Source organism: Lasiodiplodia theobromae, assembly GCF_012971845.1.
Source record: "Lasiodiplodia theobromae strain AM2As chromosome Unknown scaffold_51, whole genome shotgun sequence".
NCBI classification, from domain to species: Eukaryota; Fungi; Ascomycota; class Dothideomycetes; order Botryosphaeriales; family Botryosphaeriaceae; genus Lasiodiplodia; species Lasiodiplodia theobromae.
This window is the reverse complement of record NW_023336532.1, coordinates 1-129,905: the sequence shown is the minus strand read 5'-3', so window position 1 is coordinate 129,905 and position 129,905 is coordinate 1. Positions and strand designations below refer to the sequence as shown.

General features: G+C 56.2%; 45 protein-coding genes across 45 annotated transcripts in view; 26 read left to right on the top strand and 19 right to left on the bottom strand.

The window, feature by feature from the left end:
* The window catches only part of LTHEOB_11638 (VRR-NUC domain-containing protein), a gene marked incomplete at both ends in the record, with an annotated part of 3,904 nt that extends 243 nt beyond the window's left edge, over positions 1–3,661 (bottom strand). The window contains 4 exons of the mRNA XM_035508416.1: positions 1–21; positions 207–800; positions 1,143–3,066; positions 3,117–3,661. The exon at positions 1–21 is cut by the window's left edge and continues 243 nt beyond it. Coding sequence (XP_035365790.1) covers positions 1–21; positions 207–800; positions 1,143–3,066; positions 3,117–3,661 — 3,084 coding nt within the window. The remainder of the gene's footprint in view (positions 22–206; positions 801–1,142; positions 3,067–3,116) is intronic.
* A 1,469-nt stretch (positions 3,662–5,130) lies between these two features.
* LTHEOB_11637 (Endo-beta-glucanase) lies at positions 5,131–6,555 on the bottom strand (the record flags this gene model as incomplete). Its single annotated transcript, XM_035508415.1, has 2 exons — positions 5,131–6,118; positions 6,173–6,555. The coding sequence occupies 2 exons, from the start codon at positions 6,553–6,555 to the stop codon at positions 5,131–5,133; spliced, it is 1,371 nt and encodes a 456-aa protein (XP_035365789.1).
* Positions 6,556–10,906: 4,351 nt separating this feature from the next.
* LTHEOB_11636 (U5 small nuclear ribonucleoprotein component) lies at positions 10,907–13,990 on the bottom strand (the record flags this gene model as incomplete). Its single annotated transcript, XM_035508414.1, has 3 exons — positions 10,907–11,152; positions 11,224–13,915; positions 13,971–13,990. The coding sequence occupies 3 exons, from the start codon at positions 13,988–13,990 to the stop codon at positions 10,907–10,909; spliced, it is 2,958 nt and encodes a 985-aa protein (XP_035365788.1).
* Positions 13,991–14,348: 358 nt separating this feature from the next.
* LTHEOB_11635 (Acetyl- acetyltransferase) lies at positions 14,349–15,700 on the top strand (the record flags this gene model as incomplete). Its single annotated transcript, XM_035508413.1, has 4 exons — positions 14,349–14,413; positions 14,467–14,516; positions 14,572–14,644; positions 14,695–15,700. The coding sequence occupies 4 exons, from the start codon at positions 14,349–14,351 to the stop codon at positions 15,698–15,700; spliced, it is 1,194 nt and encodes a 397-aa protein (XP_035365787.1).
* A 1,047-nt stretch (positions 15,701–16,747) lies between these two features.
* Positions 16,748–17,239, bottom strand: LTHEOB_11634 (Opa3 domain-containing protein; the record flags this gene model as incomplete). Its single annotated transcript, XM_035508412.1, has 1 exon — positions 16,748–17,239. The coding sequence occupies one exon, from the start codon at positions 17,237–17,239 to the stop codon at positions 16,748–16,750; it is 492 nt and encodes a 163-aa protein (XP_035365786.1).
* Positions 17,240–18,014: 775 nt separating this feature from the next.
* LTHEOB_11633 (Opa3 domain-containing protein) lies at positions 18,015–18,801 on the bottom strand (the record flags this gene model as incomplete). The annotated part of the gene is made up of 2 exons (XM_035508411.1): positions 18,015–18,692; positions 18,742–18,801. The coding sequence occupies 2 exons, from the start codon at positions 18,799–18,801 to the stop codon at positions 18,015–18,017; spliced, it is 738 nt and encodes a 245-aa protein (XP_035365785.1).
* A 382-nt stretch (positions 18,802–19,183) lies between these two features.
* On the top strand, positions 19,184–21,848 carry LTHEOB_11632 (Plk protein kinase; the record flags this gene model as incomplete). Its single annotated transcript, XM_035508410.1, has 4 exons — positions 19,184–19,384; positions 19,435–21,028; positions 21,083–21,384; positions 21,441–21,848. The coding sequence occupies 4 exons, from the start codon at positions 19,184–19,186 to the stop codon at positions 21,846–21,848; spliced, it is 2,505 nt and encodes an 834-aa protein (XP_035365784.1).
* A 594-nt stretch (positions 21,849–22,442) lies between these two features.
* LTHEOB_11631 (Myosin i) lies at positions 22,443–26,310 on the top strand (the record flags this gene model as incomplete). The annotated part of the gene is made up of 4 exons (XM_035508409.1): positions 22,443–22,445; positions 22,514–22,831; positions 22,889–25,856; positions 25,931–26,310. The coding sequence occupies 4 exons, from the start codon at positions 22,443–22,445 to the stop codon at positions 26,308–26,310; spliced, it is 3,669 nt and encodes a 1,222-aa protein (XP_035365783.1).
* A 1,263-nt stretch (positions 26,311–27,573) lies between these two features.
* On the bottom strand, positions 27,574–28,695 carry LTHEOB_11630 (Di-trans-poly-cis-decaprenylcistransferase; the record flags this gene model as incomplete). Its single annotated transcript, XM_035508408.1, has 3 exons — positions 27,574–27,664; positions 27,715–28,144; positions 28,197–28,695. The coding sequence occupies 3 exons, from the start codon at positions 28,693–28,695 to the stop codon at positions 27,574–27,576; spliced, it is 1,020 nt and encodes a 339-aa protein (XP_035365782.1).
* A 293-nt stretch (positions 28,696–28,988) lies between these two features.
* LTHEOB_11629 (Exocyst complex component) lies at positions 28,989–32,347 on the top strand (the record flags this gene model as incomplete). Its single annotated transcript, XM_035508406.1, has 6 exons — positions 28,989–29,477; positions 29,528–30,340; positions 30,393–30,520; positions 30,575–30,749; positions 30,800–31,464; positions 31,519–32,347. 6 exons carry the CDS (start codon positions 28,989–28,991, stop codon positions 32,345–32,347), a joined length of 3,099 nt encoding a protein of 1,032 aa, XP_035365781.1.
* An 871-nt stretch (positions 32,348–33,218) lies between these two features.
* LTHEOB_11628 (Transporter sec9) lies at positions 33,219–34,730 on the bottom strand (the record flags this gene model as incomplete). Its single annotated transcript, XM_035508405.1, has 5 exons — positions 33,219–33,278; positions 33,343–33,718; positions 33,795–33,897; positions 33,980–34,084; positions 34,190–34,730. 5 exons carry the CDS (start codon positions 34,728–34,730, stop codon positions 33,219–33,221), a joined length of 1,185 nt encoding a protein of 394 aa, XP_035365780.1.
* A 614-nt stretch (positions 34,731–35,344) lies between these two features.
* LTHEOB_11627 (DTDp-glucosedehydratase) lies at positions 35,345–36,879 on the bottom strand (the record flags this gene model as incomplete). Its single annotated transcript, XM_035508404.1, has 4 exons — positions 35,345–35,922; positions 36,006–36,538; positions 36,602–36,746; positions 36,822–36,879. 4 exons carry the CDS (start codon positions 36,877–36,879, stop codon positions 35,345–35,347), a joined length of 1,314 nt encoding a protein of 437 aa, XP_035365779.1.
* A 551-nt stretch (positions 36,880–37,430) lies between these two features.
* Positions 37,431–39,370, bottom strand: LTHEOB_11626 (Splicing factor u2af large subunit protein; the record flags this gene model as incomplete). The annotated part of the gene is made up of 6 exons (XM_035508403.1): positions 37,431–37,457; positions 37,514–37,722; positions 37,775–38,036; positions 38,092–39,210; positions 39,271–39,296; positions 39,355–39,370. The coding sequence occupies 6 exons, from the start codon at positions 39,368–39,370 to the stop codon at positions 37,431–37,433; spliced, it is 1,659 nt and encodes a 552-aa protein (XP_035365778.1).
* A 1,173-nt stretch (positions 39,371–40,543) lies between these two features.
* LTHEOB_11625 (N-glycosylase DNA lyase) lies at positions 40,544–41,363 on the top strand (the record flags this gene model as incomplete). Its single annotated transcript, XM_035508402.1, has 2 exons — positions 40,544–40,940; positions 40,987–41,363. The coding sequence occupies 2 exons, from the start codon at positions 40,544–40,546 to the stop codon at positions 41,361–41,363; spliced, it is 774 nt and encodes a 257-aa protein (XP_035365777.1).
* Positions 41,364–41,987: 624 nt separating this feature from the next.
* On the top strand, positions 41,988–43,124 carry LTHEOB_11624 (Lanthionine synthetase c-like protein 1; the record flags this gene model as incomplete). Its single annotated transcript, XM_035508401.1, has 1 exon — positions 41,988–43,124. The coding sequence occupies one exon, from the start codon at positions 41,988–41,990 to the stop codon at positions 43,122–43,124; it is 1,137 nt and encodes a 378-aa protein (XP_035365776.1).
* A 1,422-nt stretch (positions 43,125–44,546) lies between these two features.
* Positions 44,547–48,310, top strand: LTHEOB_11623 (Cellular morphogenesis protein; the record flags this gene model as incomplete). Its single annotated transcript, XM_035508400.1, has 3 exons — positions 44,547–45,905; positions 45,963–48,027; positions 48,081–48,310. The coding sequence occupies 3 exons, from the start codon at positions 44,547–44,549 to the stop codon at positions 48,308–48,310; spliced, it is 3,654 nt and encodes a 1,217-aa protein (XP_035365775.1).
* Positions 48,311–49,579: 1,269 nt separating this feature from the next.
* Positions 49,580–50,364, top strand: LTHEOB_11622 (uncharacterized protein; the record flags this gene model as incomplete). The annotated part of the gene is made up of 2 exons (XM_035508399.1): positions 49,580–49,888; positions 50,221–50,364. The coding sequence occupies 2 exons, from the start codon at positions 49,580–49,582 to the stop codon at positions 50,362–50,364; spliced, it is 453 nt and encodes a 150-aa protein (XP_035365774.1).
* Positions 50,365–50,782: 418 nt separating this feature from the next.
* LTHEOB_11621 (uncharacterized protein) lies at positions 50,783–51,076 on the bottom strand (the record flags this gene model as incomplete). The annotated part of the gene is made up of 1 exon (XM_035508398.1): positions 50,783–51,076. The coding sequence occupies one exon, from the start codon at positions 51,074–51,076 to the stop codon at positions 50,783–50,785; it is 294 nt and encodes a 97-aa protein (XP_035365773.1).
* Positions 51,077–53,174: 2,098 nt separating this feature from the next.
* On the top strand, positions 53,175–53,969 carry LTHEOB_11620 (Fas1 domain-containing protein; the record flags this gene model as incomplete). The annotated part of the gene is made up of 4 exons (XM_035508397.1): positions 53,175–53,247; positions 53,310–53,329; positions 53,392–53,841; positions 53,892–53,969. The coding sequence occupies 4 exons, from the start codon at positions 53,175–53,177 to the stop codon at positions 53,967–53,969; spliced, it is 621 nt and encodes a 206-aa protein (XP_035365772.1).
* A 969-nt stretch (positions 53,970–54,938) lies between these two features.
* Positions 54,939–56,182, top strand: LTHEOB_11619 (Glycerophosphoryl diester phosphodiesterase; the record flags this gene model as incomplete). The annotated part of the gene is made up of 5 exons (XM_035508395.1): positions 54,939–55,091; positions 55,152–55,169; positions 55,217–55,288; positions 55,337–55,460; positions 55,512–56,182. The coding sequence occupies 5 exons, from the start codon at positions 54,939–54,941 to the stop codon at positions 56,180–56,182; spliced, it is 1,038 nt and encodes a 345-aa protein (XP_035365771.1).
* Positions 56,183–59,043: 2,861 nt separating this feature from the next.
* On the bottom strand, positions 59,044–61,822 carry LTHEOB_11618 (Dipeptidyl aminopeptidase; the record flags this gene model as incomplete). Its single annotated transcript, XM_035508394.1, has 2 exons — positions 59,044–59,156; positions 59,206–61,822. 2 exons carry the CDS (start codon positions 61,820–61,822, stop codon positions 59,044–59,046), a joined length of 2,730 nt encoding a protein of 909 aa, XP_035365770.1.
* A 588-nt stretch (positions 61,823–62,410) lies between these two features.
* Positions 62,411–63,088, bottom strand: LTHEOB_11617 (RNA polymerase ii subunit 7 protein; the record flags this gene model as incomplete). Its single annotated transcript, XM_035508393.1, has 4 exons — positions 62,411–62,426; positions 62,484–62,653; positions 62,706–62,786; positions 62,840–63,088. The coding sequence occupies 4 exons, from the start codon at positions 63,086–63,088 to the stop codon at positions 62,411–62,413; spliced, it is 516 nt and encodes a 171-aa protein (XP_035365769.1).
* Positions 63,089–63,622: 534 nt separating this feature from the next.
* Positions 63,623–64,368, top strand: LTHEOB_11616 (uncharacterized protein; the record flags this gene model as incomplete). The annotated part of the gene is made up of 4 exons (XM_035508392.1): positions 63,623–63,655; positions 63,703–63,726; positions 63,780–63,839; positions 63,892–64,368. 4 exons carry the CDS (start codon positions 63,623–63,625, stop codon positions 64,366–64,368), a joined length of 594 nt encoding a protein of 197 aa, XP_035365768.1.
* A 1,719-nt stretch (positions 64,369–66,087) lies between these two features.
* Positions 66,088–68,160, top strand: LTHEOB_11615 (ATP synthase; the record flags this gene model as incomplete). The annotated part of the gene is made up of 6 exons (XM_035508391.1): positions 66,088–66,153; positions 66,342–66,508; positions 66,577–66,633; positions 66,687–66,807; positions 66,862–67,469; positions 67,521–68,160. 6 exons carry the CDS (start codon positions 66,088–66,090, stop codon positions 68,158–68,160), a joined length of 1,659 nt encoding a protein of 552 aa, XP_035365767.1.
* Positions 68,161–69,323: 1,163 nt separating this feature from the next.
* LTHEOB_11614 (uncharacterized protein) lies at positions 69,324–70,415 on the top strand (the record flags this gene model as incomplete). Its single annotated transcript, XM_035508390.1, has 1 exon — positions 69,324–70,415. One exon carries the CDS (start codon positions 69,324–69,326, stop codon positions 70,413–70,415), a length of 1,092 nt encoding a protein of 363 aa, XP_035365766.1.
* A 600-nt stretch (positions 70,416–71,015) lies between these two features.
* On the top strand, positions 71,016–71,683 carry LTHEOB_11613 (uncharacterized protein; the record flags this gene model as incomplete). Its single annotated transcript, XM_035508389.1, has 2 exons — positions 71,016–71,422; positions 71,542–71,683. 2 exons carry the CDS (start codon positions 71,016–71,018, stop codon positions 71,681–71,683), a joined length of 549 nt encoding a protein of 182 aa, XP_035365765.1.
* A 580-nt stretch (positions 71,684–72,263) lies between these two features.
* On the bottom strand, positions 72,264–73,100 carry LTHEOB_11612 (Bromodomain associated domain protein; the record flags this gene model as incomplete). Its single annotated transcript, XM_035508388.1, has 2 exons — positions 72,264–72,526; positions 72,596–73,100. The coding sequence occupies 2 exons, from the start codon at positions 73,098–73,100 to the stop codon at positions 72,264–72,266; spliced, it is 768 nt and encodes a 255-aa protein (XP_035365764.1).
* A 233-nt stretch (positions 73,101–73,333) lies between these two features.
* On the top strand, positions 73,334–75,043 carry LTHEOB_11611 (Transcription initiation factor TFIID; the record flags this gene model as incomplete). Its single annotated transcript, XM_035508387.1, has 1 exon — positions 73,334–75,043. The coding sequence occupies one exon, from the start codon at positions 73,334–73,336 to the stop codon at positions 75,041–75,043; it is 1,710 nt and encodes a 569-aa protein (XP_035365763.1).
* A 438-nt stretch (positions 75,044–75,481) lies between these two features.
* LTHEOB_11610 (uncharacterized protein) lies at positions 75,482–76,369 on the bottom strand (the record flags this gene model as incomplete). Its single annotated transcript, XM_035508386.1, has 2 exons — positions 75,482–76,288; positions 76,340–76,369. 2 exons carry the CDS (start codon positions 76,367–76,369, stop codon positions 75,482–75,484), a joined length of 837 nt encoding a protein of 278 aa, XP_035365762.1.
* A 2,716-nt stretch (positions 76,370–79,085) lies between these two features.
* LTHEOB_11609 (Sugar transporter) lies at positions 79,086–81,140 on the top strand (the record flags this gene model as incomplete). Its single annotated transcript, XM_035508384.1, has 10 exons — positions 79,086–79,189; positions 79,242–79,278; positions 79,329–79,362; positions 79,415–79,518; positions 79,573–79,652; positions 79,702–79,778; positions 79,827–80,000; positions 80,053–80,119; positions 80,176–80,338; positions 80,406–81,140. The coding sequence occupies 10 exons, from the start codon at positions 79,086–79,088 to the stop codon at positions 81,138–81,140; spliced, it is 1,575 nt and encodes a 524-aa protein (XP_035365761.1).
* Positions 81,141–82,451: 1,311 nt separating this feature from the next.
* Positions 82,452–83,788, bottom strand: LTHEOB_11608 (Sec20 domain containing protein; the record flags this gene model as incomplete). The annotated part of the gene is made up of 2 exons (XM_035508383.1): positions 82,452–83,391; positions 83,454–83,788. 2 exons carry the CDS (start codon positions 83,786–83,788, stop codon positions 82,452–82,454), a joined length of 1,275 nt encoding a protein of 424 aa, XP_035365760.1.
* Positions 83,789–84,130: 342 nt separating this feature from the next.
* LTHEOB_11607 (Mitochondrial 54s ribosomal protein) lies at positions 84,131–84,559 on the top strand (the record flags this gene model as incomplete). The annotated part of the gene is made up of 2 exons (XM_035508382.1): positions 84,131–84,311; positions 84,447–84,559. The coding sequence occupies 2 exons, from the start codon at positions 84,131–84,133 to the stop codon at positions 84,557–84,559; spliced, it is 294 nt and encodes a 97-aa protein (XP_035365759.1).
* Positions 84,560–84,788: 229 nt separating this feature from the next.
* LTHEOB_11606 (Inorganic pyrophosphatase) lies at positions 84,789–85,870 on the bottom strand (the record flags this gene model as incomplete). Its single annotated transcript, XM_035508381.1, has 4 exons — positions 84,789–84,930; positions 84,986–85,413; positions 85,478–85,597; positions 85,667–85,870. 4 exons carry the CDS (start codon positions 85,868–85,870, stop codon positions 84,789–84,791), a joined length of 894 nt encoding a protein of 297 aa, XP_035365758.1.
* A 4,529-nt stretch (positions 85,871–90,399) lies between these two features.
* Positions 90,400–91,307, top strand: LTHEOB_11605 (RNA recognition domain-containing protein; the record flags this gene model as incomplete). The annotated part of the gene is made up of 6 exons (XM_035508380.1): positions 90,400–90,419; positions 90,475–90,547; positions 90,605–90,711; positions 90,816–90,937; positions 91,102–91,128; positions 91,183–91,307. 6 exons carry the CDS (start codon positions 90,400–90,402, stop codon positions 91,305–91,307), a joined length of 474 nt encoding a protein of 157 aa, XP_035365757.1.
* An 880-nt stretch (positions 91,308–92,187) lies between these two features.
* On the top strand, positions 92,188–94,409 carry LTHEOB_11604 (Alpha beta hydrolase fold protein; the record flags this gene model as incomplete). The annotated part of the gene is made up of 4 exons (XM_035508379.1): positions 92,188–92,403; positions 92,475–93,955; positions 94,014–94,074; positions 94,128–94,409. The coding sequence occupies 4 exons, from the start codon at positions 92,188–92,190 to the stop codon at positions 94,407–94,409; spliced, it is 2,040 nt and encodes a 679-aa protein (XP_035365756.1).
* A 731-nt stretch (positions 94,410–95,140) lies between these two features.
* On the top strand, positions 95,141–96,412 carry LTHEOB_11603 (Short-chain dehydrogenase; the record flags this gene model as incomplete). Its single annotated transcript, XM_035508378.1, has 5 exons — positions 95,141–95,233; positions 95,296–95,607; positions 95,661–95,963; positions 96,051–96,119; positions 96,182–96,412. 5 exons carry the CDS (start codon positions 95,141–95,143, stop codon positions 96,410–96,412), a joined length of 1,008 nt encoding a protein of 335 aa, XP_035365755.1.
* A 3,088-nt stretch (positions 96,413–99,500) lies between these two features.
* Positions 99,501–101,330, bottom strand: LTHEOB_11602 (WD repeat containing protein; the record flags this gene model as incomplete). The annotated part of the gene is made up of 1 exon (XM_035508377.1): positions 99,501–101,330. The coding sequence occupies one exon, from the start codon at positions 101,328–101,330 to the stop codon at positions 99,501–99,503; it is 1,830 nt and encodes a 609-aa protein (XP_035365754.1).
* A 1,055-nt stretch (positions 101,331–102,385) lies between these two features.
* Positions 102,386–106,271, bottom strand: LTHEOB_11601 (Cytochrome b5; the record flags this gene model as incomplete). The annotated part of the gene is made up of 4 exons (XM_035508376.1): positions 102,386–102,495; positions 102,548–102,874; positions 102,927–103,417; positions 103,474–106,271. 4 exons carry the CDS (start codon positions 106,269–106,271, stop codon positions 102,386–102,388), a joined length of 3,726 nt encoding a protein of 1,241 aa, XP_035365753.1.
* A 1,994-nt stretch (positions 106,272–108,265) lies between these two features.
* Positions 108,266–110,273, top strand: LTHEOB_11600 (Sel1-like protein; the record flags this gene model as incomplete). Its single annotated transcript, XM_035508375.1, has 2 exons — positions 108,266–109,988; positions 110,044–110,273. The coding sequence occupies 2 exons, from the start codon at positions 108,266–108,268 to the stop codon at positions 110,271–110,273; spliced, it is 1,953 nt and encodes a 650-aa protein (XP_035365752.1).
* Positions 110,274–111,967: 1,694 nt separating this feature from the next.
* On the top strand, positions 111,968–113,524 carry LTHEOB_11599 (uncharacterized protein; the record flags this gene model as incomplete). The annotated part of the gene is made up of 1 exon (XM_035508372.1): positions 111,968–113,524. The coding sequence occupies one exon, from the start codon at positions 111,968–111,970 to the stop codon at positions 113,522–113,524; it is 1,557 nt and encodes a 518-aa protein (XP_035365751.1).
* Positions 113,525–115,635: 2,111 nt separating this feature from the next.
* LTHEOB_11598 (Cdp-alcohol phosphatidyltransferase) lies at positions 115,636–116,346 on the bottom strand (the record flags this gene model as incomplete). Its single annotated transcript, XM_035508371.1, has 3 exons — positions 115,636–116,049; positions 116,103–116,194; positions 116,247–116,346. 3 exons carry the CDS (start codon positions 116,344–116,346, stop codon positions 115,636–115,638), a joined length of 606 nt encoding a protein of 201 aa, XP_035365750.1.
* Positions 116,347–117,318: 972 nt separating this feature from the next.
* Positions 117,319–118,213, top strand: LTHEOB_11597 (Px domain-containing protein; the record flags this gene model as incomplete). Its single annotated transcript, XM_035508370.1, has 5 exons — positions 117,319–117,648; positions 117,699–117,724; positions 117,780–117,874; positions 117,924–117,981; positions 118,150–118,213. 5 exons carry the CDS (start codon positions 117,319–117,321, stop codon positions 118,211–118,213), a joined length of 573 nt encoding a protein of 190 aa, XP_035365749.1.
* A 663-nt stretch (positions 118,214–118,876) lies between these two features.
* On the top strand, positions 118,877–120,507 carry LTHEOB_11596 (Methylated-DNA-protein-cysteine methyltransferase; the record flags this gene model as incomplete). Its single annotated transcript, XM_035508369.1, has 2 exons — positions 118,877–119,471; positions 119,522–120,507. The coding sequence occupies 2 exons, from the start codon at positions 118,877–118,879 to the stop codon at positions 120,505–120,507; spliced, it is 1,581 nt and encodes a 526-aa protein (XP_035365748.1).
* An 810-nt stretch (positions 120,508–121,317) lies between these two features.
* On the top strand, positions 121,318–125,856 carry LTHEOB_11595 (Transcription initiation factor tfiid; the record flags this gene model as incomplete). The annotated part of the gene is made up of 3 exons (XM_035508368.1): positions 121,318–122,199; positions 122,250–122,480; positions 122,530–125,856. The coding sequence occupies 3 exons, from the start codon at positions 121,318–121,320 to the stop codon at positions 125,854–125,856; spliced, it is 4,440 nt and encodes a 1,479-aa protein (XP_035365747.1).
* Positions 125,857–126,622: 766 nt separating this feature from the next.
* Positions 126,623–128,811, top strand: LTHEOB_11594 (HSP70 chaperone protein; the record flags this gene model as incomplete). Its single annotated transcript, XM_035508367.1, has 6 exons — positions 126,623–126,665; positions 126,727–126,777; positions 126,839–126,965; positions 127,022–127,187; positions 127,244–127,621; positions 127,732–128,811. 6 exons carry the CDS (start codon positions 126,623–126,625, stop codon positions 128,809–128,811), a joined length of 1,845 nt encoding a protein of 614 aa, XP_035365746.1.
* Positions 128,812–129,905: the final 1,094 nt, after the last annotated feature.

Genomic DNA, 129,905 nt, shown 5'->3' with positions numbered 1-129,905 from the left:
GAGCTCCGACTCGATCTTCTTCTGCAGCACGGTAAACGATAGAAACATGCATTAGTCGTTTGTTCATCATAAAGCGTAGGAGGGGAAAAGAAAAGGAGGAAATATATTGGGGGTGAGTCAAGCCGGCTGTGACAGTGAAAGTCTGCAGGAAGGGGAAAAAAAGAAAGCTGGGTGTCAAAAGACGAAAGAGGAAAGAATCAACGTACCAGAACCTCCGCATCCTTCCGCAGAATGACCTTCATCATCAGCCACACGATGCGCCTGTCCTTCGTCTTCATCATACGGGCGCTGCCGTTGCTGGTTTGCGCCGCCGCCGACGACGCCTTGACCCGGTGCTCGATCCGCGCCGCGGCCGCCTCGATGGAGCCGACGGCGTCGCGCACCGCTTCTACCGTCGCCTTGTGCTGCGCCAGCATGCTCGTAAAGTCCATCGTCTCGAGGCAAAGGTCGAGGCGGCTCTTGGGCGGACGGTTGGGCGTAGTAGCAGCAGCAGCAGCAGCAGCAGCAGCAGCAGCAGCAGCGGGACTCTTGGCCTCGACGCCGAGGATCGGTTGCGTCTGGTCGTTGGTGCTGGTGAGCTGAGGGTGACTACTACGGTGGCCGTCGTTGCTGTTGGTAGGTGCAGAAGCCGAGGTGGTAGGCGGATGCATGGTGCTGCCGTTGTTGTTGGGGTTGTGTGAGGGTGAAGCAATGCCGACAGAAGGACTGGATAGGACTTCATCGACGGTAGAGGTGGCAGCTTCCGCGATAAGGGCGTTGGAGTTGGAGTCCGAGGCGTCCGCCATGATTGCGAGAGTAAACTGTAGGCAGACAAAATTGTTGGAGGTGGGTTTGAGGAAACCAAGGGAATTATATAGGCTTGTTTGTCAGTGATTGTTCATGCCTTGCTGACATCATGTGCCTAGGATGGCCTTTGCTTTTCCTGCTACATTCACTATAGTCTTTGGAGAGCAGCAGAGTGTCCAATGAAATGCCAACCTGGCAATGGAACTATCTTGGCCCGATTCCTAACAATTCCCGCACTAACCTGTCCTGACTTCCTTAGCAACCGCATTACATAGCTGTACACTCACTCCCGCGCCCGTCAGCACATGTATCCACAGCCTTTGTGTATCGCTTAACCTATCATTCTCGCTCTTTACCTCCGCGAACATGACCTTACCCATGTCCGGACGCCACAAGAACAGATCAGGCACCCCTCCGCCTCTTTGCCCGTACTCTTGCGCCATAACCCTGCACACCGTCGCCAATGCCTCGCCCTCAAAACACCCTGCAATCTCCATCAAATCCTCAATCTCGAACGTCCAATCGAGACCAATAATGCACGTTTTCCGCTCTGCATGCGCATCCCACACCTCGCGCATCAGGCGCGCCGCCTCGCCGTTTGCAATCTGCACGAGACGATGGTTGATCTCCGACAAGCGGGTTGGGTAGAAGGCGTCGGTATGGAGGTCGAGCGGGCACGTTTGAAAGGGCGTCTGGAAGACGTTGGGCACGTACGTAAAGAGGATGTCGTAGAAGAGGTACGCGAAGAGCGTCCGCACAATGCCGCCTTCACTATGATAGCCTTTCCATCCTTGCGAACGGTAATGCGATAGACACATGGCTTCGACAGTGCACTCGCCGTCGCCTTCGCGCTCGTCCAGCCAAATGGTACGTTGAATACCGCGGCGAGTAGTGGGAAACGGTGAGCTGTTGCCACGATTGTTGGTACTTGGTGTCGGTTCCCGCTCGAGCTTAATACCCTCGATAGTCACTTCGACGGGAGCAGCCAGTCGGACATGGCCGAAAGAATGCTGAAAGCGTTTGGCAATCTTGAGTGCTTTCTCGAGCTTTGTGACGCGCTTCTGGAGGTCGTAGTGGTATATTTGATGCACAAGGTGATCCTGCAGCCCCTCCTCGCACGTATGAAGTGCAATTTGTCTCCAATGCTTCTTTTGTGATTCTTCACTGCGCCCTTCTGATGGCATCAGAGATGCCATGTAATGCTCTTCCAACAAGGCCTTCCGTTGATACCAAGCACCACGGCGTGACGCGTGGAACAAGCGTTGAGCAAGCAATTCCGTCAATAGTTCGTGTTCGCGCTTGTGTTGTTTAAATTTCCCAAGCACATATGTAGCTTTGTGCACAATTCGGGTGTAAACCCAAGCAGGAGATAGCCGTCTTAGATATGCACCTTCACCACTGATGTATATACTATCCTCTTTGGTTTGTTCTTCCTGGAGCAGCACAAGCCAGCGGGGATACACCTGTTCAAATAAATCGAGAATCGTTCGCAAGTCTGCGGGACTCGGCGTGCCGTTGAATTCCAGAATGCTGTCAACCCGGAACTGTGTCCGGAGAGATGCTTCGAATTCGAGCAGCAGGGCTCGGGATGCAAAAATATTCGCTGACCTGGACACGATGTAGTCTGGAAAATTGCGCCGGGCTATCCTGGCCAGGATGATTGTCGTCAGGGATTTTTCAGTCCATTCGGTGGATCGGTAGAAGACCAAATGAACTCTCTCAAATAATTTTAGCGCCGGCAAGGAAAGCCGTATGCAGGGGCCTGTCTCGGACATGATCTTCCGTACCCAATGGGCGTCCCTGTTCGCATCCTCGGGCAAAGGCGTGTTTTCACGTGTTGAGGGGCTATTAGGATCGCCATCAGTGGATTTTGTGGATGCTTCGGTGTCGGAGCGCTTCAGGCCCACCCATCCGAGCCCTGTCTGTTTTTGGCTTGCTCTCCTAAAAGATCTGAGGAGCTCCTGCTTATTTTTGCCTTGGACTTTGGCATCTTTTGCCAATGCTTTTAGCTCGTCCAGCTTTAGCAATGATGATGCTTCTTCAAGCGTGTCGATGTGGTTTTCTGACCTGTCCGCAAAGGTGAACGAGGGTCCAAGGGTTGTGCCTTCTGGAGGTTCAAGCTCGCCTGGATTGCTTTGCACTGGAGCTTCCGAATCAGGCAATAATCTCTCTTGCTGGAGAGTTTCAATTGCCGCATCGATATCTGCAATGTCACTGTGGTACCCCAGATTATTGATGCGGTGCCAGGCTGACGTTTTCCGGAGGAAGAGACGGACGTATCTGTCGAGACCATGAGCCTTTCTCCTACGCATGGATGAAAATTGACATACAAGTACTGCGCCTCGTAGTCTAGAGCTCGCCACTGTGAGAAGACCTCTATCTCTGCTTCGTCAAAGAGGTGGCGCTCTTCCTCCAGGACAGTGTCCAACGCAAGGTTGAAAGCATCGACGTAGATGGAGCTTCTCCCTTTCACCCACTTGCCTTCTTTTAGCCGGTCACCCTGGCCCAGCCTCTTGGCTTCTTCGGCAGCTCGTTGTATCTCGTACGCCTCAATGGCTTCTTTGTCCGTCTCAACCGGCGGCAAAGCGCTCTCGAGATCGGTCCGAGCCGCGGGGTCCGGCGCGTCAGCATCCTCGTCATTGCTCTCAGCATCGGAGTCGGGAACCACTCTTCGGGCTCTAGCAGCAGACTTGGGCGAGCCCGGTGAGCGCGCATATTCGGAATTATCATCGTCTTCCTTGCGCTTGATGCGTTTCAGTGGGCGGGCGGGAGCGTCATCATCGTAGTTGGTGGACTTTGGGTGTGGGATCAGCGTGGTCTGCTTTTTGCCCAGCATCTGATTGTGCTTTGAGGGACTTCGCTGCTGGAGCACCATTCTGTCTTCGTGATGCGCGGAATGCGCAACGCGACGGGGACGGATGATGAGGTCACACTGGTGCCTGCCGTCTCCGTCGCGCTAACGCTAGTCGCCACAACGCGCGAGCACGTGATACGATCAACGGTTGTACTTCCTTTTCAAAGCTTTGTAGCCTTCCAGGAGAAAATCATATTTACTTGAGCCCTTTTCCTTTTTTTGTCTTTATCAAAGTGCCTCAAGCTGGCACGAGCCGTGCAAGCGACAGATCAAATTCCACGCCTGTGACGAGCTCTCTTAACCTCCCACACCACATTGTGTCAGCAAGAGACCGACGTTTCAGTGCGGGTCGATCTTCCGTCGAGCTTTGACTTTCAGATTTCAGTGAAACAGTGATCAGCCACGCGCACGCGACTTTGCCCCGCTTATTGGTCCTTCCGAGCCGTGCTACCGTTCCCGTGGCGGTTGATAGAGGGATTTGCGTTGGAACTTTACCTTTCCATGAACGGACGCTCTCAAATATACCAATACTAACTCGGAGGCTTTGTTGGCCTCTCAAATTAACGCCCCGTTTTTGTTCCTTTTTTTTTTTTGGCTTCATCTCTCCCATGGATAGACCCGGCCTGTGCGCGGGAAAGGGTGTTGGGCGTTGCACCATAGGAGCAGAGGGGAGGCTGGGAGACTGGGCCTTGCCGTTGGCGACGCGCGTTACAACACGCTGTTTGAATCTCAGGGTCCACACTGCGCCTTTTAGTTGTTGGTGGGTGATACATTTACATGTCGATCAAGGAGTCAAGGATAATAAAGGAATGTACTCGCGGCTGATGAATGTCGATCACCCGCGCCGAAAGCTTGTGTCGCGAGGAACAAAGAAGGCTTAGTCAATGAGAGGTAGAATGGCACAGAATTCCATCGACTGTATGTACATACAGAGGGGTATCGCAGCCGAAGGCCAGCGTGAAGGTATAGCTTACGTGAGACTGACACACATATCTTTACAAGAAGCGTCGTGAAGAGAATCACTGAGCAGACGAAGTAGGTGTAAATGGTCATAAAGTCGTTGCATGCATTGTGTTGCTCATGCTAAATGAAAGAATGAAAGTCTAAATCCCATGAACCCTCTGCCGAAATTCCTTTTTCCATGTTCCCAGGGTATCCCATCAAAGTTTCAAAGAGTCCGTCAACAGCGTTCCAGGACCAGCCCGTGTCTTGCGCAGTTTTTCCGTGTCGTTTCCGGTGTGCTTTGTAGCGTCGTGGTCCAAATTGTGCGTGTCGTTGACGAAGAGAACCTCCCTATTCCCAAATGAAACCCCCGGGTATATGATGCCGTACCAAGTCGTGAACCTCTGAAGAAAGAAGATGAGACCAGCTAAAAAAACAAGATGTGAACCATGCACAAGAATCAAAGTATGTAAAAGAATGACGAAGAAATGAAGATCACCAAGCCACATAACACCCCAAATGGCAAGTCTATGAACGAAGAAAGACGCTTATTTCTTCCACGCGCCGTGAGCGCGCTTCTTGTGCTCCATCATGTGGGCAACCTTGTTAGGAGCCCCAGTCTCCACCGTCGTGCCTCGGCCGTTCTGGAAGAAAGAGTACGGGATGGGCTCGCCAGGCTGCCAATCAGCAGCGTTGGCGGCAGCAGCGGTCGGCGTAGAAGCGGGAGTCGGGGCTTCCTCAGGTGTGACGGTGACGTAAACAGTCGTCTTGGAGCGCACCGAATTGCCAATGGAGCCAGTGGGGTAGTAGTTGGACTGGTTGCCGGCGGGGTACGGAGCAGCGGGCGTCAAAGGCTGGTTGCCAGCGGGCGTGTATCCGTAGGGAGTCGAAGCCACGGGTTCAACTGAAGTAGTGCGGCCAACGATGGGCGTCGTCGAGCCATATCCACCGGCGGAAGAGCTGCTGCCGGTGCTTCCGTCGTTCGAGTAGACCTTGAGCGAGTTGATGGACCAGTAGGCGTCCTTGAAAGCTTCAGGGTTGTTCTGGACGTAGTCTTCGCAGGTGCTGGCCTTGGCGCTGCAGGTCTCGTCCGAGCTCCAGGCGTTGCCAGCCCAGTCACCGCAGAAAGTCGTGTCGAGGATGATGTTCATGTTCTTGAAGTGCGACGAGACCTCGCAGCCACCTTGGAAGAGGGCGCGCGGGTTGCCCCACGAAGTCGGGTCGGGGCTGCCATTGGTGATGTCGGAAGGAATGGAGCTGCGGTCGAAATACCACACCTGGATCTTGTTGTTCGTAGGGTCAAGCTCGGTAGCAAAGACACCGCCGTTGTTTTGGTTGAAGGTCGAGTAAGTGTTGGCCTCGCTGTCCTTGACGGCGCAGCCCTCGTTGTCATCGGTAGCATACGCATAGCAGTTAGTGCTGCTGACACTACCCGCCATAGCCCCAGTGCTAGCAATGGAGCATCCTTGAGCCGTGTGCAACGTCATCTGGTTGGCGACCTGGCTGTTGGTTCCCTCGATAATGTCGATTTCGCCGCTAATCACGTGTCAGATCTATTTTGAGGAGTGAGGTGAGATGAGATGAGCTTACCCAGCGGGCCAGTCTCCATCGCCAAGCATCCAGAAGGCGGGCCAGGTACCGCAAATGCCGCCGGGGAAATGCTCGAGGTCGAGGATAACGAGGCCTTCGTTGTAGGCGGCAGTGCTGGAAATGCGGACGCTGGAACGGCCGCTTGAGGAGGTGCTGGAGTAATCGACGCCCATGTAAACCTTGCCATTGGAGGTGTCAATCAAGCTGGAGCTGTTGGCAGTATCAGAATCGACATAGTCGACGAAACCGTTGGTGGGGTCGGCGCCAGTGAAGAAGTTGAACATGGAAAAGAAGTTGTCGGCGGAGTAGTCGTCCTTGATGGCATAGCCAGCTATGCTCGAGCCCACGAAGGCGGACGAGGCGATGAAAGAAGAGAAACGCATATTGATTGTTTGTAGAAGGAGGGTTAGAAGCGAAAACCAGTCCGCAAAGAAAGGAATGGGGTGAGATCTGGTCAAAGATCTGGAAAGAAAGGCTGACGCGGATCAACAAAGCGCGGTCAACGGCTGGTCATTGAAGGGTGTGGAGTGCAGCGTGGCCTGGCGGCTATATACCCCGTGTGAGCAGCGAGCCACGCGAGCCTAACGATTGGAGATCCCAGCACGGCGGAGGTTCGCCGTCCAGGGGCCGCCGTGAATGCCATTGGGCGTGCGGGCGGAAAACGCCAGTGAACACGCAGGGTGGGTCTCCGCTAGCCCATGTCGCAACCATGGAAACACACGGCGGGCATCTGGAGAGTCGGAGGCGTGAAACGCGGCGCTGCACGAGGAGGCAGGATTAAGGGCGGCGGAGCTGGCCAGTGGCGAGGGCGGGAGCTGCAGGAACAGCTCAATGGCCTGCCACATGTGGCTTCGATCGACCAGGTGTCGTGAAACGCCGACGCAGCGACGACGGTGGCCTGGCGGCCGCGACGGGGACGCGCTGGGGAAGCGCGCTGCTGGCCACGCGATTCGTCCGCGTCGCCCGCCAAGCTGCGTTTCAGCCGCGCCGCCCGCCACCCACGACCAATCAATACCAACTCGCCTTCGATTTTCTCTGCGTGTTGGGCTTTGTCTGCACACCGCAGCGCGCCTGCTCCACGCACGCTCGACGCGAAACTGCGCAGAGCTGATCTCCGACGCCTGCAAGGCAAGGCAGCGGTGATGCGCCCGAGAAGCCAGCATGTGAGACTCGGGCCCTCGCGCCTTTAGCGTGCTCTGCGCTGCTACTTGATCTATCATGCGTCGCTTCAAACTCCTTGGCCCTCGCCATGTTTCCCGGAGCTAACATACCAACCTACCACACAACAAATGCCCGGCCGGAGCCGGTGGTTGACAGCAACGGCTCTGACCCTTGCCTTGCGCCACCCGTCAGGCCGTGCGCCGAACGTTCGCTACCCTTCCACTATTTCTAGCATCATTTAGCGTCTACATGCACATCATCACGGCTTGCTCGACGACTCAGGAAATGCGGCACTGCTACTAAGCGACCAACAGGTAGTGCACCGGCAATCCGACCAACTTCTTCACATGTCCTGAGGCTGAGCGGTGGCACTGCATGTCTCCGAGGGTGACGCGCAGACTTGAATCAGCACACCAGCCGTAGTGGAGCTATGCCACGCCAGGCACGCCAAAAAAGCTCTTACGAAGGCTTACGCAGCCAACGCCACGAAAAGTACATGGCCAAAATATCTCCCCACCTCGCCGCTCTGTCTGCTAAATTTACTCCTCTCTACTCGTGTTCGGCGGGGCAGTGAGGCCAACTTTCAGGTGCAATGCCTCGTGGCGATGTGCATATCTGGTCGCCTGAACAAGGGATGCAAGAGAGGGGTTGTTTATGCGGCCATGACTTTCGCCCCTTCGGCTGGTCGAGGCGAAGGGCCAGAGCGAACCTACCCAATAGGCAGTCTTTCCTGCTCGTAACGCAAAGACCATTATCGTCGGAGGTTCCGCTTAACTCTCTAGGATGCCTACAAAGAAAAGATCCCCCAATGCCTTGCCGCAAGTGGCTATAGCCTGAACCAGTATCTTCTCAAAAGCCTGGGTTCGGTGCTCCTCCTGCGGCATAATTGAACGTCTAAGCCGCTTTGAAGTCTTGCTTGGAGAATGATTGGGACTGCTGCGCAAGGGTTGCACTCCCCAATCCAGAGCTTTCGGCCGACTCTGGCATTCCAGGGTTGTCCAAGACATATAAGTGGCACAACTAACCTGCAAGACGTTTTGTTTCAAGTACATCGGCTAGGTGATCCGCATGAAGACTTTACAATCTGGGTTTACAACGAATGGCGTTCCAGAAGCTGTCCAAAACGCTAGCGGACGTCCGGGGAATGGGTACCTGGCAGCCTTATGCAAACTACCCCACCATTAATGAAAGACTGCACCCAATCAACGCCCGTCTGCGTCCTATCACGTCTCACTAAGGACTCCATTCGTCTCCAACAGACAAATCTAGATCTTATGCGCAGATTTCGTGGAGATGAGAATGAAAGTTGAGCCTGCCAGTGCGAAGGTCGTGGTGCTGAAGGATCTCCCGGTAAACTTCGCCAACGTCGATCAGCGTGCTACCTACAACTACTCACCCCCATGTTTATTACGTGCCATTGCTTAATCTGGTTCGCGTCCCGTTTCTTTGCTGTTTAATTTTTTTTCTTTTCTTGTACAGCCACCACAAAGTCTGGTAGACACGCTTTTCTATCCGGCATCTACGCCTGCAATCGCCGCGTTCTGGAATGGACATGGGTCTGCCAAGATCACGGCGCTTAATAGCTCTAGGAATCTTTCGCTTTGTACGGCTAGCTTCCAAGTTAGAGTCAAAGCGTAGCTTAGAGGGGAACACGGTAGCAGCCAGCGGGACAGGGATCGGGGAAGAGAAGGAGGAGGCGACGGACCAGTCATCGCACCGCTGCCGGTTACCTACCACCGGCCCGATTCGGTGACGCGGGTAGGTGTATGTGGGCGGCTGCTGGGCAGGCTCGTCCTCTGACTACTGGCTGTGAGGAGGACGGCCCATTCCGTGCGCGGTTAGGACATGTGACCATTTATGCAGAAGCAATCAGTCTCTCAGTCCAGCTCCCACGACGTATTTTGATCAATTTGTGGTCGGCTAGATGCAGCCTGCAGGGCATGCGGTGAAAAGCTCGTCAGCCGGCCAGCCGCTGCACGCTGCACGCGACTGCAAGCCACTACAAAACTTTCCTGCAGGAACTAACACATCATGACGAGTGCAACCAGCTGTGTAATCGACCGGCCGGTCGGTCGGATCTCCGACAACGATCGCTCGGCGATAAGTCCTCCCATATCTTTACTACCCGGTGCTCACGGCTCTTTCTGCCCGTTCACTGCCGTTGTCGGAGGTTCCTTCGTAGTCAAGATTTTTTGGGGCTTTGTTTGTGCTTTTGGGGGGAGTCAGAGGTTGCGAGCGTATGCATGTGGACTCTGAGGTAGGAAGGATTCCCGATGCAGGGTAGTGTACAGTGCTTTCCCTCAAAGCATTACCCTAGTTTTATCGAGTCACATGAGTACTCAAACTGCACTTCTTGTGCGACTATACAATCGCAGGAATGCTAAAACTACTATAACTCATCTTGATGTCGGACAGGGCAGACGAAAGTTATCCTAGCCTACCCTTCGCAGTAAAAGCCGAGATGGTTGCGGCCTCTGTTTCCTTGTCTTTACTGCATGATGTTTGCATTATCGCAATTTAATAATACTTGAAGTAAAGACAATACCTAACAGATGATGTTGGCGGCTGCCTGTGGCGGCCATTCTTTTCCGTGTTGAGCGATAGCGGCAGTGGTGGTACCGGCTTGCTGCCATTCACTTGCAACTTCACGCACATCCATCTTCGAGCTTTGGTCTTGGAGAGATATTGTGCCAGGATTTTCTTCCGTTTCCGGGCCAAATCGCTGCAGTATGCATGTGAATGGACTAATAGATGCGAGCTAATGCCTAATCTGCCACCCACATGTGCTTGCGCGAATCCGTCCCTCGCAACGTGCGGGGAGGGGGGAAAGAAGAGAAAAAAATGTGGAAATCTCTCTTACTGCAAAATTCTGGTGTACATACACGAACAAGGACAATCTCGTGCGTTGCATCATAGCGGAGCTGTATGCTTACTCTACTAAGTCAATTTGATCGTGTTGCATAGAGTGCGATGTTGTGCAACAGACGCGGCTGATAGCGCCTTGATACTACGAGCTCGTCATCTTAGAGCCTTCCTTTCAAACCAAAGAACCATCGAGAGGGATCTCACGGCAGGAAATGACCAATTCAATTTTCGCGCATCTGTATGGTTTCTGCTGTGCATACTACGCTGCTGCGCTGGCCCTGCAGCTGACCGGTCCGTTGTTAACCACATGCTCAATATTTCGGCCCGTCCAACTCTTCCTGCCAAAGGAGGTTTCCGGCGCCGAGCGAAGGAAAAAAAAAGCATCCGGTGTCTACGCGCCCACGTTTGCATGCGCCAAGAACGCCGTTTGTTGCAGACCCGCACTCTTTTTGTTTTCTGGACATGTCGAGTGATTACCAAGGCGCCAATCAAATCTCATCCCTTGGGTCTCCAATGATATAGTGCCGCGTCCTCCCTACTTGCCCAGAACTTCCCCGCTTCACGTTTGTCTCAGCGGTAGCCGATGCGCAGTAGCTATGCGGCTACCCGCGGCCAACATTTTTTCCCTGTTCCTTCACTCTGCCCCACCACGTCTTCACCGCGTTTCAAGACAAGGAGCATGACTCTGAGCCCTCAATATGGTCGCGCTCAGCCGTCCAAGATACCGCTTTCTTTCAAGTTGCGGAACAGCTCCGGCTCGAGGAACTTCGAGATGGTGACGTCTTCCGATAGACCCTTGCGGCGGCGAGTCTTGAGCACGAAGTCGCGTGCCGTTGCTTGCGCAGATGCCGGTTCGAGCGGGCGCAGCTTGATGTCCTTATCAAGCGGGTCACCCGGCACAATGGACCAGCGGTCAAAGACAAGCGACACGGTTGCTTGACCTTGGGTGTGGATCTATAGGCGAAAACGTTAGTTGACTTGAAACCCCATCTAGCAGCGACCTGTGATTGGTCGGCGAAACTCACTCTAAGATCGGTCTCGAAACCGAAGGAATCGATGACGGGAATCAGACCCTTCACCGAGTAAAGCGGCGTGCCGGCAATAGGACCATCCTGGAGGACGTGACCTCTTCTCCGTGCGAGTACAGTGTACAAGCTGCTAACAGCGTCGGCGGGTCCAATCATTGAGCAAGAGTATACAGGCTCCATCAACCTTGGGCTCGCCATCAGGAAGCTGGAGTAGCACGCCCGCCTTGCCGTCGGAATGATTTGACCACCACCACGGAAGATTGGTTGAGAATCTAGACTGACATCCGTAAGGCGGAATTTGGTGTTGCGGATGGGCTCTTCACAAAGCGGACCTTCACGGCTCGCCCAGCTGAATCCTTGGCGAATGGTATCGCGCACACTCCTTAGCATCTTCTGGTCTACCTCTGAGGGGAGAGTGTCATTTTGAAGGATGTTGGGTCCTTGGTCTTCCGGACCAAATGCCCAAATGTTGCGAGAGGCAAGCAAATCGTAACCGTAGTTCTCTTCAAAGAACTTGCCGACAACGCGCACTGGGTCCTTGATGTTGACTTTTCCTGCCTCAATGTCTTCTGCGATGCCTTGGTCCAGAGGCTCTGCAACCATGGTAAGCTTGTTCTTCTTGTTAGGCGTGAGGGCATAGCATTTGATGGCCGAAGTCTCCACGACGGTCTCGCAGAAACGAGTCACAGGGTCAGAGACCTTGATCTCCATTTCCGCGTACAAACGCCGAAGGTCGTGGAGAACACAGTCCATGTAGAGCTCTCCGGTTCCGAGAATCACATGCTCCCCTGATTCCTCCACCTTGGTTGTGATCAACGGGTAGCTCTTGTTGATCTTCCGCAAGCCTTCGAGCATCTTCGGGAGTTCTGAGGGATTGATTGGTTCCACGGCCACCTTCAGAACAGACTCGAAAAAGTGCTTGACCGGACGGAAGATGTATGCGTCCTCGTCTTCTGGGAGTTTGGGTGGAACAATGGTTGCCGTTTTCACGATCGAGTTGTCCACACCACCGAGCAATACCCAGTTTCCTGCGGGCACCCCGCTGACGGGGGCATTGTATCTCGACTCAGCAATCCAGGTGTCACTGATAGTCGCCGTCACCATGTCTTCCTCGTCTTCGATAGTGTACCCTTCTCCAAGAACGCGGACCTGGTCGCCCGGCTTCGCAATACCGCTGAGAACGCGTCCAAATGAATGAAAACTTCTTGCGTCAGTGGTGTTGAAAAGTTTGGTGACGTGGACGATGAGAGGGCCATCTTGATCGCACTTCTTCATGGCGTCCGCTGTTTGTGTGTCCGTAGGGCCGGTATAGTACCGCTCCAGATACCTGTTGGCTCCTTCGATGGGCGACGGAACGTGCTGAACAATCATATCCACGAAACCGGTGGCTGGACCAAAGAACTGCTCACAGGCGAGCTTGAGGAGCTGTTTAGCATCAGTTTTGTACTGAGAAGGCTTCAACTGGATCCCAAGCGAAGCCAGCGTTTCCTTCAGATCCTCGGGGCTCTCGCTAATTGTGTGGGAGTAAAGTTTGTAGATAGGCTCCAGGACCCAGTGAACGAACGACCTCCTCGCGCCCTCTTCCACGGCCTTCCTGGTGAACTTGCGACTTCTTGGGTTGAAGAAAATGTCACCCCACAGACGCTTGGCGAAATCATCTGCGTTAATTCCAGAGCCGGGGTAGCTGTCGGCGTACATCTTCGTAAAGGATCCAAGGGTAAAACACCATCCCATGGTGCTGCATGCGAAGGCTACGTTGCCCCTTTCAGGACTCAATCGGTACTTTGCGCCTTGTCCGGGAATGGTGTTTTCGATGACGGTGTTGACCTCCTCGACGACGTGCTTGAGCTTGAAGTAAGCATCTGCCGGGGGCAGCTTCAGCTCCAGAATCAAGCGGTCCATCTTGTTGATGACCAGCGTAATGGCCATTCCTTCCAGAACAGCATGTTTGATTATTTGCTCGGTGTTCACCTGCACACCCTCAACCACGTCCACAACCAGCACCACACCGTCTGCCAGCCTCAGCGATGCGGCAACCTCATCCACAAAGTTGACATGGCCAGGAGTATCCAAAACATTGACCAGATGCGACTTTCCCTTGGAGCTCTGCAGCACCAAGCTCATGGGGCCTGCCTTGATCGAGACTCCACGTTCCCGCTCCAGCAGGTGCGTATCCGTGTAGCGCAGTTGCTCGTCGCGTCTGCGGCCTACCCGCTTTTCCAGCCTTTCCTGGATATCATGCGTCTCCAGCACCAACATATCCATGAACGCAGTCTTTCCGTGGTGCAGATGTCCCGCCAAAGCTACATTCCGTACTTGGTCCGGGTAGTTCATCAGATCGGTCATGAAGTCGCGGGCAAAGCGCACGGGCGGGAGATCGGCTTCCTCGACATTGAACTTCTTCTGCACCACGGGCTCGATGATAGGCTGGGTCAAGGGCTGCGCATCCTCTTCTTGTACCAGTGTTTCGACATCGGGGCCGTAGACTTGTTGGGCGGTCGGATAGTACTGCTTATCTTCGTGCAGAATCACGGCGTTGGACGGGCCCTCATCGTCGACCTCCATGAGCTGCTGGTCATTGACGGGCTCATCGTCTTCGGGCTCGTCATCGTAGACGTAGGCGTCCGCCGCCGCCACGCCATGGTCGGATTCCTCCTCGGACTCGGCCTCTCCGATAAAGTTGCCAAACCTGCAGCGTCGTCAGCAATGGGCCAGAAAATTTGCCCGGAAACGCGATCGCATACTCGTCGTATAGGTCATCCATGGTGGGCGACAGGGAGCTCAAGGTGCGGGGTGGAGGTGGCGGGGATGCAGTGAGCGCTCAGCAGCTGTGAGCTTTTGCCGTGACGGAAGAGTTTCGCGAGCTGGGCGACTTGCGCGCGCAATCTTGGCGCGACGGAGTGGCCGTGCGTGGCTTGTGGGTGGCGCTAGATGCGGATGGGGGCGAGGGGTCCGCTCCGATGCTTGTGCTTGCGATTGTTGGTGCTCAGGCCCAAGCTCCGGCGCCGGAGACACCCCTCGTGCCATTATTTTCTCTGACCGCCAGCCCTCTTGCTTCTTCTTCCTCACTCCTCGCGCATCCTCCAAGCTCTCATTCCTCTCGAACAAGTCCAGCCTTCACAATGTCTAGCCTCCCGACTGTCTACATCGTGTCCAGCGCCCGCACCCCGCTGGGCATGTTCCAAGGGTATGTTGGCGTCCCCGCTAATTACTACCCTCCCGTCGCTGACTCTCCACCAGCTCTCTGGGCAGCCTGAGCGCCGTTCAGCTTGGTTCCCACGCCATCAAGGGTACGTGTCTGCATTTCCCACGCCAATTGCGTCCTTAATCTTACGCCTTCAACAGCCTCCATTGAGCGCGCCGGCGTCAAGCCCGAGGACGTCCAGGAGGTCTTCTTTGGCAATGTCCTCTCCGCCGGGTAAGTCGTTGAACAACGCCTGCCCTCCGCTTTGCGCTGACAGTCGGCAGCCTGGGCCAGAACCCTGCCCGCCAGTGTGCCCTCGGCGCCGGCCTTCCTGAGGCTACCGTTGCTACTACCGTCAACAAGGTGTGCGCCTCTGCTTTGAAGGCTATCATCCTCGGTGCCCAGACCATCATGACCAACAACGCCGAGATTGTTGTGGCTGGTGGCACTGAGTCCATGTCCAACGTCCCCCACTACCTCCCCAACCTGCGCACCGGCGCCAAGTTCGGCGACCAGAAGCTTGTCGACGGTGTCCTGAAGGACGGTCTTACCGATGTTTACAAGACGGAGCACATGGGTGTCCAGGCTGAGCAGTGTGCCGCCAAGTACGGCTTCTCCCGCGAGGACCAGGACGACTACTGCATCCGCTCCTACAAGAAGGCTCAGGCTGCCCAGGCGAATGGCTGGTTCACCGAGGAGATTGCTCCCATTGAGGTCAGCGGCGGCAGAGGCAAGCCTAACGTTCTCGTCGACAAGGACGATGAGCCCAAGAACTTCAACGAGGCCAAGACCAAGTCTCTGAAGCCCGTCTTCATCCCCGGCACTGGTACTGTTACTGCTGCCAACGCTTCCCCGCTGTCTGACGGCGCTGCTGCCGTCGTCCTCGCCTCTGAGGAGGCTGTCAAGAAGCACGGCCTGAAGCCGATTGCTAAGATCAGGGGCTGGGGCGACGCTGCTCACAATCCTTCTGAGTTCACCACTGCTCCTTCCCTCGCCATGCCTAAGGCTCTCAAGCACGCCGGTCTCGAGATTAGCGCTGTTGATGCTTTCGAGATCAACGAGGCCTTCTCCGTTGTCTCTCTGGCCAACATGAAGCTGTGTGGCATCTCCGAGGACAAGGTCAACCTCCACGGTGGTGCTGTCGCCCTCGGCCACCCGCTTGGCTGCTCCGGTGCCCGTATCGTCGCCACTCTGATCGGCGTCCTCCGCCAGAAGGGCGGTAAGATCGGCGCTGCTGGCATCTGCAACGGCGGTGGCGGCGCCTCTGCCATCGTCATCGAGACGTTGTAAAAGCCAAATTTTCACGCAATATTTCCGCGGCTGCAATCTAGCGCCCGCATTCTTATCTCTTTGTTTAATTCCCCCTTTGCTAGAGAAGCACGACTTTATGGATGAGATATACCAGCTTCTGGTAGACGAATGGATGTATGCCTTAGATAGGCATCCCTGTCTTTGGCCGCAGGTGGAATAGAGTACATACTCCACCAGTGCAATGCAACGCAACAACGCATCAGAAGGCGTTTGAGCCTCCTGCGGACAATCGATTTCCTTGACAGTGACCGCTCGAATGTAATCTTCTACTGTCGATATTGCTTGCAAGCCCGCTCGATAACTCAGCCACCGCCGAACGCGTTGCCCCGTAATTGCGACCCACTAACAAAGCAGGTTCTCGTCTTTGATGTCAAGAGAAATGGCGCCATTTTCCTCAGCCTTTTCCCTTGTCGTTACGATCAGTAATCGCGTTCAGGCAGCAACATTTCGCAGGTGGTGAGTGGCTGAGCCTATTTCAAGAGGCTCGAGCTGCAGCCGTTGTCTTTTACCCTTTTCGACCATCCGAACAGGCGGCACAACGTGATTACTATTCCGAAGCAACGAGGGATCAAATTGATAGTACCCTCGGCGCCGCTGATGGACTGCACTCAAGGCTGCGATCGCACGATGCGTGCCAGAAGCCGGAAATGTGTTGGTGCGGTCGTGATCAAAAGCGCTAAAGTGCCCAAAGAGAGAAATCTCGTTTCCCTTCCGCTTTGACATGCATATTCCTTGGGCTCTAAGCAAGAGTACACCAAGGCAATACAGGCTCGCATACATTCAAGATTGCGGCTTATGATATTTCTGACAGTGTCCAGTTTGTTCTAAGACACCCTCGCAGTCCTGCTCGAATAGCTCTTGCTTAACAAGTCTTCTAGTACCGGCACATATCTCCCTGCAAAGTTACTCCCTTAACATAAATAAAGCGTACTTGAACCCTAGAAGCGAACGGGTAGTGAACAGCTTGTAGCGAGGTCTTCACCTATGCACCTTCAATCCCCCATAATGTCCACAACGTTTCCTCACTTAATCAGCCACCCACTCATCAACCCAGAATTCCAGCACATCGCTTGTCGTCTGCTCTCCCAACAACCCCATCATCCTCTTTACCTTTTCGCTCACCCTCTCGTCACCCTGCTCGTGCCTGACAGCCACATCCGACAACTCATGCAACGACCCGAACAGATCGGTCAGCCGGAACAGTGCGTCCCTGCTCAGCGGTGCCACAGCCGCTCCTGCCGCCGTGCACTGTGGCAATAGATCGAATGCCGTGTTGAATGCGTCGTCGGGTTGTCGTCGCTCCTGCACCTGCCGCGCGGCGCGCCCCGCGGAATTGGTTCGGATGTACGTTTTGAGCAGCGGCGAGAGGGCAGAGGTGGATGTGAGCGGGAGGAGCGGGATACTTGAGAGGGAGGGGTCTGTGAGTAGGGTGGCACTGAGATGCGTGTAGGCGTGTAGGCCGCTAGTGGATTGTTGTTGTTGTTGTTGCTGGTGACTGTCGGGTTGGCTTGTATTCATGTGCGTGGTGGGGGTGTCTGAGTTGAGTAGGAAGATGATTATGGAGTCAATGCCACCATTAAGCACTACAAAATACTGGATGCGCGCAAGAGTGGTGGGGAGCGCGCATGGTGCGGTGCAGGTCGGCGAGAGGAGGAGGATGCGCAGCGTGCGTGTGGTGTCTGCGCTGCCTTGGCGGGGGAGAGGGATGGCGAGGTCATGGGTATCAAGACGGTCCTCTGATGAAAAGGATTCTTAGTGAGGTTTTCGATTTTAGGGTCAATGAATCGCTCACCTCGTAGATTCAGACCTGGATTTGCGGTAAGGGCTGGGATGGCTGTTGAGAAGGACTTGCGGCGGCGAAGAGTTGTACAAAACATCACGAAGCATTAGCCGCCTATCTCGATGGGCCCGATAGGGTCCTTGTTCATTTGTTGGGATCTTGGGTATAAGTGAGCTGTAAAGTTTAGAGGGAAGGCGCTACCCGATGATCGATCTTGCCCGTTTCAGCAGGAACATCAAAAGCAAGTCGCAAGCGCGCAGTAGCAGTAACCGAGAATTGTGTAGTTAGCTGATAATGAACACGAAATGATCACTCTTTGCACAGAATAAAAATCTAGATTTCCTTGATTGTAAACGCCTTGGTCCCTCTATTTTTTTTTTCCCCTGGCAGCTCGACTGAAGATTCTATACTATAGGAGATTCGGGTATCTACAAGTGGTCATGAGTAGAGAATGTGAACATACGACGGAACTATACAATATGTTCGTACCGAAGTGATTCCTAAAAGCGGAATCTAGGCTTCTCGGGCTTGTGAGGTTGCAGCTTTCAAGGCGCTGGGAGTTTCCGCATCTGGCGGTGTCACTTCTTTTGCTGATGGTTCCGACGGGGCAGCACGAGCCGCTGATGCGCCCAAGGCACGGTGTTCCGTATCTTTCTTTGCTTCTTCCCGGGCGACCTCTTCCGGGGCAACGCGGGCCTTGAGCAATCGGATCTCCTCCATAAGCTGCGAATTCTTCTCCGCAAGCTCGTCCAGCCTATCATCCACGACGTCCCGACGGTCACTGGCCTTCTTTCTCGACCTCCACTGCTCCCATACGATAATGCTGCCGGCAACGAGAAACATGAATGCCTCTGAAATAAAATTGGCGCCCATGTCAATGGCCTTGTTCTCGGCCAGGGGCCTGACTCTGGGCGACTTGTGCTTGTGCTTCTCCGTAATTTCCTCCTTCTCTTTCTGCAGCGCCTGGTCGTCGGCTTTTGTCTGTGCCTCGGTCTTGACTGTAGGAACTTGCGATGCGCGTCGCTTCGCCTCCGCTTCTTTCAGCTCCCTTTGAATTTGGCGTTCTATGACTGCTGGGTCTTGTAGCAGTCCCACGCGCCATCGGACGTCGAGACGGTGTAGCGATTGTGCGAATGCGACGCAGGTTCGTCGGAAGCCCTCATGGTTGCGGGCGCCGCGTTTTATGCCATTCTGGGCGCAATCAGCTTATGTCCCGGAAGCTCTAACTGGGTAGACTCACGGCAATCGGCTTGGCGAGCGTACGGATGAAGAGAGACCCGATCTTCAGAGTAAGGGACATGGTTGCTGCTGCCTATAACGGATGTGCGGAGCTAGCAGGAAGCGTGTAGAGAGAGCGCGCGGGGATTTCAAGCCATCTAAATTGAGTGCGGGTGGAAATCTGTGGATGTCGATTCCCAATGCGATGGGCTCTCCTTTAGTCTTCGGGATGGACACGGTTTGCGGGCAATGCAGGAGCTGAGAGGTGCGTCATGTCGGCGCTCGGCGGGAAGCTTGGTAGCGCCTGGCTGTTCGGGCCTAGTGGGGACGCATTTCGCTGGTGGCTGGCAGTCGAAGCAGGGGCCCCGCTGGTTGCTAGGGCACGCGGGACTGTAAACACAAACCCCGATTTCTCAGACCGCTTCTGCCCAATCTCCAAGAAGCACTCCAACCACCACTGCGAAATGTCTGTCCACGCCGACCCGCCTCCATCGCTGGTGCGGGAACCACGCAGGTTTGAATATGAGACGGGAGAACAACTCGGGAAGGGTGGCTTCGCCATCTGCCATCGCGCCGCCCTTCTCGACAACGGCAAGGCGACCGGACGGATGGTCGCCTTGAAGATCGTCAGGTCGAAAATGGAACCCCCAAAGCTTGCGCAGAAGGTTAGCGGACTTTGGCGTACCTGCGCGCGTTGTGCTGACGTTCAGCATAGTTTGTCACGGAGCTGCAAATACACTCCAAGCTCCACCATCCAAACATTGTCGATTTCTACCGTGCTTTCTCCTTCGAAAGCAGCACATACGTTGTTCTTGAAATCTGCGACAACGGTTCCCTAGCAGATATCCTCAAGAAGCGGAGGCATTTTACCATGCCTGAGATTCGCCGTTTCCTAATCCAGACCTGCGGCGCTGTCAAATACCTCCACCACAGAAATATTATCCACAGAGATCTGAAGACCGGCAATCTTTTCCTTGATAAGGACATGAATGTCAAAGTGGGAGATTTCGGTCTCGCCGCTGTGTTGATCTCACAAAACGACCTTGGAGCGCGAAGAACTACCATGTGCGGAACGCCGAATTACCTCGCGCCGGAGATTCTCGAGAAGGGTGGTAAGGGCCACAACGAGAAGGTCGATCTCTGGGCCATCGGAATCATCGCATATACTCTGGCTGTTGGCAAGGCGCCGTTCCATGCGCCAAAGAGGGAAGACATCTACAAGAAGCTCCAGACGCGCGACTACAGCTGGCCGGATGCTGGAAAGACGACCAACGACATTTGCCTCGAGCTAAAGGATCTCGTGGGATCGCTTCTGGTACACGAGGATGACAGGCCAAGTCCGGACCAGATTGTCAGCCACGACTTCTTCAAGCTTGGATATATTCCTGCAAGGCTGGATGTTAAATACAAGGCAGGTGCTCCCAAATGGCCCACAAGATCGCTTCCTCCGTCGGCACGTGCCCGCGGCTACTCTGACGAGTGGTTCAAGCTGTGTAAGGAGTCGGGCGTCGGTGAGGTTGCGGAGGGGAAAGTCTTCTCCATCATTGGAGGCAGGAAGATAAGGTCTGTCGTGAAGGACTGCGAAAAGGAACTCGCCCTTGGGCGCCAGCCGGTCGTTCCTATCCCGTCCGACAGTGTCTATGTGCCATACCCAGATCGCAATGACTGGCCGGACGTCAACCCCTGCGGTCTGAGTGAAATTGTGGAGGAAAAAGAATCGTCTCAGGAAGGGGGTTATTTGGCTGAGATTACCGGAAACGACCGTGCCCAATCTGCACTTATGAAACCACCCACGAGAGGAGGCAGGTCGCTTTCTCACAAGGAGAATGTCGCGCCACAGCCCCTTCAGACAGGCGAGAAGCTTGAGAGACCGAAGCGCACTAGAAGCGTACAGGCAACAATTCGCACAGTTAGTGCGCAGAGACCACCAAGGCCATCAAGAGAGATTCACACTGCGCCAGCGGCTAAATCCACCAGAGAAATGCCGGCGGACTCTTCCTTAGAGGAACTAGGCGAGGTTGAGCCTATCCCTAAGGTTCCGGCGCCGGTCAAGAGAAGACAACCTGAGAGGGTAGACTCACTGGAACCGGCTTCGCGCCCGTCCACGCCCTCCGATCCCTCTGTGGTCCCTCACTCTGATCCCGAGTCGGTACTTGCGCGAGTCTCGACTTTCCGCGACAACATTGCCCGAGCTTTGGCCAACCGGCCCTACGCAACGCGGAAGCCAGCCAGTTCGTATTCGCTCCCATTCGTATCGAAATGGGTGGACTACTCCAGGAAGCATGGCGTCGGATACGTTCTTGAAAACGGTAATATTGGATGCATCCTAGGAGCCACGGCGCGCGATCCAGTGACGCATGTAGTGGTCCGAGATGGCTACAGGCACCTGCAGTCGCTTGGAAAAGAACCAAGCTCAGTCGATAAAGTGCCACTTGAGTACTACACCGACTGCGGCGAGAAGGGATTGCGTAACACGGAGCTTGCAAAGGAGAGGAGACGTACCACTGGCATTCTATGGGCCAAGTTCGGCAAGTACATGTGCCAGCAAGGCCCCGCCCAAGGCGACTCGGTGCAGGAAGAAGACGACGAGGTTGCTGTGTTTGTCCGGTTCTATCAACGATTCGGGAGCGTGGGAATCTGGGGATTCGGCGATGGCTCGTTCCAGGTAAGCGAAGTTAAGCAGATCATTGCGGTGAGAATAATCACTCACGGAAGTTGCAGTTCAATTTCCCCGACCACACGAAGCTTGTGCTCTCGTCAGACGGCTGCTTCTGTAACTTTACGTGTCTGTCGTTGGAGGCAGCACAGTACTTGGAGCAGTACGGCGAGGTGCCTTACAGGTACATCAAAACGCGCAACACTCTGACGACCTCTCTGCGCACCCTACTCAATGCTACAGGAGAAAAGGGTGCGCCGATCAAGACGCTCGCAGAGGCGAACTACCTCAAGGAGAAACTGCAATTCATCATGACGGTCATTGACGGCTGGGTCGCGGGCGGCGGGCTGGGCTGTTCAACGCGGGAAACGGCGCGGCTCCGATGGGAGGGACCGCTGGTGGAGGATGAGAAGAAGCAGGAATGGGTGACGGTGGGACGCTATGGAGGGGATGCTCCTCGGGGCTCAGCGTAGGCAGCACTTATTTCGGGTTGGGTGTTCGGGCGGAGTTCTTTAGGATTACCTGATGACGCTTGGGCAGCATTGGCGGCATGGCTGGGCGTTGGACGAGCAGCGCACGCTTTTTCTTTCTCGTACTTGTTCTGTTGGGATACCTTAGGCAGCGTTGGATTTCGTACAGTACTGGCAAATAATGAACAGGCAGGCAGCAATCAACTCGGTCTAGAGCAACGGCGCAGCGGGATGTGCGGGAGCGGCCAGCTGGCAGCGGGCGGATTGCGCGTCGGGGCGCAGGCACCGCCACTGGGCGCCACACGGCCAAGAGCTCGAGGCCCCCTCTTACGCAGCGAAGCCCGGGGCGTGACGCTGCCCAGTAAGTGACGCCAGGCCTCTCATTTCGCCCTCCCGTAACATACCGCGCTCCATTGCGATCACCATTGCGCGCAAACCCTCTCTCCCTTCGCGACCCTCTCTCGCAGCTTGCGCCTGTCGACTCGACCCAGGCTGCTTCTCTGAACACGCGACAGCCGCCCCGAATCGTCATACCCGCCCCCGACTCGTGGGGTGCAGCTGTTCCTGACTGCCTTCAGGGCGCACACCGGACCCACCATGGTGAGCTGCCGACAACCCCACGCCCCAGGAGCTCAAGCAACTTGACTAACCAGACTGTCCACCCCCAGGCCGTTACCAAGCGCGCAGGGCGCAAGAAGGACCAGGGCGGCTCCAAGCAGGCCGCTGCTGGCGGCGGCGGCGGAAAGGGATTCTCCAAGAAGGCCGTCTTCGAGACGACCAAGAAGAAGGAAGTCGGCGTGTCCGACCTGACGCTGATCAGCAAGATCTCCAACGAGGCCATCAACGACAACCTGAAGAAGCGCTTTGAGAATGGCGAGATTTACACCTACATCGGCCACGTGCTGGTCTCGGTCAACCCATTCCGCGACCTGGGCATATACACGGATCAGGTGCTGGACGGCTACAAGGGAAAGAACAGGCTAGAGGTGAGAGTACCAGGGAATGTGCCTGCGCTGCTGAGGTACTGATGCTACGCTGTACAGATGCCGCCGCACGTCTTCGCCATCGCCGAGTCCGCATACTACAACATGAACGCCTACAAGGAGAACCAGTGTGTCATCATTTCCGGCGAATCAGGAGCCGGCAAGACCGAGGCAGCGAAGCGGCTTATGCAGTACATTGCCAACGTGTCGGGCGGCAGCAACAGTTCCATTCAGGAGATCAAGGACATGGTGCTAGCAACGAACCCGCTGCTCGAGTCCTTCGGAAACGCAAAGACGTTGCGCAACAACAACTCGTCGAGATTCGGAAAGTATCTCGAAATCCAGTTCAATTCGCAAGGAGAGCCCGTCGGAGCAAACATCAACAACTACCTTCTCGAGAAGTCGCGAGTTGTCGGCCAGATCAAGAACGAGAGAAACTTCCACATCTTCTACCAATTCGCCAAGGGCGCTTCGCAGAGCTACAGGGAGTCGTTTGGCATACAGCAGCCGCAGTCCTACGTCTACACAAGCAAATCGCAATGTTATGATGTGGACGGCATAGACGATCTCGCCGAATTCAACGACACCCTCAACGCCATGAAGATTATCGGCATGTCACAAGAGGAGCAGGACAACGTTTTCCGCATGCTCTCGACCATTCTGTGGCTGGGCAACGTAACATTCGTAGAAAACGATGAGGGGAATGCAGCCATATCAGACCAGTCCGTCGTTGATTTCGTTGCCTATCTATTGGAGGTGGATTCGGCGCACGTCAACAAGGCTCTCACCCAGAGAGTCATGGAGACCAGCCGCGGCGGCCGGAGAGGCTCTGTTTACGATGTTCCATTGAACCGTGCACAAGCAGCGTCTGTCCGAGACGCTCTGGCGAAGGCCATCTACTTTAACATGTTCGATTGGATCGTCATGAGAATCAACATGTCCCTGAAGGCTCGTGGAGAACAGGCCCACTCGATAGGTATCTTGGATATCTACGGCTTCGAGATCTTCGAGCGCAACAGCTTTGAGCAACTGTGCATTAACTATGTCAATGAGAAGCTGCAACAGATCTTCATCCAGCTGACCTTGAAGACTGAGCAAGAAGAATATGAAAGAGAACAGATCAAATGGACCCCCATCAAGTATTTCGATAACAAGGTCGTCTGCGAACTGATCGAAGAGAAGAGGCCCGCCGGTGTCTTCGCTACCCTCAACGACGCCTGCGCGACCGCCCACGCCGACCCCTCCGCCGCCGACAACACCTTCGTCCAGCGTCTCAACGGTCTCTCTTCGCATCCCAACTTCGCGGCACGCCAAGGGAACTTCATCATCAAGCACTACGCCGGTGACGTCGAGTACGCGGTCCAGGGAATGACGGACAAGAATAAGGACCAGCTCCTCAAGGACTTGCTTGTCTTGGTCGGCCAGAGCTCGAACCAGTTCGTCCACACGCTGTTCCCTCACCAGGTTGATACGGACAACAAGCGCCGTCCGCCGACCGCTGGTGATAAGATCAAGGTTTCCGCGAACGACCTAGTCGCAACCCTCATGAAGGCCTCTCCGTCGTACATCCGCACCATCAAGCCGAACGAGAACAAGTCGCCTAGCGAGTTCAACGAGGCCAACGTCCTGCATCAGATCAAGTATCTCGGTCTTCAGGAGAACGTCAGAATCCGCCGTGCTGGTTTTGCTTCTCGTCAAACATTCGAAAAGTTCGTCGAGCGCTTCTTCCTTCTGTCACCGAAGACTTCGTACGCAGGAGAATACACCTGGACTGGTGACTACAAGACGGGAGCCAAGCAGATCCTTAAGGACACTAGCATTCCTGCGGAAGAGTGGCAAATGGGTGTTTCAAAGGTGTTCATCAAGACTCCTGAGACGCTTTTCGCTCTGGAGACTATGAGAGACAGGTATTGGCACAACATGGCCATTAGGATCCAACGTGCTTGGCGCAACTACTTGCGATACCGCACCGAGTGTGCGATCCGTATCCAGCGGTTCTGGAGGAAGCTTAACGGCGGCAAGGAGTTCATTCAGTGGCGTGACCAAGGCCACCAAGTCTTGGCCGGCAGGAAGGAGAGAAGACGTTACAGTTTGACTGGTTCCCGTCGGTTCATGGGAGACTACCTGGGTATTGCTAATCACGGAGGCCCCGGCGAGGTCATGGCGGATTCCATCAACATCAAGGGAGAACCGGTGCTCTTCTCATGCAGGGCGGAAGTACTTGTCTCGAAGCTTGGTCGTTCGAGTAAGGCTGAGCCCCGTACGCTGATTCTGACGAACAAGAACGTCTACATCGTCAAGCAGGCCATGGTCAACAAGCAAATCACCATTCTTGCAGAACGGACAATCACCCTGGGGGCTATCAAGTTCATAAGCTGCTCGAACCTCAAGGATGATTGGTTCTCGATAGGAGCCGCTTCACCACAGGAGCCGGACCCCCTTGTCCACTGCATTTTCAAGACCGAATTCTTCACCCACCTTACGAATGCCACCCGCGGCACCTTTGAGCTCAAGATCGGACCAACCGTCGAATACAATAAGAAGCCTGGCAAGATAGCTGTTGTCAAGACTCAAAAGGACCCGCAGGTCCCGGCACAACAGGACCTGTACAAGAGCTCAACGATTCATACCAGCGCAGGAGAGCCGCCCAACTCTGTTTCCAAGCCTACACCAAAGGGTAAGCAGATCGCAGCGAAGCCAATCTCGAAGGGCAAGCTTCTGCGACCTGGCGGCCCTGGCGGCGGCCCTTCGAAACTGGCCAACCGTCCGAAGCCCACACCTGCTCCTGCTGCGGCAGAGCAGCCCAGAGCCGTACCACAGCCAGTTGCCGCGTTGTCAAATGGCCATTCGCGCACCCCGTCATCGTCGTCAGGGCGGGCTCCTCCGCCTCCGCCTCCTCCGCCTGGACCGCCCGCAGCGCCAAGGGAACCTACCTTCAAGGCGCTCTACGATTTCAGTGGCCAAACAAGTGGCGAGCTTAGCGTCAAGAAAGACGAGGTTATCCTCATCCTCCAGAAGGAGAACAACGGTATGCGCTTCTATCCCACCCCAAAAAACTTTACTTCAAGAGAATAAGACAAGGACTAACATCGTTTTTAACAGGCTGGTGGCTTGCCAAGCGTCTCGATGGTTCGGCCCAGGGCTGGGCACCCTCTGCGTACCTCGAAGAGGTCGTCCAGGCCGCCAAACCTACTCCCCCTCCTCCGCCGCCACCAACTGCCCGCCCCGTCCCCACGCCTCCCAACGGTGTCGCAGCCGCAGCTGCCAAGAAGCCGGCTCCTCCGGCTCCCCCGGCCAAACGCCCGGCCGGCCGGAAACCTGCGCCGCCGCCGGCCCCGAGGGACAGCGGTTACTCAACGGCTGAGAGCGGAGCAAGCAATGGAGGCGGTGGTGCGCCGAGCATGGCTGGTGGATTGGCGGAGGCTTTGAGGGCGAGACAAGCCGCAATGAACAAGAAGGACGATGATGAAGACGACTGGTAGAGGTGTGCACGAACCGCCGATACGGTGATAGACAGGTAAGGGTGTTTATTGTGGAATTGGACTTTGATGGATGTTATGCGCTTGACGGGCGGGAGGGAATGCATGAACGTGGTCAGGGCTAGCAGGGACTTCTGCCATTGTCTAGTTGGGGATCCTCTACCTATATCGCCGACATGAGACTCTTTTGATTTTATTTGCGGCTGGTTTCTTGTAGTTGTTTCTCTCTTGCCTTTACTTCGGTAACTCTTCGCTGGGCGTTGATGAGGCGAGAGGGTGGGAAAGGACATGCAGATATCTCTCTCACAAGGTTGAAGGAATACGATGGTGATGGGGGAGAGATAGATTACGTCAGACTTTTCAGTTTTGAGAGAAGAGACGTGAGTTTAGTATAGAATCTATTATTTTGTTTAGTACTATCATTTGTTCGCTGTCGTTCGCTCTTGCAGCTTCAATTCTCCTTCCGGCAAGCTTGCCTTGCCTGCTTGAGAAAAGTAGATCGTAAAAAGGGACTATTGATCTTCTTAACGAGCCGCTTGCTTCCGCGCTGCTTCAATACTTCCCTTCTCCCAGTTCGTCGTGCTTCTCGCTCAAGGATGGCCGCAATGTTCGCTTAGTGGTGAGTCAGGGCTACGAGTGGGCATATCCTGTGGGTCGTTATCCCATAATCGAAATTTGCTTGCAATTAAACAGTCGAAGCGAGTAACTTAGGGGTTGGTCTTTTCGGACTAGTAATGTTGTACGCAGTCAACGCAGCTTTGGTCCAGACACGATTGTCATCTTCCCAAAATGAGATTCAGCAGCCAGCAGTGGACATGGTTGGTTTTCTTTGTTTTTTTTTTGTAAAAAAAAAAGAGAATGGTGATTTGGGTGATGAGTTATGGGAGCTGACGGAATTGTGATGGGGATGCTATTGGGCATTGGGGATTCAAAGTCGCATCATACACCCCTGTAAATGTATATGTTGATCGCTGTACACAAGAATTATGCTACGCTGAGCGGCAATGCCGAAGCTTTCTCACAGCTAAGATGGTTGAAAAGAGAAATGTATCTCGCTCTATTTGAATCCTCCTTTAGAGGACTTCAGGGTATCTATTAGAAGATACAATGCTTGAAAAGAAAACCTGCTGTAGGACATATGTTTGAGCAGAAATGACCCAGCGTCAACGCCAGGGAACGCTTCTATCGAAATAAGAATGCAGCATTGCCTGCTTTCGCTTGAAAGGACCAAATATTGACAGCCATTCAGCGGCTCTCCTCGTGAATCTACCTACCAAACCGCATCTGAGCCTTTGCAAACTTGTGCAAGCCGCGTAGGAAGGTCTGGTAGCTGACGCTCGAGGTATCCGGAGTATGGCTGAATGCTGTTAGCTGGCGCGATACAGGCAAGTCTTGGGTTAAACTTACTAGATCTCTGTCAATCGGACTTGCCACGGCGGATATCCCTTGAGCTCGACTCTCGGGCCAAACAGGATCAGTAGATCAGGCTCCCCCATAACACTCTCGGTAATCTCGGCATCAATCAGCTCCATGGAAATATCAGACGGCGCAAGCTTGTTACGCTGCGACATTTCTGTCAGCGTCTTCGTCAGATCGACAAGTGTACTGCGTCCGTCATCGGCGCTGAGCAGGAGGATCGTCAGGTGGGAGAGAGGAGCACGGCCGTTGGCATCATGAGACGACGCGGCGGCGGGCTCGGGAGGCGTGCCAGGGGGGCTGAAGGACGGAAGGTTCGGAGCACGGAGGGAGAGAGTGGGCTTCTTCTCAGCGCCAAAGTAGGACTCCAATCTTTGAGAAATTGCACGGTGGGTGGCAGGAAGATAGTTCTTAAGGATGCCTGTCACAGAGTGTTTAGAAAAGGCGCCAACTATGCGCGGCAGCGGACATACCGGTCTTCTCGTAGACGCTCAGCGCGGGAATGCCGGCACTGGCGCACCATGCAGCAACTTCGCTGATATCATTCACCAAGCCCTCAAGGCCTGCTCCGCGCTGCTCGTCGTCGTTGAAGTCCAGGACGATGCTCAGGTGCTGGGGCAGCTTGCTGAGGTGCTTGGTGTCCTTCTGTATAAGCTCGGGTGCGCGGTGGTGGTAGTACATGAGGGCCCATAGGCGGTCGCCGACGGCATGGTAGGCGGTTCGTAGGCGGACGTAGAGCGAAAAGATGGCTTGGATGGTGAGGTAGGTGATGAGGTAGAGCTGCTGGCGGAGGAATTGGCGCATAGGCTTCTTGCGCTGGCCTTTCTGCGACGGACGGCGGGCGGGCGAGGGCTGGTTCGCGCTGGACGGTAGGTACGGCTTGAGGAGAGCCTCGCGCTCGCGGGGATCTAGCGGGCGGCCATCGGGATGGGCGCCGCTGCGGAGAGCAGCTGATTCGCGGAGGCCGACCATAGCTGCGGGCGTGGAGGACAGGGACGGAGAGGTCGCGGAGGCAGCACTGGGAAAGCGGAGGCGGGCGCGGGAGGATCAGTGTCTGTGCATCAATGCGCGCGGGTCACGCCATGTATATAGCAGGGTGGCATGAAAGTGTTGAGGCGTCGTCAGAGAAGCAGGCGCAGAAGGCTCGGCGCAGCCCTACGCGACGCACGGCTATGATGTGGCCTGTGGCTCAACACGCGAGCTTAACTTGGCCGACATGGATGGCCGTCCAGACCTTCGCCGCTCCAGCTCCCTCCTTCTCTCGCATGCCCCCTCCGCGCAGCAAGAAACGACCGGTGCAGCGTCTGCGTCAGAAGCTACGCGACCTGCACCCGCGCCACGAGCTCGTGCGCTTTGTGCACAAGCTCAAGGGCCTGCTGCACGCCGTCTTCGTCCACGCCCACGCCACCCACGACTCGAGCACTGACCAGAAGTCTGCCTCCGCCACACCTGCCGACGCCGAACCCGACGCCCGCCTCGCCCTCCACCACCACCGCGACTCGCCGCTCCCGCCGCCCCGCCAGACCCCGCCCGGCTACCAGAGCATCCGTTGCGTCACCCCCTCCGAGCACGAGGAGGGCCTGCACGACGATCCGCCCCCCGGCGTGCCCTACCAGCAGTACTTCCCCTTCCGCTCCTACGAAGACCTGCGCGCCGCCGAGGAGCACCGCTACCACCTCCGCGAGCAGCAGGCCATTGAGGAACTCCGAGAAGCCCGCCGTCGCGCCTCGTCCGGCCTGTCCTATCAGCGTCTCGTCGGCGACCACTGGTGATCGCCATGGTCGGCCCCGCCTCCGACGCGAAGTCGGTCACGTCCAACCGCACTTCGCGCGCCACCTCCTACCGCGGCCCCGAGTTCTCCCTCGAAACCTTCAAAAACCAGGACTTCATTGTCAAGGACTTCATCGAGACTCTCTCTGACGCCGCCGTCCCCGCCAGCCGTCGTTCAGGAAACCCTGCCCGCCAGGTGGCCTTTGACCCGAAGCCCTTGATCCGTACATTCGAACATGCCTTGGCTCGCTTGGGCACCCTATCCGAGGACCTCGAGCTCCAGGAGAACGAACTCTCCGGCTCGGTGCGCCGCGCCGAGGCACAGCACGGCCAGAAGACGGAATCGCTGGGCAGGAAGCTCGAGGATGCCATAGAGCAGTTCAATAGGCTGGATAACTCGCTCAACGGAGGTGTCAGCGATGACGTAGACAGCGAGAGTGGCGGCAATGTCGCTGTGCGGATCGGAGAACGGCTGGAGGAACTGGACCGCCAGCGACAACGTGCGCAGGACGCTAAGTTCCTCATCCAGTGCTGGATGGAGGTCAGCGAGCGAGGAGATCTGTCATCGTTAGAAGACGTCAGACGGCTTGGAGGTGGAGATGGAAAGGTCCGGTGTGCGCACATTGCCAGGCAATTGCTCCGACTCAGCCACAGGTTAGACCCAGAATATGGCCAAGTGAACGTTCCCAGGACAAACGGAGTCGACGGTGCCAACGGGCAAAACGGTGCACCGGCTAAGAAACACAACACGAGGGAGATAATTGAGAAGTTCCTGGAGATGCTGGAAAAGGATCTGTTGAAGCAGTTTGATGACTTCTACCGGAGGCAGAACTTTGACGGCATGAGGGTGAGACCATTCTGTATGTCTTTACGACGACTCCCACTGATCCATGCGAAAGGAATGCGCTGCTGCGTTACGCGATTTCAACGACGGTGCAAGTGTCATGGGACTGTTCGTCAACCAACATCAGTTCTTCATCGACAGGAGCCAATTGGTCACCGAGGAGCTGGCAGGCGACGGTGAAACGTACTACCCCACCATTTAAAGCTATTATAGCTCGACTTGCTGACCTTCTTGTAGTTGGGACCGTCTTGCCGACCCGGATGCGGAACCGCCAGGCGTTGAGCCAAGTCTCCAGTCCCTAGTCGACGAGGTCAGGCTCGTCGTCCAAGAAGAATCGTTCATAATCAAGAAGGCATTCCCCTACGCCGACGAGGTCTTGATCAGATTCTTGCAGCGCGTGTTCCAGCAATCCGTACGTTCTCCGCTACTAAACTTAGATGATGAAGTTGACTTTCCATATAGATTCAAGCCCGGTTGGAAATGGTTCTTGACAAAGCAAACTCCATTTCCTCACTAGCATTCCTCCGCTCTTTGCAAGCTGCAAGAAGTTACATCGGCTCTCTTGTCGACGACCTCAAATCACACGGCTTGACTGAACATCCGGAACCAGTGACTTCACAAGTTGCAGCAATGCTGGACCAGCAGCTTGAGGACCTCTTCATCCCGTACCTCCTTGGGTCTTCTTATATCGAAAGAGAAAAGAAGAACCTAGAAGAACTATACTCGTCGCTACTTTTCAAGTTCACTGTTTACCAGTCGAAGAGACGTAAGATCGCAACATCTTACCTGGGCTCATTGAGTCAAAGAGGTCGTGAACTCTTCGCGTCAGCAAAAGACGCCTACATGGAGAGGTTAGGATCTTCCGATATCTCAACCTCACAGAGAAGTATGATGCTTCAGCTTGCTGGCATCAAGGAAGCAGACAGCGACAAGGAGATCGAGGTCTCCGAGGAGGACGGTCAGCTCAGTCTGCCCAATGCCAAACGCATGCTCAAGTGGTTGGCCGAAGGGGTTGGCCGAAGCCTCGAATTAAGTGGTGGCAACGAAACACCGAAGGATGTTCAAGCGATGCTTGGGCTGCTCCTTTCTCACGTCGGTGAGATCTATCTGGAGACAGCATTGGACGCGTAAGTTGATGATATACTGTATTCCTTTTCATAAGTACGCTAATGAAGTGTTAGTGCTGCCGAATTGGCTGCCTCTCAGGAGAACGTCAAGAACAACCCCCCGGACATTTCATACCTCTATTCTCTTCGTACTGCGATCGGAATTCTACATCTCCTGCAGATGTCTATCAATACTGTCCTTCTTCCTCTCGCTGCCCCATCTCTGATAACCCGCCGCGAGATTGAGAAGACCACCAATACCACCATCACAAATCTCGAAAACAAGATCAGCAATATCCTCCAAAAGACCATCGATGTATGTCTTTCCTGGGCGGCCAAGCTACTTCAAGGCCAGAAAAAGCAGGATTTCCGACCTCGTGACGAGGACCTGGTGTCGCTGGGCGCCGAGACGCCGACGTGTCTGGCAGTGACGCGCTTTCTTGACAAGGTTGCCAACCAAGCCACTGCCACATTATCACAGCCCGCTCTCGGTCTCTTCCTGAGCGAACTTGCCCTTGGGTTGCGCAGCCAGTTGCTTGACCACTTCCGCCGTTTCACCGTCTCACTTACCGGTGGCCTGGTCGTATCTAAGGATGCGACCAAGTACGCAGAGCTGGTGCGTGGATGGCCAACGTCGGGTAGCTCTTCATCGGATGCATCCGGCGGTAAGCGCGGGTCCACAGACAACAACAAGCAGACCGCGAGCTCAAACAGCGGCGGCTTCGAAAAGAACGGCATGGATATTCTGGTCGATGTTGCCAACTTGTTCGTCATCGGGCCCGAGGCTCTGCGCGAGAGGCTACGCGGTGTCAACGGTGGTGAGAGGGAAGCTCTCAAGAGCTTCGTCCGCAACAGGGAGGATGCGAGCAGTATCGGCGTGCAGACGGTGTTGGCTGGTCTGTAGAAAGAAAAGGCATGGGAATAGGCGTTCCTTATATATCCACTTTTCTTATCGGCAGCATCCTTCCTTTTGTTGCGGTTGTACGCAGCATCATCTTATAACCTTCACAAGCATGAGGGAGGAGAATTGGCGATTGGGGGACCACACAGAGGCGTTTTAATTTTTTTTCTGGGGTTCCTAAACCAAGCTTGGTCGCCGCATTTGCATGCTACACTTTTTTCACATCGATGCGTTGATATCAGATATCTCATGTGTTGTTACGTTGGTCTTGTATTCTTTCTGTTCTGCATATTGCAAGCGCTGCATAAAATGTCATATTAGTACAGAGCACAGGTATTGTCTTGCCTCTTTCGACACTTTTGTCTCGGTGTGTCTTTGAGCACAAACAAGCCTGACTTCGCCGGCGGATGAAACGAATCACTTTAAATCAGGTGTACCTCTTCAGCAGACGTTCTAGTTCACTTGCGAGTCTGAGAAGTAGAACAGCAATTTAATTGATAATATCAAAGAGCTTCAACACTGTCCAGCTCATTTCTTCTAATCTATCACTGTCATGAGTCAAAAAATGAGACATAAGGCAAAATGATCCCCATGACGATATTGCATTATGCACGTGTGTAACGCATCGAGCAAAGTGAATTTCGTGCCGTTAAGCATCCAGAAAAAAAAATAGGATTGATCCCAAAACGCCATGCCCCATGAACTCTGCCAGAAGAAGAGAGCAGAGTCTCTATCCTCTCAGTTCTTAGCAACCCTATCCGTATTCGTTGCCCCATCTTTTTGTGTTTCTTCTGTGACTCTCGTTCCAAGTCAAAACGCATGTATGTACAAAGGCAACGGATCCAGTGTGCGAGGTGTCTCATGCTGACCACGCTTATTTGATGCGGTCCAGACGCGAGCGGTTCATCACGATCTGCTCGTCGACACGATCGGTCTAGAAAGTGGGAGTTAGTAAGGAATCCAAGACGTTGCAAAAGGAGAGAATGGCTGTGACTAACCTTGTCCGTGATGCGGGCGATGTGCTTGTTCTGCTGGTCGACCTCGTTGCCCATGGCCGCGGCCAGGCCCTTGAGACGGCCGGCGGCGCCGTGCAGGGCGTCCAAGTTGCTGTCAATCTCGTTCTCCATCTCGTCGTCCTCGGAGTCAGCCTCGAACTGGTACTTGGAGCGCTCAGCCAGGCTAGCCTGCTTGCTGCCGCCGAAGTTGCCTGGGCGGTTGACGTCCTTCTGCATCTGCTGCTGGCGCTGCGCAGAATCGTACGCCGCCGCGCGCGTGTCCTCGCGTTGCTGCTTCTCCTTGCGGTGCGTGTCGATGATAGCTTGGTCGCGGGCCTCGCGGCGCTTAGATGCGGTGAAGGGATTGGAGACGTGCATGCTACGCGACGTCGCATTACAAGTTAGCCGCGTTGAACTACACTTGTGGTGTGGTAGTAATAGCTGTAAGCACTTACGCAAACATGGACTTGTTCAGCGTCTTGAGCTCGCGCGCCTTCTCCTCCGCAAGCCTGTTCTGGTTCTCCGCGAGATCGAGGTTCTTCTCCGTGTTGTGGATTCCTGTTCCCAGCTGTATGAGCCCCTATGCGTTCCAATTGCCATAAAGTAGCACATGGGGTGCCATGAGGGGGCAAAGACTCACTCTCTCCCTGCGCGCCCAATCGCGCCAAAGTATCCCGACCCGTCTCTTCAGCCTGAGCGGCCAAACGGAGCGCGTTCCTCGTTGACGAAACATCCTGCTGCTTCACTATTCAAACAGTCAGCACCGGCAAAGTCTCCTCGAGCCCAGCTATCCACCCCGAACACCGGCGCCTCCTTTCAAACCATCGGGGAAAGGGTGGTGGCAACTCACTGAACCTGATCTGCTGCTTCGCCGCGGCCACGTCCTCCTCTTCCTCTTCCTCCTGCGTCAGCTGCCTGTCCGCATACGAGCCGTACGCGGCATTGTTCGCGCCTCCCACCGTGCTGCTGTACGGACCGCCAGGCCCCGCAGGTTGCTGCTGCGCCCTCTGCGCGGCGTTGCCAAACAGCTCCTGCCTGCCCGCGTCCGAGTCGCCCATGCCTCCGTATCCGCCCGCGCCGTACCTGCTCGTGGTGCCGCCGCCGGCACCGGCTCCACCGCCGTACCTGTCCTGGCCGTACGCACCGCTGCCGCCGTACGCGGCTCCACCGGCGCCGTAGCCGCCCGGCGGGACGGGGCTCTTCTCGGCGCGGGCGCGGTCGCTGAGGCCGCCGCCGGAGTAGGGGGGAGGAGCGGCGCCGCCGGGGGGCTGCGCGTACGGGTTGGCGGACGAGGGGGCGGGCGAGCCCTTCTTGCTGCCGAAGAGGGCGTTGCGGTCGGCGTCGCTGGCGGCGTCCGAGGCGGACTTGTCTTTCTTGCTGAAGAGGCCCATGATTTCTTTTTGCGGAGGGAAATATAGAATTTCTTTCGAAGATTGGTGTTTCCTTTATTTTTGGTCCCGGTCGCGTTGGAGGGGTTCGAGGTTAAATATGACCTTAAAAGGGGAGATAGCCTAAGGGTCCTGCGTAGCTTAGGTCCCCGAATGGAGGGGGAGCGAGGGTTTCCGCGGGAAAGCCTCGTGCGATTGTATTTAGTCGCTGCAATTCCTGGTTCAGGCAGCAGCAGCTGGGTATTTTGGATTGCAAGAAAGGTGAGAGGAAGGAGAGGGCTGTGAAAGAGAGGGAGGGCTGACTGCGGCGCTTCGTACGTTGTCTGAGGCAGTGCATGAAACGCCCCCCGGCCCCGTATCTCGCGGCCCAAGGTCGCCGCCGCTGCAGGTGCTGCGCTTTGCCCGCCCGACCGCCGCTCCGCACCCGCTCCCCGCCACCGAAACGCGGCCTTGGCGCCTGACGGGTCGGGCCCTGGGCTCAATCATTATTCACGTGAAGATGCACGACATGATGAGGAACCGAAAAGCAAATGTATTCTCTGGTATCTAATCAATCTAACGAACTGTCTTCCGCAATTAATATTACACCCTCGCGTGCCGTCTTCTAAAATGCTCAGTCACACAGTGCCTCCTGATGCCTGCAGATGATATAGCGCCCTGTCGTTCCACACGTACTCCTCCTCTTCCGACGTCTGCGTGCCCTCGTCTAGAGCGTCATGCTCCTCCTGTGTGAAAATCTCGTTTCCCTCGACCACGGGAAAAGGCGTCAGGATGCGGCTGATGTCCCCCCACCAGACCTCGCCGAAGCGCCGATACCAGTCGACCGTGATGCGGAGCCCTTCGTCGAAGCTCGTCTGCTGCCTCCATCCAAGCTTCGCGAGCTTCGAACCGTCGGTGGCGTACCGGTGATCATTGAACGGGCGGTCTTCGGTGTGCACCACCCACCGCCTGAACTCCTCGGGCGTGTTGGCCGGGAGCCCATAGAGCCTCAAGAGCCTGCGGCAGAGCTCCATGTTCGACACCTCGTCCTTGGACGCGATGTTGTAGATCTGACCCACGGCGCCCTTGTGGAAGATGGTGTCGAGCGCATCGGTGATGTCGCCTGCGTATAGGTATCGCCGCGTGGGCGTGCCGTCGCCGTGCAGCAGCAACTTGCGGCCGCGGTGCAGCAGCATCGCAAACTTGGGAATGATCTCTGTGGTGTGATCAGCATCGCTTGCCTGACTTGATCTGTGCGTTGTGGAGTTGAGTAGATATAAAAAGATGCCCTGTCCTTACTTTCTGGGAACTGGTGCGGCCCGTACACGTTGTTCGCGCGGACGATGATGACGGGCAGCTTGAAGCTCTTCCAGTATGCGTTCACCATCATCTCCGCTGCCGCCTTGCTGGCCGAGTATGGGTTTGTCGGGGCCAGCAGGCTGGTTTCGCCCAGATCGTCGCCATTTTCCTCGACCTCTCCGTACACTTCGTCGGTGGAGATGTGGATGAACTTCTTGACTCCGTGCGCCTTTGCGCTCTCGAGCAGAACGTGCGTGCCGTATACGTTGGTGTTGGTGAACTGGTAGGAGTTCCCGAAGCTCAGGTCGACGTGCGACTGCGCGGCGAAATGGACTATGGTGTCGATGTCGTGGGTGCGGAGACAGCGCCGCACGTCGGCCGGCGAGGTGATGTCGCCCTGGACGAAGGTAAAGTTCGGGGCCGCGTCGAGGATGCGCGTGTTGTTGAGCGACGCGCAGTAGTCCAGCTTGTCAAACGAGTAGATGCGGTATTCGGGATACGTCAACGTCAGGTGTCGGACGAACCAGCACGCGCTGTAGGCTCTGGGTCAGCAAAGCTCTCCCAGAAAGGCCCCGGCAGGCCGTGCTGCGGCGTACATGAAGCCCGCGCCCCCGGTGACCATGATGTTGCGCGCATCGGGCAGCGGCTTGAACTTGGTCGTGCCTATGAGGACGGGCGCCTCCTTCCATATTGAGTTGTCGACATAGAATCGTGGATTCAGGACCGTCGAGCTGCGGCGACCTGCGTCATGTCAGTGTGGTCTGCCGGCGCGCTCGCCAAACGTCGCTCTCGCGCGTGTTTCGCCCATCTACTTACGAGATCGCCTGCTGATCGGACTCAGCTCGTCGAGCGGGCTGCTGGCCAACGACGACATGATACAGGCGGTGCGGGCTGGCGGAGCAAGTGGACCTGCCGAGGGCCTTTCGGTGATATCATGCTGGGGAGCACGCGACAATCCCGCATAATAAGAAGGGAAACCGGTTGCCTCAAAACAGCCGCGGACGGGTTTGGGGTTAGCAACGCCGTTGAGGCGTCGTGTAAGCGAGATGGTCGAATGACGACTCTTCGTCAATCAAATCGCCCGCCTCGTCCGCGGCTGCTGTCCCCATAATATTTGCGGCGCGCGGGGTATACCGATCTACATGAGCGTGCTCAACATGACACGGTTTCAAATTGCCGGTCTGTGTTGCAAGCGCGGCGCCGCTTGTATATTTTCAGATTCCGGCCCTCCACCTAATCCGGCCCAAAGGCCTCGTGCTTTTTTAGTCACCAGCTACCCAAGCTCCGCTAGAATTACATTCGAATCGCTCCCACGAGGCTACCTATATCCCAACCCCCTGAATGCCGTGAACTCAATCTGCCAGAAGTCAAAGACGCAATGAACAACGACCGGGCTAGCGTCGCCAGGAGACATGTGCTGCCGCCTCACCAAGCATCGACGTCGAAGTACTCCTATTTCCCATTAGTATCCGCGCTCATGGAATTGCACTGCCAGGGGACGAGCTTACCTCGCCAAAAAAGGTGACGACGACGGTACGGTCCGCAAACTTGCGGCCGGCCAGAGCACGCAAAGCCTTCTGCGCCGAGTCGGGCGTGTCGTACTTGACGAAGATTTTCCCGACGCCCTTGTTCTCCTTGGGCGGCTGCGGCCTGGGAATCTTGAGCTCCAAGACCTGGCCATACTTGCTGCACTCCTCATGAACATCTTCTTGGATCTCTGCGTAATCTGTCAGCGCCGCCCCGAAACAAATGTGTTGAAACACACGCACCTTCATATTCTTGGGGATCCATCAACTCCTCTGGCGTAACCATGTTAAGAAGCATCAAGACCCGGCCTTGCTCAGCATCATTCGAAGACGTCCCGGCAAGCATGGACATGGCATTGACGCCCATTTCCAGCCCGGATGCCTGCTGAATGCCAACGCATGCCTTCTTGACCTTCAAGCTCTCGTCAGCAATCTCCATGCCGTTTAACCCATCCACCGCAATGTTGGTCGCAGTCGTATCAACATATTCACAGAACGCAATTCCCTGTTTGTGTCAGCACAGAGCAAATCCGAGACGCGTCAGATGGCTTTGTTGTTACCTTCGACTGGTCAGTGCCAGTATCTTTGACCAGCACGAAAGACTTCAGCTCGCCGAAGGATGTCAGCAGCTCCGTTACTTGCTCCTCCGAGAGGTAGATCGGAATTTGCGAGATGCAAATCTTGTGCGGGCCATCCTTGACGTTGTTTGATATGACACCCTCCTGGTAATCAGCGTCGTCACTCTGCGCGGGAACAATGTAATCCTTCGGGCGAGAGATCTGGAGGCCTGCGTGAGCTCCGTTGCTGGCCCCATTGGACGCATCCTCCGGCTCCATAGATTGACCGTCCAAAGCCAGCGCCATGGTAGTGTCTTCCGGCGTCTTCAGCTCGCAGAGAGCAAACGTGCGGTCTTTGGAGATTTGCACTGAAATGCAAGGGTCAGAGCTGGAAATGACGTTGAGATGATTGAGCTGAAGGTTGAAAAAGTCCTGGATGGAATCCTCGGTGGCGGAGCTGGGGAAGTTGTAGACGAAAAGGCGCTTTGCTTGCCGCGAGTTTGACGGCTTGAGAGCGGAAGCGCTTGCTGAACCAGAGGGCTGGTTCATGAAGGCTTGCAGGCGGCTGGGATCCATGGGCTGCTGGCGAGGTGCACCAGGCAGGGGGAACATGCCCGAAAGCTTGGCCTGCTCCGCGGTCACGTTCTCGTAACCCGGCGGCTTAATATCCCACTGCGTCATACGCCTCTTCCGCTCCATGATGGGGATTACATCGGTGAGATCCGGTGTGGGTTCCCTCTTCTTGGGCGGCGGCGAGGCACTCCTCCTCCTACCGCCGCCGCCGCCGCCGCCACCTGCACCGCCACCACGTCCGCCGAGCTCATCCCTGTCCCTCCTCCCACGTCCTCCGCGGTCATCAAACAGGTCGCGGTCCCGGCGCGATGGCCTTTCATCATCTTCTCGTCTCTCCCTGCGCGAGCCACGGTCTCTGTCCCAGCGATCGTCGCGGTGCCTGTCCCTACCCGCATAACGGTCCTCACGCTCCCGCTCTCTGTAGTCACGGCTGGAAGAGTACGTGTCTACCTCGTAATCACGTCGGGAGCCTCGGTGGCCGGGAGATCTGGAACGGCGGCGTCGGTCGCGGTCACGGTCGCGGCGGTCATCGCGATCTCCGCGCGAAGACTTGGACAGCGGGTTTGTTAGTACACTTTCGCCGGCGTCGAGGACTTATTGCTAGCTTACATAATGGTCGCGCGACCGGCCGCCATCTGTTTAAGTAGAGTTAGCATCTTGAGCAGATGAAGAATGAAGCTGAATCGGACGCACCTCTGTCGCCGTTCATGATCGGCGGAAGTGCGCAAAGGCGTAGGCAGCGATAAGTTGCGCGATTGGTGGGCCGCCGAGCTGTAAAAGCGCGTGCGACGGTCGGGAGGAGGGGATGTGGTTGAGGTTGATCGCAAGGTTGTGGAGCTGGACAGCAGTGAAGATGCTGGCCGGCGAGGCTCAAGAAACCTAACCGACGCTAACCTCTTGCTCGCTCGGGCAGCCAACTATACCGCCTCCACTTTACTGCCCGTACCCGTGACTGCTACACACGCGCCCGTCTCGGCGACAGCACTTTTCGCGATGGCCCGAACCTGTTTCGAAACGCCATAGATATACTCACTCCGATCTCTACGTGGTTCAAATAAAAATGCCGGTGCGAAGCAGGCCCAATGCCCTTCGCTGAGAGCCACTAGCATAGTCTGAACGCGTGCGCGTAATTCCGCGGGCACCGAAACGCGTCAAGTGGCGTCTTCGGTCGCGTCTTCTCTAGATCGCTTTCTCCGCATACCTCCCACAACTAGACTGCTGCCGATATCCCACTCAACCTTTCTATACTTGAGGTGGCTTCCGGATTGCCGCGGAATTTTGTCTTTATTGGGAGCAATCCGACGCTCTCGTCTACCTCTTTCACTCGCGTGCGACCTGCATCGCTACAACATGGGCAATTTGCGCATCACCGAATGGCAGCGGCTGCCAATAAGTCTCACTGAACTATGTATCAATACAACTTTACGCTGCGGCCAATCCTTTAGGTTAGGCACATGTACACCTGCATCTCGTATCGCGCTGACAACGTGCGTTCGATAGATGGCGCAAGTCCGCCGAGGACGAATGGTCGTGCGCCCTCCATGGCCGAATCCTCTCGTTGCGGCAAGACCCTGAGCACCTACACTATCGCGCTATATTTCCTGAGCATTCCAAAGTCCCATTGACCCCTCCGCCTTCGACTTCGCCCTCCACAGCCGAATCTCCGGCTCCAAACGCCGATGACACCCTCGAACTTATTCAACATTACTTCAATCTGAAGCCGAATCTGGGCCAATTGTACGAAGAATGGGCAGCAGCGGATGCCAATTTCAAAAAGAAGGCACCGAAATTTACAGGAGTTCGTATCTTGAAGCAGGATGCCTGGGAAGCACTGGTCGGATTCATTTGCAGCAGCAATAACAATATTGCTAGGATATCGCAGATGGTGGAGAAGCTGTGCACAAATTATGGCCCACTCATAGGCCACGTAGGCTCGCAAGCCTTTCACGACTTCCCTCCAGCATCGGCGTTGACTGACCCGAAAGTCGAACAACAATTAAGACAGCTAGGATTTGGATACCGAGCCAAGTACCTGTACCAGACAGCGGTCATGATAACGGAAAAGGAAGACGGCTGGCTGGACAGTCTCAGAAATCCCGAGAGTCCGGTGCTGGGTGCAGAAGCCAAAGCGGCCGGAGAATTCGTCGAGAGTGGCCGCGAGGGCTACAGGTCGGCACATGAGCAGCTGCTTGCTCTTCAGGGTGTGGGGCCAAAGGTGGCCGATTGCGTCTGTCTTATGGGTCTCGGGTGGGGAGAGGCTGTGCCGGTTGATACTCATGGTAAGTGATTACCCTAGACCATTGTGCATGACTGACATGAGTTTAGTGTGGCAGATCGCGCAGCGTGACTACCGTTTTGGGAAAGGCAAGCACAGCAGTCTGACCAAGGCGACCTATGACGCAGTTGCAAATAAATTCCGCAGCCTTTGGGGTAAAGAAGCGGGTTGGGCCCACTCGGTGTTGTTCACGGCTGATCTGAAAGCTTTCTCGGAACGCCTTGTGGCAAAGGTTGAGACGAAGGATGAGAAGGTGGCGATCAAATCCGAGCCAGAAGGACCGGCTGTCGAGCAGACGACGGTGGAGAAGAAAGCGGTCAGCAAAAGGGTGAAGAGGGAGCCCGAAGAGGAGCACTCTGTTCTCGAAGTGAAGGAGAAAGAAACTAAGAGAGTCAGAAGAACGACAAGGAGCTCACGGGAGTATTGATTCGTGTAACAATACGTGTCTGACAGTGCGGAGGGATGTAAGCATCCGTTGGAATGTCGCTGAAGTATGCAAACCTGGAGATAACTCTCATACAAATTTGGCACGCGGAGTTCTTGTGAGCTGGCCCGCCGCACGATGCAAATGTAGCTCGAGCAGCGGTGCAATGGTCGGCAGCGCGGACTTGGTGAAATGATGTTCCGCGAGCAAGGGTGCTACCTAATTACAAAGGATGTCCGTGAAAGTGGCTGGGTGGTTTAGGCTTCTGCCTCGAAACAAGTCGCGGGGCGGGATCCCGTCACAGGGCCGCAGCCCAACGACAACCTCCAGCCCTCTCGGAAGTCAACCGAGTCCACTTTAATCCCCCTCTACCCCTCATCATCAGTCCTGATCTTCACTTTGCGAGCATTTCCATCCCTCACTCCCGCCGGCCCAAGCATTTTGCTGCAGCAGCAAGGGAGCGCTTGTCGCAGTCGCTAGACAGCCGTCCCATTACGTCACCACCGCAGCTCTGGCCCGGCTGAGCACCTACCTCCCAATATTCCGATCGGCATCCCTTGTAGCTTCACAACGGCAATCAAACCCTTGATTTGGGGGCGTACGTCAATCGCAGACTCCACAGCCACCATGACCACAGCTGCGCAGCCAAAGGCGCTTCCGCGCTACTTCCGCAATGACCAGCCCCTCTCCCGGCGAGACCCCTACAAGCAGCTCACTGCGTCGCTAGTCCGCCTGGTCAACGATTACCCGCCCGACAGGATCCCGCCCGGCGGCGGCCTCTACTATGGCCCAATCAGCGTCTCATTCCTCTTCTTCCGCTTGCAACAGCTCTATCCGGAAATGACCATCGGCGACTACCCGCTCGGTTCCTGGTTCGCCGCCTATTTGGAACTGGCGCAACAGCACATGAAGAGCTACCCCGGACCTACCGTCAAGAAGTGCGGTGTCGCCGACGACATCATGGCTCTCCTTGCCCTGGGCGCCGCGTCTGCCAAGGACGCCGACATGGCCAAGGAGCTCTGCAACTATGCTGCTGTGACTGCCGACGAAGACGCTGGCAATGAATGGCTTTACGGTCGTGCGGGGTATCTCTACCTCTTGCGGCTAGTGAGGGCGTCGTTCGAGGACGACCATGATACCAAAGAGCTCATCGACGACACCACGGATGAAGTAATCGATGCCATCATGGACTCTCCCCGCCCGTGGAAGTGGCACGGGAAGGCCTACCTCGGTGCGGTCCATGGCACCATTGGCATCATCACGCAGATCGTGCTCACCGACCCCGCCATGGCACCAAAATTGGAAGCTGACCTAGGCGCTGTTCTCAGCTATCAGTACGATAGCGGTAACTGGCCCTCGTCCATCCCGCCTGGCAAAGACCGGCTCGTCCAGTTCTGCCACGGCGCCCCTGGTGTGATTGCATCGCTTCAGTCAATCAGGCAGTATTTCCCCAAGATGCAGGACCGTATCGATAGGGCTGTTAGGCGGGGCCAGGAATGCATTCTCGAGCGTGGCCTCTTGACAAAGGAACCGTGCCTGTGTCACGGTATCTCAGGCAACGCCCTCACGCTCGAGGACCCTGAGTTCGAGCACTTTCTCACTTTTACCACGGGCCACGAGATCAAGCAGATGGACAAGGACGGCATGATGGAAAAGTCTGACGATCCCTCGGCGCTCTGGTGCGGAGAGGCAGGGCGCGCATGGACGTGGGCGGTTGCCGACAAGCATCTCGAGAAGAGGTTCTTGGGCTACAACGACATCTAGACCAGCGGCGAGCATGCTGCTACGATGCAACGACGGTAATGACTTCACGAGAATGACTGGAGAGGTTGGCGTGGCGCTCCTTGCTCGATTGTGCAGCACATGTGCATCTGAGACTGTGGTACCCTGCACGCGGATGCTGTGTTTATCGACATGCTGCTAGAAATGAGGATATCCAGCGAACTGGTGGCGAAGGCGGGACGATTGGCTGCCACCGGGATTATTAGATAGTACGAATTGAGTCTCTTCTGGTACCGCTTTGCGTCGGACGTACAGGAAGGCTGGCGGCTCTGCGATGACAATAGTCCAAGACGGGCTGGAGTCGCACACGTCGCACAGCGCGTCTCTGTTCCCGCGGCGTCGTGGCCTTGGCAGTTCACCGCTCGAGGATGTTGTGGGCCAAGAGGACGCAGGAACCAGGCGGTTTGGTAGCATGGCGGAGCGAAGCTTCCAGATCGGCCGAGCTGCAGATCGCCAATCACAAGGCAGCCTGAGGCAAAGTTTCTTTGATGACGGCTTCTGTGCGTGCGAATTGCATGCAGCAGCGGCAGATGGGTTCGCGGGACGCCAGAGGGAGAAGCCGGGGTCGGTGATTGGCCAGGCCAGGGATGGCCAGGCCCTGCCGGCGCAATGAACGCTTCCGGAATGTCCGCGCACACGAGCTGAGGAGCGGCGCGCGCTTGGTACGAACAGGGTGGGTTGGGATAGAGTGAGCTGTAGGTGTAGCGTGGAGTGGAGGAGTACAGCGGCCCCTTGCGGCGCGATCCAACGGCCGCGCGGGCGTTGGCGCTGGTGCTGGCGCTGGCCGTGTCACTCGCGCGATGATGCAGACAGGCTGCAGAAGCAGACAGCGTATCACCGGCTGGCGGCCCTGTCAGGGCACAGCGCCCCGTGCGGGCGCGAAGTGGGTCGTTAAGCCGCGTCGGCCGTGGCTCAGGCCGCTCAGGAGCTCATCTAACGTGGGCTTGGTGCGAGCGTCTCAGGCTGTTTTGCGAAGGCCCCCAGCGCGCCGCTGACTCTGCACGCTGCAGAGGAGATCTCGAACTCCATCTTCATCCTTCACGTCTCCACGACCGACTCGCACGTCCGTCGCCGGCTGTCGCTCTCTTTGGTTTTTCCTGCGTCCGAACTTTCTCACCCACAGTCACTCGTTACCAGCGCCACGTCGCACGCCAGCCCTTCCCCTGCGCCTCCGTCCCGGGCCCGCCTTGTTTCCGACCCTGTGCGCCGCTTCCCATTCGCCGCCGCCCCGTCTGCTTCATCACCTCCCGTTTGCGATCCGGGTACCTTACTACGAGCTTTTCCGCCCCGGCATGTCGTGCTCTTGTCAACACTGAACTCCCTGCGACTTTCTCCACAACCACGACACCACCGCCCTCCGCACTGCTCTCCGCCCGCTCCACCCGGTTGCCGCCGGCTCAGGCCATGAGGTCTTCATCCTCATCGCCGGTCATGTCGGCCGGTAGGCTTGCAGCCGCTTTTCTCTCAGCCGCCCTGATCGGCGCCCCCACAACACGCGCCGTCTCCTTCGACCCCGTCGATTCGCCGAACATCGACATTTCCGAGCTTGGCCGCGTCGCGCTTGCCGGCAATTTCGACGCCCTCTCCATCTACGAGTGGGTAGGCCAAGAGCAAAACACCTATCTCACGAATGGCAGCCAGGCAGTCCTGTCGCGCTTCCCCAACGGCGCCTTCGCCAACCTCGCCGTTGGTGATGCCAATATCGAGGCCATGTGCTCTTTCGTCAAGGATGGTTCACTAACCGGCATCGTCGTCGGAGGAAACTTTACGAGCTTGGGCGGCGTCGAGACGCAGGGTGTGGCGCTTTTCAACCCAAACACGTCCAAAATCACCCCGTTGGAGGGACTAACCGGCAGCGTCAAGAGCCTGTACTGCGACTCGGATTCTGGAATCGTGTACGTCGGCGGCTCTTTTTCTGCCGCGAACTCCACCAACGCTCTCGCATGGACGGATGAGTGGACGAACCTACCCTTTGCCGGCTTCAATGGACCCGTTTCTTCTATTGTCAAGAACTCTGATGGCCATATCATTTTCGGAGGATCTTTTGATGGGCTCGGTAACACTACAACGCCGAAACAGAAGGACCAGCAGGTTATCCCCTTGGGAGCTGGAAACATTACCACCCAGGCTTCTTCGACGAGAAGCGGATTCAGCGACCCCGAGAACATCATCTGCAAGGCAGGGCAGGGTGGATCAGGCAATGTTTGGCTATTGGAGGACGCCTCACCGGGATTCTGGAAAGCCGAATTTCAGTTTGGGTTCCAGCCGACCAAGCTACGCCTGTACAACACCAACCAGGATGGCCGTGGAACAAGGACTTGGCGCTTCACCGCTCTTCCCGATGGCGGTATCATGAACCTCACCCACATTGATTCCAATGGCAACAACATCACGTGTGATGCTCGCTGCCCTCTTCCGCAAGGCAACACCACGCACCAGGACTTCCACTTCGTCAACCAAGTTGGCATGAATGCCTTCCGCATCGATATCTCCGAGTGGTACGGCGACGGTGCTGGTTTGTCTGGCATCGAATTGTACCAAGATGACATTTATGCTTTTGCCATCAACGACTTTAACCAGCCTACCTGTGAGAGCAATAGTACCTCGGCTGCCGCTACCAGCACCGGCCCCTGGGCAGTTGAGGCATCGCACTCAAGCAGCTCGCAGTGGCTTAGAGCGAACTTCTCGAGCGGAGAGGAGGTCAACAGCAGCTCAGCTGCTGTGGTTTTTCAGCCTAACATTCAGCAGTCCGGCAATTATACCGTACGCCTGTACACTCCTGGGTGTAAACAAGATGATTCTTGCGACACTCGCGGACAGGTTAACATCACAGGCAGCATGACCAACGGCACGACGACTGCAGGCGCCCCAATCTCCACGACTTTGTTCCAGACAAACTACTACGACAAGTACGACACAATCTATTATGGCTACGTGGATGCCATTTCCGATTCGTTCCGCCCATCCGTCACTCTCACACCCGCCGATGGCCAACAAGGACCTCTGAACATTGTCGCCCAACGTGTGCGCTTCGAACTCATGAGTTCTTCCTCCGGTGGGCTCAATGGCCTTTTTGAATACGACCCCAATATGGATACCGTCAGCGACGATTTTTCGGCCTCTGTCGTGGACACTGCAGGCTCCCAACTCAGTAGCTCTGCGGGAATCAACGCCATGGTCACTGACAACAATGCGATCTACATTGGTGGCAATTTCACCAGCAACAACGTCAGTCACATTTTCGCCATCAAAGATAACGCAACTGTCAGCCTTACGGACCGTGGCCTCAACTCTGAAGTCCGCGCTCTCTACCTCAATGGCACGGACCTTTTTGTTGGCGGCAACTTCACCAACACGGCTGAAAACTCGGTGGATGGTCTGAATGGTATCGCATTGTACTCGACGTCTGACAACGAATGGAAGCCCCTAGGTGCCGGTATCAACGGCAGTGTTGCTCACATCGTTCCCCTGAGTCTTAACTTGACAGCGGATACACCGGAGTACGTCATCGCAGTGAGCGGTGACATTACCGGTGTTCAGGCTTTCGGCGAGAACGCGACTTTCCCCGTTGAGGGTATCGCTCTCTGGTCCCCTTCCAGAGGGAACTGGCTTCGTAACCTGGATGTGCAGGCGATCGCGGTTTCGGGTCAGCTCAATGCTTGGACGGAAGTCCCGGATTCCGACCCCCTGTTCGCGGGGGCTGTCTCGTCTCAGGCTCTGGAAGCGAGCGGCGCTGTTGGCCTAATCAACGCGGAACAGCTTGGCCTGCAACGCTATCCCATCCAGATCCAGCCCCAGGCAGAGTCGGCTTCTTCGGGTCTTGCCAAGCGTTCGACAAGTTCTCAGAATGTTACGGGCGTGGTCACTGGTCTGGTATACGAGCAGAACAGCCTTAACATTACCATTATTGGCGGTCATTTCTCGGCTACTGGCACGAACGGTTCCGAGTTCAACAACCTCCTTTTTGTTAACACTTCCGACTCTAACCAGGTGAACGGCCTCACGGATCAATTAGACGCTACCGCTACGATTGTCGCCCTTGCTACCCAGGATTCGGATTCGACTCTGTGGGTTGGCGGCAGATTCACTGGCAATGCTAGCGGCACGGACCTCAATGGTCTTTTCTCGTACAGCCTTGTCAATGCTGATTTCTCCAGCAATCAACCTCAGGCCCTCGACCGTTCTGGTGGCCAAGTCTCGGTCAACGCCATTGCTCCTCGGCCGGATTCGGATGATGTCTTTGTTGGTGGAGAGTTTGACTCGGCTGGTGCCTTTACTTGCCCTGCTCTGTGCGTCTACGCCACGGACCGTGGGCAGTGGGTCAGCCCCGGAAACGGCCTGTCGGGCTCAGTTTCGACCATGCTTTGGGTCACGCAGAACGAGCTCCTCCTCGGCGGCAACCTCACGGCTGAAGACAACACCACGGCGCTGGTGACTTACACTGTCAAGGATTCATCGTTCAAGACTCTTCCTGGATCCGAGCAGGTTCCTGGGCCGGTCGATGCCATCACGGCAGCCGACAGCGACGGAACTCGGTTCTGGGTTGCAGGCACAGCGTCGAACGGCACGGCGTTCGTCATGCTCACGGGCACTGGTGCCGACGATTGGGTGTCGGTTGGAGATGGGCTCGGCGAAGGGTCTATTGTCCGCGGCCTTCAAGTCTTTTCGATCAAGGAGAACCACGACTCAAACGACAACCTGGACAAGGACAAGATTCTCATGGTGCTGGGTGAGCTCAACGTGCCTGGATTTGGCAACGCGTCTGCAGTCGTCTACAACGGCACCGATTTCCAGCCCTTCATTCTCTCTACCACGGCCAGCAACGGCCAAGGTAGCCTCTCGCAAGTCTTCGTTGAGAAGCCCCAAAACGTTTTCCGGACAAGTGGTAAGTTGACGGCATGGGCGACGGGTGGGATGATTTGACTGACGTGTTTCCAGGTGGTAATCTCGCGCTCGGTCTGGTGGTGCTCATCGCGCTCGCCATCTCGCTCGCGCTGATCATGCTCCTGGTGGTGGCGGGCATCGCAGCCGAACGCATCCGCAGGGCGCGTGAAGGCTACGTGCCAGCACCAACACAGATGGGAGACAAGAATGCCAACATGGCGCGCATCCCGCCGGAGCACATTCTTAGCAACCTCGACAACCCGGGGGCGCCAGAAAGGCTCTGAGCGGTTTCTGGGACTTCTAATGAGCGAATGTACAAAAGCGAGCAGGCTTCTCGGCAAGGCGCATCGGGCGTATTTGGGACTTTCTTTTTCGTTTCCTATTTTCATCTGTTCTTGTCGATCATTCTGCCGGCATACGATCCACCGTCGCTGATGCGTTGCATCTATGCAGGCACCGCCTGTTCTCATGTTTTTCTCTTGCATTTCTGCTTCCTGCTTTGGCCCTCTCCAACTCCGTCAGCGAGTGCACTCACAATCTCCTTTTGGTCGTTTTCGCCTAGCGTTGATGGGGCGCGGGACCGGGGTCTGTTGGCGGACCTCTTCCCTAGGCTTTTTCATGATACCACCAAACCGCCAACATTTAATGTGTACTTTAGTTTGCTGGGATTTTTTTTTTCTTTCACAGCCGGTGCTGCACTGGCAATGATTTGGTTGCTACTAGTCTTTTTGCTTTTTCACTGCAACATTCTTCTTCATCGGGGCAAATTGGTGGTGGAGATGGTTAGAGAGGTGGGGTTTGGTCAGCAGTGCGACCAGGCGGAGATGGTCGCGGAGATGCAACGGGCGGCTCAGCCTCAATCGTCACGCTGGAGCGGTAGTCAGGTTGATAGAGAAAAAAAACACCGTTGTAATCGAGCGCTTACGCGGCTGCTATTTTCGCATGAGAGTGGAGCGTGGGCCACGGCTGGAGCTGCCAGCTTTGTTGGCCAGATGATGGTTTGCTCAGCCACGCTTGTCGTAGAGGCCCGGCCAGGCCAGTTGAATCTGTCTCTTCTACCGGCCGAGATAACCGGCTGCGTGCTGGAAGCGGCGCGCAAGGCAGGCAGGCAGCAGTAACACAGGCCTGGCCCTGACCGGTCGGTCATCGCCGCCGTGTGTCGCCTTGTTTTCTCGTGTTCTCGTCGCCCAGCTGAGCGGACGGGCTGCGCCGGAGGGTGTGGATACTATATGTGTGTATATAAATAACGATAGCGCGTTCGCCACTGCTGTCGATCCCCGCCCTCGCCTGCAATTATATATATACGAACGGGCGGCGATCTGAGGTTCACACCTTCTTCCTTGCTCTCCCGACTCCCCTGCGGTTAGTAATACAAGTGTAAGCTTCGACCATTGGTGTGCTTCTCTAGGGCCCGTTACCAACCATCCGTCACCTTCCGTCATTGCCCTTTGCACCCGCATCCCCACCCGAACTAGCCTTGCTCTTGCTGTTGGAGCACCCCACACCACCATTTCTAACCTCCCCACCCCTTTAGATATCAACAACACATCGGCATGACCTCCAATACCGCCAACCCCCCGGTCGCCGACCATCATACGACGCCGCGCTTCGTTCGCGGCTCCGTCGTCCCGCACCTCGATACCTCGACGCCTGCCATCAACGCCGGCGCGCCTGTCGAGATCGACGGTACGCCCACGTCGCCTGAGAACAGGCAGCAGCAGCGGATGACGACAGCTTCTCTTGCAAGGAACCGAGCAGGTGATGATGATCGGCCAGTGAGGAGCGGCAGCAGTCCAGATCATTTGGCGAGGGAAACGGAAGTATTGGAGGAATTTGGCTTGAGTGGGAGAGAGGGCGAAGAGGTGAGTCCCCTTTTTTTTTCTCTCTTCTTGTTATTTCCCTTCAAGTAAATCCAGTGTCCTTTTTTTCCCCTAATTTTCCTGTGCAATCCGTGCTTCTCTCATTTCTCTCTGTCTCCTTGCATACGGGCTTGTGTGATGCCTCTTTGATATGGCCGCGCACGTGGATTGCTGCAGGTGACCACTCCTACGCGGAATGCGTATGCCTCGTGACTCGTGCCCCTCTTTATTTTTTGATCCTATTTTCCGTTCTCTATTTTTACATTGCTCGCTTTTACTTGCTACGATTCAGAACCTACAGGCTGTGCTTTTCCCTTACATTTTGCTCATAACAGAATCGCGCCGCTCTGCTGCAGTCGCGCAAAAGTGACCCAGCAGTCCTAGTCGACATACCGCAAGGCCCTTCTGTTGAGGATTTTGCCGCCGCTGGTCTCTTGAGCCCAGATACCGATGAAAGGAAGGTCGATGCGGCCACATGACACGAAAAAAAGGGATAAGGAAGGTTAAACGATCATCACCCATGACATTTAGGAGCGAGGAGTCGAGGCCGGAGTTTTAAGGTCCTACAGCATAGTGGAGCTCGGATTGAGGGATATACAGGTTGAAAAGGAGGTGGAATAAAGGGGCTTATGCATTATTCCAAGATTATGGGAGTTTGATGATTGAGAATTTCTGTTTTGGACACTTGACTACATGCGTTTGTTATACGGACTGAAAAAGGTAACTCCGCTTGACTGATTTGCTATGCGTTCAATACCTGATTATGTTTCTTCGTTTAGCGTTTTCCCTGTATCTATAACTCTTTCTATTTCCTCCGTGAATCCGAGACAACAAAAAAAGATTTCTTAGGAATTGGGACGATAAATGGTAAAGTACCCGTGACTCCACAACTCTTCCTTACTCCTGCTCCTCCTCCCACCAAGCCTTTGTCCTGCCCCAGTGATACGCGTGGCCGAAGCCACCAGGCATGGCTAGCGATCGCACCACGAAGGGCCAAAACATAACGGCTGAGGCCACGGGCACGTATAGCGTTGACGCCAGGCCGATGCGATACCAGGCACGGCTCCAGTCGGCTTTGTATGGGGTGGTACTGACGGGCACGCGGCCGATCGGGTGGGGCTCCTTGATGGCGTTCTTGACCGCGTAGATGAGTTGGTTGAGCAGGGTGCGGGGAAGAGCGGCGGTTGCCATTTTCCGAGGAGGTTGTCTTATTTCTGATGGTGGTTCTTATGGTTCCCGGTTCGACTGATGGAGGTGAAAGATGAAATGTCGTTATCCGCGAGGAGGCTCTGCTTCGGTTGGTTGTTTCGGGGAATTCGGTGTAGGGTCTTGTTTTATATCGAATTTGCGCGATTCGTATGGACGTTTAAGTGATAGATCAAGTTCCTTTCTCCGGATTTGATTGTTTTGTCTCTGAGGAAATGGGTCGTGGATGTACTGATGGGGACTTGTAGGAGTTGCATCAGTGAGTATATAAATACATGAGTCCTATGTCTTTTTTCTGTCGCCGCATGATGATATCAAAGCTTCCGCAGCCGCCCGATATCTCACGACAGTGTTTCCCGCCTGATTGATAATTCTCAAGGCGCGTTTCGCTGAAGCTATTGGAGCGCGGCGGTCAGAGCGCGAAGTGATTCTGGGAATGCCGACGATGCCGCAAGCATGCCGAAAGATGCCGATGCCACTGCACCCAACGGCATTGCCGCTATTACGATCTGGAAGGGCGCCTCAGGTGATATTTCCTGCCGGGTGGTTTCAAATACTGTAGTCATTCCTAAAAAATATCGTTAGACAGCTGCCACGGTCGCTAGAAGTTTGTGAATAAGGGCTAAGCTTGCAACGAGAGAATCCTTATGTTAACTCGTAACGAAATTCATCTAATCTTTCCTTCTACCCGATGTCAGTCTTTTTTCTATAAATATCCAAGATGTAGAGACCTCTCCCAATAGTGATTTTACAGAGGGGTACTGCAGCCAATGGCTAGCGCGAAGAATAGCAGGGCCCTGGAGTGTAATACAGAGGGGTTCCACGTCCGACCGCTAGAGCGAAGAATGACAGGGCTTGGTAACAGGGGATGGCTGCGCTCGAGTGTGGATGGTGTGATTGGTTTAATCCACTGAAATTTGCCGCTTTTAGCAATCAACAGGCATCCGATAGACAGAAAAACAAATATACGCCAGCGGTCGGACGTAGAACCCCTCTATAACTATGCCTTAGTTCCTTTTTCCTTTAAATGATAAAGAACATTCCGTAGGTATAATTCTACATTCTCGTCCAGACGGTGGCTTCAACTACCCATAACAAGAGCAAAAAATAAATTCACGCTAGCCATGGGCTGCAATACCCCCCTGTACACCAGGTGCTTGCTTAATCAATAGAGTGACAATTCTATTCGAAGCATGATGCAGGACAATGTTTCTTTTCTCCGACCATGTCCGAGATTTTCCCGTTCGGGAAATCAGTCGACAAAAATTTCTCCTGTTCCACCCACACACCCCGGATCCTCTTGGAAATGCTCTGGGGTCTTTTGGAGTGCTGTCTGAGTGTTTTGGTGTTGCTTGAGCATGTTTACAGTATATATTGAGTGTAAGATTTGGAAATGTCATCAACAACCACAAGAACCACTCCGGTTCTTGATCCAGCCGCCCGGCTAGCTCAATCGGTAGAGCGTGAGACTCTTAATCTCAAGGCTGCGGGTTCGACCCCCGCGTTGGGCTCAATTCCCACATCTTTTTGTTTTGTTGACGTCTGGGGTGGTGGTGGCTGCGGAGGAGGCTGACGGCTTTTTTCGCCCTACGCGAGGTTTTGTGTGGTCCGAGCGCTGCTCCAGCATAAACAGCGGCATCTGGGGACATCAAAACAAAGCCAGAAGTTGCTCCAGTTACCTGTCGGCTTGGTTATAGCGAAGTCCGTGGACGCCGCGGTCTGCTAACGCTGGGGTGCTGCAGCTCCCCCGGGGGCTTAATTTTACAAAACAATAAGCTCTTACGATGGCGTACCCTACGACCGAAGATGGGCTTGTTGCTATTCACTCTAATTGTTTGCGCGCTAAGCCGAGGAATGTGTTGACAGTCACCCCATATTCAGTCTTCACTGATACGACTTTGTCAGTTGAGGAAGGCGTGAATGTGGTCCCAGGGTTCCGGCCCCGCTGTCGTCATGGCGGGGTATCGATCGTGCAATAGCTTCCAGTGCCTATCTCTCAATCAACCCCAACTTCAACGGCTTCAACCGCCTTCACTCTCAGCTTCTATCATCAAAGCTACTACCCACAAATCAATCCAGCAAAATGTCATTGGCACCCAAGTTCGCCGGCCAGAAGCTCGCCTCTGGCGTGAAGACGGTGCACACGCTTGAGCTCTGTATATGCCCCGCGCCCACCTTTGGAGAACAGTAGCTAATGGGGCCAATCTTCTGTCTACAGACCTCGACTATGTTTGCCCGGTCAGTATCGTTGAAATGTCTTTGGGGAGCCATCCCGCTGACATCCGCCGCTTGCGCCACAGTTCTCCAAGAAGATGTTCACGACCATCTACGACCACGTCCTCCCCACCATCAAGTCCAAGTACGACTCCAAGCTTCAGATAATATTCCGCCAACAAATCCAGCCGTGGCACCCATCGTCGACGCTCGTGCACGAAGCCGGCGCCGCGGTGCTCCGGCTGGCGCCGGCCAAGTTCTACGATTTCAGCAAGGCGCTGTTCGACCAGCAAACCGACTTCTTCGACGTCAAGGTGGTGAACGAGACGCGCAACAATACGTACAAGAGGCTGGCCAAGATCGCGGCGGGTGTCGGGCTTGACGAGAAGGAGGTATACGAGCTGTTGGAGATCTCGGACAAGCCCGGGCCTGATGGGTCGTTGAACAGCGGGAACAAGGTGACGGATGATGTCAAGGTCATGGTCAAGACGAACCGTCTTGTGGGCATCCACGTCACGCCGACCGTCGTCTTCAATGTGAGTTTTTGATCTGATGCCGGATTCCAATTGGCTAACAGGAGGGCTAGGGTGTTGTCGAGAACAGCATCTCCAGCAGCTTCACCAAGGAGCAGTGGGAGGAGTGGCTTGAGAAGAACGTGGTCTGATCCGCCTAGATTTGGATTAACCAAGGTCACCGCTGATGGGTATTTGCTGGGACACGAAGATAGAGCTGCCCCTCCATCCACGCCTCTGAATCTTCGACAGTACGAAGGGCTGATGACCAGTGCGAATTGGGAGGCGGCTTGGTTCTAGTAACTTCACACTCAGTGCTAAGTTTCAATGCAACGGTCGCTTATAATCCAGACTTAGTCACTTGAGGCCTGCCTCGTCGCTCCGTGCCACTATGAGAGATCATCTGGGCAAGCCAACGCATTATCTGCAGAACTACTGCTGACAATGTTGCAGTATCCGTATGCAACACTCGTGGCACCATGCAACCTAAAAGAGCCATAACACGCCAACAAAGAAGATTCAATTCACCGCTTAGGCCCTTTGTGAAGTCTTCACTCCATTTTTGGGTATTGAATTCTCAAATCGTCTGAACGTTCCTCCGTCTTACTCGACGCGCCTGCGGTAATCCTGGGAGTGAGATTGATTACCTAAAAATTGCATCGGCAATTTGGCAGTAAGTCGGATGTAAGCGTTTATATATGCACTCTGGCCAGATTCTCTCTAACCATGGCAATGTTTTTTCCTGGATAAAAGAGGCGAAGGAGCGAAGACGAGAGATAGGGCCAGGTACGAGTCAGCACAATCGGCAAACATGCGGCTCAGCAAGGCGAGCACGAGATCAAGGCGGGCCATCTTACTCGCTCGTCCAAGATATCTAGGCCGCCAAGACGCTTGGCATGACCAGGTAGGCAACCCGATTAAGCGGATTTCGTTACCTTGGAGAGGGGGTACGTGGGAGTGCGCACAAGCTGCGGGCTGAATGATGCGTCAGGCGGCGGATGATGCGGGTTAAAGCGAAGGCAAAAGAGCAAGGTAAAAGATAAGCCGATGGAGGTATAAATGGAGAGAGGGCGTCATTGACTTTCCGTACCGTGCACCCCTTCTCCTGTTTGGATTGAACCATGGCCGCTTCTTCCTTCGCCCTCGCCGTCGGCATTGCTGCCCTCGTCGGCAACGCCGCAGCATTCCCCATATCGGTGGGCGATTTGACTGGGCGCATTGAGGTGCAGGCGCACCGCGGCGGCTTGGGTCTGAGGAACGAGGAGTCTCTGTGGGTAAGCAAATGGCGCAGCGAAGAAAGATAGCGGAAGATGGACGCTAACTCGTTTCGGCAGGCATTCGCCTACGCGTTGGTACGGCCGACGTTTCTGTGTTGTAGAGAGGTGCTAAAAGAAAGTAGGAGATCGGTGTCGACACGTTGGAGATGGACACTGTCTTCACCAAGGATGGCATCCCTGTGATTTGGCATGATGTGAGTATTCCATCACTTAATTGTGCTGGCTGCTGACAGAAGAGAAAGCATTACATCTACCCGACAAAATGCACCGGTGACTATGTTGGCCAGTTCATCAATGAATTGACACTGGAACAAGTCAAGAGTCTGGACTGTGATCTACAACTAGAAGATCATTTACAGCAAGAGCGTACGAGAATCGGAACCCAAACATCAGAGAATGCAAGCTCACAACCCCCAGTCCACCCCGGCACCAAGATCGCCACTCTGGAAGAAGTATTGGAGCTGGTCAACTGTTACGGCGACAAGGGCGTGACTATCAATCTCGAGACCAAGATCGATCCCACGACCCCTGAGCAAACCTGGCCCGTTGAGAAGTACCTCGACATAATCCCCATCCTGCAGAAACACGGCCTTCTCGAGCGCACCTACATCCAAAGTTTCGACTGGCGCACCCTCATCCTTATCCACGAACAGCACCCCGCCATTCCCATCGTTGCACTCCTCGACGACACGACCGTCGTCCCGGACGCCAACGGCACCTACCCCTGGCTCGGTGGTCTCAACCTGGACGACTACGACGGAAACTGGATCGCCGCCGCCGCCGCCATCGGATCCGACGTGCTCAGCCCCGTGCATGGCTTCCCTTCGAATCTGACCGTCAATTCCCCCGGCTACACGCCTTTCACGACCAAAGACGTCGTTGATGAGGCCCATGAGCTTGGCATGAAGGTCATCCCTTGGACCGTCGATTACGAAGTCACCATCAGCAAACTCATTGACGACGGCGTCGACTCCATCATCAGCAACTACCCAGAGCGCGTCATAGCCGTTGCTAGGCAGAGAGGTCTGTCGGTGGGACGCGCCAGAAATCCTAGTAAGCCCGAGTGCCTTGCAAACGCCAGCGGCTGAAACGAGTTACGAGAGACGACGCCTGGAATTGGAATCTAAATGTACACTGAAGAATATTGTACATACATTATTAGAGTTCTGTCTAATAGATAGTGTAATTGCCTATGCGGAGAGTCGACTATGTTTCACGGATCACCTGGCGTCGGGGAAAAGGAAAGATTAGATGAAAGTCGTTACGAGTTAACACAAGGATTCTCTCGTTGCAAGCTTAGCCCTTATTCAAGCTGTCTAACGAAAATTTTAGGAATGGGCTACATTCAAGCTCCTCAGTGGTCAAGGAAAGTTTTTACGCGATATGCTATGTATTTTATGCATTGGTGCGGGGCACGGAAAGCATTGCGAATGCAACAGGGCTTCGGCACTGGATAGTAAGCAGGACCCGTTCTCACGCCAGGCAATTTCTGTGCATGATCGATGGTGAAACGTAATACTGCGTAGCACTAGCATTATCCTGCAACTCCCACTGGCTCGCCGTGAGCGCAGCTGAACGCGGGACGGGCTGGAGGGAAGGCTGATGATCCCAAGAGGTTGGCGTGCGGGGAAATCCCTTACTTACTACAAGAGCTCGCCACAATCACCCTACTGGCATTCCGAGAGACTTGATTGGTGAATCGCGCGGGAAGAGCGCCATCGTACTCTATCGAGACTTCGCTTCTACGAGCCGTAAGAAACCACTTGTTCGCGCCGACAAACACCAGCAGTCACAGCGGCTTGAGCGGGGCATCTTCTCGCTTTGGTGAAGCAATAAGTGTCTGGAGTATAGCTTGTGGCGCGTAGTGAGCGATTTTCTATAGGTGAAACTCGCAGCTGGGACTACCTGACCATGACGGAGCAATTCGGTCACAATCCTCCCTTCGATTAAAGAATTGCTTCTTCCCGCTGAGTCAGATAATTCGGCTTTCGATGCTCTCACTGAGATATATTTAGGAGGCAGTCGAAGGCCTCAGGTGCCAAAGAAACGCCAGCGTGGATTCATAGAGCAAAGCAAGACGGTCACGCGAAGCAAAAGGGTGGCGAAAGCAGGCTGCGAACACAGCAGAAGTCTGGCCGGCTCTAGAGGTCTCTTGACTGTACCTGCGTTCTGATCATGCTACGTCATGCGGAGGTGGCGCCACGATACGTAGAGTCCTATGACCAGTCACACCCCCAGACGCACGGGCCGCCGGCCTTGTGTATATATTCGACCCCTCATCGCCCTCTTCTTGATCCCCATCTCTCTTTCCTTTCAGTTTCGCTAATACTTGGGTTCGGGTCTTGACCATGGAGCATACCCCTACTGTAATGCCTTGAACGCCTCGCGACGTACATACCGTCGTCGGCTCTCCACCCTCCCTACCTCCTCCCTCACGTCATCGCGTCAGGATACCACGCCTTTGCTCAACTGCCCTTGATTCACCTTAACGGCCTTGTACAACCACGCATCGTTTCGCCACGCCTTACGGCCGCTCTCAAGCGCACCGCTATCCGTTGAAAAACGCGTTTAATGCCTAGAGATCATTGACTTGCTGCTGCTGACACGAAGCCCCCCTTTCGTTGCTCACATGCGCAGGTCCGATCACTCCTGGAGGACCTTCAATTCCGAGCCGCGACGCCTCTACAACCCCTCTTCACTGGCCACAGCGCCCTTGTTCTGACCCTCATCTTGTACCCTCCGTAATCGCCACGCATCATCACACCGGCGCCCACTTGCCATTCCTGGAGTCCTTGAGCTCCCCCATCCCTCCTTGACCTTTCTGACTCGACATACGAATACACGGGATCTTGGACGTATACATTCCTCACTCGCACACGCCCTTTCGGCTTACGCACAGCTTCGGGAACTTACATAGGCACTTTCCTCCTTCTTTCCTGGACTTCTTATGGATTCGTTAGTCTCAGAGTAGCTTCTTTGCTTTGTACTTCGTTTTCAACCAAAAACAACAAAAAAGCCTTGCATTTGGGCGAGTTCCGGGACGATAAGAGTTGCCTGTCATAGCTGGTCTTTCTGGATATTACTTAAGCTTCTGGCGTCCTTTTACCTTTCGAGGTGTCCGGTTGTCTTTCTGGTTTCTGGATTTCGCATCGTACGTATCGGTTCTCCGGCGTTCATGATTTCGAGTATTCAAAGCGAGAAAGCGATTGGCAAAACAACAAAGACGCGCACGCTCGTGACGTGCGGCAAGAGGCGGACCAACGAACCACGACAAGCGCACGCTCGTGACGTGCCGCGGAAGACGACAAGAAAGCACGCTCGTGACGTGCAAGAAGAAAAACAGAAACAGCACGCTCGTGACGTGCAGAGAGCAACGCAGAAAGAGCACGCTCGTGTCGTGCTGGAGATGACGCAACAAGAAGCGCACGCTCGTGTCGTGCTGCCAACAAAGGGAAATAATAGCGTACGCTCGTGACGTACGGCAAGAGGAGGGACACCAGCGATCGCCGAGCTCGCACTTCTGCGCAGTGCTGGTGACTAGTAACCGTTGCGACCGCACATGATCGGGAGACGGTGAAGCCAAGACGAGCTCTTATGTAGATTCTAAATTTGAGTCTTTGAATACTTGGGAAGTGTCTTGCTTTGGTGACCAACATCTTGCTGTGAATATTGAGAACATGAGGCTGGCTACACATTCAAAACTGCTACATCCTGAACCTTGATGCGTTCGCCTTTTCCCGTACTGCGCCGAATTGCTGAAGTCTTTTTCTGTAACTTGGTTACTATTCTTCAAGTTTCTTGTGATCAAGTTTCTTTCACTCCCATTTAAGCGCAGTAGATTCCACCGTACATGTCCGACAATGGATCTTACATATGAACATCAATTACAACAAACCAGCGCCAATACCCATAAAATAGAATAATACATTCGTAGCGGAACGGTCCAAAACTAATCACTCAACTCATCCTCTCTCTCAGTCACCGTACCCACCTGTACCGGGGCGGGATCCTCGGTGCGCAGCCACTCGCCATTGAACGCGTTGATGAGCCAGGTGCTCAGCTCTGCAGAGATTCAGCGTGGGGTCAACTATGGAAATAGGGGCAAACTTACTGTCGTAAACAATTCTGTTCGCATTGTGGAAATATATGCTGTGATCGGAATCAGGGAAGACGTGGACATCGTAGTTCTCGACACCGGCCAAGTCCAGGCGATCCAAGAGCCAGAGGCTGTTCTGCATGTGCACGTTATCATCCGCGACGCCGTGCATGAGCAAGAACCGGACGTTCTGCGAGAGGGCCGTCGCGTTGGTGATGGTGCTCTCAGCGTAGCCGTCCGGATTGTGCTGTGGCGTGTGCATGTAGCGCTCAGTGTAGATGGAGTCGTAGTAGCGCCAGTCGGTGACAGGTGCCACCGCCATGCCGTACCTGAACGTCTCGCCTGCATCCTGCTCGAGCACCTTGAGCGTCATGAAGCCGCCGTAGCTCCAGCCCCAGATGGCCATCTTCTTGCTGTCGACATACGGCTTCGAGGCCCAGAGCTTGGCCGCATTGATCTGATCCGTGGCCTCGTAATGGCCGAGGTTGCCGCGGACGACGGTACGAGCGGCGCGGCCGATGAAACCGGTACCGCGGCCATCAAGCGTGACAACAATATAGCCAAGCGAAGAAGCAACGTAGGACGAGAAATCGACGCCAAACTTCTTGGCAACCTGTTGGCTTCCCGGCCCATTGTACATGTGAAACAAGACGGGGTATTTCTTCTTCTTGTCAAAGTGCGGAGGACGGTATTCGACAATGTTCAACTCCATGTTGTCGACAGTCATGGTAGAGTAGGACATGATGGGCAGCTCGTGCTCCCGTGCCTTCTTTGAGAGCAGTTTGTTGTCCTCGATCAGACTCTCATAAGGCTCTGCAGCGCTGGGAGTGCTGACGACTTTTTGCCATGGGATGTCAGGCCCCTGATATGAAAGCAACATGTAGCTTCCACCAGTGGAGAACTTTGCGTCATAGTAACCTTCCTTGCTGGTGTCGGTGAGGGCCTCTGTGCCACTGCCATCGAGCTTGACACGGTAAACATGGCGCTGGATGGAGCTTTCCTTGGTTGAGACGTAGTAGACATAGTTCTTCTTGAGGTCTACGGCCGATGGAGCATCAACAACTTCCCAATTTCCCTCGGTGAGGAGGATCGGGTCTTTGGAGTCCAAAGGCGTAAAGTATCCAAGATGGTCGTATCCATTGTGAACGACGGTGTCAATGTACCCATCAGACTGGCGACCGTTTTGGGGGTCGGCAGGGATGAAGGTCGTGGTGTGAGAGACCTCCATCCATCCTCCATCGAGCTCGTTCACGTTGTCCGTCCGGACCTTTGCGCCCGTTCTCGTTGCAACATCAATCAAGTTCATGGAGAGTATGTCGCTCTCGCGGTTAGTCTCACGGACAAGGACCTGCTCGCCACCAGCCCAGGTGACTTCGGTAATGAGGCGGTCATCATCCGCAAAGTCGTCGGTGATGTCGACACTGAAGACTTCACTCTGAGCAAGGTCGTAGAACTGCAGGTTGACAATAGGATTCGGTGCTCCTGCCTTGGGGTATTTGATCTCGCGCACTTCGGGGTAATTTTCCTCGCCAGGCGCCGGCTCCTTACCACTTGGGCGGGAAATAAAGTACTGAACAGGGTATGTGGGGACCATTGACTCGTTCGTCCGGAGAAATGCAATGTATTTACCATCCTTGGACCACCACGTGGCACTATTGCCTCCGAAGACTTCTTCTTCGTATACCCAGTCAGGTACACCATAAAAGAGGTTTTCGCCTCCGTCACTGGTGATGAGGGCAACGGTATCAGTATCGAGCCTGCGCAGGTACATGTTGTTCTCCCGGGTGAAGACGATGGCATTGGACTTGGGCGACCACGAGGCCAACTGAATTCTGCCCTCGGGATCCTTGGGGTCCAATGCCTGGCCAGTCTGCGTCTCGACATCGAAGATCCAGTAGCGGCCATAGAAAGAATGCCTCCAGTTGTGCTCCCTCTCGGACATGACCAGCACCTTCTTGAAATCCGGGCTCGGCCAGACATCGTACGGCTGGACCCAGCGTTCGCCGACGTAGAATCCTCCATGCTTCATCAAGACGGTCGCGTTCTCGGCAGGCTTCTTTGTATCGCGATCACGGACATCCTCGACGACAAGGTAGCCATTGGTCGACGCGCCCTTCTCCAGCAGCAAGCCGTCCTCGCCATTCGGGCCGGCGATCCAGGACAGGTCGTGGCGCTGCGGGCTCCATTCTCCCCTCAGCACCTGGTCCAGTGTAACCTTCTTTCCCGAGCCTCTGGAAGACGTGGCAAGAGGGTCGTGCGGCTTGGTCGATGCGTGCTTGTAGGCGCCCTTGGAGAGGAAGGCGAACAGGGCCAGCACCCAGCCGGCGATGCAGATGACGCCGAGAATCCACACCCACTTCCGGAGCTTCTTGTCCGTAGGCCTCACGCCATAGTATGGTCCATCCTCGACGTCGAACTCGTCTTCCTGGCGGCGCGATGTGGTGTTGAAGTCGGAGTAGGGCTCGGGCAGCTGGTCCTTTGCGTAGGTGCCGTTGATGCCTTCGAAGATCAGAGAGGTGGTGGAGTCGGAATCGGCGGAAGCGCGGGCCTCGTCCTGTGACTGTCGCGAGGAGGCGGCCTCTTTGGTCAAAGGCTGCGTCTCCTCGTCGTTTATGGCGCGCTCCTTGGACATGGCGGCGCGGAGGGTGTGGAGTAGGTCGAGGTGCTCAGATGGGGTCGGCGGCGACGTGCGGCATCCCGGGACGCCCCTTTGCGCGCCTAGCGATCCTACGATAGGCAACGGCGGCGGATTTAAGCGTTTTTCGGGTTCGTACACAAGACACGATGCAGGTACGTTTAGGAGGAACGACCCTGTCACATTGGAAGCATGCTGGACGTCCGGTCCCACAGCGAGCGGCGCCAAGACATTGCTTTATTGGCTCACGCTACCACGCCGTTATTGAGCACCTTATCCGGCGAACCAACCCTTCTTATTTAGGATCAAAGACATCGCTCTGCCTTTTGGCTTTGCCTGCCTCCTAGTCATGCTCAACTCATATCCTACAGACTGCCACGTTAATCAAAAGCCGTGGCTGCTAGTGCGAATCTGGAGAAGACAAGTGCTCCGCAGGGCTGTGTTGTACACCATTGTGCGGAATCATCTGCGAAGGAGCTGGCGCTCTCAATCTTGCACCACTGCGCAAAATCCCGTGCCCTCCTTGCTGGGTATAGACTGCATCAAACGCTCGGCCTTCCAATTCCCATTGCTTGCTCCACGGCCTCAGCCGCCAAGAGGTCTACACTTCATTAGAATCAGGGGAATCGCGCTGGGGGGAAGGATGCTGTGGACATACCCGAGATAATCCTCCTTGATCGTTGCGATCGCGTACATATTGCCCAGCTCAGTACGGATACCCTTGATCTTCACGCGAATGTGCGTACCCTTCTCGATGACTTGGTCTGCATTGTCCGTCCACTGCGGCGGCGTGGCGTTGCCGTCGTACTTGATCGAGCTTGGGATCATCTGAACCCTGTTAGTCTCCGTCCTGGCCTTTGAAAGGATTTGGAGCACATACACTCGATGCAACGAAGACGTTCAGAGGGCCCACCTCGACGAAGAAACCCGAGTCGACAACCGCAGACACTACACCGTCCAGCTGAGGTTCGGGGTCAATTGCTGCACGGCACCCTGGGCGGACGTGCAACTTACAATCTCTCCCTTGAACGGGCGCCACACAATGGCCTTGAAGTGGACGTTGTACTCAATGTAGCCAGTGCCAGGGAGCACGCGACCCTCGGACTTGTCTTGCGAGTCCATCACGCAGATGATGTAATAGTTCTCAATCTGGATTCCTTCGACATCCTGCTTCAGGCGGTCCTCGATGTACTCATGCACGTTCGGGCCCAGGAACGACGGATGCAGCGTGATTGTGCGCTCGAGCTCGTGGAGGAAGAACATGGTGGGCGGCGGCGTTGATGGGTTAGAAGAGGTCGGGCGCGGTGTGTACGCAGGCGGCTCGGGTGGCGCTCGATTCGGTGGCAGGCCAAGGTGGTAGTGAGCGGCGTAGAGCTGTTCTGAGGTCGCCGTGTCGAGCCTGGAGCTGTTCGCGCAAGCGTGCTACGCCGGTGCGCGCGCAAACGGCTTCCGGGCACGTCTCGAAAGCCACCAAAATGAACGACAGGGATCGATGGCGACGCGCCGCGCGTGGGTGGTGATGCGGCAGAAAGTCCAGGCAGTGCTGGTTTGGGTTACGATAGCGCGAATCGACGGGATGCGGGCGGGCCGGGCGACGGAACGACATGGGTGGACCGGATGCTTTGCTCGCTTGCTCTCTTCCACGGCCTCGCTCTCGCGACATCTCCGCCCTCGTCGCTCGGAAACCGTCCTGCCTCGGCTCTGCGTCTACTTAATGTAGCCATCTAGCAACCCTTTGAGGTCTGTCTCTTTGTGCACCTCCTCTCCCCGCATTCGGCCCAACTCCACAGCTTCACCATGGCTCTGAACCTCGAAAAGCAGCTTACCTTCGTGCGTACCTGTCACACCACGCGACAGACCTATGCTGACTATCGCAGTATGGGAGCTACCACCACAACCCCGTAAGACCCCTTCGGCCCAAGTCCCCCGTGTCGGTGCTGACGGCGCATCCTAGGTGAACATCGGCGTTCACATTACCTGTGTGCCTTTGATTATGATGACGGCCTTTTTGTTTGTAAGGACCCCAAGTCTATCGTGGCTTTGGAAGCGCCTGACCTCGCGCGCAGCTCTCAAACACTCCTGCTGTCGCTCTTCCTGATGCGCTCTCCATCCCGAACCTCCCGCTGAACGCCGGCACCGCCTTCGCCGCGCTCTATTCCCTCCTCTACATTCTTATGGAGCCAGTAGCCGGCGGTCTTCTCGCGCCTCTTATTTTTGCCGGTACTGCCGCTGTCCAGCACCTCCTAGCGACCTACGGCCCAACCGCCAACTACTACGCCATCGGAGTCCACGTCGTCGCATGGATCGCGCAGTTCGTCGGCCACGGAAAGTTCGAGGGTCGCGCCCCTGCGTTGCTCGACAACATTGTCCAGGCTCTTTTCCTGGCGCCTTTCTTCGTCTGGCTCGAGGTCCTCTTCCACTTCGGCTACCGTCCGGAGCTGAAGAGCCGCATCGACCAGGCCGTTGAGCAGAACATCAAGAAGTTCAAGGACGAGAGATCGAAGAAGGCAGCAAATGGAAATGCGAACGGGAAAGCGCACTAGGGGCACTTTGCCCGCAGTGTTCAATACCCCTCGGATGATGGCGGACTGTGCGTTTCCCGAGCGATGCGCATGCCCAGAAATCCGAGAAAGGAGACACCCCACATTGGCCATCGTACAAATACCAACCGCAGGCAGGATAAGTGCGCCGAACAGTATCCATTGGCATGGCTTTCAGTTCCTTCCAAGGCTGTGAGAAGTGAGGTAACCCCGGAATCAAATACATGGACAGTGATAGGCATTCATATAGTTGTGTACCAATGAAGCAGATTGAGGCTACTCTTCAGCAGAGTACGGTATTAGTCTACGATGTGCCGTGACGATGATGTAAGGACGGATACACAATTGAGCACGGACCAAGGCGAGATAGCTTAAAACCCACGAGATGGGTCTCAAAGCCGAAAGCTAGTGCAAAGAATAGCAGGGTCTTAGAACGTAGGATAACTACGCCCTTATCACTGTAGGTTTCAAGAGTAATACTTGATAATTTCGTCCCCAAAGTAAATATTCGACTTGCGTTGGCAGTAGAAGCCATGAATGATGATTCTACAATTATGTTCAGACAGCTGCTTAAGCACTTAAAAAACGGGCTTCGGCAGGCGTCTAATACACCTCTGTACACGCTAGACGATCTATATGTTAGGTGCATGCACCCTCCATTTTGCTGTACGACCTCTCCATCGGTCGTGCCCCGTCACCACTGCTCATAAGAAAGTAATACTTCTTGTTCCTCCGCCTAACTCTGTATCACTTTTATATCTACGGCACCCGCTATTTCGATGTCTTCCTGCCTCCCGTCTCCCGAGCTGTCCTCATTTTTCAACTTCCAATCTCCTTCATACTAACGAAGCTAGAAATTACAAGAAGCGATCAACTCATGTAGAAAGTTTAAGGAGGAATAATTGATTGCAGGCAGCTTTAGAAGAGCGCTAAAGTCCTCAAGAACGAGACATTTTATATAATGATGAACAGAATTGGCAGAGAGAGGAGTACAAGTGGGATCTTATGAAGCCACTCGAGAAGCTGGATAGGAGGGGGTGATTGTTGGGGCTACATACGTAAAGAGAGGGCTAAAACAGCGGGGGTGTCTGATTAGATCGGATGCCATGTTCAATAGATAGCTTCCATCATCAGTGCATATGGCAATGCTTACCTCATACCTACGAGAGGGGAAAAATGAAGGGAAAAAAAAAGAACCCGTCACATGGTAAAATGCTGTGGTTAATTGAAAGATTGTCGGCCCAAAATATCTGGCGCGAGATTGTGAGCGGTTCCCCGCCCGTTACAGATCCGGGGTGACGTGACTTGTTGATGCGGGCGGGCGCCTACGTGCAGCCGGGAAAACTCGGTGCGGGCACAAGGAACCTAAGAGCTGCGAGATGTTGTTGGGAGACGCAGACGACTCACAACGAGCCGCAGGAAGCACGAATGCCAGCCCTGCGCTTGCCGTGAAGCAGTGCAGCAGAGCCTGAGAATTGTCAAGCAATAGATAACCCAGTCGTGCGGGCCGCAGGCAGTAATGCGTAAACATTGGGATTACTTAAGCGGCTTAGCGTGCCACAATGCCAAGAGCGAGGATGAGAGGTTGCTCCGGCCGGGCTTTGCGAACACTGCTGCTCTCTTCTACCGACCAGCTCTATCCATCCCACCCCCTCTCCACTCACCTTCTTCGTCTCAATTGGTAGCAGAGCTATCGGAAGAAGCTTTCTGAGCACCGCAGCCATGTTCAGGAACGCCCTCAGACAGTCCACCCGCCTTGCGGCCGTCTCCGCTCCCCGGGTCGCGAAGGTGCGTCCTCCATCAACCTACCTCATCGCCGCCATCGCTCAGCGCACCATGCATCGTCTCGAGCTGCTGCATCCATCTCTTCTGATCAATTGCTCGAGCCGAGCGACGTGGTTGCCGCGCTCTGCGCCGTCGCGCGTCGTGGGCAAGCTTTTGCAAAGACGCATCGCTGATTTTTCCGGGCTTCGCAGGCCTCCGTCAAGCCGGCCGTCTTCAACGCCGCCTCCAACCAGCTCCGCAGCTATGCTTCCGACGCCAAGGCTGCTCCCACCGAGGTCTCCTCCATCCTCGAGCAGAGGATTCGCGGTGTGCAGGAGGAGGCCGGCCTCGCCGAGACCGGCCGTGTCCTCTCCGTCGGGTACGCTCCACCAATTCATCACGATGCGGCGACAATGGGCAATGGTTTATCTGACAATGGCTGCGCAGTGACGGTATTGCCCGTGTCCACGGCATGAGCAATGTCCAGGCCGAGGAGCTCGTCGAGTAAGTCTTCCGGAATCGGCGCTTCTCAAAATCGCTTCCTAACCTCCACCAAGGTTCGCCTCTGGCGTCAAGGGCATGTGCATGAACCTCGAGGCCGGCCAGGTCGGTGTTGTGCTCTTCGGTTCCGACCGTCTCGTCAAGGAGGGTGAGACCGTCAAGCGTACCGGCGAGATTGTGCGTATTTCGAGCCCCAACATCCCATCTCGCTCCGTTGCTAATGCCTGCTAGGTCGACGTCCCCGTCGGCGAGGCTCTTCTCGGCCGTGTCGTCGATGCCCTCGGTAACCCCATTGACGGCAAGGGTCCCATCAAGACCACCGAGAAGCGCCGTGCTCAGCTCAAGGCTCCCGGTATCCTGCCCCGTCGCTCTGTCAACCAGCCCGTCCAGACCGGTCTCAAGTCCGTCGACGCCATGGTTCCCATTGGCCGTGGCCAGCGTGAGTTGATCATTGGTGACCGTCAGACCGGCAAGACTGCCGTCGCTCTCGACGCCATGCTCAACCAGAAGAGGTGGAACAACACCACCGACGAGACCAAGAAGCTCTACTGCGTCTACGTCGCCGTTGGCCAGAAGCGTTCCACCGTCGCTCAGCTCGTCAAGACCCTCGAGGAGAACGACGCCATGAAGTACTCCATCATCGTCGCTGCCACCGCCTCCGAGGCCGCTCCCCTGCAGTACATTGCTCCCTTCACTGGCTGCTCCATGGGTGAGTGGTTCCGTGACAACGGCAAGCACGCCGTCATCATCTACGACGACCTTTCCAAGCAGGCCGTTGCCTACCGTCAGATGTCCCTGCTGCTCCGTCGTCCCCCCGGTCGTGAGGCCTACCCCGGCGAGTAAGTGCTCTTGAAATCCCACGTAGCGAAGAGAATGGCTAACGGATCCAGTGTCTTCTACCTCCACTCTCGTCTCCTCGAGCGTGCCGCCAAGATGAACGACAAGCACGGCGGTGGTTCCCTGACTGCCCTCCCCATCATTGAGACCCAGGGTGGTGATGTCTCGGCTTACATTCCCACCAACGTCATTTCCATCACCGACGGCCAGATCTTCTTGGAGTCCGAGCTCTTCTACAAGGGTGTCCGCCCCGCCATTAACGTCGGTCTTTCCGTCTCTCGTGTCGGTTCCGCTGCCCAGCTCAAGGCCATGAAGCAAGTCGCTGGTTCCCTGAAGCTCTTCTTGGCCCAGTACCGTGAGGTCGCTGCCTTCGCCCAGTTCGGTTCCGATCTGGATGCCGCCACCAAGCAGACCCTCAACCGTGGTGAGCGTCTGACGGAGCTCCTCAAGCAGAAGCAGTACTCTCCCATGGCCGTCAACGAGATGGTTCCCCTCATCTTCGCCGGTGTCAACGGTCTGCTTGACAACGTTCCCGTCGGCAAGATCCTCCAGTGGGAGGCTGACTTCCTCGCCCACCTGAAGACCAACGAGTCGGAGCTTCTCAGCCAGATCGAGCGCGAGGGTGCTCTTAGCAAGGAGATCGAGGGCAAGCTGAGGGACATCGTCACCTCTTTCACCAAGAGCTTCTTGTAAGCAGGGGAACTGAGGGAGTACGTTCTAATCATCCCCGTCGATTAGGGCGTCGCTGATGACGGTGACGTTTTTAGAGATGTATAATAGAGCATGCGTGACCAAAACGGCGATTTCAAATGGGAAACCCTCTAGTGCATTCTCGAGACCACCTCATCGCTGCGCGACCTTTTTCCTTTGTTACCGCAGTTGATACACCGGCTCCTTGGTCTCGTGGCGGCGGTTTTTGGGGGCTGCAATGGGGCCAATGTATTTACCTAAGCGCAATTTCATTTCCAGTTGTTCAAAAAATCATCTATCCTTTTGCCCGGTGACAGCCAGCGGTTTGACTGCGAGCTAATGCTTCTGCGCAAGGGCCACCGACAAAGCAAAACAGCCGCCGGGGCAGACTGGGGTAGCAGCGAGCATTTCCCAGTTGGGGCCATGTAAGTATAATCCACAGCTGTACGCGCCCACGAGCTAGAAAACAAAAACGATCAACCCCGTTAAGCGAGTATTTCTAAATCAGTCGGTCCTTCGCCCAGCGCCTCGCGCGCTTAGGACTACTTTCACCGCTTTCGCGCACTACTTCTTCTCGCCTCGTTTCCAAAGCCTAGAGCATCCTTCACCTCCAGTGCCCAATCTGAAGAAAAGGCCCGATCCCAAGGAGCTACCAAACAGCACCTCTCTGCCGCTCTTTTACCGGTCTTTGCCGATAGTACGTTCACGTGGACGCGTCTGCTGAGGGCGCAGTTGCTAGAGCACGAGAGACGCTTTGTCGTCGCCTTGCTGTTGGGCGCACAGCAGAAAAAAAAGGCTGGGAGTGAGGCTCTTCCGGTGGTTGGACTCCCATCTAGGCGTCCATCTCTGTTGTTGTGGGCTTCACCTTCCTTTCCTATCTCCACCTCTTTTTCTTTCCAAGGCCCCGAAAAGAAGAAACGAAACCGCAACATCGACAGCACTGCCCGTCTTTGCGGCATCTACCTTCTCCGCTCACGACGAAGGATTGCGCCGGCACTTCCGCGAGAGCCTCATCTCGCCTCGAGACCGTAATCTCTCTATCAACAACACCTAATATCCTCCTGTCGTCGTGGCCAAATAACACAAACTCCACGCTGTTGGTTACCTCCGGAAGCAAAGGAAAACATCAATATTGAATCCGAGTTAGAAAGAAAGGAAGCGCCGCCATGGCATTCACAAGGCTACGAACCGTCTACAAGAGAAGGAAGGCGTCAGCTTCCCCCGAACAACACCCTCCACGGCCGCGGACGGCGCCAGCCACTACGAACGCCTCAACTTCGACGCCGTCGCTGCTGCCGCCGCTTCCCCCGCGAGACCCTGTCGACACCACGACGCTCCACTCGTCCCTCGCACCCGTTGGACATGAGCCGCGCCACTACTCCTCGGCGTTGGCACTGGCGACGTCTGCTGGCATTCATGAAGAGGGAGACTCGTCGTCTTCGCCTTCTCCCGGCGGTGACCCTGGTGGCGGCGGCGGTAATGGGGATAGGGAAGAGCTCATCCAGCACATGCGCGACCAACTCAGTACGGCTAACTCGGTTATCCGGTTCTTGCACGAGCACGTCGACGGGATGCGCGAGGATAGGGACAAGTATCGCGATCGCGTTGAGGAGCTGAAGAGCTTGGCTAAATTGACGCTCGATATGCTTGAAGGAGCGCATCAAAGGGAGTGGGAGGTTTGTCGTGAGGTGAGGAGGGTGAAGGAAACGGCCATTACGTTTGCTACGGAGGAGGGTGGCTCTAGGGAGAGGGAAGGACCACAGCGGCAGAAGACGACGACAGGGCGGAGGAGAGACTCGTTGATGAGGAAGATCGGGCTTGGGGGTAAGAAAGAAGGAAGGGAGAGAGAGAAGGAGAAAGAGAGGACCGAGGTGAAGACCAAGCACGATTCTGCGCGAGAGGAACCGTCGCCTGCGCAGATGTTCGCTTTCCATGGACACGCATCACCAACTCTACCGCCTGATGAGCCCGTCGTCCAGCACATTGGTGTTGACCGCGGTGGTGCCGGTGTGGGCAGCAGCAGCAACGCTCGTCGCAAGAAGGGTCATGTCAAGAGCCATTCTTCAAGCCATGCGCGCTTACGCGATGACGGGGCGCTGACCATCCCGGGTGATGAGCTGGAGCGGCTCGTGCAGGCCATGGATCGGAACGTCAATGCGCTGAGGGAGGATATCAAGAAGCTGGTCGACGAAGTCAATACGCACAAGCACCATCCAGTGTACACCAGCTTAACTGATATTCCTCCTCGATTCGGCTGAGGATCACTGAGGCGAAGCTTAAGACTTGTAAATAGCATGGCGGTCCGGAGTCTGGAGAGGTTAAAAAGATTCTTAGTTTTAATGGCATGGATCAAGGCATCGGCGGCATTAGAGGGTGTCTTTAGAGGCACATTTTTCCTTATACTTTAATAGAATGGCTTCTTACTTTTGGATCTGTACAAAAAGTCCATAGAGGCATTTGGTTGCTACTTGGAGAATATCAGAGTGATAGCTTGGAAAGAAGTAAGTGCTCCGACCATAGGGATGTGAACCAACTGGCCACTGAACGACAAATATGCATGTTAAATGAGGCTGCGATAAGCAATAGCTTATTTCGGGTTCTAGCCAATCAACCCATCGTCCTTTCCAATTGGGTTGCGGAGCCAGAGGGGCGGGGAGCTAGTATGTACGCCCCGCCTACGTCATAATTAGCTGCATCATCACTTCATTTCCAAGCAAGACCTTCAGCTCTTTCATTTCGAAATCCCTCTGCCGAAGAATTCCACACACGCTGAACAATTAGCCTTCGAGCACTGCTTCAATTGGCTCCGTGACCTTTGAACACAACAATCCCGCGAAAACACGACTGAAGACGCAACAATGGCCGACGACCTCAACCCCACGGGCCCTTCGCAGCCTACCCTCAATCAAGCCTACACCACTCCTGGAAACCCAGTCACGCACAACCCCGCCGAGCGCGCGGCGGCGAGCGTCACTGCGCGCAGCAACGCGGACTCGCCCGTCGTCGACCAGCGCATCCCGACCAAGCAGACGGCGAGCGTCGACGAGGCAACCGAGACGTCGCTGGGCCGCGGCTTGCGCGCGCCCGGCCGCCCCGGCGAGGAGGCTAAGGGCCTACGTGAGGAAGATGTTGGCCGCCACACGGAGCTCGACGCGGAGCAGATGGCCGCGCCGGGAGAGGGTCGCGTGGCCGATGCGGTCATGGGCGGCGCAGGCAAGACGGGGTCGGGCGGTACTGAGCCTGGGTTGGAGATGGATCTGGATAGGTAAGTTTTTGGCGTTTGTTTATGCTTGCTTTTTGTCCATTCTCTGGGTGGGAGGGGTTCCTTGCATGGCTGGGTAGTCGAGAGAAAGGAAGATGGCTAACGTTTCTTACGTCGTGTAGGAAGAAGGCGGAGCAGGCACCGTTGAGGGAGGCGATCAAGGAGCAGAGGGCGCACGATGTCGATGTGGGAGGTGTGCTAGGACAAAGAGGAGGACCAGCGAACCCCGTGGACAAGAACAACTACCCGAACACTTCCAGCTGAAGGAAGAATGCGAGCCGGGAACGACAAGTGTGCATTCATAACGATGTAATGTAGGAAAGGTGAGAGACGAAAAACCAACAATACCACTTTCTCCGTGAAAGGATAATAAAAGCTTACTGCATTCGACGCATTTGTAAAAATGTCTTGAGAAGCTGAGCGTAAACATTTTGTATGACTACTCAGTTGCCCGAAGTCGGTGCAGCACGAGAGTCTCAAAGCTTGCTTTTACCTTGTTTGCTTCCTGGCCGCTCTATGGCTAGCCTTCTCCAACACTAATTCCTCCTTGCTCGCATGTTTCGCGGACCGTCCCTCTACTCTCTTTCCTTGCCCAAAACGCCAGAAGGTGTATTGAATCTCTTCGGCGATCTTCCTGATTGCACGTGCTACCCCTTGGCGTGAGGGTATGTTTGCGCCGAATTTCGTACGCACGTGTGGATAAGCCTCAAACAGGCCATTGTATACGCCAAGCGGGGTATAGACTTTTGTATGCGGTGTAAAGCCTACCGCGATTGTGATGACTTCCTTCCGAACTCCGCCCGCTATGCATGTGATGATTTGCAAACGATCAAACAATAGAACTTCAACTTTCCACATCCATTGGATCACCGTCCTCCTTCTCGGCAGGCGGTGATCTCGGTGCGGTTCCGTGGCCGTTGCTAGCCGCCTTTTCGCTTTCTAGCTTCGCCGCAGCAGCAGCCCTCTCTTGCGTCTGTTTGATCCAGTCGTGAATGGATTCCGGAGGTCCGCCTTCGATTCGAACTGGTCGGTCTTCTGCAGGGATGCCCAAAACGGTGCCTTGAAATCTCGACTCTTCGCCCGTCTTGCTGTGCTTCTTTTTGAGTGCTGCATTGGTGCTTGATTAGCCTCTTGGCCCGACTCTATGCAGATTCTGCAAAAGAAAGCAAGGCTTACTGGTCAGATAATCCTCCTTCACGGCGTTCGCGTCCGCGGCAGCGTCGAGGCCCTTGCCACCCTGAGCAGCATCACGTTCCAAGCCAGCGATTCTCATGATTTCCTTGTTGGCAGGACCCGTGACCCAGTCGATGAACTCGCGCACGTCGGCCGTGTCTTCAAGATCGCGGCGGCGTTGTTCCTTTAGGCGCAAGCCGTTGCGCTCGGGAAAGTCGTCGAGCGGCTTGCGTAAGACCTCCTTCCAAGCTTCCTCGGCGCCGGTCATAGACGGGACCAGCAAACCAGCGTCGGTCAGGGCCATGCGCACGTCGGAGATGGTAGGGACGGCATCGTTGTGGTTGGACCAGGCGTGATAGGCGGTGCGCTGAGCCAGCAGCAGCATGTACCGCGCGGCGATGTCAGACACGGCGTCAACGACGGATGGACGCGCGCTGTGGTAGCCGGCGGCGCGCAGGATGTGGAGGATTGCCGGGCGAAGGAGGGCGGCGTGCAGCTCTTGGGCCATTGCCAGTGGTATGCGGATGCTGTTTGCTTGTGGGGTGGTGCGAAAGCTCGCGCAGCTGCTGTCAGGCAGTTCCCAAGCAATGCTCGCCCGCCTTGGCGCGCCTTGCTCCGGGCACGTCACTTCGCGTCCTCACTTTCATTGCCCGCGGGCCCTCCACCACCTGCACGCGCGCCTTCTTGTTGCGCTGCCTGCCACTGCCCATTTTCCGTCGCAGAACCGGCGCACCTCCCACCATGTCGTCCTCCAACCCATCCAAACCCTCCAAACCACCCGTCATGAAGCTCAAGTTCGGCGCACCCAAGCCGCCGTCTGAAGCTTCCGCTTCGTCGCCCGCCACGCCTGGCGGCAGTGGCCTCAAGCTCAGCTTCAAACCCAAGTCCACTGCGAACACGCCCGTCACCGAGACCGCCCCAAGCCTTCCGGGTCCCGCTGGACAGACCACCTCACCGGAACAACAGAAAAAGCGCAAGAACCCCAAGAAGGAGAAGGCCGGCGGAGGTGCCAGTGCCGGAGGCGCCTCTACCACCACCGCTCCCAAGGCCGCAAAGAAGCGCGCGCGCGAAGATGATGCCGGAGGCGCGACCACATCGACAAAGAAATCGAGGCCTACGCTGTCCCTCAAGACGTCGGGAGCTCATGCGCCGCCTCCTGCCCAACGGACCCATTCGATCTCCCTCAAGCTGAAGTCCGCGGCGCCAAAGACCCCGACCGTTCAGAGGATCAAGGTGAAGCATGTGGGCCAGCCGCCGAAGCGCGAATATGGTGTTGGATATGATAGCGAGGCGGACGATGCGGAGCCCGATCCGGTACTTGAGTCGCAATTCGTGCTGCGTATGGCGCCTGGTCCTGATTGCGACTACTTGCAAAAGGCGATTGCCGAGAAGAGGGTGGGCCTGTCTGTAAAGGAGGGCGGCGCGGACGTCCACTTCCGCTTCTTCGACAGGGAGGGTAGGCGTGCCTGTGTCTCGATCCAAGGTCACCACTATGCGGCATGTATGGTGGATCTTCCGTGTATTATTGAAGGGATGAAGAGCTGGGAGAAGAAGAGCGGCTGGTACAAGACGGCCGACATATGCCAGATGCTCCTGGTCCACACCAGGGTTGATACTCCGGAGCAGGCCAAGGACGCCCCAACGCCCAAAGAGGTGGATGACAAGACATGGCAGTACCCTCACGGCTTGACACCCCCCATGCACTACGTTCGCAAGCGCCGCTTCCGCAAGCGCGTCAGCACACGTACCATCGAAGCCGTCGAGGAAGAAGTTGAGCGCTTGCTCGATGCAGATGAGAAGGCATCTAAGGCTGGCGGCAGCACTTCGTACGACCTCATCGACCCGAACCGCCAGGACCGCGACGAGATCAGCTCAATGGTCGGCGACGAAGACGCTATGGGCGACCTAATGGACGCCGAAGGTTACATCGACGCCGAAGGCGAAGAGGAGGTCGATGCGGAGGAGATGGAGCGTATGCTTGCCATGTCCATGGACGAGGACCAACCTATCACCAGCATCGAAGCACCCACACCCGGCACCGCCTTCGACGCGCACGCCGTCGCCCAACACGCGCTCACCGCCGGCTCCGGCGGCGGCGAGTCGGGAATTCTGTCCAGCGCTGTCGTCGGCACACCGGGCGCCGAGACACCCGTGGCCACACCTGGCGCGTCTGCTTCAGCCGAGCCGGAGACGGAGCAGGATGAAGAGGATGACGACGAAGATGACGATGATGACGACGACATCGACGAGGCGGCCGCGCAGGCGCAGGAGATGAAGGCCCAGCTGCGCGAGGAGGTCGCGGATCTCCAGCGTGAGGTTGAGAGCGCAAGGCAGCAGATGGAACGTCAGAACAATCCGCTACTGAAGCAGAGGCTGATGGCCAAGTTCAGGAGCTTACAGAGCGATCTCGAGCTCAAGAAGGCGAGTTTGGGTGATGATGACGACGAGTAAATTGGGGGACTCTGTTTGCACTATCGAGCGGGATTTTGGCTTTGATACGGGAACATTTTTATTTTATTATTCCTTTGCTTGCATGGCACGGCACGGCATGGTAATGGCGTATTGCGGTTATGGGATGCGTCCAGACGGCAGCTGGAGGAAACGGTATTTGGCTTGGGAAGGGAGAAAGAAGAAAATCAGGCGGAACAAATCGTAGCTTGTGTTATCAGGACTGGCAAGAGGAGCCTGAATATGCTTGCGGGTCCAAGTGGACAAGCAATAGATGCGGGAGACGAGCCCGCTCGCGGAGTATCGTGGCGACACGATCAAACAATTTGTTAGGCTGTATACTTCATGATATTCGTGGATCTCATTACTATCTTCGCTATGCTAGCTCCTCGTTTCTACTCTTAGGATGATTGACCGTCGCCAAAAGTGCATTGCACCACCTCACATCTTAGAAGGGGCCTTCGACCCCGGCTCGCCAATGACGTTCAAGAAGGCCTCGTGCACGCGCTCCGTCAGGTCGCCTGCCTGCAATGCCCTACCCTTCTCCTTGAAGGCCAGACGCGAGCACTCGCGTGTAACAGCACTGCCGCCGTACGCGGCGAGGGCGAGCAACTCACTCGGACTGAGGTCGTTGTCATGATCCCACAGGCGGTCGAGGTAGGCCTTGCGGTAGGCGAGCAGGGTGGCCAGGCTGCCGGTCAGGGTGTCGCCCTGGCCGCCGGAGCGCTTGAGGCCACCCTCGCCGTCGCTAACGAGTGTGTGCTCGCCGTTAGAGATGTAGTCCTTGGGGCCCTTCTGGATGATGGTGACGCCGCCGAAGGCCTTGGCCAGGCGCTCGCAGAGGGTGGTCGGGTCGGCACCCTCGACGTCGATGCCCTTGCTCTTGGCCAGCCGGCCGAACTCGACGACGTTGGGCGTGAGGATGCACTCCTTGTAGCCGTCGACGATGTCGGGCTCGTTCTGCGCAATCATCAGGCCGTCGGCGTCCAGGACGAAGGGGATGTTTTGCCTGCGGGCCTCGCGCAGCACCCGCGCCGCTGTTGCTTGCATCAGTTCGTCACGCCCTAGGCCCGGCCCGACGACAATGACGTGCAGCCGCGAGAGCATGCCGCAGACTTCGTCGAACACGCCTTCGGCGGATTCGCTGGAGGCGAGGTTCTTGGATTGCCGCATGTACGGGTGCACCATCAAGTTGGGCGAGTAGGTCTTGATGACGGCGCCGGCGCCGGGCTCACAGATGACGTGGGACTGTCGGGTCGAGTTAGCGGAATCATATATCAGAGCGCGGTGGTAACGTACCATGTCGGCGCCTAGTTTTGCGGAAGCCATGGCAGAGAAGTAGGGTGCGCCAGTGTAGTCTTCGCTGCCTCCAATGACGGCTACACGTCCCAATTGGCCTGCGATGCAGAGTTAGGATGGGAAAATTCATATCGGGAGTCGGCACTTGCCCTTGTGGAAGCTCTCAAGCATGGGCGGGATCATCTTGTAAACCTTGGAGAGGATCTCCTTCCTCGAAGCGTTCGCCATGGCGGAAATGATGTCTCGAATGGGAATCGGTATGGGAGCAAGCTTGGAGCGAATTCACAGCAGGGCACTGCTACGCGGCTGTCAAAGATAAAGGTGAGAACGTGGTGTCGCGAGAGCTTTATTGACACGACTCAGGACGTCATAGCGGGGTCAAGCCACATGTGGCTGTCGTGACGTTCGGATGACCTCTGGACCGCTGTGGCACTCCCGCTGTCGCGCTGTCCGACGCTCCATTTCTGGTGAGCAGGTAGTTTCATCGGTGAGCACATCACATTTTGCGCCACGTTCTTGCATTCCTACTTCGCGCTTGCGTCGAAGGCTCTACGCATGCATCCATAGGTGCTGGGCGTTGGTGTCGAATTATCCGCGTCACGATTCATGAAGGTACAACTTTTCCGATCGAAATCTGCATTGCGATAAACTACTTCAGGTCTACAAAGAACACTCTCCGATGCGAGGTTTCAGCCACAAGAAACCAGAGAAAGCAGCCTGTCAGACGTCCACCAACACCCACCCAGCCAGACCGACCGAAGTCAAGACGTCCAGAAAGGTCGAGATCATCGCCGCGCCAGCCGAAGCCGGCGCAAAGGCCTCACTCTAGGGTGTCGGGGATATGCGCTCATCAGCCAGGTTGGAGATTCTGTGGCTCTGGTAAGGAGCTCAGAAGGAGACGTTTACTATAGAAGTGATTCTAAGAGTCTGTGAGGAAGCAGGTCAGCAAGGCGTTCTGGCAAAAGTTCATGGGGCGCGGTGGATACTGACAAAGTCGACTGAAGAAGAAAAGGTCTGGGGGCGCGACGGCTGGATTTTATAGAAGAAGCTTTGGTGGCGCACGGGCCCGCGCGTTGCACGGCGCGACGCGCAACGCGGAAGGCGCTGCGGAGCTTGCGCCGCAGGCAACCACGGAGATTCGGAACTGCGCTCTCACAGGTGCAATCGCTCCGGCAGTCGAATTTCGAGTGTTTGTGCTTTCGACGCGCTAAAGAAAAGGCAGCAGAAACACAGTACAATATCGCGGGCGGATCGCGATGCAGAATTTCTAGAAAACAGGTATGGTTTGCTATTTTCGAGAGGCTTCCTCAGTCGCTTCCCGTCGCGACTGCTCATCAGAAGGGTTGTGCTTTCTGTTCCTCCGCCTGACGCTACACCACCTCCACATCGACGGCATCCTCCATTTTCACATCTCCTGAGCTATCTTCTCCTCATCCACTGGACCGTATGCCGGACGGATGCTCTATTATCCAGCAATCCGAGGCATAACTCGCGAAACTTGTGGGAATAACCCTTCCAGAAGAGCCTATGTGCCCGGCGGAGCGTTGCAGGGTAGAAGAGGGAGATATTGTACCCAAGCAGATTGTCCAGAGGCTCCTTGTCGGATACCTCGGACTGCTGGCTGTCGGAGTCGCCGCTTTCCCTCTTGTATCGTCTTCTAGGTGCCTCTCCGGGCTCAGCTGGGAATTCTGCTCACTTATTTTCCAAAGCAGGAAACCATATATGACCGACCCATCCGGCACGAGAATATTCCACCAGGCGGGCAATTGCCGCGTTCCGCTGCACACTAGAATGCCGTCGGAGGCACTTCAGCATTCCCCCGTTGCTGTATCTATTGTACAGCCTGTCTCTTACAGCAGAATGCCAATGTGAAACTCGTCACGGGGAAATTTAGGTTTGTTTGTGCTAATGATATGATAGGTCAAGATTTGGGTGTCTGCGCTCTTGATGGCGGTGATGATAGGCCAGGATCGCGGCTTTTCATGAAAAAAGCAACTTCGCTCTAGCCGCACAGAGGGGTATTACAGCCGAAAGCTCATGCGAGAAATAGCAGGGCCTTGGAAGAAGGGGTGAATTCAGATCCCCAGAAGACGTCCATTTTAACAATATCTGCCAGGAATTATTCGACTTATGTGAACCATTGAAGCGATTGTCCAGACGTATATGTCGAATTGACAATTATACGTTCCCGCCCGGATGATAGCTTCAACTACCCATGACATGAGCGAAAAACAATATCTTATCCAATTCATTCATTCCAGGGTCTGTGCTAAACCGTCTGCCTGCCTGCAGCTCTCTCTGCAACACGACCACGCGGCCTGCACTGCTGCTGCACGATCTTTAACCGTGCCCGATGCCGACACCCGCATGCCCTGCTGCATGGCGCCGAAGATTTCCCCGAACGGGCCCCCGGACTCGCAGTAGCCCCAGTTCTCCGCGTCTCGCTGCGACAGCACGGTCACACTTCCCCGCAAGGCCCGGGGTCGGCGCTTGATGTGGACTGAGCTGCTCAAAACATTACTCTTCCTGGCGACCTGATTCGGGACATCTATCGCCTAATCTCATGTTCAATTGCCGAGCACCGCAAATGCCAGACCAGATCTTGCAGAAACTTGGGAGATCGGCATCAATGCAAACCAGGGCGGACACTTTTCCGCTGCCTTGTTGCGATTGTACATAATGGCTAGTCATCATGCACTGCTGTTGTTTCCTCGTTTCTGTTCCTGCAACTTCTCAGCCTCCAGTGATGGCTCCGCGCATCCTCAAGAGCAACGCGGCCGACAAGGCCAGCGCCATGTCTTTCAGGCAACGCATGGCTCTGTTCACGCCTGCTGTTGCTTTCGTCACCATGTGAGCCTTGATGGGACGACGCGTGTACCACCAACTTAACCGTGCTTTCCAGATACACAAGCGCTGCCATGTTCAACTTCGGCTACGATGTACGCTCAACGTGACCTTGGTCTTCACTGTATTGCCTAACACTCCCTAGGTCGGTGTCTTCAGCGGTCTTCAGGCCATGGAGCGTGAGTGGCTGTTTTTCATTGAAACATGGTCAAGGGCTGACGAAATGAAAAGCATTCAAAAGAAGGTTCGGAAAGTGCGACGCCGATGGCACTTGCAGTATACCATCCTACCTCTCCTCGATCATGAACTCGACGCCATATCTTGGAAAGCTCCTTGTAGTCCTCCCGACCTGCTCATATACTTGGCCATCCCTGACAATTCTGAGCTAGGGAACTTGGGTCGCCGCCCCATTGGCTGAGCGGTTTGGCAGGAAGAAGAGCTTGCTGTTCATCGCTATCTGCTCCATAATGTGAGCCCCTGAACGTAATCTGTCTTTCAGTATACTTATTGCATGAAAGTGGTACCGTACTGCAGATTGCTGCCACTACTGCAGCGCAATTCACAGTAGGGCGTATAACCTGCTACTTCATGACAGGTAAACTGCCTTCTATCAGCTCTTTCTTATATGTGCTAATATGACCAGGCATCTGCATGTTGATGATCCCCTCATACCTTGCTGAAACGGCGCCTCAAGAGCTGCGTGGACTCATTGGAGGCCAGATCCAGATTCAGATCATGTTCTCTCAGGTCGTTGCCAATCTGATCAACTACGGAACCAAACAACTCGACACCAATGCTTGCTGGATGATTCCTCTAGGTAGATTCTTTCCGGTCTTACCACGTCACTTCTCAGACTGATAAAAGTCCAGGCATTCAATTTGTGATGCCTGCTATTCTCATCGCAGCATATCCCTTCCTGGTCGAATCTCCGAGATGGTAAGCACACCGGCTTCGCAAAGCATCTGGTCAAACAGCTAATTCCGCCTCTACAGGCTCATCAGCCGTGGCGAAACCGAAGCTGCGTCGGCCGCACTGCGCAAGCTCCGCACGAATACCGACCCACAGACCCTCAACGAGGAGCTTAGCGTCATGCTCTACGCGCGCACCAACGAAGGCAAAGGCGGCTGGATCGAAGTCTTCACAGGCACAAACAGGGTATGTGTTCCTTCAACCGACCACCTCAATCATCCATGCACATACACTAACGTGCGGGTTTTGGCAGCGCCGCGCTGGTATCGCCATCCTCGGCATGTTAGCCCAGCAACTCTCGGGCCAGATCTTCACCTCGCAATACGGCGTCCTCTTCTACCAACAGCAAGGTTACTCCAACTCGTTCGCGCTCGGGATCGCCTACACGACGCTCCAGTTCTTCACCGCCCTCACCACCTCCCTCATCGTCGACCGGCTGGGCCGACGCCCGCTGCTCCTCTTCGGCGGCCTCGCGCAAGCCACGTTCCTCTACATGGTCGGCGGCCTGGGCACCGTCCCCGCGCCGCCGAACCAGGCCGAAAAGGACGCGCTGGTCGCGGGGCTCATGATGTTTGGCGTCTTCTTCGGCCTGACCTGGGCGCCGCTCAGCTACATCACCATGGCCGAGGCGCCCGCCCGCCGCGTCGCCGAGAAGACGGCCATGCTGGCCAACTCGCTGTCCATCACCTGCGCCTTCGTCATCAGCTTCACCGTTCCCTACCTCGTCAATGCCGATTATGCGGGCTTGGGCGCCAAGGTCGGCTTCCTGTACGGCAGCACCACCGTCGTGGTGACGGTGCTGTGCTGGCTGTTCGTGCCGGAAATGAAGGGGAGGAGCTTGGAAGAACTGGATGCCCTGTTTGAAAAGGAAACTCCGACTAGGGCTTTTGGGAAGGCGGTGGTGCGAGTGGGTGGTGAAGGAGGGGACGAGGGTGATGACTTGGGCAAGCCAAGCAAAGTCGTGGTTGAGGAGGTCGAAAGAGTGTAGTCAGGACCATAACAGTAAGCGAGAAAGTCATCTGCGCGTAGTAAAAAAGGTAGAAAAAAGACTAAGATCAGAGGAAAAAATGTAGAAGTACTTAGAAGATTTTAGAAGTTAAATTCTACCAGTGCAAGCCCAGCTCCTGTCCATCAACTCCCTGCAACTGCAACTTCTGTCTAATGAATTCGAGGAGCGGGTAAGTAGAGCATTGGAAAAGGAATACCCACTGGGTATAGACATACGCAACGGATCTTTACTGGCTTTACCTTCCCATGTCTCGCTTACTCTGCGAAGCCTGTCTCTGTGGTGATGCAAGCTTCTCAGGCCCGAAGGAGTATCATGTTTTAGACTCGTGGATGTTGAAACTAGCAGAGACTGTACACTCAGAGGTGGGGCCAAACCTTCTATTCTGAGTCAATCCTATGCGCGGCTCTTCGTATGTCAACATATGGAAATATAAAAGAAACAAGCAGAGTAGCACGAAAAATTGGCTTGCTGCAGAACCCTGAGAACAATACATGTAGAGTGTATGCCAAACCGCCCTGCTTCGTTGGCCCGAAGGCCGACATGGAGAATTTCTTCTTTAGGAAACCAGACTCTCGCGAATGTGTCACGGCACATCTAAGCAATGTAAGACATAAAGTGGCGCGGCGCTCGGTTACGCAATTGCGTGTCCTCTGTCAGGGTTCCGGCCTGAGCTGCAGGGCGGTCCGAAGTATGACTTGCATATGCACAAGTCTATCCTCCTTCCGTTTCTGCATGCATGTAAGCATCCTCCGGTAACTCATACGTGCTCTGCTATTCCACCTCGGCTTCCGCCCTGCCCAGCCAAAGAGAATAAAACAAAAAAGCCAATGGTGGTCCGTGGCCTCTCGGACAAAGCAGACAACCGTGCCCGGCCGCACACTCACGCAACACAGACCAAAAAGTAAAACAGCCGCATCTTACTCCCCACCGAACTAAGAAGAAACAAAAAAAAGAGGATGAGGACGGTGCGATTTGAACGCACAGCCTTCAGGATGCTCCAGTGTGTGCTGGAATCTGACGCTATGAGGGGCATTAGTATATATCTTTGTAGGCTTGAGTCATTGTAGAAGCTTACCGCTACCATTGCGCCACGCCCCCATTATGTTAGTATACATGGACTGCTTAACCAATTCATATACCCTACCGTTAGATCCATCTGGGTCTCTTGGATGCCCATGGAAGGCTGGTACCCAGATGTAAAGCAAACGCAAGTCACCGCTAGGGCCTTTTGTAGACGATATCCTGAATTGCAAGAAAAAAAAAAAGTTCTCGAATACCTTTGCATAATCACTACAGCTCATCTCTTTGCCTCTGCTCCTCCTGCTGCTGCGCCTCATACTTGGCCCTTTCCACGCCCTCATCCCACATCCTCTTTTTCGGATTCCGCGGCTTGTCCGACTCCACCAAGGGCTCGCCGTCACCCCTCCTCGGCACATCATCTTGCTGCCTCGCGGCCTGCTCTGCCATCTGCCCAACCTGTTGAGACATGCTCCCCGGCTGACTAGGGTCCTCCTGCTGCTGAGCATCGCCCTGCTTGACGTTCGCACCGCCGGCGCCGGCAGGGATGTTGTGTTTCGGCTGGTCAGGCATTCTGGGATGTGCCTTGTTGGATGCGCTAGGTTGGATGATAAGAGAAGATGAAGACGCTGTTGCGGCCTGTGACGAGAGGGCCTGCGTTTGTGCTGCACCACCGGCTAAACCGACTGTTGCGAGGATTGAAAAGAGGAATTTATAGGCAAACTTGAGAGGAAGCCAGGCAAACCACCAGAGGGGCCCGTAGAGAAGTCTCCGGAAAAGGAGCCAGCAGATGGTGGTGAGGAGAATGTAGAGAGTTGTCTCGAGGTACCAAGTATCGCTCTTCTGCGATCTGAGCAGCGAGTTGACGAGAGTCTTTGAATTTGCGAGAAGCGTGCTGAGGTCTGTGTATTTCTCACCAAGCTCTGCAAGCGCGGCCGTCGACTGATCAAGTGTCTCTTGTGCGAATCGTGAGCGGGACAGCTCAGAGGTCATCAACTGGTGGGTGCGTCTCAGAGCAGAAGTCACGTCGCTCGACGCGTTGGCGATGATCTCGTCCTGCGTGAGCTTTTCGGTACCGCCTCGTCTTCTACCTGCGGTGGGTGTGGTGTTGCCTTCCTGGATGCCGGCAAAGAGCAGTTCGCGTTCCTTCTGCTTGGCAGCTTCGGCGTTGCGCTTGGCTTGTAATTGAGCCTTTCGGAATTGGCTTCGTGCTCTGAAAAGAAGGGTGTCAGTACCTTCTCCGGTCATGTGCTAAGACATGATGGGGGCACTCACTGCTTAAGGTCCTCACCCAGCCGCGCAAGCTGGATGGTCAACCTGCTCTTTTCGCGTTCCTTTTCGTTGTCTTTCTTCCTGCTACCCAGCGCACTGCTAGTAGTGAGCTCCTCGACCTCTTGTCGTAAAAGTTCAAGCTCCTCCTCTTGAAGTTTTAAGCTGTCGTGGATCTCGGAGCTAAGCTCTATGCGCACGTCGCCCTCTTCGCCGTCGAGGGGAGTGGAGCCGGGTTGAAAGTGGAGCTTCGCAAGGCGGTGGATGAGCTGAACTGTTTGCTTGTTCTGATCAGACAGGCCTGTGAGGCGCGTTGTGAGCGCGGAGGTCGCAGTTGTCATTGTAACAAGGCCACGGTAGGAAAGATGCGTTGCTAACAAGAGCGGGCAGGGCGAACCGATGTCATCAGAGGTACCTGATGTCGTGGCCGGTACGCCAAGTCCCGCCGGATAACTCCGACGCGCCGACAATTTCCAGAGCGCAAGGACGAGCAGTGAATGCGCCGCCCGCTGTGAGCTCTTGCTGTCTGCCCCGCCGCTCTACACGTACGTTGGCGACTCCGATCTACTCCAATTCCGCTGACCATCCAAATTGAAAATAGAAATAGCTTTGCTGCCCGCCCTTCAGCATTCTCTCAACCTCCGCAGTCGGCCCACCCCCATCGACCAGCGAGACCGTTCACCATGATTACCCGCTTCCTGACCGAGGTGAACACCAAGTTCAACCCCTTCATGCGCACCGCGAAGACCGCCCGGAACTTTCTGGCCCTACTGCCCCCCAATGCCCGAGCGGACGGGATGAAGATCAACGCAAAGATGCTGCCGAGGTTCAGCAAGGAGCCGACAACCCTGGAGTTGAAGTTTAGTATGTCATGAGTCCATCCAATGGTGCAACAGGATCGACGGTCGCGACTACGTGGGGGCTGTCCGAAACTGTTCACGGGCTAGCTCTTGCGAGTTGCTTGCAAGAATCGGATACTGACATGATACTTCTCCGCAGAGGACGGCAAAGAAATGAAGCTCGACCTGGAAAAGCTGAAGATCAGGGACGTCGAGGAGGAAGTAAACAGGCATTCGCGCTTGCTCGCGAGACAGGAGGAGCTGTCGGGATAGACAGGTCAAAGATTCACGCTTGATATTCTGGGTCATTGCATTTCACGGAGTTCTGTCACTGGGAAGCCAAACATGCCATAGGAAGGGACTTTGATGTTCTTCACATTGAGTTTCATTGTTCTTTTATCTATACCATCTCCACAACAGCTATGTAAAGTGTTCCAACTTTCTACTGTCCGGACCGGCACTTCAGACGTTATCACGCGCCTAAAGCTTCGACGCAGATAATCTACTGGGTGGGGGCACCAGAGATGAAGAACCACTTGTCAATGCTGGGGTCAATGGGAGCGGGGTACTGGTTCTCGCCCGAGGGGATGTTGATGGTCGAGGGGTCGACGCGGTCAGGCGACGAGCCGAGGGTGGTGTTGGTGCTGCGGGCACTCGTCAGCTCGTGGATGCAAGCGGAACATGTGCAGGAAAACTTACAGAGAGATCTCGCCCTTGGGGGTCTTGCCGGAGATCAGGCGCTCCCAGGCCTCGGCGCACTCACGGACAATGTCGGTGGCGTACTTCTTGTTCTTGCACTCGCCGGAGAAAGCGAACTGGTTCTCGGGCTTGCCGTCGGGGATCTTGTAGATACGGAACCACTCGTTGGTGGCCCTCAGGAGACCGGGCAGGTGGCGCTCGACGTCCTCGATGTCGTTGAGCTTGGGGGCAAGCGGGTCGTTGACGTCGATGACGATGATCTTCCAGTCGGTCTCCTCCTCGTCGAGCAGGGCCATGACACCGAGGACCTTGACCTGCTTGATCTCACCAGGCTTGGCGACGAGCTCACCAATCTCGCAGACGTCGAGCGGGTCGTTGTCACCCTTGGCCTTGGTCTCGGGGTGGATGACATTGGGGTCCTCCCAGGTCTGCCGTCGCGTGTCAGTGCTGTGGCTCGATGGCGGGGTCGCTCGACGGCGATGCGGGGCTCACCTGGGGGAAGGCACCGTAGTTCCAGAGGTAACCCTTGTGGGGGAAGCAGTTGCGGACAAAGCGGAGCTTGCCCTTCTTGGTGTCCTGCTTGATGGGGTTGAGGGTCTCCTCCTTGGAGATCTGGATAGGGGGTCAGCGTGGCCAGTCTGGCGGCGGGGTCGACAGCGGTCGACGGCGGGGAACCCTCACCTCCATCTTCGCATTGGTCCAGCGAGGGACCTCAACGATCATGTTGAGGATGGTCTGCTGCTCATTGGCATACAGAGGGATGTCGTGGAAGGGCGAGACGGGGACGCCATCCTTCTCGATGTAGACGCGGTGCTCGAGGGTGTTCGGCGCGCCGATCTTGCGGGCAGTGAACTCCTTGGGAGCGTTGGCGGAGACGGAGGCCATGGTGGATGCTGACGATGAAGTAGTTGAGGGGGTGAAGTGTCCCGCTACCTGCTGCGTGCGAGATTGAATTTTGTCGAGGGTGGTGGGGTAGCGGGAGGCGGCCAACTTGCGTGGATTATTAGGAGCAGCCAGCGTTGCGAACGTCAGGGCGGGCGGTCTGCACGAGACAGCCCGCCAACAGCCAAGGTCGGTCGCAAGGAATAATTTGCCCGCGAGGGTCGCCGTCCGTCTGCACGAATGCTGCACGCCGCTCATACAGCCAGCACGTCACGTCAGGAGCCCAGAGTGGCAGATATGCTAGTCTTCTGTTGGCTGATGACCGAGGCTCTGCGTCGGGAAGATTGGCAGTATTCTTGGCCGTCTCCCGCCGACGCCGCCTGCCTTCCGCCGTGTTTTCGCCTAGGCGAGGGGGTCGTGCAGCGGGCGGACGGAATGTTTTCACCGCTAATACAGCTTATGTGGACGCCAGAATCCGGCCAGCCTCCCTCCATCGTATTCTTCCTCGCCGCCCTGTAGTCCAATGTCGCACATAGATCCGCCGTAGTCATCATGGTAGATGTACTCATCCGAAGGCCCCTCGCTCCGATCTCGGACCAAATACATACCTGTCGCATCATCCAAGTATTCATACTCCTCGCTCTCCATCGCGTCTGTTGCGCTGTCTGGCATGCGCACATCCTCAATGGCGACAAGCTTGGGACTGGAGCCACCACATGCGGCTGCAGCATCTTGTGCTTGCATCTGATACAGCACCGGATGTGTCTCCGCTATTTCTCCAGCCCAACCGGCGGCCATCGCGGAACGGTGCGTTTCTAACCGGCCGGCAGCGTCTTCCAACTCAACAGATCTTTTGGCGTACTGCATGTCAATACTATCGAATTCTCTTCGCGCATGCGCCACTGGCGGGTCATGGCAAGCATCATCACACTGGCGCAGCAGCTTGCCAAGTGGTGATGACGATCTTTGAGGGCCCCGCATTCTTGTTGCATCAGAAGTGACCTCAATTGCACCTTGCGCCATCACTGCATTCCCATTATTGTGGACAGCGCGATCACCAGCCGCTTGCAAAGCTGCAAGCCGGGCTTGGTTACTCGTTTGTGCATCGCTCGGGCGCCTGCCTCGCTGCTTATTGACGTCAGTTCCCGTGGTATGTTCCTCCTGCTGTAACAATACTTGGCTAGGTGATACATCAGTGACCCTTTGACGGTGCTTGTCCGTCCTATGCTTGTGAGACGACGGAGGTATCGGACTTTCCGTCTGTAATACGTTGATTGGGAAGCTTGGATCGTCTCGCGCTTCGCTCTGGAAATACACTGCGCCATGACGAGTGCCGACGGTGGTTTTGCTTTGAGCTGCGCGCGGTCGTGCCAATTTCCGAGGCCGGTTTCCAGAAGCATCCAGATGCACCGCATCGTGATTAGACTCCACTGCAGCATTCGAAGGGCAGCTCTGCGTGCCATTGTCTTCCTCAGCCCCCACTTGCAATGGCGGAGAACGTCCTGGGGACCTCTGAGGTGCCGCTGCACTCTCATGTCGACCAGAATTCGACCAGGGTATGTAGATTGTCTCCAAAGAGGCTGTGGACCCTACACGCCGTGTCCCAAAGCCCAGGTATGGTCTCTTTGGCAAATCGGCTGGACCTTCAGCAGACGTCGACTCGAGGGAGGGTGAGGTAATATCGTGAGGGTTGTGTCGTTCGTTCTCTGGAAGACGCTCCGGCCGCTTCAGAGTCAGAAGGTTGACGTTGTTCTCCGCAAACGCAGGACGTTGTGCAGCAAAATATGTCGATATTTCGTTCTCTTGCCCCACACTGATGTCCGTCTTCTTGCGCTTACTTGACGTTTCGTTTGCTGGCCGGCTACCCACAGGTTCGCTCTGCTTCTGCAGGAAACGCATCTCAGAGAAGACCAGGTCAGGCACTGCTCGCGACGTTAGAAGGGCAAGGCGGGAACGCAAGGCGCTACGAGGTAGGTAGGCTCACGTCCACGTCCTTTGACAGGTGATGATGCGCGTCCCTTCTTGAACAACCCAAGACCCTCGTTCGGCTTCAACTGTAGCCGACAGCCCACTGCGTCAGCCGCAGACAACTTGCGGGGCGTGCAGGCCGTCTTACCGTCAATCTGTCCTTAGCCACATTCTTGGCATGGAATGTTTGCGCCAGATCTGACTGTCTGGGCCTGGTCCGCCGGCGATCTTTCTCTCTTAGTGGTGCGTGACGGTCCTTCCTGCTCCCATGGGTCCGTTTGCTGCGCTTCTTGCCTGCTTTTGGCTCATATATCTCAGGACGCGTCTTGCGGCGGGGCCTGCGAGCGTACCGCTCAAATTCGCTGCGATCAGCCGACCCGGAAAGCTCAGAAGAATAGTGACTAGCCGCTTTATCCGATGCAGTGTGCTGCCGCGCGCGATCTTCATTCCCTGACTTCTGCGTCACCGGCTGGCCATGGCCATTGGCCCGATCTGGCCAGAGCAGCGAGCTGTCTGAAGAGGTGTGCCTCTGTGGCCGCTTGCACTTGCGTCTGTTGGGGGATGACTGTTTAGCCGCGTCTCGAGGAGCGCCTTCCCTTGCGTGCTGACCTGCCGGTAAGCCCAACGACGCAGGAGGGCCCGGGGTCTTCGTCTCTTCTAGCCACCTGCGGACGTCCATGTGCGGCGGTGGCTGGCTGCTGCAGCTGCTGATGGACGTGGCCCAGCCAGCAGCGGACTGCAAGCCGGCAGGACCCGTTCACCGACTCTCTGAAGGCCGTGCTGGAGGAGTTGTACAGCATGGAGTGGAGCGCGGTGGTCGAGGCTAGCAGGTAGCCGGGAGGGACATGACGCGGGAACCAGGCGGAGACTCCACTGGCAGCGCTGCGCCGTGTAACAGCGGCTCAGGCTGGGTATAGCAGCACGCTCGGGCGATGTGACAGCGGCTAGCGGGTGGCAGGCAGAGGACTGAGGGCGCAGGAAGAGGCTGAAGGAGACGGGTGCGATTGGCCGCAGTGAGGAGAGCGGAGGGGGAGAGTGGGTTGGATGCAGCAGCTGGTGTTTCCTGGAAGGCGCGGCCAAGTAGTGTGTGCTATGGAAAGACAGAGGGGCCTACCGGCGCATGCGGTGCGGTGCAGAGAACAGATCATATCTCAACGCTGCTGCTGCATCAACCATGTCAATTAATCACCCATTCTAAGGACGTCCGCAGGACCGGCACCGTGCCTTGCCGCGGCCACAGCCAGCACTGGCCTGCCCCCGCCGAGGCCCGCGGCGGCGCGCAGCAGCCATGGAGGAGCGTCGTTGAAGACACACGGCGGACGTCCGCCTGGCGGAGCCTGCACCCGGCGGCGGCGGCGGACCAGTCAGGCGCGGGGCTCGCGTTGCACAGTGTGTCCGAACGCAGCGGGGGATGCCCGTTATCGCAGGTCGAGGCAGGCTCGCGGGCAGGGCAGCGCTCTGGCAAGTATTATGTAAAGAGGACGTAGGAAACGCATGCTCGCGTAGGGAGGGATGTGCGAGCACGGCGCTGTATATGCATATGCTGGCTGGCCGTTAATCCAGGCTCTCGGATGGCGCACTACGCACGCCCGACAGCTGATCGCTCGCAGCGCGCCTCAGGCCCAGGGCGCTCACCTTGCACAGGCGGCGAGCACGAGCCAGGACGAGCCTCCACGCGTGCAGCGACGCGATAAGCTTGAATCCGCGCGAGGGCCACTCATCCGCCGCCGCGCCGCCGGGCGCCAGCAACGCGTAGGGATGGCCGTCGTGGGCGCGCCCTCACCACCACGCGCTGCCCGCCGCGCCGGCCAATCGCAGGCGGCGAGCGCGCGCTGCGGGGGCCGCGCCCCAGCAGGCTCCGGTGCTTGACTCCTGCCATTGGGCCTTATAGGGCCAGGCTAGCGATGGGCCGCATGATCTTTTGAACACGGGATGTCGAGGCCAGAGCCCTCGCTGCTTTCGGGATGGCCGCCACAGCCTGCCTTCGCACGCGTGTCCAATGGCGCGCGCGAGGGCCCCGATCCGCCGCAGGGCCCATCCATAATACGGACAAGCCCCATTCCAGCTGCTCACCTTTCCCTGCCACTCTCCCACCAGGCCTTCGCCGCTGAGTGTGAGCGGCGATTGTTCGATCTCCCTGCCGGCTAGCGCAAATTGCAGACAAGCTGCCCCGCGCCGCTGTGCTGACTCCCATCCCACCTCTTTGCGTCCGTCCGACTCTGAACACCAATCTTTTTCTGCGACCCGCAGCCGCCTGCTCTCGTGCGCGCAACCCAAACCTCGCTGCTCGCACCGCCAGCCCAGCTCTCTGTTCCGCAAGTCCGTTCCTCTTTCCTGCGTTAGCCCTCATTTCTCATGGACCCTCTCCGCGCGCAGCCGCGCGTCGCGCCTGCCTGTTTTTTTGCCTTCTGCGCCTGCTCTGCTGTTCTTTCCTTTTCTCGTCTGGCGCGCAGCGCTCGACCCCGTCTCCTCCTCACTCTTGCTCTTCTTCGTCGTCCCCGCCGCACGCCTGAGGGCATTCCGTTGAGACATTCCGCACAGATCCAGGATTGCGCCGTGTTGAAATGTCGAAGCTCTTCATAGGGTAAGCTCGCCTGTCTGTGTCGCCATTGCAAGCGCACCTGCTGACAGCATCTCAGCGGCCTTGCGTGGCACACCGACGATGCTACCCTTCGCCAGAAGTTCGAGGAATTCGGCCAGGTTGAAGAAGCGGTACGAGCGCCTGCAGCTGTCAGCTCAGCCGGCAATCACTGATTCCGCGCCCCGCAGGTCGTTGTGAAGGATCGCGACACTGGCCGCAGCCGTGGCTTTGGCTTCGTCCGCTTCACGCAGGAATCCGATGCTGAAGCCGCCATTCAGTCCATGAACAACGTCGAGTAAGTCGCAAGACGTCCCCGAAGGCGGTGAAGCGTCTCAGCTTGGGCCGCCACTGCATCTGCGACGGACCTTCAGATCAACGTCGTCGCTTACTTGGCTACAGATTCGACGGCCGCACCATCCGTGTTGACAAGGCGTCCGACCGCTCTGGCGGCGGCGGCGGCGGCGGCGGCTTCCGTGGCGGCTACAACGGACCGCGCGGCGGAGGTTACGGAGGCGGTTATGGTTAGTGGATTCCCGGCTCTCCCATATGCTCCTTCGACACCTGCGGTCTCCAGCGCTCCTTGCATTCCCGGCACGTGATTTGAACGCCGAGTTTTCATGCTCCGCCGTCAACTCTCAAGCACGCCTGTTCCCTTGCTCTTCCTCGCTAACGTTCCCATTTTCAGGCGGAGGCTACGGAGGCCGTGGTGGTGGTGAGTAGCAGCGGAAGGACATTCGCGTTCAGGGCAGTTCTCACATGTTCGCAGGTTTCGGCGCTGGCAACTGGGGCCCGAGCCAGGGTGGCTACGGCGGTCAGCAACCGTACGGCGGCGCTCCTGGAGGTGGTTGGGATCCAAACCAGGGCCAAGGAGGCCAGCAAGGCCAGTGGTAATGGAGGGTCCTTCTTGGCCTCTTTTCTCTTTGCTTTGTCTTCGTGCTGCGGTTCACTAAAACACTGGTCCGGAGGAAAGGGATACCCGTAGCCACACTCTTTGCAGGGCGTCAAGACACGGGGTCTTGGCGCAGGATGGGACTTCAAGAAGATTGAGGACATGGATTGGTCAGCTCTTCTCTTTACTTTTCATGGTCGGGACAAGGTACAACAGACACTGGAACTTGCATTTCTTCGCCCGTACCTAGGGATGATACCCCATGGAATCATGCATACTGTCTGGGCTCTATCAAGTCGTCCCTTTGCACCAGTGAATGCTTGTGGGCTGGCGGGCCAGTCAGAGGTGGTGGGCTGGGTCTCATGACCGCACACGCAAAGGTCTAGCAGGAGCTACGGGGAGAGGCGGGAGGTCGCAAATGTAACACGTCGCACGGCAGTCTGGTTGTGGGCGGGCAGACGGCGACAGGGCTGCGCCGGCAACGGACGCAGGCGATTAGAGAAACGCACCCCGCTGGGCCAGCTCGGAGGTGAGGGATCAAGGCTCAGAAAACCGCCCAGCTCTGCCGAACGCTGCGAGAGCCAAAACGGTCGGAAAATCATTTCATCAACCGCACACGACTCGTCGGGCTCCGGCGAGCGCACGTGACTGCCTGCGCCCCGAGGGCTCAGGTTGCAGCGGCCATCAAGCCGTCCGCCGCCTCCATCCCCAGCGCAGCCAACCGCAGCCGTGACAGTCAGCAGGCCCAAATGATCCCAGCCCGCCCCCGGCCCGCCGTGCCTTATCGCGCATGCGCTTTAGCTGCGATATGATACGCCCTTTACATACACCTCGACTGCCCGCCGCCTCGCTCGCGCTCTGCTGTCTCGCATCCCGGGTGCCATGATGAAAGCGTCCGCGCCTGCCGAGCCGCACCACCCTCGCCAGCCCGCGCCCCGCCGGCTGGCCGCTGCAGCCCGCAGCGCGTTCCTTCTCGTCGTCCTTCTGTACTTTGCCGCCACCGTTGGCCGCCTGGTGACTTTCGTGGGCAGCGAGCTGGATGGGCGTGCGCGCCAGCACGCCGAAGCTTCTAAAACACCAAGCTTCTCGTGGGATGCTGTAAGCAACACGGACCCTGGAAGCAGCCGCATCCACTCTCATCTTATCTGATGTGCTCATGATTCGCACAGGCTCCCTCTGCGAAGCACCTCGCGTTCCAGCCATGCTACCGCGATTTCCGGTGCGCACGTGTCGAGTTGCCGCTGGACTGGTGGAACGGCACCTTCCCTGACAGGCACGTCAGCTTGGCGGTGACCATGCTTCCCGCCAAAGTCCCCGTCACCGACCCTCGTTACGGCGGCCCGGTGCTTCTGAATCCAGGAGGCCCGGGAGGCTCTGGAGTCGACCTCGTAACTGCCATGGGACTTGCTATCCAGACCATCATTGATTCTCCCGTTGATCCAGCATCCGAGTCTCCGGAAAATTCGACCTCCAAGTACTTCGATGTCGTCGGGTTTGACCCGCGCGGAATCGGCCGCACTACTCCTGGTGCCCATTGTTTCCGCGCCGCATCTATTAGGGAATCATGGAACCTGCGGTTGGACTCGCAAGGCATCCTGGGCAGCTCCGATGCCGTGCTCGGTCGGCGTTGGTCCATGGTTAATGCACTTGGAGCGTCGTGCGCCGGGCTGGATGACGATGGCGATGTGAAACACTACGTCACGACCGCATCAGTCGCGCGCGATATGCTGGAACTTGCCGAGCTCTTTGGCCAGTACCGCGAGGCTGAAACCTGGCGCATCCTGACCGAGGACGCAATCGAGATGTGCGAGAAACACGGAGTATGCGCATCTTTGAAGCTGCCAGAGATTTATGTTCCCGGGACCGAGAAACTCCAGTACTGGGGCTTCTCGTATGGTACCTTGCTTGGAAGCACATTTGCATCCATGTTCCCCGGCCGTGTTGGGAGGCTTGTTCTGGACGGGGTAGTCCACGGCTCCAACTACATGAAGACACTTTGGTCTGATAACCTAGAGGATACGGAGAAGACGATGCAAGCCTTCTATGACCGTTGCGCTGAAGCTGGCCCGACCCTTTGCCCACTGGCTGGCCACAACATGTCGGCGGTCGACATTAAGGCCAAGGCCACGGCTGTTCTCGACAAGATGTATCACAACCCTATCCAGGTCAAAGGCGAGTTTCCCGAGATCGTCACCTGGAGCGACGTCAGGCTCTTCATGTTCATGGCCCTCTACGAACCACTACATGCTTTCCCGCTCATGGCTGAGATGCTTGCTGCCTTGGCTCGCGGGGATGAAGACGGAGAAATGGAGCGCTACCTGACGAGCAAGCACTTTTTCGCTTGCGCTGCCAAGGGAAATGACACGGATATCGCGCAAGTTGATGGCGAAGCTTCAATGGCTATCATGTGCAGTGACGGTGACCCACAGGATTACTTGGACCTGGACGGCATGGATGAGCACTGGCGCAAGCTGGATGAAATTTCTCCGACCGTCGGTGCCATGTGGGCTGGACACAGGATGAACTGTGCGAATTGGAAATTCAGGCCCTTGTTCAGATTTACTGATTTCAAGCCCGAGTTTGGCGGTGACACTTCCAACCCTATCCTTTGGATTGGGAATACTGCGGACCCGGTTACTCCGTTAATCAAGTAAGTTTTTTGGCCATTGTAATATCATAGTTGCATCATTGGCTAACGCCCAAGTTAGTGCGCACAAGATGAAATCGTTATTTCCTGGTTCGGAAGTATTGACGCAGAATTCGCCAGGGGTAAGTTTCAATTGTTTAGAATCCTATTTAGCAAGTACTGATCGAGCTTGTAGCATTGCTCCATTGCTGCCTTCTCGCCGTGTACAGTCGGATACATTCGCAATTATTTCAACAACGGCAGTTTGCCCGTGCCAGATACCATGTGCGAGCCAGTTGAGATACCCTTCATTCACCCTAGCCCAGAAGTTCATCTCCTTTCAAACGATGACATTCGGGCAATGGATGCGCACCGGAGCCTGGGCCGTTCCTTCGCTAAGAATGCATGGGGCTTGGGCAAGGCAATGCTTCCTCGAGGAGAAAGTGGTTTGACGTTGAAGTTTCAGGATGATGAATAGGCGAATATTTTGAAATGTCTATGTTGGAGCAACGGAGTAGCTGCGAGGGACTAGATGCATTAGAATGCTCGATTGTCAGATATTCGATATTTCTGTGTCGAGTGGATATTTCACATTGGAGAGATCACGTTCGGAGATGTACAAGTCTTTTTTTTTTTTTGGCTTCCTTATTCCAGGTTGGAGTGTGTCAAATAGAAGGGGGCATGGTGGGATGTGAAGGCAGACGAGGATGGGATAGAAAGGCAGGATGACGATTTTCTTTTACAAGATCAGTTAAGTGGGACGGCGCATCTTTATACACACCGGACCACCTTCATTCTGAGGATTCGACGCCTTCGTCCCATATCCGTTTGCTTAGAAGTTATTACTGTTCCAAACTCTTGTCCAGATGTATTCGCTGCTGCTGCATGTGCTATGAAGCGCTAACCAGAATAGGGAATAAAGTGCAGGGATTAGCAAAGTGCCTCGTATCAGCACGACTCGCCGGGCAACATGTTCTCGTAAAGCTCAAACGTGGCCGGCGCTGCTTGCGACTCAAGCCCGGCAAAGGCTTGCGACGTTTAGGCGTCGGGATCGCCTCGGACCGTCACGGCGCTCGGACGGGCATGGGGCATGGGAAATCCGTGCCATTACATCATCAAGCGCGACCACCCCAACCGTGCGCTTTCTAGCTGCAGTCCCCCCCACAGTCGAGAGACATAACGACAACAACCCCTTTGTTGAACAGAGACATGTTTCAGAGGCTGAAGAACATCGCTACCCAGTCGGCGTGGATAGCCGATCCGCCCTTCACTGAGAAGGAGCTGCCGGACCAACAAGGCAAGGTATTGCTGCCACCCTTCGCCCATGCCATTGACTGCTCTCTTTGCTAACAATTGCTCAAAAGGTTCACATCGTCACGGGCGGCTACTCAGGCGTTGGCCTGGAGCTGGTGAAAATCTTGTACGCCAAGAACGCAACCGTCTACGTCGCCGGTCGCAGCGCCGAAAAGGCCAACGCCGCAATCAAAACGGTCAAGGAAGGAGCCAATCCGGATGCTGGCGGCCAAGGGCGGGTCGAGTTTCTGCAGCTGGACCTCGCCCATCTGGCTAGTATCAAGAAGAGTGCCGATGAGTTTTTGGCCAAGGAGCAGCGGTTGGACGTGCTGACGAACAACGCCGGCGTCATGTTCCCGCCGAAGGGGAGCAAGACGGAGGAGGTTTGTATTCTTTCCACCGTATAGCCTCAACGCTAACCTCCACCCCCACATAGGGCCACGACCTCCAGCTCGGTACCAACTGCCTTGGGCCTTTCCTTTTCACCCAGCTTCTTCTCCCACTCCTGCGCAAAACCGCCGCATCGTCGCCTCCGGGTTCCGTCCGCGTTACGTGGGCTGCCTCGTTGGCCATCGACCTCCTCTCACCCGCGCACGGCGTCGACCTCGACGAAGAGACGGGCGCACCGAAGGTGCTCTCACTCCCCCAGCAGAACTACGGGCAGAGCAAGTCTGGCAATCTGTTCCTTGGCACTGAGTTTGCGAGGAGGTATAGTAAGGACGATGGAATCGTGAGCGTAGTAAGTTTTGGCCATGATTGAGGGGGAGAAATGCAACAGCGTGGCTACAACATGGAGAATCTATAGAGGTAGGCTAACGTAATACAGTCTTGGAACCCTGGAAACCTGTATACGGACCTATACAGGCACACCGGAGCTATCGAGCGGGTGGTCGCTGTAAGAACCCCTTTCTCCTTTCTTTCCCTTCAATTCCTTCTTCTAACAATAAAATAAAATAGGGTGGCGTGCTCTACCCTCCCATCAAAGGCGCGTACACTGAGCTCTACGCCGGCTGGTCTCCCGACATCAGCATCGACAACAGCGGATGTCTCGTCCTACCATGGGGCCGCATTCAGCAACCTCGGATCGGGCTCGAGGAGGCAATCAAGCGGAAGGACGAGGAGGGCGGCTTGGGTATCGCCGAGAAGTTTTGGGAATGGTGCGAGAGGGAGACGAAGGCATATATGTAAAACCGGTTGCCATTTGCGTCTCCAGCCATGGTGGGGAAAGCAAGATCAAGAGGGAAACACGACGGCAATTACGTGGATTGAGGTAGTTTGAGACATCGGTGATGGCTCCTTCCGGTTTACCTCGCCCCTCTTTGATACTATTGACCATATATCTCACACGCGTCGCGTTCATGTTGACTGTTGCTTCTAGTCAAAGGTTATTCAAAACAGCCAGTGTAGTGGTCCACACTCTCTCTAAGCGAAAATTGACTTAATTGGTGTCAGAGGATGAATTCTGCTACGTGCACTTTGACTTGACTGAGGGAGAGAGCAAAAGGCTAGGTATAGTGCAAATGAATAAGGGTATGATGACGTGACACTCAAATCACCAGTTTTTTTGCCCGGGTTTATCCAGCAAGCTGGACTTCAGCGAAAAGACGAATGAAATGTGCGGTCATTCCAACAGATAAAAACGGTTTGAAATGGGCAGGATGAGGCCTAGAAAACCTTTTCTGGCATGAAATATAACACTCTACTTACCCGGGTAGTTCAATTCAATGTCTAGGTGTGTCTGTACAAGGGACTGACTTGAAACCCATCAACCGGCTAGCTCAGTAGCACCACTGCGGACATTACAGCCCCCTCTCGCAGCCGATGGCTAGCGCGAAGAATAGCAGGGCTCTCCAGCTCCGCCTTAGAAAAATAACATATGTGGGTAGTTGAAGCTATCGTCCGGACGAGAATATCGAATTCCATGACATGAGCAAAAAACAAATCCGCGCTAGCCATCCTGCAAGAGGGGATTGTACAAAGACAAGTAAGGGTGGCAACCCCCCCTGCAGAGACCCGAAACAGTTGATGCTTCTCAAGGTCCAGGCCATGTGGCTTTGGGCTAGACGGCTCTCAAGGCGACGGTTGAGGCTGCACTCCCACGTGGTATGTGGCGCAACGTCCAAACAGCCCGCACGTGTCGGGGAGGATCTGGACTTGTTCCGAAGAGCACGAAAAGCGCCTCGAGCTGCTCAACTCTGTCTCCTCCAACGGCTTTCTGCAGCGGCGACTTACGCCAACACGCGTGTCCCGATGATGAGCTGAGGAGAACTTCTGGCCGCGCGTCTTCCAGTCGCGGGTCAAGCTGAAGCAGAGGCACCGTAGTGTGAAATGAATGCAGCAGGATGACGACTGGTCCCGGTCACATCCACAGACAAGGACGTAAGGGTGATGACTGTTCGCAAAAGGCTGATTACGAAGGAAGCATGAACCCACAATTCTTACGCCATCACGGTGCCCCTCGTATCCGGCGCCAAGAAGTGACGGCCCATCCTGCAGAAGGCTCCTCGTACGCGGTACCCGCACAACACGAGATAAGCTGGAGTGGAGGCTGGTGCATGCGTACCTGCTTCGAAGCGAGCGAGAGATGTTTAAAAAAAGCAAACAAACATGATCGACTTCGGGTCCAAGCACAAACTTTTTGCTGATCCACTCCCCTCTAGGACTGTTACACCGTCAATATTTTTTTTGCCTCCCGCCTCTCGTGTAACTCCGCAGGGAAGAAGGAGAAAATCCGTGCCGACCGTTGCACAGATCGTCCGGCGTTTAATCAAGGGCAAAAAAATAAAAAATAAAAAAGGGCGGCGGCGAGGGGAAGCTGCCGCACTTACGCAGCCAATAGTCCAGCATGCTGTTCAAGGGTTCCGTGTGTGTAACCCACGGCACGCGTACCCCAGCCGCGCCTACATACATACATAGATGTCCGCGCGCACACACACGCAATGCAATGCTCACGGAGCTGAAAGAAACAAAGCTATGCATAACAATGCAAATCCGGCCTCTCAAACGGGAAGCAGCATGGGAAGTACAGCCCACAGCATGAAAGCGGAAGGAGAGGATAAAAAAAGGAACCCTCTTCCTTTCAGGCGCATGACGGTCGGAGGCGCAGGCCAGTACTCCACCCCTATTAGAAAACTTCTAGCAAACGGTCGTAGAGGGAGAAAAGCCATCCGTGTGCAGATCAGCCGATCAAGCGCGGCAGGCCGCATAAGAACGGAAAAAAAGCAAAGGGAAAGGCCGGCTTTCTTGCCCTACGAATCAGGCCAGCCACCACCTCCGCTCTTGATGCACCCGTGACCGTCTCACTCCGTCAGCTCAACAAGACAGCATAGCGAAAGAATCAGAGCCAAGCCGCAACGGCCTCCATTGCCGCCGCCTCAGCCGCAATGCGCCAATCCTGACCACATCTTCTGCTGACTGTCTCTCTTTCTTGCAAATGTCTCAGAAGATCAGACGACGTCGATCCTTCCCAACAGAAAGCACCATGGTTAAACCGTGGGTGCCTACTGTATCTACAGGCAATGTCTCAGTATACACGCACTTGCATCTCAGCCAATCGGTTTGAAAACTTTTGTTGTCAAACAAATGCAGAACATGTACATACAACTCGCCTCTGCCCTCGGCACCAGCTGTTGCCAATGGTTAATTATAAAATAATCTAAGCATGGGTTCCCCCAAGCACAGTGAGATAGATGATAGGCGAGGGGATCCGCACGCCCGAGACAGCAGGGTATACAAGGAAGAATAATTATAGCCGCAAAACAGCAGCGACACACTCGTCCGACGGAGCAGAAAGTGGACGTGGAACCGAGAAACAACATGGACGAATCCAGCCGAAAGCAGAAGAAGAGAGGAAGAAACTAGGCACAAGAAACGAGAAGTCATGGAGCAATTTCCACAAGGTATCTGACAAGGGAAGAAGACACAAGAAATTAAACCGTCCCGTTACAGTGCCCAACGAGACCAAAACACGCTGAAGGGCCCCTGTCCTTCAGCTGCAAGCAGGTCAGAAATACACAAGAACGCCACCATGCTGTCCACACGTGGTGGCTCTTCGACACAAGGAGAGCCGCCCAAAAAGCAAGAAAAAACGAAGGTAAGATGTTCGCTTCGCTTCCGAGCACAAAACAGGAGGTTGCCACACCGCATTCGCTACGTCTCGGTCGTTGGTCGTCGTCTCTGCGTCAAGTAAATCCCCGTCCCGGTTGAGTAGGTTATGCAGTGATAAGGCAAATATAAGGTATCGCGGTCAATTATATGTTGAGGGAGGGCTGCCTGTCTACACGACAAGCTCACCCAGGCCGAGGCCTCTTCTCCTGCGCGCCATGGAACCCAGCTTCGTCCTGGCGTTGGCGTCGGCGTCGAGGTCGTTCGCCCACTGGGTCTGGTTGTGGTCAACTGGGCGACCTGGCCGCCTGCCGCTGAGATTCGACCCACCTCTCTCAAATCGGCTCGTCTCGTGCTCGGTCTGGACGCCCATCCTCTCGCCCCAGCCGGCCCTCTCGAATTCCATGATGCCGCCGAACTTGCCGTCGCTATTGGCCACGAAGAAGCTGGAGCCGTCTGGAACAAAGCTGACGCCGCTGACAGACCCAAAGAAGTCGAGCGTCTGGGCGCGGTCGAATGTCTGGGCGTCGATCACACTGACCACGTCGTCTGCCTCAGCCGATAACAGGACCCGCCGTCCACCACCCACCGGGCTGAAATGCAGGCTGCGCGGGCAGGCCATGGTCGAGGCGATAATTGACAGTGGCTGCCGCCACCAACGGGCGTCGTACACAACAACCTTGGAATCCTGAGCGCCAGTGGCAAGGTGGATGCCATCGTCGGCCCAGGCACATGCAAACGTGTGCTCGTCGTGCTCCGGCAGCCGCTCGAAAGGACGGCCCGTCTCAGCATCGGTAATAAGCGTTTCGTGGAAGTCGCCGACGACCATGCGCATGCGGCCGTTCGGCGAAGTGGCGGAACAGTTGATGGCCTCTTCGTAACCAAAGTCGTGGACGAAGCGGTTCGTGGTGCAGTCCAAAACACGGAGGCGCTTGTCGTTCGACGAGAAGGCTGCCATGCTGCCGCCCGTGCTACGGTTCGCAAAGGTGTGCACGTGGTTGGTGATGCCGTTTGGCTCGTGCGTGATGAAGCCCTGGGTAGGCTTGCTGCCGTACTCGGACTGCAAGTCGACTAGTGCGTATTCTCCGTGAAAGCCACCTGCAATGAGAATATTCTCCGATGCAGTCATGGACGTGATGTCGAATGTTGCCGAGTGCAGTGAATCGAAGTGGGACCTCGTCAGATCCATGACGCAGCTCGTCGAAACGCCTGACGAATCAGTGCGCATCACCCTGGACCGGCCGGCATAGAAGATGTCGGCGCGCGAGGTTGCTGCGATGAGGTTGCGCAGCTGGAAGTGGGCTATCAGGGCCTGGTGGTTCGTGTTCATTCTCCGAAAGCGGAAGAAGCTCTCCGTGTTGGGCAGCTTCCTTGCCATTCTGGGCGGAAGCAGGCCAACGCGACCCACAGAGACCTGATGGAGCCTGGTGCGGGCATCTCTGGCGGCCTCTCGTACTGTCTCGAGCCTGTCCCAGTTGATGCCTTGGATGTCGCATCGATTTCCCTGGAGGTCTTCTCTTAATATGGACCGAGGGCGGTCCCAGTGCTTGACTCTCGAAGCTTCTGAGCCGATCTTGCTCAGCCGGTACTCGGGGATGCCAGCAGCCACTCTCCAGGTGTCCATGAATTTGCAGATGTCCGACTTGAAGGTGTAGTCGTCCACCGAAGGCGTGTTGACCTCATAGTCTTCCCAGTACGGAGGAATGGCGAACTGCGCGTTCCCGAGACTGATAGAGGCCGACTGGGGGTTCACGGGAATGTAGGCGGGCAATGCCCCGCTGCCAGCGTCGGCTAGGGATGTTAACGGCTCGGTCCCGGCTGGGACGGCGAACGAGAACTCACCCTCGTCGGCTGGTGGCGACGAAGTGGTGTCCATGGGCGGCGGGGCAGGAAGATTGAAGTACGTATCCTCCATGTCAGAGTCGGCGTCGTCGGGCAGGGCGTCCATGTCTGCCTCGGTGTCGCCGTGGTATGCAGAGTCCTGGGAGGAGGAGGGGGCCATGACGGGCAGGGAGGAGGGGCGACTTATGCGAGATGGGATCTGGTCATGGCCAGGGCCGGGCATGGTGCGCCAGAACGGCGTCGGGGTTCAGCGCGTGATGGGATCCAAGGCGTGCCGGGGGGGCCGCGGCTAAAGAATATGCGAAGAAGTCGAAAAACGGCGTATGTGCAGAGCCACGAGACGTGCAGTATGTACAATGCTGGGGGGGCGTTCACGTTGGCTCTGGCAGGGCGGCACGCTGCATGACAGAGCTGGCGGCGCTTGAGCCAGGGCTCTGGGAGGAGTGGGATCTGTCTCGGGCGCTGGGGATTGGACGAGCGGCGGGTGATACAGGCGAGCGAGAAGCAGCGCTCCGCCGCGGACGCGGGGTGCGATCTGCGGGCGCCAGCGCAGGCGATAAGAGCGGCTGGGATGGAGCGAGGGGCCCGGCCGCGGTGTGGGGCGGGTGGGTAGGCGAGGCCGCGGCTCTGCGGTGGTTACTGCTCGCAACGTGTGCGCGCTGCTGGGTAACGGGGCCGTTTAACACGCGCTCGCCAGCGCTGTGGGGTCCAAGCCGAGCCGGCAACGCTCTCGCTCCCATCAGGGCCACGCGCAGCAGCGCCGCCCGACGCACATGACCGTGCAACCGGCCGCCGCTGGAAACGGGAGCTCGTCCGACCCGGGCGCTGCATGCTGCATCGAATATGGCCGCTCCCCTGCACAAACTCCTCCGCACGCCCGCTCTCTATTATTCATAATTAATTCCGTCGTCGCTGGGAAAAGGCTAGATACATACGTGCGCCCGCCAATGCCGCGCCGCCGTGCGAGCGCCCGTCTCTTCAATCGTTAAAACCCGCATTACCCGCCGCCGTCAGCTCGGCTCCGCCCGTCATGCATCGCACGTTTGCAGATGCTGCTGGCAAAAAGGCCCGTGTCGGAATCCGTCCAGCTGCGCGCCCCGCCGCCCAATCACGCCCCGCCAGCCCCGGATCAACTCTGTCCCGGTGCCACCAGATGCAGCTTTCAGACGCGCTGAGAAACCATATGCCCTTGGAAAACGCCACCATGCAGGATGATTAATGCTCATAGTACGCTTCGTATCCTTGCTGCTGCTGATGCGAGCCACCCGCCGCCCATCCTGCGCTCTGCTGCGACCAACCCACACTCGACCCTTTGAGCCTTCGTTCTGTTGATCCGACTGTCAGCCCGCGTCCGCGCCGCCTTGGGGACATACGTACCGTGCTCGAAGTCCTGCCACCGCTTCATCGTGATCTTGCTGCTGTCGAACTCGCCGTCGTCCTCGTGCCCGCCCTTCTTCGTCTCGCCTGCCGTTTTCCGCGTGTCACCCCACGTGAAGTCATCAAACTTCCAGTAGGCGTACGTCGGGAGGACGAAGTTCCAGATGGGCAAGGAAATGAGGTAGATCAGCATCCATGCCACGTACGACCACCGATGAGCGGTGAGCACAATCAGGACCGCCGGAAGACCGAGAATGAGCGCGAGCAGCACCAGAGGAATCGTCGGCGCCTCCGTGTGCTCGACTGCCGCCTTAATGGCGATCGCAACTGTGTTTCCGCGTTAGCTCCCGCTACACGTCGTGGCGCTGGGCCCGCTTACTCAGATAGATGGTGAACGAAATGGCCGCCGGCAGCACAAGCGTGCCCACCAGCTCGATGAAGACGACGAACTGCATGCTGAAGCAGAACGTCCCGCACAGGTCCCGCACAAGAACGAGCTCCATCAGGTTGTGGACAGTGCTGTTGATCCACCGCCGCCGCTGCGAGAGCAGAACCTTGAACTCGTCCGGAACCGTCGTCTTGCAGACTGCTTGTGGAACGAACACTTGCTTGCGCTTCGGGAACGTCTTCAGCATCAGCGTTGACAGGTAACGGTCCTCGCCGAGAAGAAGCAAGTTCTTCTTGTGCAGCGTGTCGACGACGTTCTCCGAGTAGTGCTCGACGACATCGGGGTTGGCAAGGATCGGGACCCAGTAGTTCTGTCCGCCCTTGGGCGCCTTGATGCGGTACATGCAGAAGCAGCCAGGCAAGCACGTTACACCGCCAAAGACGGATTCGAACGACTTGGCCTGATGGTGAGAAATGAAGTACCTGCTGCCAGTTAGGGAATCGGATGCCGATCGCACGCACAGACCGGGCAAACTTACTCAAAGACCTGAATCATTGACACCCACGATTGGCGCTTGTTGGCGATCTTAGTCTCACCGCACAAGCCCATAATCTCGGGATCTTTGACCATGGCGGAGATCATGTGCGTCAGAGAATCTGGGAAAACTTTCGTATCCGCATCAACCATCAGCACGATTTCGTAGAAGTCTGGAGAAATCCCCGTGATCTTCCAGATCCCGTTGAACATTTCAAACTCGAGCTCCGTCATGCGTTCGTCGAACATGACTTTCTGGAGGAAAGACATCAGGATGATTTGGCTGTCGCGCTTGCCGCGGTTGCCGGGCTTGGACTTGCTAGCTTCCTCGGGAGTGCCACACTTGACAACAAGCATCATCGGCACGCGCTGCTGCTTGTCCAGCGGGATGCGCGAATCGTCGCCATAGTCGTAGAAGCCCGAGTAGATCTTGGCCATGTTGTGCCTCTTCGCTCCGCCGGCAACGGCAACATACGAGAACGCTTGAACCTCGTCAGGCAAAACGGCGTGGTCCTTCATCATGCCAAGGCAAATCTCCGGCGTCGAGAACTCCTCGCCCTTGCCCTTGATGATACCGTCACAGATGACGAGGATGAGCTTGTGGCTGTTGGGATACTCGGTCGTGGCGATGGAGTCCAAGGTAGTGCGAATGCCTTCCTCGCCCTCAGAGTACGTGGTGACCAGGCAAATTGAATGTGCAAGAGGGTAGCCAAACGGCTGCCATTCCGGAGGAGGTTGCGGCACCACAGCTTCGTGGATGAAGCCTGCCGGGCCAGGGCCCTCGGATTCACCCATGTAGCTGGAGTATCGCTGGTCAGAAGAAGTGGGCGGAAGCATCAAGCTGGTGCGGCTATCGCCTCCACCAGACCTGCTATTCACGTCAAGAGTGCCTTCACTTCGATTGCCCTGTCTAAAAACGGGATTCATAAGACGAGCGGTCGAGTTTTGGCTTGCCATGGTTGTTGGTGCCGGGCGGGATGTGCCAGAGTCGATTGCGTAGGGGCTGGTAAATCTGGATGTCGACGGGAAGAACTTGCTGCTGCGCTTGTTGCCGCGATCCACCGGAGCGGGCCCAGTGGGATCGGCAATCTTTGGCGGAGGACGGTAGATGTCATCGGCCCAGTCTTCGATTTCCTTCTGCCTCTTTTTGTGATTGAGGCCCAATCCGGACTTGTCGGCAGCATACTTCTTGGAGATCCACCACTGGAAAGCCAGTGCGAGGACGAACTTGGCAGCAACAATGGAGAGAATGAATGCCAACGATACGTAGAGCACAACCTTGGAAGCAATGCAGCCAATGCTTTCGGTGTCGATAGAGCCAACCTTGATAATTTCCGAAAAGCACTTGGCGATTTGCTTGTCTTGTGACGATGTGAAGGAGCGGGTAATGTCAACGCCACGCAGTGCAGAGTTCTTCCGAATATCATCAAAGCGACTGGGGTATGAAACCTGACTGGTGTTGAACCACTCCAGAAGGTTCAGGTCGAGCACATCGCCGTTGTAGACCATCAAGTTTCGGCTCGAATTCTTCACATCGTCCCAGGTAAAATAGACGTCGCCGTCGCTCTTGAGGCTGTAGTACGCATCACGGGCATTGGAAGACGTGTGGCACGCATATCCTAGGTAATATGGCGTCGTGAAGTTGGGCTCCGAAGAACCATCCTGGTTGAAGGTGTTGCAGGGAAAGTACCAGGCCAGTTCGGCACCATTGTCCTCAGAAACCACGTCAGAGCCGTCTGCTGCGGTGATCAAGCCCTTGCAGTGACCGTTGACGTTCTGAAACAGGAAACTGGCGTCTTTGCCGCCCTGCTTTTCTGGGAGATCGAAAAGAACATTTGCACCTTCAGGAATTCCGCGTACCCAGGGATGGGAGGACCGTGAGAGGTCGTACGCTTTCCCGTGGATAATCATGTAGCCAGTGTCAACTTTGTTGACTCGCAACCGCATCGGGCCTCCGTTAGGGCAAACAGTCTGGGTGAAACCAAATGTCAAGTAACCAACGAATGCGCAGATCAACATGATGATGCTGATTAGACCGATCTTCTCGCGCCAAGCCTGCTGTTGCGCTTTCTGAGGCATCCCAAAACAGCGCATAATACAGCCTGGCGCCCAGAAGGTGATGATGGCGCAGTAAACGCTCCACAAACTCGGGGGTCTCTCCCCGTTGCGGATGCGCTCCCGGGCCTTCGCGTCTTTGTCCTTCTTCCTCGGTTCTTGCCGGGTGGATCTGCGCTGGAGCCTGCGATCGGCGCCAGCATGTCGATTGTGGGCCTCTCGTTTTTCGGTGTAGTAGTTGTTGCCCGAACTCTGCTGTTGGACCCTTGGAGCGAGCGTTTTGATATCCGTACTTTCCGAGCTAGCGGTCTCGGCCTCGTAATGGTTCTCCGCAAGTGGGTCGTTGCCAGTGGTTGAGGGCCGCACGTTCATACCTGTGGCATGCTGACGGTAGTGATAGTTGGGGTGCTCGGGATCGATGCGGCTGCGCTCTGGCCTCACGAGGCTGCGCTTGCGGCTCAACTCTTGCCCGGCCGCCATCATTGGGTCCTCTTCACGGGCGTGCGGGGTCCGTGGCGAGGGCAGGGCGTTCTGCGAAGACGGGTGGCGTGAATGTTCCTTTCTCGGGGTGGTTCTCGAAGCGCGCGACGTGCGCGAGTCGTGCGATGGTCGAGCCTCGACGTCAGATGGCCTGCGGCGGCGGGAAGACGAGTCTCGTCGAGTGCGGCCGTGAGAGCTGTGCCGAATGTGAGCTTGTTCGCGCCGCCGCGGCGAGGACGGCGGCTGCGTCCTGAGCGGGAGCGACATGTTGGGCGGCGCTGTTGCGCGTTAGCCTGCATTCCGGTGGTGGTCTACGAAACAAGGCGTGAAGAGTGAGTGCAGTGACGTACCACAGGGCCAGAGCCCTCAAGTTTGCTGGGGTCGCGCCTTGGGTGTTCCCGTCCGAGAAGCCTTGACAGAGCGCCGCGGCTGGGGTATAACGAAGGACAGCGGCGATCGGAGGAACGAGCACGCTGGAAAATGCAGTACGCTGCAGATTTAGAGGTGGATGCGGAACGAAAGTTAGGTTGGGTGTCCTGGGAAGCGGTCGAGTAGTTACACGGCAGAAACGAGTGACGACGGTTTGTTTTGGGCCGGGCACTGGGGGAGGCAGGGCCGGAGCACGGCTGGAGCAGGACGCGCTCGCAGGGAGCGCCTGGGGAAGTAGTCAACAGAGCGTGCAGGGTTCCCCTGACGGCAGCGAATGGTTGCGAAGGCGACGGCGCCGGCTGAATGCCACCGCTTGCTGCGGGATTAGCGACATGGAGGGCGGCGAGACGCCTATTCTTGGACCAGGTGGCGCTGGATTTGCGCTTGCCGGGCGCCGCCTGACTCTTCTTCACGAGAAAAAATGTCACCTCACCCGAAACTCGGCACGCCCCGCGCCCCGTCGCGTATTGCGCTGGGCGAGAGGATTCAGATGTTGCGACGCCGCGGCTGGTCCGCGCGCGCAGCCTATTGTTCTGGCGCCAGGCTGCCCGGCTCGACCATGCGGCTCTCTTGGCTGCTGCCCCATGCGGCAGTCGCGGCGGCACTCTCTATTTCACGCGTCGCAGCATGCGCACGGGGGCGGTGGGGAGGCAGGGCACCTGGCTGCAGGGCTGGCCGCTGGCAACGCGGTCGCGGCATCGCTCTGTGGGGCTCAGTGTTGGTGACAGATCGTGACAGCGCGCGTGCTGGCGGATGGCACGACGACAGGGTCCAGTGCACGCGTCAGAGATCGCCGTGCTGCCAAAGCGCTCGGCAAGCTCCTGGCGGCCAACCACCTTTCCACTGCCGCCCCAGACGTGCACCTGCGGCCTGAAACGGAGCGGGCCTGCAGGGCGCAGTCCTCAGCCCGCGCTGCTGAGTTCTGCGTCGAAATCGTCCGCCCAGATGACGACGTCGGCCGATCGCAATGCTTCGCGCTTGCGGGTAGAGTTGCAAGCCACGGGCGGCGGGCACGCCTCCGCTGCACGCCGCCGCCTGATGAGTGCGCGTCCGCGGCTGCTCTGGAAGCCTTGCGCCGAGGACATATAGCTCCGCCCGGCACAGGCGGGCCCAGCCATATACAAACAATCACTAGCCGGCTCTTTCTCATAATCTCCCTCGCGCCCAAGCGCCTGATTATAGCGAGTCGAGCTATTGTGACACGGCCGCGCTTTCTAGAAGAAGCCTGTGCCTTCCATTCATTCCTCGCCGGGCCCGACCGCAACTCGCGCGGAGCAGCACGCCTCTGCTCAATACGAATTGGCCCCAAGCCACCGCGCAGCAGACTGCGCGCACGCTCCGCTCCGCCTGCTGCCTGGGTACCTCGGTGCCTGCGCCCAACACCGTCCTTGCTGAGCGCACAGCAGCGCCGGTCGTCGTACTCGGCGGGGACCTGATCCCACACGCGCAGACTCACGGCCACTCAGCAGGCGCGCTGCCGTCTGACCTCCGCTCACGTCCGGTAAGACCCCGCCGATCCAATTCTTCGGGTGTGCCTGTGGTCCCTGCAGCAAACGGCGCATACATACCCGCAGCACCACCGGCGCTCCGGCGCTGCCGCCTGTCAGACCTCGACTCCATGCAGCGCTGACTCCCAGCAGCCAAAGGAACCTTTTTACTTGCGACTCGTCCTGGACGCACTGATCGCCGCCTCCCAATCACCCGCATATCGTCGCCGATCTGCCACGATCCAATCGCGCTCCTATCGCTATCGCCCGCCCCACGAGTAAGGGTCGAGATAAGGTTGCAAGCCGGCTAGGGTCCATTCATAAGGTGCCGTCCCCGCTGTGGCCATGGGCTACCAAGATGCTGTCCAGGCCGCCCAGCCGACTAGCCACAATGATGCCGCCGACGCATATCCCTCGCCGTCGTCGTCGCCCAGCCGCAGGCCCGTGAACCGACACCAGAGCCAACCATCCATCACCCTACAGGGGCCCTCAAATGACGCCGTCCAGGACAATAGGACATCCGTGCAGAGCTTAAGCGGCATTTCAAACACTTTCCGCGATGTCGAGACCCCTGAGCCCGACAGGTACCGCGACTCCATTGCTTCCAATGCCATCCGAGGAGACGTACCCTACCGGCAAACCCACATCCGCGTCATGTCCAACAGCCCTCCTGCTTCCATGGCCGGCGACGTCCTCACCGAAGACTTCAAGAGACATACCATAGCCTCCGACATGCGCTATGAGGATCTGGAGGAGGAGCCCGAGTTTGAGCAGCCGCAATACTTCCATCAGCCGTACCATGTCCAGCCTGCGAAGCTGAAGAAGGCTGAGCGTCGGGACCGCGCAAAGTCAACCTACTCGGATTCTCAAGGCTCCTCCAGCGGTCAGAGCTCAGGACCTCGTGTCGGTCTAGCTCAGCCTCGCTCAACTTTGACTCGACCCGCATCAGCCTTCACTCTTAATAGACATCCTTCCCCGGGATCTGGCGACCTGCTTGGACCTTCGCCTACCGCATCTCCCTCCCCGTACGCGCGTTCGGTGTCAGCCAATCGACGGTCTCCGGACAACAGGCCTCATTCGTACGTCGACCTGCTCAACAATGTCCCTTACGCGCAGCAGATTGCGCCAACGCAGGACCTGTCCCAGAGTGCTCTGCGCGGTCTGGTCGGGAACGATGTGTCGCTTCTGGACACCCAAAAGACCGTGGAAATGTACATGGCCAACGTCAAGAAGACCCCGGATTCCTCGGTTCAGTATGAGTTTGCCGTCTACCTCGTTCAAGCCGCCAAGGAATACATCCATTCCGATGATCCGGCGAAGAAGTCGTACGCCGAGACGGTGATGGTCAAGGAATCTCGACAAATTTTGCAGCGACTGTCGGATCGTAGCTATCCGTTTGCCCAATATCTCCTTGCGGACGGCTACTATTCTGGGTTCTTCAACAAGGGCAAGCCGGACCAGGAGAAGGCGTTCCCCCTCTTTGTCGCAGCGAGTAAACATGGACATGCCGAATCCGGATACCGCGCAGCTCTCATGTACGAGCATGGCTGGGGCTGCCGCAAGGATTTGGCCAAAGCTGCACAGTTCTACCGTGCTTCGGCCTCCAAGGGGCATCCGGGTGCTGCATCTCGCCTTGGTCAGGCCTGTATCTTCGGAGAATTGGGACTTGGCCGACGAGACCGTGAGGGCCTGAAGTGGCTAAAGCGTGCCTCGGAATCGGCAGATTCGCAGTACAACACCGGGCCTCTTCTCCTTGCAAAGCTCCACGAGCATGGCCATGGCGAAGATTGTTTCAAAGATGAGGCTTATGCCGCACAACTGTACACCCAAGCTGCCGAGCTGGGTAACGCCGAGGCCTGCCTGAAAATGGGCGAGTGTTATGAGCATGGCCTGCTCAACTGTCCCAAGGATCCTGCTCTCAGCGTCCACTTCTACACTGGTGCTGCTATACAGGACATTCCAGATGCCATGATGAACCTGTGCGCTTGGTATCTGGTTGGTGCACCGCCAGTCCTGGAGAAAGATGAAAATGAATCGTACGAATGGGCTAAACGCGCAGCAGAAACAGGTAAGTCGGCTCCCAGAGCTCTTGAGTACCACTGATTCTAACGGGATGGCAACAGGACTTCCCAAGGCCGAGTATGCTGTAGGCTACTTCACCGAGATGGGCATCGGCTGCAGACGTGATCCGCTCGAGGCGAACGTCTGGTACGTTCGCGCGGCCGAGAAGGGCGAGCCACGTGCGAAACAGCGCCTCGCCATCATCCGAGCGGCTGCTTCGGGAGGAACAGGCGCCGTTCAATCCGAAGGAAAGAAAAAGGGCAAAGATGACAAAGACTGTGTGGTCATGTAGACGCACGCCGCGCTCGATCTGATTTCTCTGTTTGGACTACTTTCGACATTTTGCGTTTGGCTGCCTGACAACCTGCGTGAGCTCGCGGGATTTTGAAAGATTCACAAGGACCAAATACCTCCGTCAGCACTGCGATACGATACCACTTCATATTATTCTTGTTGGTACTCTTTGAATCAGGGAAGATTGGCTGGAAGAATGGGTGGCTAGTCATGATTTTTCTCTGGGGGAATTCTTGCATTTTCAGGTGTGTGGAGAAAGTTTGGGGTACTTTTGGCTTTTAAAGTTTTCGTTTCTGTGGGGACTAGGACATGATCCGTCATGTTTTTTTTTTTTTGCCTTGCATTTCTGGCTTGGGGGTTCTGCATCTTCGCATTGCACTAAAAGAAAAGGATACCAAGCATAAGACTCGGCGGTTGTTGTAATGATAGTAGAGAGTACTGTTACTCTATTCTGATGCTTTTCCTGCATTCAACTGGCGCCGTTACTTGCTCTGTTGCAGTGTTGACGTCCAACAGGATGCGGCTCAATGATCACCCGCACTCAAGCAAGCTTTCCCGGCAAGGCTTCAACAGGCAGAACCTTCACATGCCGGTTCCAGATCCACTCGGGTCCCACAAAACTCAGCACACCTTCTTATCAGGGAGCGACCAGAAACCAGGAAAGAGGGTCGATCGATGAAGCACATACATTGGTACCGAAAGGACGACTGCTGCCCCCTCGAACCCTGCCCTCTGGCGATCTCGAAGATCTCCCAGAAGTCAGGGCGGATGAAGTGACGAGACACAGCCGCAAAAAGCGATCATCAGACGATCACGTGCCGATTTCGTCTCCTGTCCTGTCGGATGACTCCGACTCCAGGAATACTGCTGCAATTTCAACGCGGTAGGCCTTGAGAACGAGCCTCGCACCCCGCGCCGAAACGGAACTGGACCGGTCGGTACCAGTCGCCGCTAACCATGGATTCTCGTCAGCGCATCGCGCCGAGCCGCAAGGGCGCCGTGGACGGCGGGCTACCATGACGAGGCGGCGCATGGACTGGTGAGGCAGGTCAAACCTCAGGCAACGAGCGAAAAACTCAGAAGATGGGGCGTCACCAGCTCGTCGTACGACATGAGACAACCTCCCCCGAGATTTTCTCCCCACCAGGTCCGAGAGCCCACCACGCGGCTTCCGGGGACAGCGCATTCCGCACGGAGCTGCGGCGCACATCATCAAAAACCTGCGATATCCTCCCTTCTCATCTGATGTGTGGTCCACTCCCCCAAGCGTCCACCAGCGATGACCCAGTGATTTAACACCGTTACTCCCCGGCCATTTCATTTTCCCCCGTCTCGCTAAAACTCCCCTGGCGAGAGACTTTCGTCATAATACCCATGGAGAAGCCCGAGAACGCGACTCTGGTGCTCATGCGAGTTGATACCGTAGCCCCGCCATCATGCCCTAACTCCTTCTCTCCAGCGCTAGTAGGAGGAGGAGGGACTCGGGCGCCGGGTCGCTCCGCTGCTGATGCTACTGCTGCTGTTCCCGCTGCCACTCCTGCCGACACCGGCCTCGAATGCAAAAGCCAATCCCTTTCCCCGTCGTCCCCTTCTTCTCCGCACACTCTGCACTCCTTCACCGGCCACCGACGTCGCCTCTCCAGGACGCAGTCATCGCCAGCTATTCCCACAGCCGTCTCGCCCAGCAGCAAGATGCTCAAAATCCCATCCTTCAGCAGCCGCCGGTCGACGGACGTGCTGGCCGAGGGTGCGAGGAAGCCTTCGTTCGCGGTTCTGAGAAGAGGAAGAATAGCGTCGGTAGAAGAATTAGCGCCAGAGCAGCAAGTGGGGGACGAAGAGCTGGAGAGGCGCAGGCGCAGCCTCGAGCGGAGAACAGTCGTCATCAGGCCCGACCCGGCCGATGACGGAAGCCCCCCTTATACCAAGGAAGAGGCCCGTCGGATCCGGCACGCGAAGCGGAAGGTGGAGGGAGACATTTGCTGCGATGAGGAATGGAAGCCTGACGTTGCCATGGCTGCTTCCGCTACCACTCGTGGGTCGTTCTCGAAGCGTGTTCGGGCGTGGGTTATCCGGTCCTCGTCAGCGTCTTTGTCGGTAGCGGACGACCAGAAGAAGAAAAGAGACGATATGATCGAGGAGTTTGTTATTCTTGAGGATTTGGCAGCAGCAGAGAGAAAGGGGATGTCGGTGGGCCACGGTGACGATGACGCGAATCCCTACGGCGTGATCGAGTGGCGCGAGGGAAGACCACCGTCACGAGAGTCGTCAGCCGCTGTGACGTCCGGTTCTGAAGCCGACGACTACTACGACAACGACGACCAGCAGCAGTCGTTGCTGAACCGTCCGCCCAACAAGGCTGAATGGGCGGCCACGGTTGTTGTCGTCGAGAAGAAACAACCTTCACCACAGCCCTCCACCCCCACAACCGGAAGAGGTGCTGCTGCCAGACCGACACCTCCGCTACGGCGGCAAACCACGCTGGAGAGCATCATCCACAAAGTCCCATTTCTGCACCACCATCACCGCAACTCGGACAAATCGACGAACACAATTGCTTCAGCTCGCCCTCCACCCACCAACCCCCACGACCACGACGACGGCTTCATCGACCACTCCCCCAAGCCCTCCTCTTCATACATCTCCGAAGACGCGGACAACAAGCAGCAACACGCCCACCCCTCTACTCTGCAAAAATGGTTCGCCCAGCCGCACAGTCGCCGCGCCCAACGCGCCGCCATCTCGTCTCCCGACGAGTTCTTCGACCTGCTCGCGAAGAAGCACCCGCTGCTCTTCGCCAACATGCCCGAGGTCCAGGACTACGTCGACGTGCCGGGCCCCTCGAACAAGCTCGAGCGGCTTGCCGACGACCAGCTGCCCCAGCTGGCGCTCGACGAATATGCCCACCAGGAAGAAGAGGAGGCGCAGAGGGAGCACGTCCGGACCTTGTTGCACGAGGCGCACGAGCTGTGGGTTAATGGCGCATTGGTGGATTATGCGAAGTACAAGGGGTGGCGGTTGGACATGGACTGGGGGGAGCGGGACAGCAAGAAGGCCGGCAGCGGCGGTGTTCACGCCGCTGCTGGGGAGAAGAAGGAGGGGAAAGAAAGGAAGGACTCGGCTCAAGGGCAGACCGCGGAGGGCAATCTGTGTTTAAAGAAGGTAATGGAGGGTATGGGCAGGAAAGTCGGGGGCGTGTTCACGAGGAAGAGGTCAGGATTGGCGGCGAGGGTTGGAATGGGCGAGGGGTAATTATGCAGTGAGGGAGATGTTTCCACAAAAGTTTGTATGTCCGGTGTAAGTTAGGATGTGAGGATACCCCCGCTCTTGTATGTACCTGGGTTCTGGGAATGGAAAAAGCACTCTACATTTGTATTCAATGTAGGCGTAATATGTGAACCCTGCGAAACCCGAATGTGCCTGTGATCTTGAGCATTGCTTGCGCTGTGCTTCGCCTCTCAACTGATTCTAGAAAGTAAAGAACCGGCTTTGCCAAGCAACCTATTAGTAGCAGCATTGCTCAACACTTTGAGAGAAAGAAGCGTGGTATACTAACAGTGGGAGAGTGATTCCGTGGGTATCATCGTCATTACCGCTCAACAGCCTGCCGACGTTCTCTTTGCCGTCACTCGCCAGCACACCTTCACTGGAACGAGAATAGTGGGGCACACTCTCACCAACAACTTCCCGCACGACCCGCGCGCTTGCTGATTAGATGGCGCCGTTTGGAAACAGAAGTTACCGGCTATCCGATCGAGGCAACGGCTTTCTCACGTGGCATATTGTGTCGCCACCAGAAGCTCCGGGCCTTTTCTTCTTAAAGGGATCCACCACAGTGGCGACCGATATTCTTGGCTGACCGTATCTTTTTCCCTGTCACGGCGCTCGGAGAACTGCGGAGAATAGTGAGGGCACCTTAGCATGACAGTCTCGCGTCCGAGCGGCCAGCGCGATAAACGGCACTCGAGACGAGCTTGTGGAGAAGGGGAAACACAATAGGGGTCCGCAAGAATATTGAGCACTCTTCGGGAAGCGGTGGGAAATACGATAGATGGCGGAAAGCCAATCAGGCAGACCCCAAATGAGGAACCACCATGGTTTGTTCCTGAATTGTAGGATGCCGAATAAGTGCTCCTTCCTGCTTATGCTCTTCTGCGGATGCCAGCGGCAGCGTTGATCAAGGTCGAGTGGCCATGGACATTTTGGCTCTGCGGATGGTCCGTGTGGCACGAAAGGAAGTGCGGTCCGTTCGCAATAATTTCGATGGCGGAGCACGGTCGGGAAGCTCGGACCCTGGTCGACTGATATTCGATAGTCGAGGGCGTCTTGTGCCCACCGCATCGGCTTTGGGTGAAATGATCGCAGACTGGGCCGCTTGCGCAGAAACGGAGCTTGCTACCTGTGGGGGTTGGGGCGAATTCGGAAACGCATGGACCCTTCTTCTGATGTCCGCGTGCAGTGCGGGTGCGACTTCGCCTCAATCATAGCGCCATTCGAATCCGTGTTCTCTTTTTCGCAGATCGCTTTCGCGGTAGCCTAGCGTCCTGGGTTGCATCGCGAAGTGGCAACCGCTCTGGACTGTGGGGATTTACGACGTGGGGTGTCGGAAAACAGGCGGTGTCGTTGAGAAAAGGCGGCCTATAGAGCATTAAATGAACGAGCAATAAGAGGGGCGCAAGAAATGCATTGCCATTGGCGCAACCGACCGGCAGCCGCCTACCGATGATGCCAGATGCACGGGGTTGGTGCGGCGGGAGGCTGGCAGCGTGACATGATTCAAGTGAAACAATCCACTCCGCTGCGGTCCCCTGCTCCTCCGCTCGACTGATAAGGTTAACCGGGTCACTATGCTCGGATGGGCATGGCACCTGCGCCCGGGTTGGCGGGGACCATGCATCAAAGAGGAAAGTCTCCCAGACCCCCGACGATCTTTCGAGCCCAGACGTCACCGCGGTCGCCGAACGGGTCGCGGAAAGCACTTTGGGAGCAAAATATTGGACTCAGGGTCTCGTACCAGCGTAGTGATTTTCCACAGGACGGATACCGCATTTTGTTGGCATGAATTAATTCTTTTCGTATCCTGGCTGGCTCTTGAGGGACTGTGCCACAACATTGCGCCGCCACATTCTGGCCACTACATAGATCCTCGGTCGTTTTGAACTTGCCCAATTAGTACAATCCATTATGCCATGCCATGAAGAAAAGGGAGAGGTTGCGGCCAACAGCCCCCGTGATGCTGAGATTTCCCAAATGACCGTGATGCAGATGATTCCCAATACCCTGCCCAGAACACCATGCTGAGAAATTGCAAAAGACGAGAGAATGCTAAAGAAATGGCGAAAGCGCGGGGTTTCTCCGCACGCTTACAACAGGAGGGCTGCGCCGCCGACCAGGCCGCTGACGATCATGGCCAGCCCGTACTTGGCGCCGAGGTCAACAGCCACGGCACCGGCTCCACTGCTGCCGCCAGAGCTGGAGCTAGAGTCGCCCGAGTTGCCGTCGCCAAAGCTGCTGTAGTCGGCACCACCGGTTGAGCTGGATGTGGCCGAGGCGGTAGAGGCGCTGCTGGTCGTGGTGACGTTGACACGGGTCGGGTTCTGCGCTCCACAGGGGTGCTCGGTGCGGCAATCACTCGCGCATTGGTTGTTGCCGGTTCCGCAGCTATCCACGCAGCGGTTGTTGACCTCGGTACAGATGAAGTAAGGCATCGTCTGGCTGTACTCGGTCACGTTCGGCGAGAGGCCGTTCGCGCACACACACGAGTACTGGAGAGTCTCCTGTTTGATGTTAGCATGCTACCGTGGCGGCGGGATGTGTGGCCTCGACGTACAGAGTCACACTCGTTGGACTGCACCGCCGCATCCTTGTTGGTCTGGAGGCAGATGAGCGGGCATTGCGACGTCTGGGCAAGACACCACTGGTCTGCGGCTGGTCAGCTCAAGAGTCCGCGGCTCCCGGAGTCGGCGACGCTTACTTCTGTCCTCAATCGAAACCGTGTCGGGATCAATCGTTTGGGCCGAAGCCAGGCCAGCGACGGCAAAGAGAACAGCGAGAGTCGAGGCCGAGGAACGCATGGTGAACAGTCTGGTCCGAGTTGCACTGAGGACGGCGTGAGCGAGGGAATTGTAGTTTGGGGGTGGGCGGGAGGAATGCGCGCGGAATGCAGCAGCAATATAGGCGTACCTTGACTCGCGGGCCTCCTGTGATCAGCGGGTAGCGACAGTGGGGATGTACGTAGGAAGAGCTCGGCAACGGAAGGTGGAAGCTACCCCCTTCAGACGCACGAGGCGGGGAGGAGGGATTTATGGAAAGGGAGGAGGCTCAGGCTCATGGCTAGCTAGCGCACGCACGGAGCCACGGCTGAAGAGCGAGATGGATGGTGTGCAGAATAAGCTCTAGGCCCATCTCCACCAAAATAGGTCTTATCGCGCTTCGGGACGAGCTGGTGCTGGACTGTCCGAATGCCACCCGCAGCCGGACCAGCACGAATTGCACCGCGACCCTTGTCGGAGATCAGTCGTCCATGCAGCCAATGGCGGCCCGGCAGCATGCTCCAGCTGCGAGGTGGAATGCGGTCGAAGAACGCGGGCCAATTGCCGCCACGCCTGTCATTTCATGCAGCGCCGCCGCTCCGCCTGGCCCGCATCGCTACCTGCGTGCAGGGTTCACTGCTCGACTGCGATGGAATCGCCCAGCGTTTGCATGCCCGATCATGCGCTGACGGCGTCGGTCCTTCGCGCTCGGGCCTGTCCCGCCTCCTCCAGTCCTCCCGGTTTGCGCGCTGGCCGGCATATCGCCGTACGAGCAGTGTCACTCTACGCAGCTCCCGCCCCCGCGCCTTTGAGTGGTGCGGCCTGTGCGGCTCGCGGGCCAGCCTCACGTGCCGTCGTGTCTACTTTTGCCGCGTCCAACACCCCATATTCCCGCTTCGCCGTTTGCTGAACCATTGAGCCTATTCCCGCCCCGCCTCCCAACATCGCCCTTGCCTGCTGCCTGCCCGACCCCATCAACATCACCCTGGTTCACGGCTTGTGCTAGTTGGATGGATGGAGTCAACGGGCTCTGAGACTCCCAGCCACCCGACGCAAAACGGCCATGTCGCTACCCGGCACGGCGGCGATGCGTCCACCGCCCGTGATCACCAGATAGTTCCACCGTACTGGTCGGGGCTCAGGCGGCGTGAATCTGGCGGTAGCGAGGCCTCGCTCGACAGGCCCGCCCCCATCCGCCTCGAGGACCACACCGCAGAGGGCTCCGACCAGAACAGAGCCCTCTGGGCCAAGAGCGTCACCATCGACGACCATGTCATCGTCTCCGGCAACGTCCCAGGCATGGGCGACTACGTCGTCTGGAACTGCACCGTGCAGACCCTCGATGTGTGTTTCATCTCTTCCCCGAGCCTGCAGTCGTGCTGATCCTGTGACAGGGCGGGCCCATGAAGATCAGGAAGCGGTACGCGTGGAAGCGTGATGTATGACGCACACATGCCTGGCTAATGCAGCCACAGGTATTCCGAGTTTGACGAGCTTCGACGGCGGCTGGCCCAGACATTCCCGCACGCCGAATCAGCAATGCCTCAACTCCCTCCGAAGAGCGTAATCTGTAATTCAATTCCTGCCCCGATCGGGAAAGCAGCCGCTGACGATCCCAGCCCGCTTCCGCCCGCGCTTCCTAGAACGGCGGAGGGAAGGGCTTGCATACTTCCTCAAGTACGTCTTATGCCCCCTAGCTTCAAGGTCGCGGCTCGTCGGCGCTGTTGGACAGGTCTGAGATGCGGGCAGCATTTCTGGCTACGCACATAAGCGCCCCCGCCGCCACCCATACCCCGCCCGCCGATGCACGGCCTGATATCAAACAGCTCCACTGACCGACTTCAGTTGCGTCCTCCTCAACCCGGAGTTCTCTTCGTCTCCTGTCCTAAAGGAGTTCCTGTTTTCTTAGGCGCAAGTTTTGGCACAGGTCACCAATGTTTCATGCTGATGCAGATCAATAATGTCACGATGGCGACGTCTGGGCTGGTCGTCGCAGGAAAATGTGTTCCTTGTGGTGAAGTCGGCTTCCGCCGTGTCAATCTCGTGCCGGATCCAAGTAGCAGCATGCGTGCAGGCAGGATTGGTTGTCGGCAGGCGTGTTGGGCGTTTTGCAGAAATGGTGGCCGGTGCTGGTGCGGTTTCAGTCAAGGCAGCGCTGCTGCTGCAAAGCACCAAGGAAGTCGTTCCGTGAGCGCGCCTGTACAGCGCTGGGTCGCATGGCGAGGTGCCGAGCGAACCTTAAGTATACGCGCCGTTCCACTCGACGCAGGCGTGCGCATACTGCCGCTTGACGCTCTGACCCATAATACCACCGCAGTGCCTCTGCGCAGCGGCTGTAGATGCAAACCAGAATGTTCCCGGGGCGATCGTGAGCGTGCATGCGACTGTGAGCAGTGAAATGGACGAGCCCTGCGAAACGCTTTCCCTTCGCCTACAGCCACGACCAAACTCAGAAGGGTCCCCTAACACGATCGCGGTACGCCCGAGCTCGCAAGCTTCTACAACGCCCGTCGAGAGCGGTGACCCTGAGACAAAGGCAGCAGAAAGATGACCTTGGGGGCCCCAGCAAACAATGGTCAGCTCCTCGCGACCATTGAACCGCTCCTCAAGTGGGCGCTTCACACGTCGAGGCCCTAAAAATATCGCGACCGCCGAGTCAAACGAGAACCACGCAGCGCCCTCCGCAGCCGCGCCCGCGTCGCAGGACGCGCTCTCCATCGCCAGCACGCCCGTCGCGCCGTCCCAGGACGACTCCGCGACGCCCACGACCGGCCAGACGCTGAAGCTGCTGGGCCCCCGCCCGGCGACGAGGAATCGTGGCTCGTCGCGAAGGAAGGGCGCCACACCGATCGCCAGCGCTGAGCAACAGCAGCAGCAGCACCCGAGACCTCCGACCAAAGTCACAGTCACACAGCCGCATGGGGGCCTGGTACAAGCGACCAACGGCGTGCAAACGCAGCTCGACCTCCGCGACGATGACGTGCCCTCCCAGTCCGCAACGCCCAAACCCGACGCCCAGGGTGGCCTGTCAGTGCCCACCAGCACATCACAGCCTCAGGACAAGCGGACGTTGAGGAGTCAGGACGGCGGCTCACGCCTCAAAAGCGACCTGGCCATCTATTTTCCCAACTATGACGACGTGATTGCCGGCGTCGAGACCAAGTCTGGTGCGTAGACGCGTTCGTGTCGCGCTGATATCAAAGCTGACCCCGGCCAGATTTTCTCGACATCGACGAGCTCGTCCACATCATCGATGAGCCCCTCAGCGATCCCGTCCCCCTCCCTGGACCTGTCTCTTCCCTGCCTTCGTCCATTCCTGAGAAGAGGCGGCCCTCACTCCTCACCCCCGCCCACTCATCGTCCAACCCCGCCACGACACTCAATGGCTACAAGCCTTACGCCCAAGTCAACACCGGTATACAAACTGTCGATTTTTCCACAATCGTCCGCCACACGCCACACCACATAACCACTGATCCTCTTGACGATGACTTCTTCTTCAAGGCACACAGGCGTGCCGAGCGCAAGGAAAAACAACTACGGAATATCGAGAAAGAGAGAGCCATGCATGAGAAGGTACAGCTGGAACGTCTTCTAGATGGGCTTCTTGGCCATGATTGGCTGCGTGTCATGGGTGTCACTGGCATCACCGATTCGGAGAAGAAAGAATTCGAGCCAAAACGCGACTACTTCATATCCGAGGTCAGGGCGCTGGTGGATAAGTTCCGGATATGGAAAGAGGAAGAAAAGAGACTCAGGCTTGAGAAAGAACAAGCCCAGCAAGCGAAGGATGAAGATGAGGAAGAGGCTGATCAGCACGCCGAACGCGCCGAAGAGGATAGCATGGGCGAACCCCCAAATTCCAGCGACATTGATGCCTGGGCTGCGCGGCAGTTGCAACAGGAAGCCATCTCTGCAAGTGGTTCGTCAAACAAACAACCAAAACCTCGACCCCCACCTCCCCCTATCATTTACCGGCCTCCTTCTCCCGAGCGGCCTTTCACTTCATTCTACTCCAAGCCCCACCTCCGCGCTGCCGCCATGGGCAAACAAAGGCACGGCCGCAATGTGACGGCCTTTGGGCAACCGGTCCCCGAACCTCCAGAGGAAGAGTTCGCGCTTCCTGAGGAATATCTCACGCCCGAAGCCTTGCGTGCGCATGCGCGAAAGAAGCGGCGGATGATGAGGGAGAAGAGACAATAAGCTTCTGAACATATGTAGCAGCATGTCGCTTTATGTGGCGTTCCACCGAGGCGCTTCAAGTCACGACCCATGGGATATACCTGCATTTATGCTTTACGGTGGCCCGGCGTTTTTGGGGTTGGTGAATTCCAGCTTACTTGGGCGATTGTGGAAAATAAACGGCGAGCTCATCGAGTGGGCGTTTTCATGCAGGGCTGGCGGTGTACTCTATCCATAGGCTGTAGGACGCAGCAAAACAGTAATCGTTTATGAAAATGCCTTTGTTCTTGTTGTGTCGTGAATGGCCTGTTCTGGCTGGCCCCGTGCCGAGGGCCTTCATTTTCCCCGTCGAGGCTGCTGTAATGCAGCTGAGCTGTTCGCTCAACATGCAATTACGAAACTTGGACATGACGAGGTGTTCTTTGATTATTAGCACGTGAGTGAAAGTCTGTATGCAGGACGTGGTGTTGAAGACGCGGCGACGCGCCTGTGCGCCACCGCCCGAGCGCCAAGAATCGAGCGCGGCGTCACAGGCTCCATCGCAGCAGCATCACCCGCGCGACTGCACTTCAGTTGCGACACCCAACTGCGCCCAACGCTCTCTGCCGCCACCCCATCCGCCCTCTGCCCCAGCGCGACCGAAGACTCCGCTGCCTCCAGCGCCTCCGTTTCCGAACAAAGCTGTCGAGTCCTCGCCTGCTTTTGCCCGACCGCGCGTACGACCGTTTCGAGCTCCGCGTCCCACCGTCACTTAGCATGCGCACATAACTTCGGCGATGAGCAGGAGGGTATCGCTGCTGAGGATCGCAGGCTAGCACCTGGACCGGCACAATGCCTGGTCCTTTCGACCCTCCCTCCTTGGCCACGGCCGCCGCCCCTCCGGCATCCGACCCGTCCTTCAGCGTCTACTCGGCAAAGGTTGAGCTCGACATCGACTTTTTGGCGCGCTCCGTGCATGGAGTTGCCGAGATAAATGTACAACCTCAGTCAAAAGACTTGCCTTACATCCGCCTTCACTGCCGACAGGCTCGCATCAAGAAAGTCACGGTGGAGGGGCGCGAGGCAAGATGGGATCACAATGACCCTCACTCGCACATCTACCTTTCAGAAAAGAGCACGGTCCATCACCACAAAGTTTTGCGACAGAAGGTGGAAGAGGACATTGGAGAACTTGCCGAAGAGAACCTCTGGATATTCGTCCCACCAAGAGTGAAGATCAAGGAGCTGGACGCTTCGTCGCTCGATGCGCTCAGCACGCTCGGCGACCTCACGGCAGGCGGGTCGGTATTTGCGCCACTCAAGGTCGTCATCCACTACGACGTCAAGCATTTTCGCGAGGGCTTGCACTTCGCTGGGCTGGAAGAGGGCGACACAAGATATCCTCATGTCTACACTCAGAACTCCCAGTTTACTGGCTCGGCTTCCTGTCTGTTTCCCTGCGTGGACGATGCGAGCGCGCGCTATCCATGGGAAATATCGATCAGGTGCCCAAGGACCGTCGGTGACGTGTTCAGGAAAGCCGCCCTGCCGTTAACAAATGGAATCAATGATCACTCTGCCCCTAATGGTGCACTTACGAACGGCCTCTCCAACGGCATCCACGACGATGGTGACGTCCAAATGCTCGATGCCGACATTGATAATTTCGGCCTGTCTGAAGAAGACAAAGCGCTGGAAATGTCCGTCGTCTGCTCGGGCGACATGACTGATGATGTAGGTAGTCATGCTACTGAATTGAAAAACAAAGTTTCTGACGGTCACAGATCGTCGATCCCAAGGATCCCTCTCGAAAGACCGTTAGCTTCACCTGTGCAAACGCCGTTCTACCGCAGCACATCGCGATTGCCGTTGGTCCCTTCGAGCACGTCGATCTCTCGGACCTGCGCGAAAGCGACGATGACGAAATGATGGGTCAGGCCGCCATCCGTGTGCATGGCTTCTGCCTTCCGGGAAGGAGCGACGAAGTCAGGAACACGTGTATGGCATTGGCAAAGGTACTTCGTCCACTCTCCCCTACAAACGCGAATGCTAACAAATCTGCAGGCAACCGATCATTTTAGCAAGACCTACATCTCTTATCCTTTCACCAGCTATAAGATCGTCTTTGTGGACGATCTTGTTCCCGAAATCGCCCATGCTGCATCGCTTACAATGTGCAGCAATTCCCTTCTCTATCCGGAGGACGTTTTGGATCCCCTCTTCCCGGTTACTCGCAAGTTGGTTCATGCTCTTGCTTTCCAGTGGATGGGCATCAACGTCATACCCAAAACCAGCCAAGACTGGTGGGTGATCTATGCTCTTTCCCACTTCATGTCAGACGACTTTTTGGAGCAACTCTGCGGCAGGAATGAGCATCGTTTCAGGATGAAGCAGATGGCTGACCGAGTTGTCGAGCTTGATGTTAACCGACCTTCCTTGCAAGCTCTCGGAGATTATCTTGGTGTAGACCCGTCGGAGATTGAGTTCATGGAACTGAAGGCACCTTTGGTCATGTTCATCCTCAACCAGAAAATAAAGAGGATGGCGAAGATGGGCGTGACGAAGATCATCTATAAGGTGCTTCTCCAGGCGAAGACCGGAAGGCTTCAAAACGGCGCAATCTCGACCGAGGACTTTATCCAGATTGTTGACAAGTACCTCGAGAGCAAACCGATCCCAGACTTCTGGAGACAGTGGGTTTATGGTGCAGGCTGCCCGCACTTTTACGTTACCCAGCGCTTCAACAAGAAGAAGTCTGTCATCGAGTTCGCCGTCAAGCAAACCCAAGGCGATCGCAGCGAGCTGGAGAGCAGAGCGGAAGATCTTGATCCCAAGACTTTCCTGAAGGACATCAATGAACAGAAGAGCGGCATGTCAAAGAAAAAGCCCACCAGGGTTTTCACTGGAGCAATGACGGTCACTGTCCATGAGGCCGACGGGACTCCCTATGATCACATTATCCCTATTCACGATGCAATCACAAGGTTTGACGCACCTTATAATACCAAGTACACTAGGTTAAAACGGAATCGACGTCAGAAAGAGAGAGCGGCGGCCGCGCAAGGAATCGATCTCAACGGCGACGGTGAGCTGCCAGATGAAATCCCCCTTTACTGTTTAGGGGATGTTCTGGACACGGAAAAGGAAATCCAAGAGTGGGACTTTGACGAATGGACGAAGGAGGAGGAGGAGCAGATGGCAAACGAGCAGTATGAGTGGATCAGAGTCGATGCGGACTTCGAGTGGATTTGCAAGATCACGTTCAACCAGCCGCTCTGGATGCTAGTGGCTCAGCTGCAGCAGGATCCTGATGTGGTGGCGCAAGCTGAGGCGCTGCACTATCTCTCGGGGCAGCGGCCAAGCAAGCTTATCTCGACATATCTCACTCGGACGGTCATGGACCGGCGGTATTTCCATGGCATCCGAACCTTGGCCGTAGATGCTCTCGCCAAGTGTGCCGTCCCCCGAATCGATGATACTGAGCTCAATTGGATTGGTCTCTATCACCTCGAAAAAACATTCCAGGAGCTGTTTTGTCTCCCAGGATCGCACATGGTTCGCTCCAATGACTTTTCGGATAGAAGCCAATATCTTGTGCAATGTGCCATTCCACGGGCCATTGCTAAAGTGCGCGAACCGAGCGGCAAGGGCCTGATGAGAGCGAAGAGGTGGATCCTTGATAAGCTAAAGTTCAACGACAACTCACACAACGAGTTTTCCGATTGTCACTACGTGGCGGCACTTCTGGCCGCCCTAGCGCAGCAACTTGGTTACAAGGATACAAGCACCATCAGCTTCGACTTCGATGAGGACGAGCAAGATGAAATCGATTTCCAACGGGATGCTCTGAACGAGATTGAGCGTCACCGCCGTCTGGACGAGTGGATCCCGTCGTACCAGAACATCGTCACCGTCACTGCTCTCCAATGCCAGTGTCTCCTAATGGAGAACGGTATAATACCCCAAAAAATCCTGGACTTCTTGCAATACGCCAAGCCAGGTGCTGCGGAGAGCGTCCGACTAAAGGCCATGGAATGCCTTGTTGACCTCAACATGATGAAGCATCCTGCAATATTGCGGTACTTGATCTTCACACTCGCTCACGACCCTTCGCCTTATATCCGGGAACAGCTCTATTACTTGATTGGTCGCGGCCTGGCTCGCATCGCGATAGGCGACAAGAAGAATGAGGCATCGAATCACGCCTTTGGCGGTCTAATCATTGAGCAAGACACATCCACAGATAGTCGTGCCGCCATGCTCGAGCGTACGCAAACGCTGGAGGGCGCGATCAAGGCTCTTAAAACGGAGCTTGGGAACAACGAGGTTTTCAAGGAGCAGATGCGCAATGCCCTCACTTCGCCAATGCCCAGTCTCAAGGAATGGGTCAGGCTACTCGAGATATGCGGGCTCGTGTTTGAGCCTAAGAATTCCCTCGAAGTCATGTTCAAGTTACCCTTGTCCTGGAAGGCCCAGTATCTAGGAAAGGGCAAGATGCGCTTCTTCCGCAGCATGCCGTACCGGCAGAAGCCATTGAGCAAGATCAAGGAGGAGCAGGCACCACTCCTTCAGCAGAAGGCGGCCGAGAAGCGAAGGCGACCGTCGCTTGCAGACGAACCGAACAAACGTCAACAGATCGCGCCTCCAACGGCACCAAAACCAAATGGCATGCCTTCGCTGAAGCTCAGTTTGAAGACTGGCGGTGGCAGTGCTCCTTCATCTGCCACGTCCCCATCTACGATATTAAAACCTCCTACTCCAGCAGCCGCGTCGAAGCCACCGACACCAGGTCCGTCGGTGAAGCCCCTCGGATCACTGTCCCAACGGCCGGCATCACCATTCTTCAGAGCGCCATCGCAACCACCGAAGGTGCCCACTCCAAGTCACTCGAGAGCGCCTACTCCAAGCTCGACGATATCAGATCGTGTAGACAGAGCGGAGAAGCACGACAGGCCTGAGAGGTCTGACAAAGCTGTTAGACCAGACAGACCAGACAAGTCGAAGAAGTCTCGCAGGAAGATAGTCAGACTGAAGGTAAACCCGGAGCGCCTCAGACAGATTCTCTCGCGGCCATCAGCACCACGCGCCAATCCATCACACAAGGCGCACGGCGCCAACGCACCACCGCGGATCTCGCAGCCCCAAAGGCACGACCGGCCTCCGAAGCCGAAGCCGCCACGGCCCGAGTCGCACCACAGCAAGCCACCCCGTCCCGATCACCAGGCTCCTCCAGCTCCGTCAAAGCCGTTCCTCTCAATGCCAGCAGCGTCGGCGCCACAAACTGCGCCACCATCGGCGAGCCCGCCAGCCTCAAGTCCCGACGGGGAGAGAAAGCCATTGAAGTTGAAACTCAAGTTCGGCGGACTGAAGAAGAAGGAAGGGGAATCTTGAGGGTTATTTGGAAAATCGGGGATTGGGCAGACCGGTTTTTTTGCATTCGAGGAGGGGAGGAGGGTGGGGAAAAAGACAAAACGTCCCAAGCCCCTTCTGCACAGATGTTCACGGGTTTCAAGTACTGCAGTTTTGAAAACAAAACAAAAGAAAAGTGGTCATGTTGTTCATCTTGGTTCTTTTCCTCTTTTTTTCGCGCAGTCGGCATGGCGTTCCTGGAATGGGCACATAGCGGGGGAGTCGAACTATTTCTTCGCCCAACGATGAAAGACCTTTTCAGTGGGATTCTCATTTCCATTAGCGTTTTGCATTCGCCGTTGTTTTCTTGCAAAAAATTGAGTAGGCGAGGACAGAAAGGGAAATAACAATAGTGGGGGAAGCGAGGCTCGGCAAGGCGGGGGGGCTGGTGACTTTTTTTTTCCGGGTTGGACCGTTGGTGGAGGCAAAGTAGCCGGGAGCCGCGGCGTCGCCGCTGGGGTGCCAGTGCGTGGTAAGCCGCAAGGCGTTAATGGAGAGTTGCAGCAAACCTATTTTTTTTTTCGGTGTCAAAGCCGGTGGGCACGTGAGAGCAAATGGCAAGGCGGTCGGCAAAGAGAGCGTGGCGCACGGGCCGATTGCTGGCCGGGTGCAGGGATATTCTGGCCGCGCTCCGCCTTAGCTAAGGCAAAATTTCGATTTTGCGCGAGCACAAAAGGTTGAAGCTGAGCGCGCATTCCTCTCCTCCCCACCCCTCACCTGCAACCTTTCCAGAAATCCCCCAGCAACCATGAGTGACGAAGTCTACGACGGTGCGATCGGTATCGATCTTGGTACGACGCCCTGCCCGCTCAAAATGCCCGCTGTCCACCGTGCTGACTTTTTCCTCAACAGGCACCACCTACTCTTGCGTTGCCAACTATGAGGGCGCCAACGTTGAGATCAGTATGTCTCCTCCATCGCCATTGCCTCCCCACCCACGATGCTTACCCGCAATTTTCTCCAGTCGCCAACGAGCAGGGTAGCTTCACCACTCCCTCGTTCGTCTCCTTCACTCCCGAGGAGCGTCTCATCGGTGAGGCGGCCAAGAACCAGGCTGCCATGAACCCGGCCAACACCGTCTTCGACGTCAAGTAAGGCTCCATCAACCACGGTCCGCTCGATGGACACAGCGGCTAACAAACGGCAGGCGTCTCATTGGCCGGAGATTCGACGACGAGACCGTCAAGAAGGACATTGAGTCCTGGCCCTTCAAGATCGTCGACCACGAGGGCGCTCCCGCCGTCCAGGTCGAGTACCTCAACGAGACCAAGACTTTCTCCCCCCAGGAGATCTCCGCCATGGTTCTGGTCAAGGTGAGCACCCCTTTGTGCGACGGAAAAATTAGGCGGCAAGGCTGACAACCGAGCAGATGAAGGAGGTTGCCGAGACCAAGCTCGGCAAGAAGGTTGAGAAGGCCGTCATCACCGTCCCGGCCTACTTCAACGACAACCAGCGTCAGGCCACCAAGGACGCTGGCTCCATCGCTGGCCTGAACGTCCTCCGTATCATCAACGAGCCCACCGCTGCCGCCATCGCCTACGGTCTCGGCTCCGGCAAGTCCGAGAAGGAGAGGAACGTCCTCATCTACGACCTTGGTGGAGGAACTTTCGATGTGTCCTTGTTGCACATCCAGGGCGGTGTCTTCACCGTCAAGGCCACCGCTGGTGACACCCACCTTGGTGGTCAGGACTTCGATACCAACTTGTTGGACCACTTTAAGAAGGAGTTCCAACGCAAGACCAAGAAAGTGAGTCGCTCTTCCTGCACCTGCACTCCCTCCAATATTTCCTTTCGTCATGAGTGTTTTCAAACAACACAAAAAATAGAACAACAACTGACAGGATCATTCTCATTCAGGACATCTCCGGCGACCCGCGTGCCCTGCGTCGTCTGAGGACTGCTTGCGAGCGTGCCAAGCGTACCCTCTCCAACGCCACCCAGACTACCGTTGAGATCGACTCTCTCTTCGAGGGCGAGGACTTCAACTCCACCATCACCCGTGCTCGTTTCGAGGAGCTGAACGGCAAGGCTTTCTCCGGCACCCTCGCCCCCGTCGAGCAGGTGCTCAAGGACGCCTCCATTGACAAGGCCAAGGTCGACGAGATCGTCCTTGTCGGTGGTTCCACCCGTATTCCCCGCATCCAGAAGCTCCTCAGCGACTTCTTCAACGGCAAGAAGCTCGAGAAGAGCATCAACCCCGACGAGGCCGTTGCCTACGGTGCCGCCGTCCAGGCCGGTATCCTCTCCGGCAAGGCCCAGTCCGCCGAGACCGCCGACCTCCTTCTGCTCGATGTCGTCCCGCTCTCGCTCGGTGTCGCCATGGAGGGCAACATCTTCGCCCCCGTCGTCCCCCGTGGCCAGACCGTCCCCACCATCAAGAAGAGGACCTTCACCACGGTTGCCGACAACCAGACCACCGTTCAGTTCCCTGTCTACCAGGGTGAGCGTGTCAACTGCGAGGACAACACCTCGCTGGGCGAGTTCACTCTTGCTCCCATCCCTCCCATGAAGGCTGGTGACGCCGTCCTCGAGTGTGTCTTCGAGGTCGATGTCAACGGTATCCTCAAGGTCACGGCCACCGAGAAGTCGACCGGCCGCAGCGCCAACATCACCATCTCCAACTCTGTTGGCAAGCTCTCTTCGGGCGAGATCGAGAAGATGATCGACGATGCCCAGAAGTTCAAGACGTCGGACGAGGCCTTCTCCAAGCGCTTCGAGTCGAGGCAACAGCTCGAGGCCTACATCTCGCGTGTCGAGGAGATGATCTCGGACCCTGGTACCTCGATGAAGCTCAAGCGTGGCCAGAAGGAGAAGATCGAGTCGGCCCTCAGCGACGCCATGGCCCAGCTCGAGATCGAGGACACCAGCTCCGAGGAGCTCAAGAAGAAGGAGCTCGCCCTCAAGCGCACCGTCACCAAGGCTTTCTCCACCCGGTAAATGGATGGCGCAGCTGGTTATGCGCAGGGGTTTCGGGTTTTCATTTCTTAGGTCTTTCTCTTTTTTATATCTAGACATGGCGGGTGCATTTGGGCTTTCAAAAAAGTGACTTGTTACGATGGCTTGACATGCACCTTCCTGTTTGCTGGTGGTTACGAGTGAGTGATTACTTGGTCTGATGTGCACGTTCGAAAAAAAAGGTTACCCCCGGCATATTTCCCAAGCGATCAGGCAAAGGAGAATCAAAAATGAGGAATTCGCAAGTACGTAGGGCGCGTATAGTGGTCGAGAATCCATGAAATGTCCACTTGAAAGCTTCCAACCTCCCGTATACCTATTCGTGCATTCGCAGTAGTGACAATTCCGTGTTCTCCCAGAGTGCAAGCGTCGTTGAAGTCTATGTCAACTTACCTTCACAGAGGTGAGCGCGAAGAACAACGGAGCGGTAGAACAAGAGGTAAGAGCATTAGCAATCCTCTTTACGAGGAGCAACATGTGTGGGTAGCTGAAGCTATCGTCCGGACGTAGATGTATAATTATTAATTCGACATTTACGTCCAGACGATAGCTTCAGCTACCCATGGCATGAGTGAAAGATAATTCCACGCAAGCCTCCGGCTGCAATACCTATTTGTATGTACGTCCGGCTGCTTGCTTCTCTACCGAATGTAACAGGTAGCAGGGGATCTCTATTGCAAGCCATGTTTGAGAAGATATGCGGCTTTGGTAGCGTTCCCAGGGCCGGTACAATCATGTTTGAATGCAATACTTGGTCGAGATTACTAGGCGCTATGTCGAATGGTCGCAGTCAATTAAAACGCGTATAGGTAAGGCCCTTTGAGCGTGATTGATGATAGATGGAACGCACGCAAACCCCGATCAGTAGCAGTTTAGGCTTATGCAACTTTTCGCTCTCAGGAAACCGTACCGATGGAAGAGACTCTCCCTTTTTCTTTCTTTCTTTTGTCTCTCTACTTCTCATCTTTCTTTCTTTCCCTCTGCTTCCCATCCTCCTTTCTCTCTCTCTACTTCCCCTCTTTCTTTCTTTCTTTCTTTCTTTCTTTCTTTCTTTCTTTCTTTCTTTCTTTCTTTCT